Raw genomic sequence first — 144179 nt, 5'->3', positions numbered from 1 at the left:
ATCTGCAACCAGGAACTACATTCCTGGTGAAAAATTTCTCATTTCATATTGGTTTTAACTTCAACTTAAGCAGATAATCAAGCTAGACTGGACTTGTTTTAAATCTGTTGTAGGCTCTTCTTCATCAGTCCTAGTAAACATTGTTTTAAAGCTGTATATCATTGTGTCCAAAATCTGGTCTATGAAGCTATTGAGCAAAAATAAGAAAAGTTTTTTAAAAAAAATAGTAATACAGTAGCAACAATAAAACAATTAGATAGAATAAAACAAGTAATAGCAAGTTTATTTTCACTTTAATTTTTAGATTAAAGTCTGTATATTGAAATGTGTCATCTTTTTCATTTCTCATTACATTTAAGAGATATGGCAGTTAATAAGTAGTATGATGGTGTTTTACTAATGACCACAAGGTGGGACTATTGGTGCCATGCTTCAATATGTCATGCACATCCTCATGGAGAATATGTGTACCAAGTTTCATTTTATTCAAGACAACAGAATTGTAGAAATGTCAGATTACAATGTTACAGTAGCGCCCCCTGTGGGTGCAAAGATATCAAATGGTACACTCTTCTGCAGTGTGGCCATATGTACAACATTGCCAAATTTGGTTGCAATCGAATTTAGTATTGACGAGTTATGGCCCAGTAAGTGCATCAGGCCATGCCTTCAAAATTTTGATAACCAATTACGTAAGTGATGCCCAAAAAGGAACTCATAAGTTTTATTTGGGGTCATCTAAATATTGTATGTACCAAGTTTGGTAAAGATTAGATTAACAGAAGAAGAAGACTGTGCCAACAGAAGCAAAAAATGTGTTTACCAAAAAATCCAAAATGGTGGAAAACACATCTGTGGTGCCACCCAGTGGCAGAATATCAAAGGACTGCATAGCGAAGCTCAGGCCTAGCATCAGAACATGTGCACCAAGTTTGGTTACAATAGCTTAAGCCAATTTTGATTTATGACTGTTTATGTAAAATTGAACTTAAAGACAGACTGACGTATTGAAATTTCCTTCTTATACTTTGATCAGTGACACCAGTAGATGATACTGACAAAGCTTCGGGATGATTGGCCCAATGGTTTCTGACGAGTTCTCGAAAATAGGTTTTTGAGAAAATAGAGAAAAAGTTGCAAAATTTTACATTTTTAGAGCAGATGACCATTGGAGCAAAAATGCAGATGAATTGAGAGATTAAAATGATGAAAGAATTTTGACTCCAAGTCCAAGCTGTTTTCGATATAATTGTGAAAATGTAAACTTGATTGTTACAGCACTACCTTGAGGTCAATGAGTGTGATTTTATGTGCCTGAGTAGTGGGTGAAATTTGCAATCCACCCAATTTAGGTGACCTTTGGTCTTACAGTTTTTGCTGCACAACCAGTTTTAGCCAAGAAAAATGAGAAAGAAAGAATGAAAGAAAGAAAGAGAATAATAATGAGAACAAAAATAATAGGCCTTCTTTTGCTTTACAGCAAAGTTGTGTTTAAACATTCTTTTGCTTGTCAGCATTCACACTAGATAACCTTTCAGTGTACAGCTTATCAGAATCGAGTTTATTGCCAAGTAGTACATACAGGGAAGCACATACTAGGAATTTGCCTTGTTGTGGTGCGCAGCAGTCTTAGATATACACAAAAATACACAAAACTTTAGTAATCCTAAAATATTATAAAAAAGAATGAATTTACAAAAGAAGAAAAAATGTAAAATACATTCTGTGTGAGACGAGCAGCTAACAGGTTTATATTAATAAATATTAGATGGAAGGGAATGGGATGTATGTGCAAGATATTGATTAGGAGTAGGCTACACAGTATATAGTGTTCAGTTATTAATAGTAAAATACTACAAGTTGCAAAAATCACAGATGTGTCATGTAAGAAAAAGTCTTATTTATTTAAACTCCTTGGCAACCTGAATCTGTGAGGACATGGCTGCTGGAGGGCTGAGACGCACAAGGTGCAGTGGATACGGCGGGGCTGAGCGCACTCAGCTCAGCTGCACCACCATGCACTGACCCCGCTAGAACACGCAGTGATTAAAAACAATAGAAAATGTCTAATTTGTTTGTGTAAATAAATGCTTAGACACGACTTGAATGCATTTGGTTTACTCTCTTTTCAAATGAGGGAATACAAAATATGTACCTGGGTCATCAGGTGCGTCTTGCATATCTGTGTCCCCTCCACCTACGTCACTACTCAGGAGGGATTGCCTGATAATTCCTGCAAGTCGCTGATAAGGTGGCTGAGCTCTGGTGTCCCCTTTCCCCTGCCCGTGGCATAAACACTCTACTTTTATGTCGCACCACTTGTTTTTTATTTCGGAGAGGGTCCGACCTTCTGAGCCAGCAGCATTCACTGAGTCTGCCACATACTGCTACTCTTTTAGCATTGTAATGGCCACACTGCGTCCCTCAAACAGTATATTTTTTCTTGCCTTAACCTGCCCAACAAGAACTTTGATTTCACACTGTATGAAATTTGGGTTTTTTTAGCCATTCTGTCAGTGTTTGCCAGGTTTGTCTTCATGCAGTCGGTATGAATGAATATTAACTAGAGGCGTTTCACTGACTATTTATTTATATATTTAAAAGGGTGGGACAAGATGCTCTCTCACATTTGCCAAATTTCAACTGTGATTTATAAAGGGGACGTGCATGCGCACTGTTATAATTCAGAATATTTTTGTATGTAAGCACTTTTGATGTGAATGCTGTGCAGAATTTTATAAATGAGGCCCCTGGAATTGCAGAATGTTAGGTTGTGGTTATTGGGGTTAGAACACAGTGGAAAGCTTTGCCTTTAAGCCTCAGCATTTTCAAATGAGCTCACATGAATGTACTCAGGTTACACAACTGTTCATTATAATGTTGAATCTGAAGCCAGTGGTGTGTTTTCCCATGAAGAACGCCATCACAATGAATTCTGATTGCAATGATTCACCCTCAAAATTAGCCGTGTTTCTCTTCTTGCAAGGGATGTGCTCCCAGCAACAAAAGCATGTTTGCGCACTTTCATCTGGCCATCCCTTGCTAAAGTGGAGTCACCCACACATTACCCTCTCCACTGAAAAAGGATTTGATCACCGCTGCCAAGCGGAGTCAACACACAAGTGTGGAAATGTATTGCAAGGAGTGGGAGAGATCTGTGCAGGGTGAGTCTGCTTGTGATGTCTTTATCAGGCCTATGCAAATAGAGGCATTTCCATATTCCAGCAATGAGTGGAATACATAGAGGCAGTGTTGTGATGCAATGCAAGCATCCTGAACAAAAATGCTTTGTTTCATTGAATTAACAACATACTATAAACACAGTGCACAGATTTATATTTAGAATTTTACCCATCACGTTGTTGATGCAATTACTGTATCACACTGAACGTCAGTCAAAACAAAACATGCAGTTTATACCATGCAGTTTTTATCCTACAGTATTTATGTTACTGTGTTCAGATTCTTTCTGCCTTTAGTAATTTATAAGATTACAATGATCATTGGGATTCTTGTGATTTGGAAGACGAAATGAAAACACTAATGAGCTTTGAAAATTAAAGAATCAGAGTAGAACATGTATGCATTATGCATGCTCAATAATGTTTTGTTCTCTTTCTATCCAGAGTCAAGTTTAGGTTAGTCAGTTCAGGCACAGACTTCGCTCCTCCTCTGCTGTGGCTTCCTCAACACTTAAGCAGTTGAGAATAGCACCTTTCTGAAAAGGCCCTTTATTATGGTTCATGTAAATAATTAAATGGGGCAAAAAATATATATTGTGAAAATTTAACTACGTCTTTACACCTTAGCTGTGGCTTTTCACACAAGTCCCACAATCCTCTCATCGTCAGGAAGAACTATATTGTACATCATCTTGACAAAAGTAGTGTGGCATTGGCACTTTTTTCTTTTTTTACGACTCAGTCCTATCTTAGTTTTATATGTCTATTCTGCTGTCAGGGACACCAAGAGGCATCGAGCCATGCACTAGACAGGACTCACCTTTACAGGAACCTGCTCCATTCATGTTTGCATGACTTCCCTCTGGGAGGCATGTTTGAAGGCATGACAGTGGACTTGAGGAGAGAGACCCCCACTCACTCTAGCATGCACATTCATGACAATCCAATCCTTACTGAGAGAAACTGCTCGCTGTTCCATAGTTAAAACTAGCAATTGCTAGAGGCCACTTTTACATAATGTAGTTTGAGCCCAGTTGTATTAACATTACATTTTACAATGCCAACAGACAATGCCATAGTACTCCGGTCTCATTCATTGCATTCTCAATGATAGTGACTTAAAGCTGAACCAGGTCAACATTTTACTTAAAAAATATGTAAAATCAATATAAGTTTATACTCTCAGACTAATCTAAAAGTGTGGTTGTAAGTAGCTCTTCACTTCCACTTATTGAGACCCCTTAAATTTCCTGTATTTGTCCAAATGTATTTTTGCTGTCAGGTAGGGGCACGGGGCTTAATATCCGGCAGAAAGTAACAGAATCACAAGGTTGTTTGAGTGCCTTGTGTTTATTTGACTTTTTCCATATTGCTTTTTGGATACTGACTTTGAATTTTTTTCACATAGTTTCCTCTTAGTCCTATTTAGACCTGCCAGTCTGAAAGTCTTAGCACAGCTACAACTGAAACTACTGAGGGACTTTTTTTTTTTCCTCCAGAGAGCATATTCATTAGAGAGACTATGGGATTTCTGTCATTAGCGATGTGTCTGCCAGACATGAATCTAGCTACCTATTACGTTTTATCTGTCCAATTATTACATCTATGTACTGTATTTATCTGGCTATCCATCAGAGACATGTCTATTTGTATAAGTTTATATTTTTGCCCCTCTCTCTTCTTTTATTTAATTTGTTTAATTTGTTCTCTATCTGTCCCTGTCAGTCTTTCTTGTGTACATGCACACATGTACATATACTGTAACATCAAACATGTAGTGTGATCATATAATGAGCTAGGGCTCCTTACTGCTTCTGGGGCAGGATGTAAACAGCAGTAAATAAACAGTTAATCTGTTGCCTGCTGGAGATTAATGGCGAACAGTGCAGTTAACCGTATCTAGTTGTCATGTAGTTAAATAGTGCTGTGCCTGTTCAAAACCTGGCTCTTGGGAACAGGCCAATTGCTTGGCCTGTGGCTGCTACTTCAATGCATAGAAAAAAACAGTACATTTGATGTAAGTATGTACACCAACAACATGAAAGAAACTAACATTCTCTTATACACGGATGTTATAATTAATATAGAGTTTTTATCTTTTTCTTCTGTCATTGAGACTTTTTATCTTTTTCTTCTTTCATTGAGAGTCTTTATCTTTTATTTGTGTAGATATATACATATTTGTGTATCTCTATGTCTATGTATGTTTGTGTTTTATTATTTTACCTCTTGCGATTGTCCCTAATGTTGTTATGTTTTGAATTTCCTATCCTTTGGAAAGCATTATTGTTATTATCATTATTACTATAAGTACTCTAATAGTAAATAAATGTTCTCATTCTTTTCTCATTTCAAGTAGCATAAAATAAGGGCTGCATTTAAAAATAAAATAAGTGTATCCTAAAATGAAGTGGATCAATCATTTTGGGCTCTTAGATCATTCCTATGTTCTCTGCCTTCAGTTTGGATTTGAGTTGCTATGTTTGCTCCAAAGACTTGTGCTTTGTCTGTAGTGGCATTCCATAATTGCCACGGTCTCAGAATATATGAGACAAACTGGTTTTGAACTGCCCATGGAAGTATTTTCTCCATTTTACGCGCGTAACTACATTAATTGTGTATTGGGCTGTGAGAACTTCCAAAACACGGGTGACCCACGCTCAACAATGTACGTGAATGCCTCCTGTGGCACTCACTGCTGCTGTTGATCAGCTAAACATGCTGCTACCACTACACTTTCTGTCTAGACACGAGGTAAGAGTGTCCATTCTTGATTAAAAGCTCTGTTTTCTCTGTCTACTTTACTTTTTTAGAGCATTTCTCTCTGACTTGTGTCACACTTCATCTCTGGTCTCTCCCTGACATGCTGGAGTCAGTCAGCAGAGCCCTGAAGCTTCACCCTGTCCCTACACAGAGTGGAGCAGCTCGCTGATCACTAGTTTATTGATATTAAATGTAATGCTCATCCAAATTGCACCAAAGTCGGCATTGCACTCCCTTGGGTCCCCAGCCATACACCTGCCAAGTGTGGAGTTGATCAGATGAACGTTTCAAGAGATATGTGAAGGACATACATACAGACATATGAAGATTCCTTCCGTCAGTAGACAGATTACAATTGTAATCAGCAACAAAGGGCTTTAAAACTGCCGAAACCACCCTACATCAACTCTGAACCAAGAATCAGCTGGTTTAATGTGTGACATTGTACAGTGACAATGTAGGGGTGACTTTAAGCACTGAGGCATAGTAGAATGTAGAGCCACATCAAGTGTGTTAATGTACTGCTATCTGCCCACTAAATGAAAAGCATTTTGCTGCTGTAATGGAAAATATTCAGCGCCTTACTGCAATTTTGGTGCTTTTCATTTTCACACTGGTATCAAAAGTTTAAAAGTTAGTTCGTCAAGCCTTTTACATCCCACCATCTAGTTCTTAAAACAGTAAGATTTCAAAATGACTCACGGGGGCGATACATTGAAGATAGAATAATTTGGTATAATAAAAACATTCCACATACCAGGCATATACAGTATATTATGCACAATAAACTAATGGTTCAGTGAATATGGCTCCATCACTTTGAAAAGGCATGCCATTTTTATTATTATAGGAGGTATTGATTTATAAAGCTCATTAACAACTTATTAGATGAAATCAGTGGGGGAAAATTCTGCATAACCTTTTTGCATTACCTTCAGACTATTTCGGTCTATTTGTATACAGTAGATTTTACTACTTCATTTAGAAGGAGAACGCTCTGGTATTAAGCTTTGTAGATGCTCAGGGATCAATTAGCCAAGTAAAGGTGATGCAGCCTTGATGAAATGGATTTAGTCATTTGCATCAGTCATTATGCTTTTGGCATTGTTATTTGGGGATTATCTTTCTTTTTCTTTTTTCTTTTACACTATACTATTTTGCAACTGAATCAATACAAAGACACCCATGGGATGACTAAGCCTTTTCTTGACATTGTTGTACAGCAGTGTCAACAACAACAAATTGCAATGTTAAGTTAAACTAACTGCGGCTTGTCTCACCACAGTGTTAAATAATTAGATGATTAGGGATTGTAGCTTTCATAACCTCTAAAAATGACCTAAAATTGGAGTCTTAACAGGACTCATGAAGTGGTAGTTTAAAAAAGAAAAGGCTTGCTTAGGGGTTTTAAGTCTAGGCCTTGTGTGGGGCCGTGAGGTCACATGCTGCTCGTCTGATGTGCTTTCTTAATTACCCTTATTGAATTAATTATTTATTTGCTCTGTTGAACCTGCTTAACCTTGCTGCCCTTCAGCAAAAATGATTTAGGAGGCAATAGAGAGTCAGCAGAGACCACTACCTGTGGGAGGACATCCAAGTTCACTTCACCTCTTTGAAAAGTTATCAAGTTGAGTTAATCAATTTTCAGATATGAACTAGAAGATATAAATTATATTATCAACATGATTAAAACACGAAATATTTTTCAAAGGTCACTTGTTACACAGATTAACAATTAAATATTTGCTAAAAGGGAGATTTATAATAAGTAATAGCCAATGTATTTCTGATTCATTTTTACTGGTTTGATTTAAGTATCCAATGCTTTCTCTTTTCTAATATGCAAAATACCAAATCAGTGTTCCCTGACAGTCATGTCATCATGTCCCTGTTGAGGTCCTGGCTTGACATTTCTGTCATGCAGTATGCTGGTACGTGTCAAAACAACTCATCACACAATTCATACATGGAAGAGGAGCTACATGGTTTTGGCAAAATCCCATTAAAATCTGATGGATGGGGAATTCAGTCTTCCAACAGCATTGAAATACATTATCTAGTCATTAGTTCAAGGTCTCTAATAACTAGATAATAAACAGTACAGCGGTTGTAGTCACATGAAGGTTGACTACACCTAATTTATAATTTATAATGTATTCATATTAAGATCACTTTGCAGAGAGTTGAAAAATGAGTATGGCTTAAAGAGAAGTCAAATTCAATGAGATAAATATATTTTCAAAAGCATAAATAAAAAGGTCCACTTAGGTACAGTTTGGGGAATGTTTTGTTAATATTTACTATTAATGTAGTAATCCTAATATTAAAGCATCTGCAAAATTTACAAACAATAAACATCTCTCTCACCATAGATTCTAGCCATGTTAACATTGATTGTGTAAGTTATATATTCAGCTCTGATTGTGTGATTTGAAAGCTGTTTTCTGTTCTTTATGTGTTCTCTTTAGGAATCAACACAAGTACTATAGTTTTGTTTCCACACCCTGTAGGACATTTGTATAACGTTACACTTCTCTCTGACAGTTTTTTACGCAGCTTGTTGCCATTGTGCATCTTTGTACCACTGTTGCTAGTGCTTTCTTGCGTAGCAGGTTTCCATCCAAAATAACTGATATCCCACTGCTTCTTCTCTCCTTGTAGCTGCATGTATATACACATCCTAAAGTCTGCACAAAAAGTGTTAGCTGTGTCACAAGATCTGTCACCTAACCACATAGTGAGCAATATGGCAGACTGGATTGGTTTCAAGGATGCCCAATTGGGTTGTCTTGACTGCATGTGCATTTCAACAATATGTGTCGGTTGGTCACTAAGTTTTAATCACTTGCTGAGGCCACAGTCTGGGGAAAAAATTGTATCATTCACTTTTTTTGCTCTCATGTTTGGATAAAAGTGTCTTTCATCAGTTTTATGGTTTCTTAAATTCAGAAAGTTCTTCCTTAATTGTGTCAGATGGGAATTTTAGCTCAGATAACAATCCAGAGTAATATGTCACTCAAACCTGGGACTGTAGAATGACACTGAGTTGCCAAAAAGAGGGGAAAAAATGTGGAAGTGCATTGAAATAAGTTATAAACCCTGAACATGGAACATCTATCAGCTTCACTCCATTTGGCAAATGTGTCTGTTTACTCCAAATCCTTGAAGGGCTGTGCTTTTGAGTTTGCCAGCTACTGGAACACATCTCATGGTCACATTTGCCTTCCGTTGCCATGGTATTGAAGGCAGAACTCACAGATAGTAATGATCATTTTTGCACACCTTTAGCATCCAACTCACTCTTGGCAAAATGTATCAAGACAGAGAGAGAGAAACAGCATGCACCAATTTGGGTGTCTGTCTGTCTCATGGATTGAAGGAGGCAGTCTCATGATTTTGTGAAAAAGAGAGGAAAATAATCACAATTTGCTAGATCCCCATACCCAAAGGCCTGGCATAGTGAGATTATTTATTTATTGTGTTGGTCCTGCTCCTTCATAGATGCTTTGTGAATGATTTATGAGTTAATTCATACAGTAAATAACAAAAGGTGAAACAGTCGGACTATACATCGTGAGCTTAGCCAAATATTGCACAGCCCCAGCTGCTAACCTCTGCATGGCATATTTGCTCATAAAGGATTTATGAGGCATTTCAACAGACCTTCATTAAGCTTCAGATGCTGAAGTTTTTTGAAAGTTGTCATCTAATTTGGACGCAAAATCCCTTTTTTCTGTGTACGTCATTGAAGGCAAATTAGCATGAGGAAATAGCCTGAAAAAAACTATTTATATTGTATGGTGAGGACTTTGCAGGAGTTTCAGTCTTCCACCTCTCAGAAGGAGGGACTGGCTGTGATTCTGTGGCAAATCATTGGGGTTTGCCTTGAAAGGCAAGAAAAATGTATTCAGATCAAACTGAATTATGAAGTAGCCCTGGAAAATTGGGGTCAGTGATGGATCGCTTTGATTTTTTTTTCCTTTCTACCAGCTGTGTGTCCACATAACTGAGGTCTGATTTAAAATCCAAATTCAGTAAAAGTAATGAAGCACAAACTATAACGGCCAGTGAATGCAAGCTGTTGTGTAGATTAAAGGATTATGTCTTCACACGTTCACGGTGTTGAAGTCAAACAAAGTGGTTCTACAGCTGTAATGCTGGTAAAAATAGTTTAATATCAATACTCACAAGTAACAGTATCCTAAAACAAAATCTTACTGCCACCATAACCATGCACAATGAAAGAGGAAAACATAAATTCCCAGATTTATTGTATCAATTTTCTCCCAATAAAAGGATTATGCACTATTACAAGTATTATTTGAACAAGCATGGAGGTCATTTGAAGCATAAGTTCAATAGCATTACAACATCTTCATTAATGTGTGTTTGGGCTATTATCTGGGTCACTAAACCTCAGTTAGATCATGTAAAAATCTTCCACTCAGAGCATTTTGTATTTTAGGTTTTATTTTGAGGTAGTTCAAATCAATGTATGGCATTTTTTGTTTGTTGTTTTCATAAAATTCAATTTGTTTTAACCACTGAGTAGATAAGAAATTGTATGATTCATAAAAATGTCATCTTTTTTGTAAATACGGTGACAAATTTAAAAACATTTCCATATCAGTTATTATACCAACACCAGGTGGGTAGTCAATGTTAACACTAATGTTTGCTTAAGTGATTTGTATTTGCTAAAAAAGAAAATAACTTTAATATTTTATCTGCCATTTCCAAAGTCACTCAGATAATTATGGATCTGGAGTACTGTAATTGAGCTAAAACCATTGTCGAAGGACAGTTTCAGCAAAGGGTTTTTTTTTTGTTGTTGTTCTTTTCTTCTGGCACTCTGTAAAAGGGACCTCATGTGGTGCTACACAAGAGGTCTTGAACAATCAGGGCTTATGACCTCACCTCAAAGAAAAACAGGCAGTGAGCACATCCACAACAACTCCTTTGGCATCTTAGTGTGTTAAACAACAGCATTACCCAACCACCACTAAGCTGCCTCTTTTTCAAATGGGAAATTCAGGTTTTCAAATCAGGAAATTGTGAATGAATACATACATCCACAATGCATACATACTTCTGAACCCTCCCTGTGTGAAAAAAGGGCCATAATGGTTTCCACTTTTACATCCAATTAACTGGGAGGCATTGTGTCACAATTCATTTGTAATCATTATGTATATTTGCATGAGTAATGACAGAGAAATACAACAGGTAAGGCACTCCCTCATTGTTGCAGATGATAAAGCTGCAGCTCAACATCTCTGATTACAAACCATTAAATGGAAAGGGAGGCAGTTCGCAGTCAATTGCATCCATCATTACAAGAGCATGAATTCCTGCCTAGGAGAACAAGAGACACCTTAGCTCTTATATCAAAACTTATATTACAAGTTTGCATTAACAAACAGTACTCATCATATACAGTATAATCTTTTAAATACAAATAAACAATACATTTTTAGTTTAACAGCTAATTGTTATCATTATCATTAACTGCTAATTGTTAATTGTTATCCGATGCTGCCTGAACATTTGTTTAACTGTTAGACTTCTGAAGCACTCCTTATACATGTTGCATTAGTGTTTAGAAATTCACAGTAGAGCGACTGAATTAGCAATGTTGTTTGAACTCAGGAGAAAGCCTCAAAACATAAAGCTGAGGCAAGTATGGCAAGCTTAGCGTGAGAAAACTGCTGGGTTTTTTTTCTTCTTCTTCTTCAGTGAAACTGTTCATGAAGTTTTAATCTCCCACAGCAATGGACAGATGATGACATGTAATGGTCCATGTTATTTTTATTTTCATACAGTTTCGGGCTTCAGGAAACCGATGATTAAAACTTACAGTATGTCACCTTAATGATATCCCCATTTCTTTGTTTATTTATTTGTTTTACAAATACTGTATGAAACAAGCTCTGAGTACAGAGTTACTGTATATTAATGAGATTATTTAAATGAATTTTACTGCAGTAGCAATTGTAAAGCAACACAAAACAAAAGTGGTCCATCTTAATTAGCTGGCTGACAGATTACTCTTTTTTTATTTACAATAGATTACTGAGAACCCAACACATTTTCAATTTTCTAAACAAATGAGTAATGGTGGTAAAATAATGTAAATAACAGTGTAATCACTGTGTATTATAAAATTAACTGAAGTCAATGTATATTAGAACACATTAAGCTGAACATTTAATCTGCACACCTTTACGACTGTTCTGTCTTGCATATAAAATCCTTTAAAGGCCAGCCACAGCATCCATTCATAAGGTATTTGGTACACTATTAGCCAAAGAAATAAATACATCAGTGACCCATATTCCATGATTCAGTAATACACACTGAGATACAAAGAACCGGAATGTCGGTACTGTAGCACCCCACCTGATAGGAAACAGACTTCCCAAAAAAAACCAACAGAGCTCAGGTTCTGTAACTCACTGATGCAAATCGTGATCTTGTGTAACTCAAAAGGCTAAAATTAAGTGTTGATTTTCTACAGAGGTCAACCATGTTACAAAAATATGTACTCATGGGGCTGTATGTTTCTTTAGATGGAAACATCCATCAAAGACCGTATGTTACTTTTGTTTCACCCCAGTCTCAGAGCTCTTAGGTCGTTTTCCAACTAACATGCGGAATAGAGTTGCCACCTTATGCCTTTCCAACCACTAAATGGATCGCTTTATGTTAATTTCGGTGAGAACATTTACCGTTTGTTGCTCAATTCCAACAGAATCGTGTCCAGATGTTATAGGCCAGATGCACTGGCGTATGCTTAAGCAGCAGACATCCATTCCGCACCCCATTCAAAAGCATATACCAGCAACGCCAGCTCTACCAAGATATGTGCTAATGTGTATGCATCTTTGTTTGCCTAACACAATAGCTATTGTGATTGTAAAACCATGCAATACTGCCAAAGTATGTCTGTGTTATCCCAGATACTATACTATCATCAAATATTTATTCAAATCTCTGCTGAGAAAAGCCAGCTGTTGTGCTGCCCTATTTAACTGCACTTCTGGTTGCTTTTGAATCCTTGAAGCAAGAACTTTTCTGCCCTAGGGGTCTCGGAAACTTTCCCTGCTCGCTGGCATGAGAGATAATTGAATAACCTGTATATGTCAAATATTTTTGATTAATCACACGGGGGCAGCAGGTAAGTATGGTTGGGTGCTTAGCAGAACCATCTCCTGATTGGAATTTCACAGGTTTGATCCAAAATATAGACATCTCTTGTGAAATGCCCTTGAGTAAAAGACTGAATCACGACCAGCTCAAGGTATGCAGCTTCTGAGAGACTGTGTGCTCTGACTTGTCTGGTGAAATGCATACATTTGTGTCTTGGAGGAAAGAAAGACATTTTAATTACCCTGCTTTGGCATTGTGATTGAAGAGAGCTGAAATGCTTCGGAAAAAAAAAAAAACAATCATAGCTTTTCTATTCATGAAGTGCTGTATATGGCACTATAGTAAACAAGAAGGGGGAAAAATCAATGTATTCCTTTTACTGTATTGTATTTTACTGTAAATGCAACACATACATAGGTATTACCACTTACATAGAAATATACTGTATGCATGCAGCCCTTTTTATGGGAAATGTCAAAGTGATAGGTGAAAGAGTGAAAAGATTTTAAATTTGGTGACTGAAGCCATGATTGTTTCAAGGTCATATGCTATATTCAATATATGAATAGTCAATGCATTCTATTCATTCAAAGCAGTATGTATGCATGTGTCATGAATGTGGAAATTACATTATGCAATATGTCTCCCAGCCTCCTTTCCATACACTTCTTGTTAGGGTCAGAGGTCCAACAAAGGCATCTTTGTCAAATGCCTCTCCAGTTTGACAGGATAATAAGACATATGACAATGTCGTTGCTGATGTGTTTCTTGATTACTTTTCTTTAGGCTCACATTTGAATATCAGCCATGTCTTTGTGTTTGAAAATAATATTGAGATTAATGTATGTATAGGTTTGCCATGACTCTTAATTACTGTATGTGTGTGTGTTTTTTAAAGCGCATAAAAGCCTTACACATGCAGTTGAAGCATGAGAAGTATGATTATGAGAATCTGTTTTCCTTCCAGCACTTCAGTTATTGGAAATCTCTCTATTTAGACATCAGAGTCAGAGTGATCTTAGAAAGGTCACGTTAGTGTTTCACGTCCTTTGACATTAACAAGAACTGAAAATGTACAATCTTGTATGTGAGAGGCAAAAAAATGAACATACTGTAACCTAATTTCTACAGTGTGTGGAATCGCATGGGCCTCTGTCTCCAAAGTGATTGATCGCCAAAAAAGAAGAACTATTATTTTCAAGACGCATTCTTTTTTGACCGAAGCTCATGGCTCTTGATTTATATAATGAAAACAATTTTACAATGCACTCATAAAGAGACAAATTGATATTTTGCCCATTAACATTGAAATGAGCCTGATGGATTGATGAGCACGTCGCCATGTACCCCCATGTAAAGTGTCCTCCAACATGCCATCTGGTAGGAAAATGAAATGAGTGCTAGAAGGCATGTGACCATTTATTTTGTGAGGAGAAAAAAAAGGATAGAAAACCATCACAAAGGAATCCTCAGTGCCACATGTGGCCTGTGGAGAGAAAGAATTATAAAACATGGGAAAGCTGTGGGGGTATTTGAAAACCATACATTTTAATCATAAAAGAGGAGCGGGATGTATCTCAGGGGAATAAAGTGTTTTTTAATTTGCACGATTTTATTCAACTGTTGAAAAAAGGGTTGAAAGAGTGAGTGTATGTTATCTCAACGTCAACACCACCTCTATTGAGACATTGCTTTTTTATGGTGAAGAATCAATGTAAGGGGAGTGGAAAGGCAATCTCTTCTCAGGTACACTCTTGTCTTCCTTTATGTCTTTTTTTTCACATTGTCAGAGGCTACAGTAGCTGCAGCCCCCTGGAGCTACATCCGGGGGGTCAGATCTAAGGAGCTGGGAGGGGGGTCTGCTAATCTTAGCCATGCAGGCTCCGATTACACAGAGAGAGAGAAAGAGGGATATTTTCAAACCATGAAGAGACAAAGAAGGCATGAGATAGAGGACATCAATTGCCAGACTGTTTATTTATTCCATCCCAGGTTGTGAAGCAGAAATGTCAATCACCAGAGCGTGCGAATGACAGTGAATTACAAATTTACAAGTTAGAGTGAATCATGTGATGTGTTCCTCAAATGTGACTATGGGGTTGTAATTTGTGATAACATCATTATGGTGTCAGTAATTTAAAAAAAAACTCCAAATGAGTGCTAAGAGCACCAATTCATTATTACCAGAGAAAAGAAGTAGAAAGTGTAATGTAGATACTTTTTGAGAATATTTTATATTGTTGCTTTGTGCTGTGCTGCACTAATTTGACACATGCTGCATTATACTTTACTATTGCTAGTAACTTGAGAGTTTCAACCCTTGCATTACACATTCAAGATAACAAGAAAATATTCTTGGTTTATTTTTTCATCTGTAAAAAGAAATGTGCTTGTAGTGCATTATGAATGTTAAGGCCATGATTCAACCCTGTCTAATAAAATATTTATAGGGTGACTATGTGTACTCTGCAAATTACGGATAATGTATTGCTTCTGTGGTCAAGGCAGTGAGTAAACAGATGTAAACAGTCTCAATATGAGTTTAAGAATTCTATTTACTTACTTCTGTTGAATATTTAACGGAAGTAAGTAAATAGAGATATGAAGGAAACTTAAATTTGTTGTGTGACAATAACAGTTGTTGATATTAGCAGTCACTTGGAGTTGTGTCAGAACTTCACTTTATAATAGTGAGAAACCGATTATTAGTATTACTTTGGATATACCCCTGAAAAGGCCAACTTAACATTCAGTGTGTTTAGTTGGCGCTATTGTTGTAATTGCAACAGCCTGAAATTCCTTGATCACAAACATTGCAAACAAGCTGTTGTGATGTGTAAAGGTGTTAAGATAAAAACATGACAAGTAGCCTGACAATACATAAAGAGACATTTGTGTTTTACAAGAATAATGATCTAGAATTGCTTAAAAGAGTGATGAGGAGGTGTAATTCTTTTTCATTCTAACAACAAGAAGGGATGATACGTGATCAATGAAAGAGGTGGAAATCAGAGAAGGCAATGTGAATCAGAAAGAAATGTGATGGTGAGAACATAAGTGTCGGTTTCTGTTCATTTCTTCCTAAAAAAAAGGAGATGAGTTTGAACAAAGGTAATTGAGCTGAAACTGAACTGACATTACCTTGGTGTCAAATTATTGGCAATCTGATGTGTTGCAAAATTTTCCTCACTCACTGATTTCTCACTAAGTTCTCAGAAAGTTATAATGAATGCACTGTAAAAAAAACTTTACACCATGTAAGTCTCCTGTTCCCTATTGATCTCGACTTTACTCTGGTACTCATTTACATTTTAACATCACTTCACTTTTATGCTCACTTTATATATAAAGATTTCAAAGTTTGAACAAACAAAACAAAACAAAACAAAAATCCCAATTCAGAGTAAAACTGCAGTCATTGCTTGCTTCCGTCACAGCACATTGTGTGTGAGGCAGTTTTAATAGTCTTAATACAGATTCCTTCTCATCCTTACAGGTAAAGCTAAATACAACCATATAGCATCATTACTATTCTACCCAAATTACACCGATGTCCTTGAAGTCTTATAATTTGTGATGCTACATGACTCCCAGAGTTGACAGAATCATATAATATATGCACCTGTAAGACTGAAAACAAGGACTCATGAGAGAGTGTGGTTAAACATGAGTGTCAAACTATAAATGTCCTAGAATGTATGGGGGGCATAAAAACGCACGTATCTCACTGTGAAATCACCAGATTCAGTTTTGCCCTTCATGCTTTTACTTTTCTTTTCCTGTGGTCAAGTATGGGCTTTTATGCTCTCAAACCCATACTATCTAATTTTAACTAGCACTATCCAATTTTATAAAAGGACTATTTGCAGAAAGCCATGGCTTGTTTCCTGTTGTGTTCCAGTTACTCAAGTGTTAGTGCATTATGATTCACCAAAGCACATGGATCAACACCCGCTCGCTGGGTGTAAGTGTGAACCCTAGTTGATGTGAGTGATGGCTAATAGCTGCATGATAATGAGGTGGAGAGGCGATACAGACATGGCATTCTTGTGAGTGAATCTCCCCCATTAAGAGCTGCATCTCTGCCCAAGCAGGAGTGCACTGCTTAATTGGTTCATTTCATCATGGCCAAAAAGCTTTAATTGGGTGACACGCTGAAAGATGGATGGATCTGTTGTCCCGGGGGAAAAAATATAGGTGGTATCTGGTGGATGGTTTAGTGTGATTTGTGTGTGTCTGTCTGTGGGTGTTAAAGAGAGTGGAGGCTTGAGAGATTATGTTAATAGGGCCCATTAGATCAACAAAGAAATTTTTGCATGACTGTGGCTGTAATACATAAGAATGTGTCTGTCTTTGTAAAGGTACTAGAGGCTTAAAATACAAGAACGTGCTTGGCAGAGATGCTGAATGTGAGTGCTGAGCATTCAGGAAAACAGATACAGAGCAGCATCCCACACATATTGTAATGATGATCGGATGTGGAGCCATCTAGCTAATGAAAATTCTCTTGTGCATATTATAACCTCAAAGTGAACCAAGATGTCCATCTGCCACAAAGTTCTGCATATCAGCATCTACAAGGAAAATAATGACATGCAAATTTATTCTGACTATCAAAGCATCACCTTTGTGTTCAAATATGAAGCAGTGCTGTATTTAGAATGCCTATAACCTTATAACTAATCACATATGACAGACACTAAGTGTTGCTATTTAAGTCAATGGAAATACAGGTGTACCTATCTGAGAGAAATTCAGATGGGGCTTTTTTGTTCTGTTTTTATTTGGTTCAGCTCATTTTGGTTCAGAATAATTGAAATTGCAAATTATTGTGGTGATAGGTATTCAAAACTGCTTCTCTAGTCACTTGTTTTGTAGATAAAGAAGGAATAATTTTGTTTTTCCATTTTCATAAGTGAGGCCATTATCACAGCAGATGTTGAGGAGAAGTGCTAAACTTTCCATTCACGTGCCAACTATTACTTTAATGATGATATGTGTTCCCCAATGACACTGGTTGATCTATTTTTATCACACTAAAACTCACAGTCAAATACTGCATTTGTTAAATAATGAACTTTGACAGCTGGCATAAAGACTTTCTACAAGTATCATTTAGGCCTTAACATAAATTTTTTCTTTTTCCCTTTTAATACAGACCTTTGACTACAGTGGAATCTGCTTTTCATATCCATTTTTTTATAGTACAAATTTGCTTTAGGAATGTAAAGAAATTACATTCTCTGTTGCCTTTTACGGCTTTCAAAACAAGGACTCACTGTGCAGGCTGCACCCAAAATCACTGTGTGAGACTATACACTCATGCAACGGCTTACTGTAAGCTCACTTTGTAGAGATTCCCCACAATGTGCTTGCAGAATTCCAAGCAAATCCTCCAAATGAAACAATAAAGTACATTGTAGGTCCATGCACACATGCATTAGTTCACTTGCTTTTGATTCTGTCGTTTTCTTGCAGGACAGTCTCAGAATTCCTCCTCTGTGGTTCAAACCAGCATGTTGTTGTGTTTGTTTGTACCTTATGTGTTTCTTATGTGCCTCTGGCCTACCAGGTTGTGTTTCCTCGATGAAATCTGTGTAATAGATGCTTTTAAATGAAAATAATTGCTGTTAGTTCCTTGTTAGTTAGTGTTTGATAAGGTTTTCCCTTTGGGGTTGCTGTGCCTTTATGCCTGTATGTCAAGCCTCTGGGGACAACAATACATAACACAGAACAGGAGGACTTCACAACCTTGCATACAACTTAAAAGAAAGTGTTATATCAGGTCTGCAGGTATCTCAATCCATCTGTTTATTGTTTTGATGTAGAACATGACCTGTCTGAGGCTCCTATTAGCTCAAGCTCCACTCTTCTCTGCTTGTGGCTACATGATTTTTGTGTAGTTTGTTTCAAAACATTTAGAAAATTAGCTAGTGCAGTAATGTGTCTTTAAGATAACTGTAAGACTGAATCAAAAGGAGAAAAACATGGATGCCTTTCTACACTGAAAACATCACCTATATTATGTCAAGTGTGAAGTCAGCCCTAGAAGTGGCCCATATAAATCCTTTTACATTATATATTCTTACCTTCTAAGTTAATATGGCAAACAATTACATATTCACATATTCTGTACATACAAATCAACATTAATTTGGAGTTATGTATCTGTCCACCTTAAGAATGAAAGTCCAATATTTTTTCGATTCTGGTTCCAATTCCTGGTGGGACCTGCTCTTTAGTTGCTAGATGGTCCACTACATTCACCAGCTGCTTGCTAACTTTGTCTGTCTGTTGTTTGGTGCTGAGCAGGTAGCATACAGTGGGTTTACCATATTGCCTAATCAGCAGCCAGCTGCTGCTAAAGGCGACACTGAGGAGAATGATGAGAGTGAATCAAAACAGTTGTGGACTATGAGACCAAAACAATGAGTTTGAGAGATGCTAAAAATCTCTGTTGAGCTGAAGAGCAATCCAGTGTGGTAATGTAGGTTCATCACTTCAAGTAACCTTTTTCACATACACAAAGTTATTTGATCCATTGTTAGAGTAAAAATATTTATTATAGCAGCTTTAAATACCTGAAAACTCTCATTTGTTGTCTTCTGGAAAAAAACAGAATTTAAAAGGCATTGGTGTACCCAGGTCAAGTAAAATGAATGTATCTTAAAATATGTTGGTTGTATGTCATTTGCATGCATGACATGCAACTGATGAAGTATTAACATGTTGCAGTGTGTAATTACAGTACAATGGACACCTGCTCTGCTCAGCTTGGCAGAAAAAAAAAAACAACCAGGTGCCCTCTGTGTTTCTCTTTCTTTCTGTCTCTCACCTGCCTCACTGTTTCTGTGTGTGTGTGTGTGTGTGTGTGTGTGTGTGTGTGTGTGTGTGTGTGTGTGTCTGTGTCTGTGTCTGTGTCTGTGTCTGTGTCTGTAAATGAATGTTTATACGTGTGTGTGCTTTTCTGTGTGCTCTAGCTATCCCAGTGGTGCCGTGCACTGGTTTTGCCTACAAGCTAGCGACCTATTTTTCTCGGTGTTGAACGAAGTAGACATTTGAACAAAGAGAGGTATTGAGAGATAGAGAAGGAGGGGGTGCAGATCAGTTCCTCTGCTTTTATTCAGGCCTGTGGATTAATTACCCTGTACCTAAACCTGATCCCGTGCTGTGAGCGAGACACTTTGGCATCACCCTGATCAATAATGCATTTTTCTGTCTCTCCATTTAATTTGCACGTATGCCCCACATGCTGGCATCACCGTCTCCCTATAAAAGTGTAGGAGACACCTGATACCTAAAGTGCAACACTGCACCCCCACCCCCATGCCATGCTCCATGATACCCCCTCCCCTCTCTGCTGCTCACTGACAAATTGATTCTCTCTTAATGTGCTGTATGGAAAAAAAATCTCCTCAATCCTCAGGAGCAGCGTAATAAGATACATGGCATGTTGGATTAGCTCATGGGTTTGTACAAATTTGTTCCTGTTTTGGTTTAAACTGTGACACTCTCCATGTCTGGGGACAGTAATTTAGCAATTTAGAGAAAGTTTAGGTTTAAGGAGCAAGACAGTGTGAAGTAGTGGCTACAACTCCCGAGAGAGGTAATATAGTTAGCACGGGACTGAATTAGCAGCCATCGAACAAGAGTAGCTGTTAGTCGCAAGGTCACACTACCAGGGGAGAGAGGTAGGTCATCTGATCTTGTGTGATTTATCTGCTGTGTGCTTGTGTGTGTTTGGTCCTGCATTGAAAGGAGAGCCGTATGTTGGGACCTGGCTTTGTAAAGGTTGTGGTTTTTTGTAGTACTTAAATGAGTAGCAACTCTCTAATGTTGACCAAGAGACCTGAAGTCATCGGACTTAGTAATCTGACAGGCCAGGTCTGTATTTTCAGTATACATATAAGTTTTAGTTGTCCCAATCTATTAGCGCAGCCATCATTTTCAATCTATGAGTGCATGACAGATACATGCACTGAAGGGATAAACGTAGGCTTTAACCAGTTCTGATATTTAGAAGTAGTCTATTTATACGTCTGACCTAGCTTTGTTCTCCACATCTTGTATAGTCTATTTTTGTGAACTGGGAAGTCATTTTATGTTCTTTTTAGGAATATCAGAACATATTGTGTCACCAAATGTGTGTCACCCAACCCTAACCCTTCTTGAGCTAGACATGGAATCTGTAGAGTTTTCTCGTGAACAAATTAGATTTTTGCTGTATTTGATGATGTGTCACTGCCATAAACTGTCAATCAACAGAATAGCGTGAAACCAATGGCGAGATCTTGCCATATGCACAAGTGTGCATGCATGGAAAACGGAGACTCACTCATAAAAACATTGCTCCATAGCACTGCTAATGGTCAAAACGCCTGAGGGTACCTAAGTTTTCCCCCTGAAAAGCTTGTCTTTATTGGTTAACTATGTAAAAGTTTTTCTTGTGTTAAACCCAGCAAAACATTAATACTCCATTTACACCTGCATTGAAGTGTGATCTATATTTGAATAACTTACCTGGATAAGGAAAAATGCATGTTAATGCAAGGTGTAAATGCACTCAAAACGCATTGTGATCTGAACGCAATCTGATCGGTCAGACCACATTTGGAGGTGGTCAGGTTTGCATTGTGATTGGATCTCAACCAGGTGTGAATGCAAGCATGTACAGCATGACCACATTGATTTAAAAACAAAAACAAAACAAACAAACAAAAAAAGGGCCAACAGTTAAAAGGTCACCTAGCTGCACCTCTCCCTTCCAGCTAAAGCAAGCCCCACAAAAGCTACAAGTAGTAGTAGTGAAGTAGTACAAATGAATGATGGTGTGCCATGTTTTTTGACATGTCCATTAGCTCTGCTTATAGCTAATTTACATATTGAGATTAGATCACAGTGCAAGTACAATCAAGAAAAAGAGATTGTATTTTAATACCAGGTGTAAATGCGAAGACCCATGGATCAGATGTCATTATCCTGGAAATGTGTACAGATATCAATCACATGTTAATACCAGATGTAAATGGGGCCTAAATGGCAGTTTTGGTGAGCAAGGTTTTGCTCACATTGTAATCAGATCTTGGTGGTCAGATTCAGCCACAGTTTACAAAACAATAATACAGGCAGAGAGTTGGAAGAGACAACACAGGCAGGAACAAATACCGTCATTCCAAACAGCCCTTATCAGGCCAAATGAGGATATAGTTTTAACTAGTAAAAACACTGATATTATCAAAATAAAAAGTCAGACCTCACAAATAACTGCCTTTTAGCAAGTATGTATCGAATTGGGATATTAGACCAGAGGCCTATTGGATTTTCATTTTTTACAGTACCTGGTTAAAAAATGGCCCGAGTACATTATGTCAAGGAGTCACAGTGGATTAATCTTACTGAATGCAGTGTGGTAATGGATTCAGTCTGACCCCCTCTGTCTATTGACTGGTGTCAAGATAAATGATGACAAGTGGGCAGTGATGGAAAGTAACCATGTGCATTTAGTCAAGTACTGTACTTAAGTACAATTTTGAGGTACTTGTACTTTACCTGAGTATTTCCATTTGATGCTACTTTATACTTTCACTCCACTGCATTTCAGGAGGAAATAATGTTCTTTCTTTTCCACTACATTTATTTGACAGCTTTAGTTACTAGTTACTTTTCAGATGAATACGTTACACAATTGAAAATACAAAACATTGTTGAGGATGAAACCAGTGGTTTCCAACCTTTTTGGCTTTTACGTCTTACAAAAAGCAGTGTGTAGTCGGGGTCACATTTCACATGTCTATGAGTTGTTAACAGCTCCATCAAATAGTGATTTTTCCCTCTAAACTTCTCTCATGGTTTCATTTCAATAAATGTTCAAATGATCCAATATTTCACCAAAAATCAAAGATTAGAGAAAAAGTCCAAAAACTGAAAACAGATTTGTGTACCAGAACTTTTTTTTTTTCTCTCCCATTAATCAAATCACGACCCCTCAGATTTATCTGGTGACCTTTTAGCGGGGCCCAGCCCCTAGGTTGAGAACCACTGGACTAAACCAGCTATATAAAGTAGTTGAAACTAGCTCCATCACCAGCAGCTACAACAGTAAAATGCTGCTTACACACTGATGCTTCTGTGTTAATAATCTAATGATGTCATATATAGGGACTGAACCATTACTTTTACAGTACTAACACTTTAAGTACATTCTGCTGCTAATACTTATGTACCTTAACTGAAGTAGGATTTTTCATACAGGGGTTTTACTTTTAATGGGGTATTTTTACATTGCTGTATTGGCACTTTTACTTAAGTAAAGGATCTGAGTTCTTCCACTACTGTAAGTGGGTGAGCTGTTTCTGACATGCATTGTTAGAATCTTTCTATAGATAATAAATGAGACTCTTCCGCTGTCAGTGCAGTCTTGTAATTGGTGGGCTTGCAGCGTTAACAAACAGCAAAACAATGCATAATCCATGAGCAGGACATGAACTTTGTGGGAATCCATATGTACAAAATGATTGACCCTATTGTAACAGCAAACCAGATTCAGCATGTTCTGTAGTTAGAATGTCTGTAGTATGCCTGCATTGTTCCTTTTCACAGCATGTGATCCTCTTGTCCTTATAAAATGTTTGTACACTGCTTGTTTCTATAATGGCTGCACTGCTACCACATTGACACACCACTGAAATGCACATGTATTGCACTTGTTCTGATTTGTCAGCGCTCACATGTACCTTTGTCGAGTTTAAAACTGACACCATTAGTGCACTTAGTGCTTAGGAGAATGCTGAGCCAATTAACCAGCTGCCTGAACAAATAAACTCCTCTTTCCACTACCTTGCCTCTGTGTACTTTGGTATCTCATCTAAGTTAAGTGCAATGGAATATGATTTAAATCTTTTATTAAGTTTCATTCTTGTATTGTGAAACATAAGCTTTAAATGAATTGCTCATTAAATCAACATTAACCTTATGACACCATTTGCTGCCAAATAATACCACTGTGGCAGAGGAAGGAAATTAAATAGGAGCATGTTTTTTTTTTTAACCCCCCGCCATTTCCATGGTATCTTTTCTGTAAAAAGAGAATGTGGGTATAGAGACTACATTGGAAGAATATCCATGTGTTTGCACTTTGTATTACTGTGTCACACATCAGTCAGTCATTTTAATGTCTGCTAATCAGTCACATTTTTACATTTTCAGAATTTAGCATTGGGCAGATTGTATAACAGAAATGTCATACTGCAGTGATGTCAGGCTTCTTTATGTATGGGTGAAGGATCCATCATGGGTCATTATTTTGTGGTGTCTGGGCTTGTCACCTGTTAGATGGGTGTGCAATCATTACTGTGACTATATGTTGTCATGTTTAATTCAGTCATTATAGTGAACTTTTTTGGCACAGGCCATGGGCATTTCTGTATATAGCTATTTTATTAAGATGCTCAAGGAAATGCCAGCATTTCTGTATTATGTACAATGGTGCAACACTGTGCTGTATGCTGTAATGATAAAATAATCACTGTAAGCAACAGTGTTAGGACATACTGTAGCATACAGCTCAAATTGAATGCAGCGTTATACATTTCACATACTAATGATTAGCTGTTCTGTGTGGAAGAAATGTCTTCATGTTCCTGCTGTTAATTAAGAGCTCGATTTCAGTCAGAAACATCCTTGTAAACATCATTATGGCAAATGCAGAGGACTTTGGTGGAATGATTTAATTTAATGCAGTAAACAAACCCAACTGTCTGACCATCTCATACAGGTCAGACTAAATTCTGAGAAAGATTTAACATTCAATGCAGGAAAACAAATGTAGCCTTTTTCTGCCTCCGCAATGGGGACAGCTTGTTTCGGGTTGTCCGTCCATCCGTCCGTCCATCTGTCCTTCCCATTCTCCTGAATGCGATATCTCAAGAAGCCTTGAGGGAATTTCCTCAAATCTGACACAAAAGTCCACTTGGACTCAAGGAGGAACTGATTAATATTTGATGGTCAAAGGTTTTTTTCACCATAACTGAAGAATTCATATGCTAATTATGACAAAGTTTCACACAGATGTCTAATAGTATAAAATGATGAAGCGATGACATTTTATGTCCAAAAGGTCAAAGGTCAATTTCACTGTGACATCATAATGCAAAAACTGCAAAAACACTTTTCTGACTATTATTCAACACCATAACTCAGGAACAGAAAGAAAGATTGTGACCATATTTCACATTTGGTTGGATACTGAATCGGTGACACTAATCTGGGGTGCCCACATTGAAACTGTGGTGATTGTATAGATCTTCTGTGCTGTTGGGTTTGTAGCTTGTAGCTTCTTTGCATCAACATCCATATCTGAAGCTTTGTCTACTGTCATGGCTACAACATTGTGTTCTATCAGAATCAGCTTTATTGGCCGAGCATGTGAACACATACAGGGGAAATACATTTAATACCTTTTATTAAGATTATTCCTTTAAAGTCTTCAAATACAATATGAGTCTTTTCTCTATAACTCTTAATGGTAAATGCAGTCTGACAACACATTTCTATAAATATGAGACAAGAACATATAGTACCATCTAGTGTACATGTAACTGAGTAGTGTTACAACCAGTTTCTCTGATAGGTCACATTACAGTGTAACTGATTCTCCACTAGTCTCTTGGCAGCAGACAAAGCCGTTTAAGTAGCTTATTCAATACAGGTTAATGAATACAGTAGCTTTTGCTTTGGATGGAAATCTACAAGCATTAGATGACTGTTTACTGCAGACATGAGTGTTTCTTGCTCGCACCTGCCTCTCTGTATTTGTCTCCATTACAGACAGAACTAGCCATAAAATCCAAACAGTAGTATAGTTTGTAAAACATACCACATTCCTGGTAAATCATATTTATGTGTGAGGCTGTATGTTGAGCTCTTGGAGACAAAGCTGGAATATCCATGCTGTTTTGCAACAACAAAAAAAGCAATTTTCAGTCAGATATGGGGACATAAAGCTGGCGACCAGGGTAGCTCTGGGAGACAGTAATGTACCCTTGTAACTCAATCTCTAAGCAGTCCACTGAATGGAGAAATGTAGCTTCTTTGGCTCACACCATTCTCTCATCCCCGTTGTGACGTTTTTCAGTTCCCTTCCGCTTAGGTACTGCACTGATCCCCAGCCAGGCTTTTGAGCATGAGGATAACATTAAAAAGATAGCAGCATAATGTTTTGCTTTCATTTATGGTGCTTTCATAGTGTAGCACTGGAAGAGGTTGCAGACAGTAGCTTTCAATAGATTATCAAACCAAAGTAAGCAAACTGATACAGTAAAGCTTTTGTAGTCTAGAGTTTAATTATATTTCTTTTTTTTTTTTCTTCCTTTCAGCTTTCAGCAAGATAATAGCCCTTAAATAGCTGGAACAATAGACAGAACAAATCAACTTTCTTAAAGGTCATTCCTCATCACCAAGTGGTTAGTCTTGCCATCTGAAAAATAGCATGTCATCTTATGTGCTACAGCTATTTCTTCTTTGAACAGGAACCTGTTTCATCTTCTGACCTTGATTAACATACCTCTTCACACAGATTTTTCCTAATGAAGAAATGCTTCAGCGCTGTAGCAAATAATTTTAAAGATCAAAACATTATGTACGGTAACATAGTAGCTTGTTAATATTGTAGCCACACAAAGTCACTTTGGAAATAAATAAGTTAAAAGAAAAATACCTTCAGCTTTAAGTAAAACCTCACATGCAGGGGTTAAAGTGGGCCAGAATGATGCAGAACAGTGTCCGGCAGCTTCGATTAATAAGTAAATAAATCTGATCGGCAGTTTCATATATAATAATGTCAAGTGAGTTCATTTTTCGTTTGCTGCAGCCTGGCGTTCCTTCCAGCTGATGCCATCGAGATACTCAACAAATCAGACAGCAATGTCACCCCACAGTCCTGCCCCCACACTGATTTTAGCTCCTCCATACTGGTCCTGCTGCTAGTATGAGGGGCATAAAAGCACCCTCAAATTGGGATGAGTGTATCCCAATTAGAAGGTACATTATTAACGTTAATGTGTGATAATGATAAGATTTAAAGCTTGCATAAGTATTGTCATTCATTTTAGAATTTTCTTAATCAGATAGTGGATATGTACATGATGTGTATTTGAAGTTATGCAGCACAGCCCAGAATAGATGCAGCAACACAGCCCAGAGCCACAGCAAGACATAGGTGCTTAAAAGAAGGTCAGCTGATCACAGTGCCTGTCCACAAAGAAAACAAGTCCACTGGAGCTCACAGTACAAATCAATTTTGGAGTTATTTTTAGGTGAGTCATTTTTCCCTACTGCACTGCTACACCGGATCTCAGGGTTCCCCCACCTGCCACATCCCACTTTAACCCCCAATCTCATGCATACAGAATGATGGACGGCAGTTCTTAGTCCGCTGAATTGCAAAGAGTGGTGCAATTCTTCCCTTTCCCCAGGGATAATTGCTGCAGACATATTCTTTAACCTATCCCATGCCTTAACAAGCATAACAGTCGAGAGATTGATCTCTTCAAAGTTCATAAATGGATGGTTTGATTATCTTCCACACGTGAAATAATCTTCATATAGACAGATAGCACACACTGTAGTGATTTCTAAATCACCATGGGCACAACCTGCCACCAGGAACTTGTCAACAACCAGGGGATTATGTGAATTTTGGGTTGTGCTTCTGACACACACACCCACAAAAAAACACACATCGTTGAAAAATTGTAGTGTTTTGGTTATAAACAGTCAATGTCTGTACATTTGTACAGAGTCTGTCTGTGTGAATGTGAATGTTAAATGCTGATTAATAATGAGTATTATCAAAAAGATTAAATCATCTTTCTTTACATTTTTTTACACTCTGCCTTTAGAATTAATTTCCTCTACAGTCCCTTGCCCTCCTCCGACATTGTTTGCAGAGAACACCGCTGTCTGTCTGTTGGTCAAATATTTCAGCCATGTAGGCGCTTTGATGGAGAGATGAGTGACAGAGAGTGCAAGGTGTTTTTAGAGATTGGATGTGGCATGACATTGCCTGGCACAGATAAGAACCGTACTTTGCAGTCGTGTCATTTGTTAAAATAAGCTGTTGGTGGAAAAACAAACATCAGTGTGACATCTGTCATTGCCATGCTTGTCTTTTGACTGACACACTGCAATTAAAGTTCTGTAAAACCTGCAGGCTTGGGTGTTTGAGATATGACATGTTGGAACATGCATATTATTTGACATTTAACCTGCGTTTTAATCTTCTAATTGTTTGAAGAATGGGTTTTTGAAATATTTTATATTTAATTAAATATGCAACCTTGTCTCAATATAATCCCTTGAGAGACAATGAGTGGCACTTTTGTGGGTGGAAATGTTCCAGAGTAGCAGGGAGCAAAAACAATCTATTTCTGCTATGGATTGTTGAGTGGTACACATAAACCAAATGAAGCATTTCTATTGTCACTTCCTTGGGTTCCACTGTTTGGGAATGAGGAGGGGGGTCTCCCTCTATCAGCTGACACGGCTCATTGTTCACCATGGACTAATAAAGAGCTTTACTGCTGGCATTATGCATTCTCTGTGGCTAGTGACAGACTGATGACAAGCCTTAAAGATGGAAGCCATTTCACATTTAAACAATAACAGATGGAGGGCCTCACTCCCTGAATTGCCTCAGCAGACATAAACCTGCATGTAATGTTATTTCAAATAGCAATGTCTTTATATATGTTCGCTTTCATTTATATTGCTACTACAAGTATACAGTATATTTATTTCTAGTACAGAGCATACATATTGAGGCTGAGGTGTGTTTTGTGTGACCTAAGTTTGCACTTACTGTAAAAAAAAAAAAAAAAAAAAAAAAAGCATAGAGAAACTGCACCACTGAGGCAAAAATTGAATTAAATCATTATTGGTTCAAATGTCATAGAGAGTCTACAGTATAAAGAATTTGATATTTATAGTATTTATATGGTGTCTCCATATAGCTACTTTGAACTTGACTTTAAGCTTAAGTGTCTTCTCTGCAACCCCTTTAGAGTCTAGAGGCATTACACAGCAAATTAGAACTGAGGTTTTGATGTGTTGAATCATGCACATAAGGTCAGCAGATAAGCACAACAGCTTCCATCACCTTTCATATTTACTCAGTCACCAAACAAGGAGTTTAAGAAATCAAGGGAGCCATGTGGTAAGAGTGGAGAACCGAAAAACCAAAGAGCCACTGGTTCAATCCTTTGTCAATGTTCTTGAGAAAGACACTGAGCTCTACCTATACACCCACTGCAAATTGTCAGTATAAATTAATGGTTTGTAATGAGAATTCTTAGCTCACTTTGACCCGCTCTACAGAGAGTAGAAATCAACCCTACAGATAAAACCTTGACCTTTATGCTTCTTTCCTCTGCAGATAATTAGCCAATCGCTTCCTCTTAATCATAAACTCTTATAAGCATGAGGAAAAGGAAAATTGAGTTTTGCCGTTGCCATAGAATCAAGGATTTCATGCTTTCTTCACTATCACTTTGAATCCTCACTTTCACATGTGATAGAAAATCATGGAAAATAATTGGATTGTTAGATTTTTAAAACATAGATTTAAATGGGATTGATTGAGCAGCATACTGTATATTTTATACTGCATTCATAGACCTTCAGACCTGCAACACTGTGACTGCTTCAGTTTATGTCCACAGATTGCCACAGTTTTCTGCAATATCAATCAGCATAGTGTTGCTAGCTCCTGCATTATCAGGGGTTGGGGATGCTGTCAGAATTCTCCCAGTGGTAGTGAAGTCGCTTAAAATCCATGAACACATGAGAATCCACTGATTATTTTACTAATCAAGTGCATGGGTTCCTTTACTGTGGGTTGAAATGCATCTGTGACCTGAGACATTGATTAGATTTGGAAGGAAAATGAGCATTGCTGTGCAGTAAAACAATTCATGTATGTGCATTTACTTGCAGATACACAGGAAGAAAGAGACAGACTGGCAGGCAGATACACAGACAGAAAGTCAGTGAGCTTTTTTCCACTATGTACATTTTCAGAACACTTAAGTGATTCTCAATCCCAGCATGCCTCAGCCTGCCACTGCCATGACAGATGCTCCAAAATTGAATATAGATTTCAGTGAGCAAGGCAGGCGTGCCTGATGAATCGCAATTTGCTGCTGTCCATATTTCATAGTCACCACTATGGATAGCTCAAGGGGAGGCAGTGCAAGCACTATGGCTGCACCTGCCAAAATGTCAGTTGGCTAGTGTCAAATGATGATCGGTACTTCATAAAAGCCCATATTTATCCCACACTAATTCATGCCCAACATCATTTTATCACCAAAATATACATCCATGAGTGGGGGAAAAAAGGAATATAAATTGAAAAGACAGGCTTCATTTCATAAAATGAAGTGATCTTAAAAGAAGCCTGCATGATGACAATTGCTCAGCAGTAGAGGATTGTAGGAATGGTGTACAGTAGCTTGAGGGTGGAACAGATGTAGAGAGCTTCCCCAAGGGGGGTGGAGGTGCCTTGACTGTTGTGTACCTGCCAGTCTATTTATAGCTTGGTTTGAAGTACTTATAAAATGACACTGGATGCTATTGTTTTGCAACGCAGTGCTCTTGTGCAGAACTTCTGCCTTTCAAAATGATGACTATTTGATCACTTGCCTGTGGAAGAGCTGTCACCACTTTGACTCAAATTTAAATGAGCATGCCTGTGTTTTTGCATATGTAATCTAGTTTATGACACATTGTGTGTACTTAACCTTGCAGTTGACCATTTTCCAAAACATATATAGCTGTTTTTAGCTGCATTCTTCTACCTCGCATCACCCTCTTTCATTTTTTCAATTTAGTCCTGTACAGTATGAAAATTAACCTGCTTGGATAACATTTTTATCACCTGTCATCATTAAATATTGGTTTTGAAGTGCTACTGAATGCACACAAGCCCATTAAGATGTAACTAATCAGCAATCAGTCATATCACTGTATGTTGTGGCACAGTATGCCACAAGAAATGTAGCACATTATGCAACATAATAAACACAGTGAAATAGAACAAAGCATAAAACACATCATAGCACGTTGGAGATGCAACACTGTGGAAGCTCCAGTATGGCAGCTTAATTATCATAGCATTTTACTCAAGTGTTTTTTGGGGGGGGGGGTTTTTCATCTCATGACTCATTTTTCAGCTATTTGGGGCAGGCAAAACCTAAGACTTGTCTTTGTAATTAGACGACATGCAGTTATTGTGCCAGCAAAAGTCCAGCCCACTCTGTGGGCAAATGGACACCTTACTGGCCACTGAGTGGGTGATACAAAGGCAGAAGGCAGTATTATGCTGATATGAGTGATCCAGTGAAAAGCAGATAAATGTTTTGTGAGATGGCAAATGAAAATGAAAACTCATACTTAAAGAAAATTGTGTATCACAAAAGTCCAATTTGAATTCCTTTTATAAAAAGCATTTTACAAATCATTTTTATAAATTAAGTCATTTAATGAAATGGAATATGAAATTGCAGATCTAATTAACATTTCGCAAATTGTTTTATTAATAGCTTAATTGTGCCATTTAGTGTAAATGTGTTCAATTACCGCATTAATTATTTGATGCATCTATAATTTAATCAACAATAATTTACCATTGAACAAATCTATAATAATTAAACTGTCATAATAGAAGCTCCATACAACACAAGCTTACCTGCATTATATCCAGCCAATTACTCTAAACAACATGTTTAGAGTAATGTGAAGGCAAAAACAAACCCACAACAGAGATATTTCCACCCTATTCCACTTACTGTACATTGTATTTTAACAAGACGACGTAATCGTAATTAATTTCAAGCTTTGAAGGCAATGGGCACTGGAATACATGTTACATCTAATGTCTGAGCGATAGCTTTAAAAACCTCACTCCCTACGAATCCTCACTTAACTCGCAAAGTTTATGATGCTGGAATTTCATCTAGTTCCCCACAGTGAAAGTATCGTGTTTAAAATGCCTACATAAGACACAGATAAGAGAGTCAGATAAAATGTAGGTGTCTCACAAACCATGTTTTGTTTAGCAGCAGGAATTTAAATATATGGAAATAACCACAACTTACAGCACAATATGCTGCTCCTTAACCACTGTTGCGATTGTGTGCTCTGATGCTGTTAGCATCCTCTCTGTTCTAACTGCCATTGTACATGTCAGACTTTGTTTTGTTTCTTTTTTTACCCTTTTAAAAACAAGCCTTTGGAGTGAATTGCACGATGCCACAAGGGGGTGCAGGAGATGGCAGAGCTTTCTAGTATAATTAGAGTAGACATGCTACATGTGTCTGTGTGTGTTGCCGCATCTCATTAAGGAGAGGTATGGGCCACTGAGCTGGCTAAGAGGAACGGATAGGGAGCATGTGGTGGTGTAGTTTCCTTCACCACAAATGCAGCCGCTTGGCTCTTTCTCTCTGGAGTCATGCTGAGGCCCCTGGAGCCAAGGCCAGTCAAAATGGTTCCACTTGATGCAAAGGCCCTCAAGGAGCCCACTGTCAAAATTGACTCACATGGACACAAAATGCAATCTATGTGTGTGTAAATGTACTTCGCAGATCACATTGAGCAGATGCACACATATGGAATATGTACAAATGCACAAATACACAATGTTGTTATTACAGTAAATTGGAAACCTATGCAGGAAAATGAAACAGGCATATTTCTCTAATGAAAAATGAAAATGTCAGTAGCTGTGGGTACATGAACACTCATACATGTATGCGTACAGATCACTCTGTGATGTGCTGATGACAAATATCAGATAGCTATAACCTAGGACTTATTTGCCAGGTTTTGGCTATCATAACAAAATTGATTGTGTTACACATTTCATTATTACTCCATTGTAAAGAATTTTACTTCACTTCTCTAGTGAAAAAAGCAAGCCTATGGTTTTATCTACAAAGCAATGAAGATAATCCTTTCAACATAATAGTACACGCTGTAAAGGTACGTCTTTAAATGTATATAATTGGACAATTATTTTGATATTTCAGTTACATAAATCCATTTGATATTTTTTTTTTTATTTTTTATGGCTGTCAGTTATCTTCTGTAGAAGAAGCAGAAGAGTTATGTTGCCCAGCCAGGGGGTGTCTTTGCTTTATTTTACCTTTTTGAACTCCCACACTCAAAACCTTTCATATTTAAATTATTGAAGTCATTCATAAAAGATTATTTTATTTTTTATGTAAAGTTAACTGTATTAATGCAAATTTAACAGATATTTTAACTTTGTAACACCTTGAATTACTGCTTGTTGACACATTAGTACAATTTATGATGACAAGTGGTAGATAAGAGAGCCTGTAAAAATCCCACAAATCCTTGAAACTACCCATCAAAGACTGATGTAAAGAAGTCTTCCCAGAGGGCAGAACATCCGATAGGACTTGAAAGATGAATCAGGGTTCTTGAGTAGCCTGGCTCATGTTAGGTTAAATAACATATGTAACACCACAATATACACAAGTTTCAGCAAATAGATAATTGGAAAATTGGGTGTAGGCAGGTCCCTTTGTAATGGGGGAGTTGTCATAAAGAAAGGATGTGATGTTAGTGCTTTTGGGTTAGAGTCTTTGACCCTTACGTGTATATTGGAGAGTATTACTCCCAGCAAACTGAGGAATGTAAAACTCCACAGTTCATAATTTATGAATTATATAAACAATCACAATAAGAAAAAAAGGTTTAAAATAACAAGAATTCTCTTTGAGTCCATGATCATTTGAAATGGGATGTCAAACAACAGTGGGAGATCTTCAGTTATGGTATTGTAGTCATGGCAATGTAGTCCGAAGTCAACTCCCTTTTCAAGTTCAAGTCCTGAATTTTGAGTTTAAACTTTTGAGATTTGAATTATTTTGTTTATTATGTTTAACATCAACATAATTGTACATGAAAAGCAATGAACAAAGGGGGAGAGAGAAAGACAGAAACACTTACTGTCACAGTAACCTACATCAGTGATTTTTAAGAATAGTGATTTAAGATAGTAATGCTTGGCTACCTTCCATTAATGAGAGATAGCTAGTGTTAGACATTGGTGATTGGTTATTGATTTTGCAAGACAACATTTAGGCTACCAAATCTTGGATGCAAAGATCCCCTGATCACACTGACTGTGTGGAGGGCCCATTGATTTCATGTTAGCAAAGATACTTAGCTCCTAGTTCAGTTATAGCAATTCTCTTTTCTTTTTACTTAATAATAAGAGAGTAATTGTGCACTTGAAAAGTGGATATGAAAAGTTAAAGGGGACCTATTGTGCTCATTTCCAGCTCTATGTTTTTATTCTGGGACTCCACTAGAGTAGCTTTGTATGATTCATAGTACAAAAAAACTCCTTATTTATTTTATACTAGCCCTTTATGCCGCCCTCTCAGTCCAGTCTTTGTTCTGATTGGCCAGCTCTCTGGAAGCCTGCCGAGGAGCAGCTGTATCGAGTCATGTTAAGTTACTGCCAGTGAAAACCCAACATTTTTCTGCTTTACTGCTTCATATTCTTCATATTGTGAAGAATTTACAAGAAATGAAATGTCTTCCTCACCGAATTGGTGGAGCTTTGTTAGTGGTGCTAAAAACTGAGTTATTTGTTCAGTAGATCAGTCAGAAATAACGCAGGGAGTAATGAGAGAAACAAAAGCAGAAACAGCCACAGTGATGATGAAGTTTGATGCAGAGCTGCAGATGACCAGCACACCTCCAACAGGTGAACAACTTATTTTACTTTGCCCTGCTGTGTAATGTTAAAACACTCACAGCGTGCCAGCTCGACTCGAGTCATGGCTCAGCGTGAATACCCCCAAAACAATGGGAAAAATGCCATAATGTTAGTGGAGCAGAGCAGTGAACTTGCACACTGTGCGCGGAGCAGATAACCATATAAAGAAAACCGTCATGAATTGACATTGTCTCAGGCTGAAATAGAAAAAAAAATGTTGGAAACCAAGCATTCAGAGCAGTCTGAAGCCAGTGTTTTTTGCTCACAGGAATTACGTCTACATACTTTTACCTTATTACTTGACATTTTTGCCACTTTTAACATGAACACCCAACATTGTAACATTATATATATGACCGAAAATAAGGAAAAACTTAATAGGTCCCCTTTAAGTTTCTACCTTTAGCTTTCATTCTATTTACAACACACTCCAATGATGACAACTTTTCGTGGTGGAAGTAAAAACAAGTATCAAATCATTAATACAGCCTTCTCAGGCCAGCCCTGTAGCATCATCCATTTCCACACTGACCATCTACTGTGTATGTCCAGTGTTTCTCAGTCTAAGTCTCATAGTTTAGCCAGAGAATGTCTCAATACACGGCTAACTTACTTAGAAGAAATCACACATCTGAGCTAATAAACAGAAACATTATTCTTTATGGTAAATGTTTCACATTTGAACACTTCTTTGAGCTGAAATCCAGTCGTGTCTCACTGATGTTAAAGGCAAAATTAAGTCACAAATCTTGATTGAACACTTCTGTCATGTCAAGTCTAAAATCATTAGATTTGAAACTTCAAATGCAGGTATTGATTTCCCAGATTAGTTCCTCCTGTCACGCTGAAGCTGTGCTATGTGAAATCAACTGGTGTAATGTAGTATGAAACACAGTATATGGTCCTCAGTAGCACAGTTGCTTATTCATTATGTAGACTGTTATATAGTGTAAGTAAGTATTGAGTGAGAATGTATTTCTTTATTGTTTGCCATGGGAACTGATGTATGTATTGGAGCTTTGGTAATATAAAAATATATTACCTTAACAACAGCATCTGCTGTTATAATAGTATGTTTGACGATGATAAGTGTCCAAGCCCTTAAAGGTGCAGTGTGTAGGATTTAGTGGCATCTAGCTCACAAAAAAATACTCTCTAGAGATAGTGTTTGATTTTTCCATTCTGAGCTACTAGAATCATGGCGATGCAAGATGGCGGCCTCCACAGAAGAGGGCCCGCTCCCTATGTAGATATAAAGGGCTCGTTCTGAGGCAATGAAAACACAATGATTCTCATTTCAGGGGATTATACACTAATAAAAACATACTTATGAATATTATATTCCATTTCTGCCAAGTCCATTCCACTAGATGCTACTAAATTCTACACACTGGACCTTTAAACACTGAATGCACATTACAAAAGAAAATAAAAGTTATATAGGCCAACAATTTGAATCCTCATATATAAACAGCTCTTTAACATGTGAAACCTATAGTACCAGTCAAAAGTTTGGACACACTTTCTCATTCCAGTGACTGGGGAAAGTGCGTCCAAACTTTTGACTGGTACTGTATGTGAAGGAGTGGGTGTGATGGATGTAATTTAATGGCTCAAATTAACTTCCTGGAGGGCCTCAGTCTCACATCTTCAATTCTCTCGCTTTTTTTTTTTTTCTACCTTCACTGGAGCAGACCAACTTCTTAATTGGCATAATAATGTGATTAATTGGCTTCTTGTCTTCGGGCCCACTGAGTTTTACACTGTAAAGAAGTATAAATCAAGCGTGTATTTACAAGCAATCAAATGCTCAAGATCGAAAGGAACATATACAAGATGCCCAGCTGTGCAAAGTAATTGGTTCTGCTTTATTAGCTCTGTATCATTAGTTGAAAGGAAAGACATTTGGATCAGGAGGATGAGTATGTTATGTAGTTTTAATTTTGTCTCAGTTTTGACAACACAGCATAACATAACATCACAGTGAATGGAACTGCTATGATAATATTAAACTGCGGTAACCATATGGACTTTCCTTCTTCTTCTGGTGAAATTTGGGACTTGAAAGTCTTGTGTTGCTCTATCTAGTGTAACAACATCAAGAAAGATGTTTTTCAAATACATGCACATTCCACACATAGGCTTAAAAATATGCATTTCAGTTAAGAAGTCACACTTGTCCTAAACTAGCTGAAAAGTTATGTAAAACATACTTTGAATTTCAAGTACATTCAAAGAGGGTGGCTTTGGACCTTACTAAGAGTGACTAACTGTGTAACATAGTTAAAATCAGATTTCACTCATTTTGATAATGACTCTCACTTTTGCATGTAATCATCAAGGGACAATTCAGTTTATTTTAATGGAGGGATTTATTTATGTATATCTGTATATTATTGACAAAGAAAAGCACACGTTACAGGAGAATATATATATCATGGTTATAAAAATACAGTTGCATTAATATCTTTTGTGTTTTGTTTTGTTTTTGCTTTTTGCTTCCCAAGAATGAATACTGCTTCTATTTTTTCTGACTTGCAGTTGAGCAGTGAAGTCAGAAGAAGAAGAAGAAAAAAAAATACTCCCATTTCACAATCTGTCCCTCACCATTCTCTATACTGCAAAATAAAGCACCGATTACTGGGTTTGGACTGTGGTAGTTAAGAACAAATGCTGATGAAGCTCTGATGTCTATTACAGCATCCAGGTGCTCTTGCATATTAAGACACTTTATGGTCACATAATTAAAGACAGGCACTATTGTCTTGATTGGTGTGCATCTTGACTCCAGGTGGCAAATGGTGTGCTAATGCATCCTTATGAATCAAGGCCAGGCTTGTGGCAGACAGGGGTATCTGTGATAATTTTTCAGAGGCCAAGGTATGACAATTTGTCAATAAAAGGTTATTAAATCACATTATATTCAATGATGTACTGTATTTCACGTTGAATCACGATCGCTTTATTTGGAAGTATGTGCTGTAGTACATCGAGTACAGTGGAAACTGCTTATCGTGATGACAGTTACAATAATCAACTGCTTATATGGATCAAAAAGCTTGGGACAGAATCATTCCTATGCAAATGCTATTTAAATTATTTGCTTATAGTAATCAAGTAGTCTGCTTATAGTGTTCATTTTGGGTCTTTTCATACATGACAACATATGGAAAAAAGATGTAAAACTACGGTAATTCTATTTTTTTTACTTTACTCCCATGATACACGTATCATATGTACTTAGCAGCTGTGGCACCATTATTGCCTCGCATCTGCTTCCGGCTGGTTATGTGAGGCTTGTGCTCCATGCACATTGAAATCATGATGGGAAAAAGAAAGTTTTCTCTCAAGAAAAACAAAGTCTCCTCAAAGCTTATGACAAACTGCCAAAAACGAGCGAGTGCGATGCAGCATCAAGACAACAAGCGTTTAAACAGCTGTACTCTATTTTGAAACATCAATAAAACTTAGTAAATAGCGAGGCTGTCTGTTTCATTGCTTTTTATTTATGTAATAAATATAGATATATCAATTAGATGGTAATCTGCACAAGAAATAAAGAAAAATAAAGTCGGTTATAATAATCATCCCCTTATAGTGATCAATTTGACCTTGATAGAAGTGATCACTATAAGCTGTTTCCACTGTATATGTACAGTCTTGAAAGATTCCAATACATGTTAGTTAAGAGCACCGGGACTCTCAAGCAGCGCAACGGCAGAGTGTCAATGTTCATAAGACTATAATGTAAAAATCCATGCCAAGACTGAGCCCCTTTTGATATATACCATCTGTATCTAATATCGTCATATTAAGATTACTGGGAGAACTGCATCAGCATCAAGGACTTCATTTTTCAATCTGGAGTGTCAAAGACGTTTGGCTCATGTGTAATATCAAGGGCAGACAAAAAGGGGATTATTATGAATTCAGCAAAATCACCCTTTCACGGCCCATCAATATTCTGTGGTCACTGTGAGGAACCACGTTCAGGCTTAACGAGGGGATCCACCGGATAAATGATCAAAAAACAGGACAGGATTGTCCTTGAACTCTTAATGGTGCTACTAATAGTGTGGGGTGTCAAGAGCGATTTTAACAAGACTGTCCTGAGTCAAACTCTTTTTTTTCTCTCTGCCTTTGGACTTGGAGAAGATAACTCCCCCCACTCTCTTTCTCTCCTCTCTCTCTCTCTCTCTCTCTCTGTCTCTCTTATCATTGCATTACCAACTCAGGCACGCCTTTTGCATAATCACCATCCGCTGTATTTCTTCCTGTAGTCGGGATGAGGGGACTCATTATAGTAGAGAGAGAAGCAGGCAGGGGCCAGTGTGCAATGCATAGGTCACATTGTTTGCTAGGGACTTGAATTCTGCTAAAAAAATCTTTAAGCAGAAAATTTTACCATGGACTCAGCACAATACTGACACTGCAAGCCTTGCTTTGGTTAAAATAGAATAGAATAAGTATAGAGGGTATATACTGTATCATGTTATTTACTTTGTGTGGTTTGAAAACTCAGAATATAGCAAGACCTTTGCTTTTGCTCACTGTTTCTACTATTGATTCCTTGTCTCTTCTACGTCCATCTAATTTCTAAGTATTGTGTTTTCAAGATGTTTCAAATTGTGATCTTTATGTATCGATTCTTATTGTAGCTTATAAGCTTACCTGTAATTTTTCTCTTTATTCCTACTCCTTTCCTCTCCTCTCCTTCTAGATAAAAGAGATAAAATAGGGACGACCACAGCAGAAGAAGAGAGAAAAGAATAGGCCATGGCTGAGGGGATGATTGCTTCTCAAAGTGGTAAGCAGCAGACATTTAGAGTCTCTTAGCTGTTTTGTTCCAAAGACTTGTGTGTTCATTTTAGATGATTTCATTCATTTTGCGTCAGCCCTGGTACCTTTATGGTAGAGAGAAATGGACAAAATAACAGAATCATTAAAAAAAAAAGCCTTCTCCGTGGTTTCTGTAAGGTCAGAGTGACATGATTATGTTATTCACTACCTGCAGCCATCTTGAATTTCAGTGTGTGGTTCTTGCCCAACCATTTCAACCCATTTACTCCAACATCATGCTTTTCTTTCTTCATTTGGTCATTGCAGACAGCGAAAAAAGTCTAAATATTACTTTAGTGACCAGAATCCTCCAATCAAGGACCCTTTTTGAGCACATCACAAGCCAGTGGGATTTATTGTATAGGGCTTTATTTTTTATCCAAACGTACATCTTTAGCTTTGTGACACTGGACCTGTTCAAGTCTCCCAGCTACATCGGCTTTACATGCTCAATGTCATCCAGTTGCAGTGTTGTGTCAGTGTCTCTTGTTGCAGCCTCTCTGACCGCTGACACAGAAATCATTGCTGAATAATGCCTTGATCCCTCATCAATGCAGCCAGGACAAGCAGGTCAAAACTGCAGGATGTGTGCCATTTGAAGAAAAGGGTTCACATCGTCACTCTAGATTTTCTGTCGCACCAGGAGCATCCTTTAAATTTACAATGAGTCCATGAACTCTTCACAGCTTCTAAAGAAAGCACCTATGATTCATAAATAATTTAAGGATATGGATTGCAAAGAACAGCAAGTACTGTGCATTTTTCTTCTGTCTTGCTTTAAGGATATAATTGGAAGTCATTCTCAGTGAAGCCACAGATTATTATTTACTTATTCATATACAATTGAGTTTGATGTGTGTCTGTAAGGTAGGCAGTGATATTTACCATGTCTTTTGAATCTACTTTTCTCATTGTTTATCATGACCTGTTGTCTACCATTATATGTACTGGCTCCTTGGTGTAAGATTAACATTTTGAATATTATTATTATTATTATTGTAACGTCAGTTTCACATGAGACAGGATACATACTCATCATTATCAGTGTCTCAGTGCAATATAATGAATCATAGGTTTGACACATCTATAAAAAATGACAGTATATACTCTTTTCATGAAATAGCCTGACCCTGTGAGTCTGGGTGAAAGCTGATCCCTCATTAATTTCAGCTCTTAATGCCTCAAGCAATAAGTAGTGGCTGAAGGGAGGAAGTCATTACAGATACATTTTAAACCTTGATAACATTAGCACATAAAGTCTACAAGGGAGGTTGCAATTCAATATTCTGAAAATGGCCTTAGTAATTACTATGTACAATTAGTAATTGTATGTGATGCTGACTGCATTAAACGACAAATCTAAACCTTCAACTTTTCCTGCAAGCCATACTGCCAGACTTAAGCCAGTGCACACCCAAGATACTCTGGATACTACAGTTATGTTTTGTAATACAGTCATGTAATTTGACAGTATATACTGACAGAGGATACACATGCTGGTAAATGCATGAGGGCCAATAGTTATCATTCACATGTCACATATAATCTAATTAAAATTATCTTGATGACACCCGCACTGTGCAATACAGTGTTAAACAGCGTAGAACAGTGCATCTCTTCCAGGCATGTTTGTTTTTCCATGCATGTTGAGTGAAGATCCATCATTTCTTAAGCCAATTCCAGTATTCACTCAAAAAGATCATCTTGACAAGAGTTTAATTTACAAGTCAAACTCCAGTTCACTTCATCTGCCAGTAGCCAAGCTTTTGTCAGAATTTAGATTGCATGTGTGAGTGTCTAAATTTGTGAGTGTGTGTGTGTGTATGTGTGTGTGCAAGCATCTGTGGGGAGCACACACGTACTTGTGTGTGTATGTTTACGTGTGTTTGTGTGTGTCTGCAAGAGCGTCTGTGTTTGGGGGAAGAGAAAGCGATAGAAAAGCAACAGAGGTGATGTTGTGTGAAGAGATGGGAGGCTGCAGACAGATAGTGTCATTCCCTCAGTATCACCATTAAATCTTAATCTCCTGGCCCCTCATGGGAGGAGCCAGCCGAGCATGGGATTGTGTTTTGCATCTAAATCAAGATGTCGTGTTCCTTCAGAGAAAGCTGTATTGAGACAAACTTTGATATGTCCTCAACTTCCCGTACCTCTAGGTGCACAGGCTGATCATCCAGCTGCTGTCGTTGGTACTAAAGTCTTGTTAAATTCAATTACCTTGTGAACTGTAACTAATCAATTTAAAAGAAAGAGAGAAAACAAAAGTCCCAAGGGAGTGTAAGTTATCAAACAAAGTGTGAAAGTTTCAGCAGGTTGCATCATGGGGGCTGAGTTTTCATGGCAGTTTTATGACCCGGCTCAAGTGGCCACAACGAAAGGGAGATACACCATCATGAATGTTTAACAAAAGATAATTTATTAAATCAAATTAACTAAATATTTAATGTATGGAGTGTAGATGTCAGTAGGATCAGGGCAAAGTGTGTGATGTAGGAATGGAGAGCGTGTGTGTATAGGTGTTGGATGGTGCATAAAAGCAAGAGAAATAACTAAGGCAGCATAACTAAACTGAACCAGCACGGGTATCTGGAGGGGAGAGCAGAGAGCTGCAAATAACAGCAGCAGCCACAAGCAGTCAGAGGAGAGTGAGAGAGACTGCCACAGCTGCAGCCCGGCCTTTAACAACCCAGCAACCTTGTGGGCCCTCAGGTGTTGCCAGTTGCCCTAACTAACACCTGCAGAAACAGAGCAGACAGGTAAATCCCAAGGCCAAACACAGATGACACCAGGGGTCATCACACAGCAAAAAACAGTTTGTAATTGTATACTAAGAAGTTTCTCCTTTTTTCTTTTTTTCTTCTTTTTTTTCTAATACTCAGTCATTGGATACGGAGGCCCTGAGAGGCTAGTAAGAAAAATGTTTCCGGTGATCCATTTTCTAAGACTGATCTATTCATTATTACACCCCCATTCATTATTATGGGGGGTGTAGTTCAGTAGAAAACAGTTCACAACAAGGTCTGTGGATTATTTTGAGTAATCGAGTCATGATTTCTGTAAAAAGACATTGCTTTTGAGTTCTTCAAATGTTTTTTTTTGTTGTTGTTGTTGGGTTTTTTTGTTTGTTTTCTTTTTGGTGCTTTGAGTGCCACAAACCAAGTGCAATTCAGTTTCAGTGACAGCAGACTGCCCCTTTAAGGTGTAATGAAAAGGCCTGAAAGATGGATCAAGTAAAGGACTATCATCTGATCATTGCGGTATTTTGTATAAAAGTTTTCATGAGGTAGGACTAACAACACATTCTTTTTTTCTCTCTGAGCACTTTCACTGCCAACAAAATCAAGTTTAGCTCGCTGCTCCAATATGTTTGGATAGCTTGGGTCATACTTTATAACACCTTACCTACGCACAGCTGATCAGGTTTGAATTTCTCCCCAACAGTGTGTAGGTCTCATTCTGCCCACTGTGAAACAAGACAGCATTATTCAGAGTCAGTTGCTGTTACTTAAGTATTTTATTCATTAAATAAATAAAACAAACCTTATTAATTTTACATGGCCTCGTCCTTCACCGACGTAGCTTACACCTCGCCAAAAATCAAATGTTGGACTTCTCTCTGGAATATTAAACAAACAAAAATGAGCTGACTGGCCTCGAGGGTGATACAGATTGGTCTAAGTGATTGGTTCTCAAAGTGGGGTCTAGGGACCCCCAGGGGTCCATGAGGGGATTCCAGGGGGTCCCCATAAAAATGTAATATAAGAATAACTACTCTGATCAGAGGTTTCACTCTCTCCATGGTTATCTCCCACACTTACAGTACAGACAGTTATTGAATTCTCTCCTAAATCTTATCTAACAACTATCTTCTCAGACAGGGTCCCTGGGACAAAAATCTTATGAAATCGGGGTCCACAGCTTGTTACATATCAATTTGGGGGTCCCTGACATGAAAATTTTGAGAACTAATTGTTTAAGTACCAATGGTTCAATTGTCAACTGAAGGACTGATTAAGAATTAGCATCTCACTATAATTGCAATATTCAATAAACAGCATCCAATTCTATGTCATAAATATGAATAATAACCGTATTAATTTAAATTGCTAAACTCAAAAGGTATCCAAAGTGCTTATTCTGTTGTGTGTAGCTATCATTAAATGTATATCATCCTGGTAAAACCATTTTCCCACCTGTTCTAATGTCATAAACACAGGAGACATCAGACTTATGAAATGGATCACCAGAATTTTTTTTTTTTTTTTTTCTCATTTGAATCTCAGGGCTGCTGTGATTGGCAGTACAGTATTTGCTTGTCAATGAGAGCCTACTATGTGCTCTTTCAAAAATGAAGCAAATATTGGTGTTTAAACTAATATTGTTTTGTTTTTGTACATTTCCTTTTTATGCACTCTAACTGGAGTAATGAAACCCTGTTTGATCAATGTTGCGTTTATGAAAACATAACATTAGCAGTGGGTATTTTTGCATGTTAGCTAACAAGCTTCATGGTAATGATGGTAAAAATCACAGCTTTTGTAAAAAAAAATCTACTTTTGTTATTATTTTGAAATTGTTTTTAAACTGCCTTGAAGACAAGACTTAATCATCCACATTAAACAAAGTACACATCATTGAGTAATTGGAAAAAAAGTCTAGAGTAAAACAAAGTGGATAAAATGGATAATGGATATTGTAGTTCATAAATAGTTGGGTGTACTGCTCAAAAATTCAATTTAAGGAGTCGTCTGCACTCACTGTAAGGAGAATAAACAATCAATTATGACTTGAGAATCCTACTAATTTAGATGTTGACAGTTTTCATGTAACCTCCACCAGTCATGATACTGTAATGTCCTGTTGATGGCGCTTATGGATAAGGCTGTACAGGCTGCACAGCTGCAATGACTGAATGTGTTTGTATGTAACCCGTTCATCCCCTGTGAACATTTCCCCAGGCAACAGATTGTGATTAATTCACTCAACAGACTACATCAATCAAGGCATGTTGCATCCCATTAGCTGCATTTTATTTTGACCTAAACATTCCTCACGTTCCACCTTCTTAAATCACTCCTTTCTCGTGACATTACTGCATGCTTGTCTGGTATTTCCTGACAATTGTTCAGTGTTTTCTCAGCAAAGAGAGAGATCAAATGTAAACACACCACCTGGCCTTTTTCGCAGGTGAGGTGTGCTTCTTCCACATCCTCTCTCAGCACACTCAATTCTGTGTGAAGCTTCACAAAAAAAATGACAGAACTTTTAATTACAGTAAAGGAAAAAATAGGATTAGAGATTCCGGTGTTGACATTGTGGATAGAGGACATGATTTGTTTTTTATTTGTTGTTGTTGTTTTTCCACCAATGAAGTGCTACATTTTCCCCAAGATCAATTGGATACGGTATTATTAGATATGGCTGCACACTTTCAGATATGAAAGGGAAAAATAATCTCTCTGAAAGAGGTAGGCTCTGACAGCATGCTGACACGTAATGGAAAGCCTGGCTGCTGTTTTGAAGGGAGAACACAGTACGAAGACTGGTTTGGAGAGGGACGCCTGCTCACTGCAGATAGATGATGGGGATTGTGGGGGTGAGGGTGGTTGATGTTCAGCTGCAGGAGAGAGAGGTGAGGAGATGGCTCACGAGAGCAGTGCGAGGTGAGTTGATTGGCACAGCTGGTGCTCGTTGGCTAATTATACTCTGCCTTTAAATGCAATAGCGTGCTGGACCTCAGATGACTGTTGCACATCACAAACAGACGACACGCTGGCTGTCAGATATTGTTTGGCAAAAGTCTGCAAATATTATTTGTGGGATTAAGTGACTCAAGCGACCGGACCATAGGCCAGAAGAAACCAGGCGACCAGGGGCGCATGGTGGAAGCATTGTGTATTTATGTTAAAGTGTGTGTAAGCAGTTGTGAATAAAAGGACATTTTCTGTGATCAGTCTGTCGTGTCTGTGTTGTTTGCTGAGGGAACTCACAGTGACAGCGAGACTTGCTACAGGGATAAACCAGTGAGGATGCTCAATTCATTGTACGGCATATAGTTATGATTTATTATGGATATGATGGGTTTTTTATCTAGCTCCTTTCTTGTAGCTTGACAGCAAAGGCTTTCTCTTGATTCTAGGACAACTGTAATTTAATAAAGGAGAGATAAGTCTGTACAGTATGACCTAGGAAGTAGAAAAAATATATATGTGTCTCTGTGTGTCTGTCTGGGAGTAGATAGTCAACTTATTTATTCATTATGAGGTGGACAGTTGGTCTACTAGACTTGGATGCATTTTTTTTTCTAATTAAAGTGGGACACATTCATGGGAATGAAAAACTCATGGCATTCATCTTGTCTGTTATAATTTTAGTTCTGGCCACATGCTTCATTATTCTTGGTAATAGACTCATATCTCCACCAAGTCTATTGAATCATCATCATTGTCCCAACCCTTTCTTCCAAACATGATTTGAGGTCTGGAAATTGCATTGCAAATGATGCTGCACTGTTGTCATGTGGAGCTGCATTATGTTAAGTTCTACCTAGTATTTTGTGATTTTTAAATTTTGAATAATTTGGGAGTAAAAATAATATGAATTCTGAGTGAGACACTTACCAATTGAGGTTTCTGTGACAGGAGATTTCTACATGTGCTGAAAAAAGGTTGAACTTCTCATGACAAATCCAATAAGTGAAATTTTTAGTGCATTTTAACATACTACTTTAAAGTGGCATATGTTATACAGTATATTCAGTGTATTAAAACCCAACTACTGCTAGACAAAGTAACTAGACAACTACAGTACATATGCTTTGAACTTAGGGCCAAATAGCTTGGTGGCATTACAAAATGGGAACACTTACCTCTCTGCCAGAGATGCACACACAACCATGCATGGTTAAATAGGCCATATTATGGGATTTATATAGCACTTTTCAAAGCAAAATGAACAAAAACATGATATATCAAACAGGGAGGACAGTAAACCTAAGAACAATGAAATAGAAATTCTCATCAGGCATTAGTTCTTCAGCAGTGCCTCATATACCCAAATGTTAGCTTATTTTGTGCCACCAGTATTTTTTAGAGTGTATGTCACATCTTTCAGAGATTGTTTTTTGAAAGAAATTCGTCATATCGTATTGTTTAGTATGGCTAACCTTCCATTATCTGCTGACACTGTCCTCAAAATGCTATTATGGGCTGATTAGGGAAATGCCAGCAGTGATCAAAATTTTTGGCCTTGATTAGGGAACATTTACCCCTTTTGTTACTGTCAAGAATGATCAAGAGGAGTCGAGGTTTGCTAAGTGAGTGAACGTGACTGGGAGTGCCATCAACATCATCTCTGTAACACAGCGGCCCCCTCATCTCTGAGAGAACATATTAACATGCTGGCGCGCTGTCATCCCTGGTGCCCTACTTAGACCAGATGGGCCTCTTTCAGGTCTTTCACGGAAACACAGGCGTGAGGGGATCTTAAATGTCAATCTCAATATCACTAAAGCCATAATTAAGAATGAGCTAACAGAAGGACATGTACTTTTGTGTCCTGATTAGATAGACTCTCATACCAAAAATATCAGAGACTGAATTACTAAAACCTTCAATGAGCTCAGACTAAAAAGGCAAGGCAAAAAGTCTGGTTTGTATTTTTAGTGGGACAGTTCCATCGCTGGTGTTATCATGGTGACAGGAGTCATGAAATGACTTTAAATGAACATGATGTGTTTGAATGCAAAGTGTGAATTATGCATAGCAACTCAAAAACAATTATCTTTCCTTGCTGTAACCTTTGCATATGACAGACACATGAAAATGGCACGCTGAACAATAACCTTTAATTATGTATGCACACAACATGTAATGTGTATTCAAAAGTATGTTTGTTTTGTGTTTGGCAGTCTCAATGTGTTTCATGAGCTAGTTTGAGCAGGCTTTCAGCACACTTCGAGAAACACTAATCATCAAGCCTGAGCTGATGTTTTTGAATCTGCACATTCACTGGAATGTGAAGGAAATGGACAAGGCATAAAGTAAAGTTTCAAGTGTTCAAACAATATAATTTTCATTTGCTACATATTTTACCATAATTAATTACTGTTTACTATTACAATTCATTACTTATAGGTTGGGCAATATTGCAGGAATGTTTTATGGCAAATTTGGATTTTAGTATTAAGTTTTCCTTAATGTGATGAGGTTTGTTGGTATGTGAAGTATTTAATCCACTTGACTAGATAATATCAGACTTTCCCCCTCTGGGTATTTTATCCATAAAGTTTCCCATTTGATCTCCCAGAAAACTTTCAACATCAAAATCCATATCTATTGCAATATAAAATTACTTGAAATTACTTTAAATCACTACCATGATAGAGGACTTTATCTATATAGCCCATTCCTACTTTACTTACTAGACCCCTCACTTTTAATTACATGTAATCAATTATAATATTTTCTGAAGTCAAAGTAACTATTTTAACAATCATCTTAGTAATTTCTAAGATTTGCGGATACAGCTTCTTAGATGTCATTAATCAATCAATAAATACAGTGATTAATTCATTTAGAAAAAACTTAATAGATTAATAATCAATAAGTCTTGTGTTACTTATATTGTATACTATTGTATACAATCATTTACTGTAAACCATATTATATCATTGAACTGACCTGCACTTGCGTCACAGCTATTATTTTCATCTATTTTTCATTCCTGGTTATTTATGTATTTGGACATTGTTTGCACACAACTAACTCTCCACTGGACCTTGGTGTTGGCAGAGACTGTGGTTACCAGGCAATTTGTGCTGCATCTGCACAACCTCTATAAATGCAAACCGATATGCATGAAGGAACAAGAGACTTGTAAGGAGATAGTAGAGATTACTAACCTTTGAAGATAGCAGAGGTTAATAAAAGAGGGCAGAAACCAGGTGTTTACTAGATGTTCCTTTTCAAGGCTTTGTCCTCACTCATAGCCCACAATTATTGCAAACTGTAATAACAGAGTGCATTGTGGGAAATCAAAGGGTACGCTCCCTGTGGCTTTCTTTCCTTTGTGTTTGTTTGTTTTTTCCTGTTGTTTTCGATACAGGAAATGCAAGGCTTCTAATTAAGTCTTGGAGGGGGAGAATGAGGCGTCTTAGTCGGCCAACTGTGAGCGGCTATTGCAAACTCAACTTCGATGTTTAATTTATGTGTGCTCTATTATTTATGGATGCCGTGATCTGTGTGTATGTGGGGCTTTGTGCAAACTTGGGGTCTTTGCAGTGTTTGTGAGTTTGGGACAAAGATAGAAACAAGGAATATAAAATGTGAAGCAGAGTGTTGGGTGCATAGCCAGCTGAAATCTAGTAGGGTCAATGTAAATGTAGTCTGTCTGACAGTTATCTGTCTCCCTTTCTATCCTCACTTCCTGAATTATACATTCACCGCATAACATTACATAGTTTCCACAGAAATCCTCTCACATGTACATACCCATACAAACACATACACACACTTAACCTTGAAGAGATAGATAATTTATTGACATGTTAAGTCTCAGGGGGAATATTCTAAATTTAAACATAACCTCTACATACCTAAGTTTAAAGGAAAAAAACAAAACATGTGATATTGCTATGAAGGCAACTAATGAATTATAAATATGGAATTTTATATGGTTATGAAAATCCAACCCCAATCAGCTGCATGTATTCAAAAATTTCCCCCCCATGGTGGCATATATACATACCTATACATAAAACTCTAAACCTTCCTTCTCTCTCTTTCTCTCTCTCTCTCCATCCTCTAAGACCCTATCTCTACAAACTGAATCAGCAACAGCAGACGATGATCAGGGCTGAGAAGGCGGATGGGGTAATAATACTCGCGACACTGCTGCCTACCGTGTTTATGTTCCCTCCACTTCAACCTTTAATGTGCAGCGATGCCGCTCTAACCCGCTGAATATTATGCGCCAGGCAGAGCCAACTGAGGGCTAAACCCACGCCTCAAAAAATGGCTTGGATCAGCAGGTGTGACTGGGAAGGATAGCCCAGGTTTGAAGAAGGGGAAATGCAGGGAAAAATACATTTTTTCATGGCACATTTTCTCACAACGCAGTTGAAAAGGAGTGGGGATACAGATCAATAGTAGCAAGGGATCTGGCTATGCCCAGATAGAGTTACTGAGAGAGGGTAATACAACTTCAAATGACAAGGGTACTGGCTACATACTTGTGGGGTTAGTTTAAAAAGGGTAAATAGAGTACTGGCTTTTGGTGATAGCAAAATCAGGAATGCTTTGTTTTTCATAGCATAATATACTGTATATAATAACTGTTACTCCATTGGTAGAAATATCCCCTGCTGGAAACACATAATCAAATTTCAAAGGTGTTGGCTACGAATTATTATGGTTGCAATTACTGTATTATTATGGTGAAAGAGAGAAGGGAATATTGTTTGAGGGGATAAAACATGTTATGTTTTGATGCTAACAGGCTCAAATGTTCCATAAATTTAAAAAAAACTGAAAAAGTACATATGTATTATTAACCTGCAACCAAAAACCTAGTTCATAGTGATAGTCCCCATCCCATCACAGCCAATCAGCTGTCACTGTTTACTTTACTAGTCTGTATGGCAGAATTTAACTGACGATATGAGATGATATATGAGATTGTAAGTGTATCACAACAATCAACCCATGTTATACAGTTGTTAACCCCAGCACACCTCCATCAGATCAGAGCGTTTGTTTATCTGCAAGAGTGAAGCAATGCAGATTGAAGTGGCCCTGCTTGGTCAGCACATATAATACTGACAACACACTGAGTGATTTACATTTACAGCAGCACCTAAGAAAAAATAAATAAAATTTTGAATAGGAGTTTATTATAATAGGCTGAATTTTATCTTCTATGGGTTCCATGTGCAAAACAGATTCCCACTGTAATTGTTATGTGCAGAAGCCCGGTGTCGGTGTGACCAGCTGAAAATGCTGATAGGTAAATGGCCAATGGTGCAATGAAAAAAAACAAGCCTATGTCATGCAGGAAATTAGACTGAGAGGAGCAATACAGCACCTAACAAGCTTACAGCACTTTGAATAAGGTGATTGAGAGGGAGGCCATTTCCAGTGCAGGTGCACTGGACCATCAACCTTCAGTCTCACATATCCTATGGCCCCTGTCCAAGAATTACACACACACACAGAACAAGGTGAGAGAAGGAACTTAAGGGTCCTTGCTTCACTGGAGCTGCTCAGTATCCAACACAAAAACTGTGTTTGTGCTGGATACTGAACATCCCAGATGAGAATGCTTGTAACAGGGTTTTAAGTGTTCCTGAAAAGAGCCTTTTGTAATGTTAGTTCTTTATGCCTCCATGCTGGCGTCAGCTGTGGCCAGAAACATTATGTTTTCAGGTTGTTCGTACATTCGTGTGTTTGTCCATCTCTAAAAGTTTGATCTGCCAATTCCAATTTTGGCCAATGTCGATTTTCTCTCTGAGAACTATCATTGACAGCATAAACAAACATTTTTGTATTTTTTTTCCTGAATGGAAAATTCAATTGTATGTTCATAATAAAACATTGCTCATATAAAACATGAACACAGTATTTGGTTTTCTAACCACATCATGAACTTGTAAGTTCATTGAAGTCAACTCAATGTAAGATACTGATAAAATATTTGTCAGTGGTGCAGATTATTATATATATATATATAATATATATAGGCTATTTTGGGCTGGACCGACCATCTGGGATGGTCCATGTGTAGACCATGTGTATGTTCAGGCTGCCGTTTGAGCCCTGCCTGTTGGTGGTCATGATGATGGTGTGCAACATGTTGCTGATAAATAAAACGAGTAAATTAATGTTTAAACAAGTTAAAAACTGCAGCACACATGCTGTCACGTTACCACTCGACAGCGAGTCTCTGCTGCAGTTCATATAATTTAGTTTTAGCGTGTGTGTGTGTGGGGGCGGGGTCTGTGACATTACCGTCTGCACCACTGTGTGCGTGATGTGAACCATCATGTGGCTGTGTGCGCCACATATGTGTAAATTTGACTGGCAACATATTGGATATATGAGACTGATCGGGGCTGGTCACCAGTCATTGCCAATCAGCTGACAACCTTCCATTGTCAATTGGTGGCCGATTGATATTCTGTGCTGCTGGGTTGAAGGTGTGTGTGTGTGTGTGTGTGTGTGTGTGAAGCATCCATGTTTTAAGATATATATTTTCTTTGCATTTTGCTTTCCCAAGGTACTTGTATGAATCTGCCCTCTTCACTTTCTCTCCCTGGATTACAACCAGGGCAGGGGGCCTCCTGTTCCTCTGGTAGTCCACCACAAGCTCATTGGTTTTGCTGATTATTGAGCTTCTGGTGATTATCTTTGCACCATGTGATGAAGCTCTCTATCAGTCCTCTGCACTCCTCTGTAAAAATAGTCTCTAAGTCAAGACAGCATGTTCCTCACTGGAAATTATTCACTAGAATCATATGTGTTAATATAGTGATAACTTCCATGTTACCAAAATATACACTTAATACCTTTTTTTTATTAAATGCCTTCAAAGTCTTCACTACAAATATTATTCGAGTCTGGACAGACATGGATGTAAACTGCAACTTGACTGATTGCCAAAGGCATACAACCAGGAGGCAGTATTTCTAGTTTTTATTCTCACCATGCTATCCCCACCATCTTACCACTATTACAATTGATGTCTCAGACAAATTACAAATTATGACTCAGAGCACAGGTTCATCTTCAAGTGATTCCTTTAGTCCTACCACACTATACATGTAAGCCACATATTACAGTAAAACCTAAAGACAAGTTTGCACCATTTTGCTTAATTGATAATTGTCTCAGCCTGTCTCACTCAACCGTAGTGGTTGCTTGTTCGTCCCACATCAGCTTCATTCAAGTTTCCTTCAGTCTCTCCAATTTTGAATTTGAGCAAACTGAAATGCAAACTTAAAACATCCCTTTAAAATCCTTTGGGTGATGTCACATATGCCAGTTGGAACTATTTTGAGCATGAATTTTAGTTACACAAATCAGTTTCACAAACACCAACAATACTGTAGCTGTATGCATGTTCTTAAAACCTACTAACCAACAATAAATCAACAACCAGTAACCTAAGGGCAACTGATTTGATCTCTGTTGGTGCATTTGTGAGGTAGAAGCTACGAGATATTACATCTATGATGCCATGACTGTCCACCACCAAGTGCCCTTGAGCAAGTTACTGAACCCCCACAACTGCTCCTGGGGCACTGCACCGTGGCTCAACCTGAGCTCTGATCCCTCTGATGAAATGCATATCCATTTGTATGTATAACCTGGGAAGGATATGCAAAGAGATTGATCCTTGAACTACAACAAAGACAGAATTGATTAATACATTGTGGCAAAAGAGCATACACACACTTTGATCTCTGCAAGCACTGAGGTACCCAGCTGCCTACAAATACTGTACCATACCTAACTGCCTAAAAAATGCTGTGCCGTACCTAGTCAGGGTAAATAAAGACACTACTGGTACGTTGTAATATTGCATCATTAAAAACAGAGGAGGAATCTTACTGTTTCTCCACCCTATTTTACATCATGAATCCTCTTTTTTTTTAGATGGACTCAGCCATTAACAAGGAAATATATATAATAAAGGTTGCTCATAAGACTACATTGTATGTATTAATTTGGGGGTCAAAATGGTCTTGAGTGATGGGCTCAGTGAGGGAGTGAATTTCATTTTAACGCCTTACTGAAGGTGAACCTGACCTCTCATGTGAGCTGGAAGGACGGTAAAACACCACAAACACTATCACATAAGCATACACAGCAAATTCAGTAGCTCTGAGGGGTCATTACCCCAAGGAGATGAGCTAGGAACACTGCCAGGCCAAGGCCATTATCAGCTGTTGGTACAGGTGATTATGGTTTACTCTTCCATAAAAATCATAGTGCACTCATCCTGAACAATATTTAGTTCCACTACATGGTGCTTGCTGTATTTACAGATATGTTTATGACTTTTTTTTTTTTTCAAAGGATTAGTTCACCCAAATCACAAAACCCACACATTCTCTCTTACCCTAGATACTAGATAGATACTACATGGATGAATGAAATCCATAGCACAATACAATTCAACCAGTAACCTTAATGAAAAAGAAAATACAGAACAAAAGAGGCCTCTTTGGGAATAAACAGGAACAAATGTGGCATTTAGAAACTAGGCAGTACATAAGAGAAGGCAAAGCATGCTGGGATGCAGAGAGGTGTGAAGAAATTGGCCATTTGTCAGTTTGGATAAGGTCACTATGTAACTTGCAAACGGCGCGTTAATTGACTGCAGTTGGGATGTTATAGCTAATAGTGGCTAAAATGAGGAGCCATGGAAATATAATGATGTACCATGCTTATTATCTTATTTCCAAACAAATGAATATCATCACCAGTGCCATCATCATTATAATTAAGACACTAAGGCCTGCAAACGGCAGGAGAGGTGTCAAAGGGCAAGTAAACTCCCCCAGACACTGCTTTGAGGATTGTTCCATGTACATGCTGTTTTTTGTGAGTAGGGCATTAAGAGGTAATCACAGTGTACAGACTTTAAATGAACATGAGAGGCTAATACACTGTCAGAATCTATGGGATGACAAGCACTGTATTTCTGGTTTAAGCCACAGCTAAAAGGTCAAATTTGTGGCTTCTTACTGGCATGTGGCATATAGGCACAGCTATGGGTAGCCTCTTTAATTAAGTTTGCTGTGATTGGGTGAGCATTGAGATAGACCCTAATTGCTTTTATACACATATTTAATTCATATTGAGAAATACATGGCGAATGCTTGACCGCAATAAAAAAATTGTGTTAAAATAGTTATGCATGTCATATTACAATTAAACATATTTCAGAAAGTGACCTAGAGCTTATTTTTATTCACCCATATTGTGTTTGTATGACACATTATATGAGCTCTTGTCACCATTGTTTTCACAAACATGTAGGAGTACCATAATGAGATGTGTCAGAAAGCAGGAGGATTTTTTGATGGGACAGCAAACACCCCTACAGCTGCACAATGAAGATTACTAATTATTACCACATACTGTAGAGGAATTATTACCTGCTGTGCATGACCCTCCTGGCAAGCAATACATGAAAGCTACTTTCACAGCTTGGAACTATCTTAAAGTCTGGAGGAATGAAACGAAATGATGAGTCTTTTTTTTTTGCAGAATTTGTATTGCCAACTATTGTTCTACATTGCTAGTACTGTCACTAAGCCATAGTGTGTCTAATCCCTTAGGAAAATATCCAAATCTGATCCTTTTTGACAACATTTTATTATTTGTCACATAAAAAGTCCATGCAGCAGACTGAAGAAATCATCAATTTACTTTTACTGCAAAAGTACAGTACAACTCTTTTTTTTCACAACAGTGACTGCCAATTAAGTTATCATCAGAAACAAACCTCATGAGGACCATACTTTCTGATTGTTAGGGTGTATCTCAGATGCATTCATGCAAGCATTACTAACTTAATTAGTTACCCACGGTCATTCCCGTATACCAAATGCCAGTAAGATGCAACAACATTAACCTTTTAGGTGTGTTTTAGACCAGGAACGCAGTGCTTGACAACCCATAACTAATTACAGTGTACTTATATAAATCATAAATCCATACACAGTGATTAACCCTTAATTTCCTTACAGCATACAACACTGACTTCACATATTGATTTGTGCAACACTTTTTATCATTCCTTGAGTAGTCATGTAGGCACAATCAGGGTTAGAATCACGTGGCTTTTAACGATCTATCAATCAATCATGTCTACACATCGTATCTACGCATCCATATCTAAAAGTGGAAACACATTCTTTATATCCAGCTTAAACTTCTAAGATACATTTTTGACCTGGTTGACTCATCAAGCATAAATAACTCAAATAAAAAGGAGTTTCAGAGCCAAGAGAAAAACTGAGAACATATAGTTCAGACTTCCTGTTTCTGCCTTCCCCATCAACCCCACTACATTTACCCCCACCAAACACATTAAAATGTACAGTGGGAAGTTGTTCATAAGATACATCTTAAGCATAGAATCCCAAATGATATACCAAATTAATAGATATATATTAAAATATATATATAATATATTATATTTCCAGCTTGCTCCAGGGAGGGCAGGTCCCTTCTTCATCATCTGAGCAGTTTTGGATGTTTATGTTTTTGTTTTCCGTTCTACTCCATCGTGAAAAAGAGAACACAAAAAGATTAATTGTCCCTGCCTTTTTTTTTGTCAGTCCCACTGATGTGATTGTGTTGTCAATCCTGACAAGACTGCAGCTGTCAAACCAATCCTCTGTTTAATACTGCCACATGGTGAAACATTCCTGACTGCAACCTTGTCACCCTCAAGGACTTAATAACTAGCTATAGTCGCTACTGAGAAGGATGAATAGCAGTGGTGCCAGGCAGCCGACTCTCTATGGCACCCTTATCTTTCAAGTTGTCTTTCCCAGTCTTGTTTTAATTAGATTAAAAGTTCTCTGCACCTCTGGGGAGGAGCTGCAGGCCGAGGCCAGTGCCTGTGCTATTGTGTGCAGAACTCTTTTTTTTTTTTTTTTTTTGATCAAAGCCTGTCAAGACATCCCTGTTTCCCTGCCGGGGTGCTTATGATGTTCAAATTGTGCTCAGGTCAAAATCATGCAAATCTGTTGGCATTGGCAATGTTTTAAGGTGACTCAGTGGCTAAAATGTGTTTATGAAGCAGCAGGTTTACCCTTGTTTGACTTAGCTAACAAAGACGTTTTTCATATATATATATTTCTAGATAATATTGTTAACATTGGTAAGCTTTGTCCTTGCTACCGATCAGATGGATATTTCTTCTTTAACAGATTAAATTTCCCTTTTCTCACCCACCTACTTTGTTGAAAGTGATAAATGATCTGATTAAGCATGAAGATTACACATAATTAGCAAGCCTGAGTAAGTTAAAACTCCAAGAAAGCAATCATGACACATCACTGTGAGCAAAGAAGTGCCTGTCATGAAAGATCTTTTTCAGATCACTGGCTTTTGTTAGTGGCTTCTTAACAGATGGCAGATGTCTGCTTAGCATGTAAAGCGTGTTAACACTACGCCATAAAGTCATCTTGCATGTTATAGTATGAACTCAGAATCATCTCAAGCTACTCTGAGACCTCTGACTTGTTAAAAATGTTTAAATGTGAATGCAGTTTCACCCTATTTTTATTTTAAGTTAAATAGCTACATTTCAGGTAGTCAAGTAATGATGCATTATAGCTGAGATAAGCACGTCAAATTGATAAGGTTTCCATGTGTTTGTTTCCTAAAGAGGAATAAATGTTCAAACTCCTTAATCAAAACTAACCAAACCTCAAATCTGCTTTGAATTGGTTGTATTTGTTACACAGACTCATGCTACTTTAGTCTGTTGTTTTGCTATCATTACAAGTCTAAATTGGTTAGTAATGTAACCCATTGTAACCACACCAACAGCCCCAACTGTAAAATCTAGATCTAACGTAGGAACATAATCCTTATATTTGTAGAATTGTATCTTCTTTTTGGTTTGGAGGGAAACAGAATACTAGAAGGCAATTCCTGTGAACACAGGCATGTAATTTATACTCAGAAAGTCACTGAACTGGACTGGATCAAATCCAGGAACATCTTATTTTAAGGCAGCTTTTCTAACCAGAGACACAATGCCACATGATTTCTGCCTGCAACTGGGAGTAGTTGTCAGGTATGTTGGAGGGATACCACATGTGCTACAGTCCAAATTACGATTTCTTATCGGATTCCAACATTGCAGAGGATTTTCACATGAATTGGCATGACAGTGATTCATTATAATGCAGATAAACTCAACTTTCTTTCAAAAAACACTCCTGAGCAGTTCTTCAGCTGTAGAACCCCAAAGGAAATTATGCTGTGTTAGCTGAACATGAACCCGTGATAGCTCTTTTACGTTTGGTCAATGTTTCAGATTTAAGGAGGCTTACTTTGCAAATTTATCCATAATTTAGCATTTTGAGATAGGTCTCTGGAGTTCCTGTGGGTCCTCTTCAGTTAAACATCGGTCGAGATGTGTCAACTTTAATGGCTCTCCATATCCTACCCCTCTAACCAAACCTGATTCCTTCAACACTACTCCAAATGGTTTAAATTATTGCAACATTCAAACATCATTAAAATTCAAAGCTTGTTAAGAAAAACAATAATGCAACGTAAAATCCAAGACTAAATCGGACGCCTTCAATTCACATGTAAGCATTCCATAAGACATTATAGCTGGTGAAGCATGTTTTTTTATGGGGTGTGGACATAATGAAGAGGGATAATGTTGATGATATGGCAGTGTAATTTTGCTGGAATTGCATTTAATTTAATGCAAGAGGGGGTTACAAGCAATTACACTGGGTGGGAAGTAATAATAAAACAAGTCGTGATAGGATTTTAAGATAAACGGAAAGGTATCTAAGGAATTCTAACAGGCCAGCAGTGCTGAATGGAGATTGAGGGGCTCCAACATGCTTTAACGTCCAACTTGATGATTAATATCTTGATAATGCAGCCTACCTGCTCTCCTCCCTCAAATATTGTGCTGACAGCAGGAAGACGTGTGTGCCAGTTAAAGCAGTTTGAACGAAGCCGGTGACAAAGCAATATTTTATTTTATTTATCTTACTTCTCCCGCTATTCATTGCTGCTATTCATTACTCCTGTGACAGCCCAAGCCATGGCATACATTGATATGTGGGAAAACGAGTTGTAAAGTGCAGGGGAATGTTCCAAGCCAGAGATTTCCATTCATTGTAAAGAGAGATCCCATCAGGCTGGAAGTTATAAAAAGGACGGGATAAAACACACAGGTGTTTCATGTCCTGCTGTATTGATTCAAGAATAATTATTGGTACCCAAATAGATTCTTACTGTCTAAGCCACAAGCCTGCAATGCCAAGTACATTATATGATTCAGTAAAGTCTGGACTCAATGTTAATCAATTGGGGTTTTATACAACAAGGGTTGAGTTTCATAGGTAAGCAGTTTCAAAGCAGATGTGGAACTGGTCTTACTTAAATTCCCAAACATCTCCAATAGTGACCATATTTAACACAAAACATCCTGAACGTTGCAAAAAAGGAAAAATCCTCACTGTACCTGAAAACAACACAGGTCTGTACATGCACAATAGCACAGGCACTGGTCTGTATTTGAATTACTTTATACCATGGTTTGGGTGAATACTTTTTTCTGATTAGCCGTCAGGTTTGCATTAAAACCGTGTATTGCGCACGTAGTTCGTCTCAAGTTTAATCACTGTTCTAAATTCATCCGCTACCCAACCTGTAACCATAGCAACATTAAAGAGCACAGCTGTCAAAGCTTACTTGCTATGAAGTTTTGAAGAATGAGATGCGGCAGAGGAAAAAGAAATGAAGAAAAGAAAGAAACCGAGTGAAAAACGGCACAAGGAACTGACATCTGAAGAGCTTAAAATGATAGAGGAAGAGGAGGATGAGATTAATACAAAAAAGGCAACAATATGGGCAGTTAATATACTGAGAGACTTTCTCTACCAAAAATAAAAGAACACTGATTTGGAGACATACTCTGCGGTTACGCTTAATGACGCCTTACGTGAATTTTATGCCTCAGTTCAGGCTGGCAGTGAGTACTTTATGGCAAGTTGTCATGACAACGGTAAGCTCTTGCTTCATAATCTTTTCAATCTTGTGTGCAAAACTTTCACCAAAAATTTGCAAATGCTTTTATTTTATATTGTTGGCAAATGACCATGGTATAAGCGGGATAATCAACTTGTAAGTGTGCGTTAAACAGTTTTAAGGCTTAAAACCATTAACGCACACCTACTCATTTATTATCCTTTACTTATGTTGTTGCTGAAAGTAGGGTTTTTTTTAAAGCAGATACCAAACAGCTTGAGATAAATTAACTTGCTAGGTTTTGAAGGAAACATCCATTTATTTCAGCTGCTGTTTGTTTCTTATGTGATGCAGTTGATTAAATTCTGACCCTCATCACTCTGTCATTAAACAGTGATTTATTTAAAAATAATCAATGTTTGCCAGTCACTCAACCATCTCTCTCTTTCAGTTGCAAAGGGAACCATCACAAACTTGTGTCGCAGATAATTACTCTGTGCCATTTGCATAAATGTAAAGTGTGCTTGTTCCCCCTTGCATGACTGACCTGTTAGTAAAACCCAACCTCCAGTCAGAGATTAAACAATGCTCACAAATGTGGCTTTTTGCTCCTTGTGACAAAGAGGACAAGATAATGAGTTCTGGGGGAGAGGCTTTCTGGCACTGTTGAGTGAAATCCCTTCCTCTGAAAATGAAGGCTTTTGGCAGCACATCTCAGTGTCTAACTGTATTTACAGGAGAGAGAAAAGAAGATGGAAAATGAGGAAAGAAGCCCAACTTGACCTCGTGCTGTGTCATTTCAACCGCTTGTTGTTTATCTTTGTGTATTCGGCAGGACTGAGTGCATTGTTTACAGGATTATCAGGCATCCACATGGACCAGCTATGAATGCAAACTGTGATAATGTTTCTGCCCAGCCAAAATGGAAGTGTAAAACCCTAACAGATTACCAGTGACTGTGGCTGACTAGGAGTGTTGGCTATACCACAGTGAGAAGCCAAGTAACACCAAGCAAGCAAGCAACAGAGCAAATAAAGCTATTAAAAGAGTAATTTTAAACTCAGAATTCATATTAAAATCACAACAGTTAGGATGCTTTAAAAACTCAGTCCAAGTCAAAGTCATTCCAAGTCAATTTGACCATATATCAAAATGAGCATAGGTTGTTTTCTTTTACACAACATAACATAAAAAATATCAACAAAAAGCATTATATACTGTGTATAGTAGGTGAGTAAGAGAGACAATGAGAGAATAGAGGCTGAACAATGAATGATGATACAGTGAGAGAGACGGGAAACATGAGCAGTCTACATCACTGTTATGTTTTTCACATATATCTGTGTTCTTTATGTGTATCTGCAGTTTTAACATGTGAGTGAGCCTTCAGTCAGTGTGGATGAGAGACACTGAGAGAAAAGGAGTAGATGATAAAGATAAAGACAGTGAATGCTGCCTCGCTTTGGACAAAGACATGGTCCTTTTGCTTGTTAAAGCTGCAGAGGATGAGTCAGAGAGCAGTCCCCTAACAGGAGCCCTTGTTGTTCGGAGTCCAGTCTGGTTTCATCTTGTCAGCCTTGCTCAAGGCAAATTTAAAAAAAAAAAAAAAAAAAAAGAAACACTGCACAGGAAGTCCTCTCCATGTCCTCATCTTGACATTTTCCTCTTCATTAAATCACCTGGAGGCTCCACAATAATTCTTGTCCCAAGATAAAGTGAAACTATCAGTGTTAACCGAACTATCACCCACATGACAAATGATCATGCTCTTGTTTAAGATTTATTTTAATTCATACAAAGTCATTTGCATTATTTTAGAAATTAGACTGATAAGTACAACAGTACTGTTGATTGCTTGAATGCACACATATGTAGATACAGCTGCACTCCAGCATACATGGAAGACAAGTGAAAATGTCTATAATGGCCATATGAGTAAGAGGGCTAAACATAAGAAATTTTTGATTTACATTTGCTGTGAAAGCAGTGCAATGATCGGATGACAACAACAACTTCATCATCTGTTTAGCCCAGAGCCTCAGCTGTTAGTGAAGCATGAACAGGGTTAGGGAGACAGAAAGGCACTGCTTCATTAACCCAGAATTACTACAGTGTTAACTGTAGTGTTGAAACACTCACACTCACAAACATATTGCTTTTTGTCCAGCATATTAGAAATTAAATATTTTGACTTTTTCTGAAAAACATTTATGTATCTGTTTGAAGTCATTTTCAAAGAAAGAATGCATCAGGATTTACTGCTGACTTTGTGATATACTTCTCTTTTTTTGGGCATTTTTCCAAGTAGGTTTAATTTCACTAATGGTGGGTACTCTATTCTCTAATACAGTGATGTGCATTATAGAAGCTGATAGTGTTTGACAAGTTTCATGACCCTAGCGTTCGTCCCTTTGCTGTAAGAAAAGAGAATCCACAGAGACAATGATCACTCTTAGTTTTTATGAAGCTAAGCCTGTTCGATAGAGACACATTGTTTTGGCCAAAGGGGAAAGCTGATGTGTGACCAATCTTTATTTCTTTATTTTAATACAGCACACAATGGAATTTGCTGCTTGGCAAACTTCTGCATCATGTTTCATCATATAAAGAGCATTTTTAAAATGTTGACATTGTGTGTTTATGTGTGTTTAGGAAAAGGGAAAAATGCCACAGTGAAATGGAGAGGCCTCCTTGTTGACCTCTCAAAAGCATCCAATAGCATCCTCAACAAATTGCAGTATGCAGGCTGGCTTGATGTCTAACTAAAAGGGCTCTGTGCTTCCCTTTAGGGTAGAAACTTATTATAATTCATCTAGCCCTCTTGATATCAGTAATGGAATACAACACGGCTGTATTTCTGTTCTACCTTCATTTACAATAATGTAATATGATTCTTTTGTACACAATTTTATATTATTGTACATTTTATGTTATTATTATTATTATTATTATTACTATTATTATTATTATTTTGTTTGTTTACATGAGAAGGATCATCCCCTAACCTACCCTAACCCTAACCATGATCGCTTCCTAAACCTAACCAAGTCGTTTTCGTGCCTAAGCGTAATCAAACATTAACCATGGCTTTGTTGCACCATAAAACTTATTTATTTTTCAGCAGTGATTAGGAACGATTTTGGAAAGTGCGGACAAACAATGTTGTCCTGTCAACAAAAGCGTCAGATCAGAAAATGCCTTTACTGTACATGTTGTTCTGGAGTGCACGGACCAATAACATTGTTTAAGTTGAAGGACTTTTACAGAGCACAGTCACTGATGTATTAAAACTACACAAACTGGTGGTTTTTAATTTTGCAAAGGATAAACAGAGATGCTGTAAACCAGTCTTTTTATACCATATTTAAACTGTACCATAGTTGTTTATATGTGCACAGTATAGGAACATGTACGGTAATTTACATGTTTTTGTCAAGAAATCAATTGAACCTTTGACCCTTCGTATTATATATGTACATGTATAGTAAGGAACGCCCACATGTTTAGATGTATACATTTCCATCACATGTGGATCAAGTGTGAGGCTCCGCCAAGGCTTCTCAGTACCAGTGTGTGTCACAGATTGCAGGCAGTTAATATTTTAGTGCAGTGGAGCTGCATTTGGCGACAGTCAAGGAGTTGGGTCAGGTTAACAGGGCTGTTGCGTGCAAGTGCCCAGGAGAGTCTTTAATATTTGATTGCCTTTTTTCTTCTTCAGCTTCCTCTTCTTTTAATGCAGTTTAGAATGAATCCCCATATATATAGTTCAAGAATGCAGAGACTTGTGTTAAACTATGTTGAAGTTTTTTAGATATATTGTGCTGAAATAGATTAATGTCATGTTGAATTATCACAGAGGTTACAGCAACATCTGAGACCTGTCATAATCATTATGATTAATTTAACATCAAGAAAGAACTTGAAATGCTACAAAAAATGCATGAGTTATTGTATATTTTATGATATTATTATATTTATTATTTCAAAGTGTCAAATCCAAAGAGTCTGTTGAAGGTGGATTGGACACACTTCTCTGCTGCAGCCAATATTATTGTCTAAGTTAATAAGACATCCAAATTTTAAAATAAAAATCTTGAGTGAGTTAAAGTGTGACCACACAGTTACAGAAACAAGTGTAATTAATTTGACATACATCCATTACATTACATATCAAAAGGATTAAAGAATTACAGAAAAAACTCTCTTTTTTTAAATCTTGAAAACTACATATTCAAAACAGGGACAGTATTTCCTCGTATTCTCTCCACACTGTAACATTAGCCACTGATCATCTGAAGTGGTAAAAACCCAAAGTGACAGCTTAGATTATTTGGCTGACCTTTAAAGCTGTTCAGACACAGCAGCTCCGAATGTGGAGCAAATAATGTTCTTTCTCAAAAGGATTTTCATAACATTTCCTGAAGAGCCTCGAGTTAAATGACCACAGAGTAAGCTGAGATATTGCTTCTGCAATCTGAACAGAAATCAATTTTATGAGCATTCCTTAAATAACATAAATATTTAACGTAACAAATATGAAAGAGCAAAAACTAAATGGTTTGTGTCACTATGAAAGTTTAGGCTGAGACCTTAAACTTGAAATTAAATAAATTAATCGGTGCATGTCTACTGATTTATTTAACACTCCTTAGATGAAAATGTATGCGCTAATGGTAATAATATGTTCCGTGGCTCATCTGCCAAGGATTGTTATATAGTAGGGCGAGCCATCACAAGAGGCATCGGTGTCCCGAGAATCTTTCTAGGGCTATGATGGCAGTTTGCTTCTCAGATACCTCTGATGCTTTTGTTAAGATGCCATACAGCTGCATGATATGCATAGTATGCAGACTGTTACCCTTCGTTGTTTATCCTTCAGCAAACACAGATTTCCGGTCAGTGAGCTATGACTTGTTCATGGCGTAATCAGCTGATCAATTAATCGAAGGTGACAGGTGTCAGGCTTGTATTCAGCAATTCAAATTAGAATAAGTATATATATATATATATATATAAACACTAAATAATAATTGTAATACAGAGAAAGCATTGGTGATAACGCCACATTAAGACGTACCATCTTTAGAAAATGATGGCCCAGAGTGATGGTAGAGCGGTGAGTACAGGATCTGCCCCTGAAGGGTAGATTCTGGTGGTGGTGGTTGTAGTGGTGTAGAGGGTACAGGTGACTGATGGAACCTCATTCTCAGCTAATTCTCACAGGACACTCTGAAGATAATGGTGGTGATGGATGAGGAGGTGGGCTTGTGCAATTGCCACTCTGTAAAACAGGATGGCAGGTTAAACAAAGATATTAAAATATCAGCATCCAACAGCCAAGTGCAGGAAAAAAGTTAGATTGGTACGACATGGTGGTTCGACATGGTGAAATTTAAAATGTATGAATGAATGGTGTTTTTCTTTTTAGCTTTGACAACATTGGACGGCTGAAGTACATGGTGGAAAATATGGCAGAAAGAGGTAGTAGAAACTTTTGAGTTTCTTAATAAAAAGAGGGGAAAAAAATACAGGAAAACTTTCGACTTCCACAAAAATCAATAAAAGAACTTCTAGGAAGCACAGTAGTGACTACAATTGTTTTGATTTTAAAAGTCTAAGCTTATTAGGTTGTGCTGAATGTGTTAGATTTGAAAAGCTGATGTTTGAAAGCCATTGTGTTTTGATTCCAAAATGGGAAAACACCTTTCCATTGACTGCAGTTTCACCTCTCTATTATGGTTTATGCATTATTAGAATTAAGCTTCCTAACTGTGCATTAGATGTGACCACTACTGCTGGATAAATCAAATATGTAATGATTCAAACACGTAAAGAGGGTAATTCACCTACTTTGAGACTTCCTTTCATTTACTATAGCTCTGGTGCAGGCCATCCATGAATAATTGCAAGGGTTTTGATTTTACTATTACTTATCCATTGTGCAATTAAAAAACAAACAAAAATATAAGACTAAATACTATATATTTCCACTGTTATTTTTTGCACAAGAAGACAGAAAGACAAAATGACATCCTTTTAGACTTAGTGGTATGGAACATGTTTATCAGCAGTCCTGTCTGATCAGAGTCCCATCCGTTCTCTCCAGAAAGACATTTGTTGTGGGTCTTCTTTGTTATCCTATCAAAGCAATGTTGCACAGCAAATTGTCTCCTAGGATTCAGTCAGGGTGGTGGGAGATGAAGAAGAAGAAGGAAGTGACAGGAGTGTTGCCCTAAATTGCTATCGATTCAGTTGTTTGAACTTCTTTCTCCAGGAGGTTAAGAGTTTAGAAGGAGCAGGGGCTGAGGTTCAAAGGAAGGAACTGTCATCCAGTCTTAATTCAAAGTGATGTCTGTCACACTCTGTCATCCTTCTCCAATTGTCCAGTTAGTGGGAATTTGAAAAGTGAAACGTCTTGGGGATTCTCGCTAAACTGTCTGGCAACTGTCTACCCATCATATCAAACACTCTTTCAGGGGCTGCCGAGGGAATTTTTAAAATATTTTTTTCCTTTGCCATTTTTACTATTATTTGGAGGATGTTTGCTGCCAATAAGAGCTCAGTTACAGGCAGCAACACAGGTCAGCACAGTCTCAGTAATGTGAGTAATCTGGCTCGGGATAAAAGTTTAAAGCTATTGATTCCTAAACAATGTACTGTATAATGTTTTTCCACACATATTGATACAAATACAAATTGAAGCTCACTACCTGTTATAAGTAGTAGTTATTGACTGAAATAAGTGAGCCTCTGCTACTCCCTGCAGAAAGCAGACAATTCCAAATAGCCTATGATGAATCATGTCCTCTGATCGATACAGATGCCTGATAGTTTTCTAACATAAGAAGATTAGTATAAGTGAAGACAGTGGCACTTCGTTGAGTTATATATCTCACGACATGTACTGTGTTGAACTGCAGTTTGGATGGTTTTGATAAGTTAAAGTCTACGTTTTAAGCAAAAGATAAAAACATTTGGAAATGGAAGTTCAAAATATTTATTTTTTGCCCCAAAACACATCCAATCTTTTAACCAAAGCATGATATCTCTGTAATACTATCACTTCCTTCCTATTAAAGAGCACAAAAAATGTTTTCAGTCCAGTACATCACCATGGGAATAACAGGTTTTCAACAAGGGTTTGAAATTGCACTCACAGTTTAGAGCTTTAAAAGCCAACCAGTGTTCAGAAAGGATTATTTTTTTATTTTGTATGACTGGGCATTATGTTACAAAAAAATACACCCTTCTAAAAGACATCAGAATGGTACGCTGCCTAAATGGGATATTACCCTGCAAAATGGCTTCTTTGAGCACATTTGAAAGTGTACACATGGTGGTACACAACATCTTTCATCCCTTGTTTAATAACAGCAGGAGAAAAATGCCGACAACAGCTGGTGTCATATTCTACAAGGCAAACTTTATACTCATTTCACTCTTTCATGTCCCCCCTCCTCCTTTGTCCTTTCCTTTCCTTTTCTCTCCCTACCTGTATCTATCTCTTCCTGTCTTTTACTTTTGCTGCATCAATAACATTTGAAGAATCACAGATATTTCATAGCCATCGCTGTGGAAGGATTACATCAACTTGAATGGATTCCATCAACTCAAGGTTATTTGCATTTCTAAAACTAGGCACACGCAATGCATTATGCAACACTGGATATGCATTCTGCAAAAATCCAGTAGTTGAGTACCTATCTGAGAATCTAACATTTCATGGATTCATTTCTCTGAGTGTTTGCTCCCAAACAGGCTGTTCCTGTATAGATTTAAACTCAAAGCTGCACATTACAGCAGGAAATATTTTCAAACAACTTTTTAATCTCTGTATGTCACACTGGAATTTTTAAAATTCATAGCCAGGATAAATTGCTGTGATTTCTTGCAAAGCCATGACTGATTTTTTGAGTGAGGAAACCAGACTTGGTTTGGCAGCAACTGAAACATACAATATGGGGCACTGTGGGCTGTGTTTGCTGCAGCTGTGTGTTCAATGTCCACCCTTGTGGCTCCAGCTCAGCTTTCTCACCCCATTTATGTGGAAGACAGTGTGCCGTGTTGTGTTGTGTTGTGAAATCAGGCATCTCATTGGAGAATACTGATCAGGTTATGCTCTCTTGCCGGTGCAAGTAAATCAGCCAAGTAATGCTAACCTCCCTCGTTACAGAAGTGAAAGTGCTCAGGGGATAGGCTTTTTAGCAGTAACCCAAAGCATCTGTACAGTTAAAAATAGTACTGTGGTAGATTATAACTGTACATAGTGCTATAGATTAGTGTTCAGCGTCATTTTTTTTTACAAGAAAACATTGGATTTTGCAGTTTAAAAGGACTAAAAAAGTAGAGCTAAATGGTTATGTGGAGTATTTTCATTTATATTCCACAAGCTGCTATCTCACAGAAATACATGTTGCACCTCAAAAATGTCCCTTAGTTAATCACAGTCTTAGTATAAATAAGAACACCAGATTAATTGCCACATAATGAAAACTGACAGTGGTATTAAGACACTATTCAAATACTTGTAGCACAGCAGATAAATCACTCCAGCTTTGACTCTGTCAGAGCCCACATAAAAATGATTCAATTGCAACAAGCATTAATGACAAAAACCTGAGATTGTCAGCTTCCATATATATGAATCTTCTTCAGTCTTCCTCTCTTCAGATCAAAGGATTTGATCATTAAAAAGTTCCTGGGTATTGATGCTTGTTTTATCACCAATCCTGGAGCCAATTATGGACCAGGAGACTGCTTCTCCACCTCATGCTAGAGGTGACTCTCTATATAACTCATAAGGCAACTTTTGAACTGTTTTTACTGGCTGTTCACTCGTCCCCAACAGCACCTATTGGTAAAAGCACCACTCACATTCGTACACTTCCTGCCTGACCCTTTGTTTTTCACTCTTTTTCTCATCTACTGTAAAATGCTCCCTTTTTCTGTTTCACTCAACAGGCTCTCTCTCTCTCATTCCTTCTCCCATTCAGCCAATCTTCTACTCTTAGAAGACTGAAAAGAATTTTGATGTTTTTTTTATTTATGTATTGCCATTTACTTGATGGAACAGTGTATGCTATGTACAGAAAATGACTTGTTTATTTCATTAATTGGTGGCCAAGTACACTGAGCTTATTGCAGTCTCTACTGTATCAAGAACAAATATATAATGTGTTTGTGGGAATCACCAGGAAGTGAATCTTGCACAAACAGAGTGTTCTGTATGCAGGAAGCATTTTTGTCTTGGGAACAATAATATATATAAGACCCAAAAAAGTAGATATTCATAAAATTTCCATCATCTCATAATGAAACTGGTGAAATGAAAAGTCAAATCTGCTGTTACTTCTATAAAATCTTGTAATGATGTTAAAATTCATTGGACATACTATGTGTTCAGTTGAACCACCTATTGGTGGTGTGCTGGTCATCTGCAGCTCTTCATCAAACATCATCATCACTGTGGCTGTTCCTGCTTGTACTATTCCTTACTGCATTATTTCTAACTGATCCATCGAACAAAGAGCTTCAAATATGTCCATATGTTGTTGATTCAACCAGTGTTTAGCGCTGCTAACGAAGCTCTGCTAATTCAGTGAGGAACATGTTTCATTTCCTGGAAATTCTTCACAATAAAAGTGTCCCATTTAGTCATTTAAGAGCTTTTAATTTGCAGTAGTAAAGCAGGAAATGTTGGGTTTGCATCAGTGGCAACTTAACACAACTCTGATATGGCTGCCCTTCGACAGGCTTCTTGAAAGCTGGCCAGTCAGAACAGAGCTAAACTACATAAAGGGCCAGTATAAGATGAATAAGAAGTTTTTTTTAACTGTGAATCATGCAATGTTACTCTAGTGGAGTCCCAGAATAAAAATATAGAGCTGGAAATCAGCATAATAGGTCAGCTTTAATGGTAATATGTACATATACATTCTAACAAATCCTACTAATGAAATATTTCAGAAAAATGATGAAGACAGCACCTTATGGATATGAGCAGTGTGACAACCTCTCTGATTTATAATTCAGATTTTGAGGGATTAAAGAAAGGAGAGGAAAAAAAGTTTGATAACTTTATTCTGAATTATTCATACAGATGAAATTATTCCTTTCATAATATTGTCACTCTCAAGAGAAGCATCATTCAAATTTTATAGCAGAGCAAGGGATAACCATTTGGCTTAAGTCAGTGTCTAAGTATTTAGAAGATCTGCTTCTATTTTTTGCCCCAATGTTTGTCCCACCTTGTTGGCCATGAGGGGCAGTTTTTAAAATATATATCAGTACTCAATTTCATGGTCTTCTGATGCTGTTTTTTGTTATTTATTTATTAATTTATTGGCATTTTGATGTTGTTTTTGCTGTAACAAAAACCCCAATACAAACCTAGTTTGATGAATGTTTTATAAATATACCAGTAATAACTGTATTAATAACCTACAGTATTATTATTATTATTATTATTATTATTATTAAACTTCAGTCAGCTAACTCACATGGAGTAGATTATTATTTAAAAGTAGAATATGTACAGCTTTAGTGTTTGACATCCAGGCTCTGACCTTGTCGCTTCCAACAAAGAAACAGTGATCTCACACAGCAGGGAATGGGGAGTGATGATACTAACTTCCCTCCCTAGGGGAAGATAGACTCAGAGCCTACAGGTGGATGCTGGGGTGGAGGTGGAGCTTTTGAAATGCTATATTAATGGCAACAGCTGCAAATGGCGGCAAGCAAGCATGTGAGCAGTGCGGCAGCAGGTATGCAGCGAAGTGTGAGCGGAGCACTGACGGCTTACATACACTGCCATGATTTTAAGGGTGGGTATATGGTACCGCAGCTTGAGTTGGGCTGCCTGAACTAGCTTGAAGGCGACGCTTCATAAATGGGAGAAGGTGTGCAAAAATGGAAGGATGTTATGAATTCATTATTTTTATTATTTATATTGTAGACTGTGTTATGCCTGACTTAAATGGAGAAGAACATTCATATAAAATGCTGAAAGCATGACATAAATATAGCATACTATACGATAACAAGTACTTTAAAAGCCTTACTACCTTCCTGCAGTGTCAGAACTGTATTAAATTACTGCTAATGCAAACAGAACATTTCCAACTGCTGCCGCCTGACATTAAAACTGTTAAACTGGGGAAACGCTGGGCAGCTTTTATTGTGAAACAGTGACAGGAAATGCAAGGTATTTGTTACCATAGTTAAGACCAATTCAGATAAATGACACAACAAGACTGGATGCAATTTGCAAAAGAAGATGTGGCTAGTGACTGGTTTTGTTTAACGTTAGCTGACTTAACTCACAACATTAGCTTAACATAAATGAAAAAGAACAAGTAACTTACTGGACACACCCAGGATGCTTGCAATCAAGCAAAGGGCATTATTTTTATTTTATTGGAGTACGTTTTTTAGCTACAATCGTAAAGTGAATGCTGTTCTTCAAAAAGTTGGGCGAGCTGATCCTCCCTCTCCTCTGACCAGAAATACGCTATGTTTTTGCACTGACCTTTGCTGTTTCCTGATTGGCTGAAGAGAAATAGCTTTGTCCTTACGTACTAAAACTGCACTCGGCGATTTGACAAGGTAGGTCTTTTGAGACACCAGGCAACGGCTTCAGATGCTCTGCAACAAACCAGTTCACACCGCTGCAATTTTCTCTGCAACATTCTAAAACAGTTTTGTCTTGTTGTGAATCACTGATCTGAATTAGAGTTTAGAGCTAAGTGTGATCCATCATTATCAATGCATCAACTATAAGAGTAATTTCCGGCATTTTTTTCTTCATCGGATCAATTTTACTTTTTGGAAGGGAGTAATTAATCCAGAAGAAGCATCCAAAGTAAGCAACAATATGAGTTTGTTTGGCTGCACTGTAAACGTAAATACTGGTTGCTCTTCTGTTGTATTTCTAACAATGTAGCTTAACAAGTATTTGCTGTGGTATTAAACCGCACTTGCTGTTACTACAGTAAATACAGATGTCACCAAATCAACCAGGACTGAAATCTTAAGGATTACAACTTAAACTCTTTATTTTATTGAAACATGTCCACAAATAGAGCAGAAGGTAGCCAAAAGCAGTTTGGGGGCGTTGTTTATGCTCATGCAGAATTCATGAACATGCACCTTGTAAACAGGTGGCATTCATCAGGCTTAAAGAAGCAGTTTACAAAGGTTTGTGCAGTTACGAGAGTTTGGTGAATCCAACTTTGAACACTCAGAAGTTAGAAAATGATCAAACTTCACAGAAAAAAGTAAGAGGGGTTTAGGATGAGTATACAACAATGTCCTTGTGTAAGGCCCACTGTATTATTGGGCTGATAAAGTACAATAGAGGATGGAAAAGCATTTAGCTGGGTATCATTAACAAATGAGATATGTATTCACAAATAAAGGCGGCAGTTACATTTGGAGGGAATAAGAATTAGTATAATTTTATGTTAATGCCCTTCCCATCCCCTATACTGAGGCAAGATTTGCAGTCTTGCTCTTCATTGAGCCTTATTTGATCTTTTGAGTTCTGGCTCCAACAGATGGCTCTTACTGGTCTGGTTTAGTCTAAAGGGAGACAGCCTTTCTCCCCTCTATCTTTCTTTAAGGACAAAAGGGACTCTTTTTTTCGCTTTCCTGGGGATATAGCACACTCCCCTGCCAATCAAGAATCAGTGATTGAATTAGTGCCAGGTCCGCTAGCTGGGCTTCCGCTGAACGACAGACAGATCCAGAGTAGAGATTAGGCGAGTGTGAAGTTCACCCTCCTTCAGACCTCCTCACATGCATCTTTTTCTCCCAAGCTCTCAAAGGCACCTCAGAGGAAGAGAGCTGTTGCCTGACAGGCACTGAATTGTCCAGCTCGTGCAGAATGCAAACTAGGCGGATGCCCATCCCTTCCTTCCAACTCACTAGGAAAGAAAAAAAATGCAGAGATGGTACATTTAGGATGCAGTAGTGGTTCTCATGCAATTTCTAAAGAGTTCTTGGAGTTAAAACGAGTTTGCAAGATAAGACTGCACACAAGATGTAATTTATAGCACAAACGTGGAATTTCATAGCAAAATCTGACAGATAACTTGTACCTTTTCTTAGTATTATGTCTACAACTTGAAGGATTTGCAAATCAAAACACAGTGGATATACAATATCAATTTATATTAATTGATTGAATTGTTAATCCATATTTTCTGCATCCTTTGGTCAAACAGTCTTGTGTTTACTACTGTCCAGATGGGGACATTCTGAAAATACAGAGGACCCTTCATCCACTCAGCTTGAAGGAGATTTTGCAGATGTTTAAATCTAGCAAGTCCAATGTCATGTGGTGAAGTGTGGTGTTGATATCATGCTGAGAGAGCACAAGAGGAATGCTTTAGAGAGCAAACCAACAAAACCCCCTCTGGCTTGACAAACAATTTAGGTAGCATCGCTTCAACAATACACAATGGTTTTCCTGTTCATTGCCATTCCTCAAAACAAAAACAGAGGCTGTCTTAAATGTCCAACGGTTCAGCAATGATTTAAGAAGAGAAAGCAAGCACAGTAAAGTTGACACTGAACTAAAAGGCTTTGTGTAAACTGTTCAGGAAAGTGAAGTGCTTTATTTGCCCCCAGTCTGTTCATAAAGTAGAAAAATACTATGTTTATGTCAATTCATAATTACATAAACAGTTTTACAGATCACAAACGTACTTCACAACCAATGTTTCCATTTTCAACTTCTTACATATAAAAATCATGTGTATCATGATATAATATATCTACCAATCTTAGGCTATACAGGATTGTTAATGACTTTGGCAGCTATAATTTAAACTTTGTCACTCATCTTTGTCTTGCAACGCTACTTTTATATATCCATTCATTAAAAACTTAAATTAAATTGCAGGAGGTACACATTTATCTACAGTAATATGTAAGAGTAAAGTTGCTACACTTTGTAGAAATGCCCTTTTTAAGTATGAGAATGTTCATAATATATATTTTATAATCACTGTAGCCTTAAGATACTTTTGAGAAATGAGTTGCAGGTCTTTCTCATCTTATTCAATTGAAAATTTATTTGGTAATACTTAAATATGAGGTGCAGTTAAATACATGAGTAAATAACACCAACTACTGAACACCACACTTGGTCTCATGGAGACATTTGCGTTTCATTCTGTCTAGTACAAATTGTCCAGGATGAAATTTTCCCCCATATACCACCACAAGTCTGGCAAAATAAATGTGCCAGATTTTTTGTAAGTTTCAAAAATACAGAAGGATGATTAAGCCATCCAACTCGATGCTTAACACTCTACATTACTTATGATAACACAACCTACTGTACTGGCAGTGTTACCATTTGCCATACAAAAAATTGCAAATGATAATCACATTTTATGCCATCAGCTGTGGGTAATGTGATACTGGCCAGAATCCCATTATCATCATAGTTATTATCGACCACTGCTGTGCAAGCATTACAAACAGTCTTAGTGACTGCCCAAGAGTCGTTCTCTGAGCCAGATGGAAGGAAAGGATGAAAAAAGAGACAGACAGAAAAATAGGTTTACTGGGCTCTTACTGAGCCTTTTTTAGTTTTGTTTTGTTTGTTTTTTTTTAAATCATCTGATATCTCAGGTCACAACATAACTCCAAGACAGTGAATAGTACTTATGTTTGCAAAAGAAAGAAAGAAAGACATTTTTATTAGACTTCTAAAAGTAGAATGGAGACAGAATGAAACACCTGCCTACCAGTTGGTATGTGATCATGTGGAGACACTGAGCTTCCCATTTTATTAATGGGACGAGGAAACATAAACAATACTAACAAACAACACAAGGTTTCCAAAACAGACCTTGCCAGATAAAACTGACTATACTGAAGAGAGGATCTTATATCATATTTTTCATCTTGCGCATATAAATATTTATTTCAGAACGGTACACAGTGTAACAAAGTCTGAGGGTTAAGTCCTTTGTTTTTGGCAGAAAATCAGTAGAATATCCTAATACTGCGATGTGCTGGCATTGATCGTGACATTCAGCAATTGTCAGAGCTTGTACCGGTTCTGGATTTGCTGTTTGAGTCTGAATGCTAATACCCTTTTCATGTGATGCTTTGATGGAATTAATCTATTTAAAGCCGTTTTATGATAGGGCTATAGTAATAATTGAAATACGTTCATTAACGCTAAACCTCTACTGACCTTCAGTCATTTCAATACAGAGTGATGCTTTACATGTTTCATGTGAGATCAGGAAAAATAAAACCTACACTGGTGCCTGCAATGATTGTAGGGAACTTGCTCAGAGGGGGCAAATAATCTGCTGAACTAATCCGTTTCTATACCTGATATGAGGGAGTTGTACTCGACAAGAGATTCACAGAGCTCAGCTTCTGTGTAATATAAGCAGATACTAAGACAACTGTAAAGAGTCTGCCAGACTTGAGAATATATATAAATCAACATCTTAATATTTGAATCTGTCTAAAGACATTGAGATGTAGGACTTAAATAAAACAAAACAATGTAAACACAACAACATGCACACATTTTACAATCCAGTTTAATTTTGCTAATTGGTGCTCTATAGTAGCTTGTAGACCATTTGGTCTTTCTTGCCATTTTTATCTTACAGGTTTCAAACCTGTACCTTCAACAGCTTTTTTTATCTCTTCACTTGTCTGTGTTTTGCTGTGTTCAATGTGACAAATCACAAGTAAATTATTTCAATTTTATCAAGTGGTGATCATATAGACTTACTGTATTTTCAGTGCTAAAAATCAATTTTCTGATGCAGTTTCTTGGACTGCTTTCACTGCTGAAAGAAACAGTTATATTCCAGCCTAGATGTGTATTTTAGTATGTGTGCACTATTCCAGTCCAATCCTCCAACAATCAATTTCTTGGAGTGGTGGATGCACTTGAGTGATGGGAGCGCAAAAGTAGTGACACTCAGCCATCACGGAATGAGAGCATCAAATGATTGCCCCGGAGAAATTGCTGTATCTTCAAATGTCTTTGAGAATATCTCCAATCCCTGTCTGCTTTTCCTCTACTTGCTACTCGCCAACGCTTGAAAAGTTTCCTTTTGACTTATGTTATCAGTTTGTGCTTCAGTGCAGTGCACAGTCTTGTGAAATGGCTGTTTGGTCCTGCAGGATGCCCATAGTGGAAATTCCATTACCTGTCTTGAAGATCCTAACCCTAGATTTACAGTTACAAGACAACTTTGAAGACCTAACAACACTAACTCAACTCAAGTATTTTCTTAAGTTGTAAGGAAAATGGGCATGTGGTTTGCTCAACTTTCCAACTAAATGCTCCAGCTGTCTAAAGTACTTTACAAAGACTACAATAAACATAATCCCTCTTGAGAACCCAAACTAGGTTGTTCCTTAACTGTTAATGACAGAATGGAGGAGGCAAAATGTCTGGCAGACAATGAACTCACTCTCTCTTTAGGAGTTTTTCCATGTCCCTCAGTTCTGACATCCAGTAAACCGGCTTGGGTGTCCTCCATCAAAGGACAACACACAAAGGATTAATTCCCCAGAAATAATGGTTTCTAAACTGCCTTCTGTCATGTGAGCAATGGTAATTAGCAATAACAGAGACCAGCTAAAGAAGGAACTGAAGTCCTTGAGATCACTTTGGAGGATGGCAAAGCTGAAGGACTCAAATTGGAACCTTATTAGTATTTCATTAACACGCCTTTTACCTTGTTCTCCAGTGTTGCCTGGGTAATTAACGCTCTGTCGTGTTCCCTCTCAGACCACAGGAGGCTTTTTATGGAAGGCGATTCCTCAGTTGAGCTGGTACTGTATAGCTGGAAATCACTGTAGCCCACCCTTATTCTCTAATCACACAGTCATTCCACGCTAAATCATTCTGCTTTGACTCTCAACAATATAACATGTACTGTATATTTCAGCTTTAGGCAAAGATGTTTTACAAGTGGGAGGAGAGGGCAAATCACTAGCATTTTATTATTGTTTTCTTTATAGTGCAATAATGAATTGTGCATTGCCTCTCTGAGTAGCATGCTGTGTTTTATTGCATTTTTTTAATGGAGAAGACCTGTAAAGTCAACCACATCAGGAGGAAGCGATCGGTTATTGAATTGAAGTAGAAGCATTTATTCATTTAGAGAGAAAATGCTTTTTTGAGGATGATCATAGTCTGATGTCTTAGAGGTTTGATGCAGACTCAAATAAATTATTTAATTTAAATGCAAAAAATGTGCAAATATCCCAGGGCATTGTGAGGTGAATGGGGTAGATAAAAGCGATGGTAAGAGGAAGCATCAGGGAACTGTTGATTTTTCACTAAATCGTTTTTATTATTTGTTTGTTATGTGGATGTTTATTCAAGTAGCCCCGCTTCTATTCATCCATATTAAGATGCAGGGCCAGCATGCAATTTATGATTGCTGCCACATCATACATATACAAAATAACTCTGCTGATTAATTGTTGTTATTGTTATATTATTGTCTGTGACTGGTTTGATTGAATTTGCTTCTTGAGTCACATGCAAGGTGCTTATCACCCATAAACCCTCAAAATAATTAGTCAGGCTTATCTTTATGACCTTTGAAGGTAATGTTCTGTGGTGTGCCGCCTGGCTCTGACTTCTAGGAAGAGTAGCTAAGAAAATTCAGTACTGCCAATAATGAAAAGTAATCAGGTCTCATCCTGGAAGAATGAATATCAGCACAGCAGTTCATGAAAGGTCCCAGTTCCTCACAAGAAGCAAGCAAAGCAAGCAAGCAAAACTTTATCTATATAGCACATTTCATTCCAGGTGGAAGCACAATGTGCCTCACAGAGAATAAGCTACCATGGAAGTTGAAGCCACAAAAACTATGTGGATAGTGTACAAATAAAATATTAGACATAAGTAAACACAATTAAAATAAAGACATAAATAATATGTGAGTTAAAAACCATTCAGAAAGTAGGAATAAAATAAAATAATTAAGACCAGCAACCAACCAGTAAAAATAAGGCACATGATTTTAAAAACATTTTAAAAAGTAGGAATAGAATAAAATAATAATTAAGACCAGCAAACCCAACTACTAGAATGTGCAGCTAAAAAGGAATATTTTCAGTTTAGTTTAAAAAGAATATAGCGTTGGAGCACACCTAACATGATTGGGTAGGATGTTCCAGAGACTTGGAGCATAAAAGCTAAAAGCAGTTTCACCAGTTTTTGTGGCAAACCGAATAACCTAGAGGTTTTAGGGGTTAGGGGTTTTAGCTAGTTCACAGCCCATAAGCATATCAGAGAGATATTGGGGTGCCAGACCATGCAAGGCCTTAAAAACAAGTATTAAAATTTTAAAAATCAATTCTAAAATTTACCAGAAGCCAGTTTAGTCAGTGCCAGTCATTGTGAGATATTCAAGTGAAGTTTACTCAGCAAAAGTGAGTTGCCTGCATAAAAACAAACCAGAGACGAGTGCTGCTACACCTCCATGTCTCCTAACCTAAAAACATTTAAAAAGTTAATATTCAGCAATGATGTGTATTAGTGTAAAACTACCACTAGAGTCCAGCCAAGTTTCAGCTAAAAGTAATATGTTCAGCTTATGATCTGTAATTAAGTCACTAACCAGCGCAGCCTTTCCTGTTAAAGATTTCACATTTAATAAAGGCAAGGGCGCTTGCCTTACTGGGATACTGAATGGGAGCTGGTAGAGTTGGCACTGGGTGATGAGCGTTTTCTCGCCTGCAGCACAGCCCTCCAGTTGTGCACAGTGGGTCGGCTGGCTTGAGTTAGGCTATCAGCAAGCTCAGCTAGTGGTGCAAAGGAGTTTGAGAGACGCTGGATATTGACGTTGCTGCTTGGATCAAAGAGATGGAGAGAAATCCTACTCTTACCTTTCACAACATCAGCCCAGGAGTTGTTTAAATGTTCATCCCAGCAAGCTGGCTCCACAGAGCACGTCATGCCATGGAGGCTCCAGAGCGGGTAGAGTGATTTTGAGCTGTGTTTGCTGCTGTTCTCAATAGATAGCGTCTCGGATTTGATGCTAGAGATTTCAGCCAGAGATACCATGGGCCAAACAGTAGGCTTAGCCAGCTGTATTCTCCTTCAGTAGTTTGTGATTGTTTGTGTTGTGTTCAGCAGCAACAGGTTGTCCTCCCGCCCAGTGGATTAAATGGAAATAGGTCCACAGAGGAGCTCAATTTGCACAGAGCTCAAATGTTTTGGTCTTCAGTTTCAAATAATATTAAAACTGGTTGAAATAGGTAAAGTAAAAGCTCAGAGTCAACACAAACCAGGGAAGACAGAGGCAGCCATCTTGTCACATAAAGCACAATGCAGAACCTCACCAATCCCCACCCCACATACACACAAAGCGCCTTCACCCAATGTCTTCATTCCTTCTTTTCACACTCCATCGAAAAACTGCCCTCTGAATGATGTATTGGCCAGAACAGGTATGCGGATGTCATTTTTCACCCTATTCATTCAGTTTCCCTTCTCCATGTTGGTTGCTGACAGCCTGGTCAGGCTGACTGGGCCGGGGATCCTATCACGCTGTGAAATGTGATCCCCAGCATCTATATCTATCTTAATGGTTGAGAGTAAATCCACATGATATATATGCTCCCTGCTGGCTAGAGCTTTTTGGGGAGAGCACCACTGATCCTTCACAGTTACACAGTTGGGAGACTTTAAATGACTCATTTAAGGGCTTTGACTCCAACAATTAGTGTCTGGTTGCAGTGTTTGTCTGGAAAATGCGGTTTAGATTCTATCCCTTAAAAGGATATGGCTGACAATTTTCTATATTTTTGTTATTGTCAACAATTCTCATGTGCAGAGCCAAACCAGCAATGAACTCATCCTACTTACAGGTATTATGTGTCAGTCTCTCCTGAGACTGAGAATGTTATCAATGTTATTAGTCTTTGGAGCCATTTCTAAACAAACTACAGTAGTCATTGCCTTCGGGGGAAAGGAGAATTTCACCCAGTTAAACAGTGTGGCTCACTAACTTGTTTTTAATAGTTTTAAGACAACAACAGAGGTCTATGGCACAGAGGGATACGATATATCAGGCTTTGGATACACACACAATATTTGTTAGTAGGAGTTCATTGGTTTTGCTCTGCACAGGACATTTGTTGACAATAAGAAAAATATAGAAAATCATCAGCCTTATCCTTAAGATGTTTTTTATGAGTCCATCTTTAAATGGGTAGAGTCCATCAGCAGGCCATCAACAAAATCCAATTACCAGTCAATTTCCATAAAAATGAAAATATGTCTAACACCAGCTTAATCTGTGAACTACGCTGCGAGTGGTATCATTGACACAACCTCAACACTCATTTACCTTTTTTGTACTGTTTCATTAGTAGGTGGTAACTCATCATCATCAATTGATACTGGGAACCTGTCTCTGTGGTCATTTAATGTCCCTTATATGGTACATACATAATGTATTTTTCCTGTGGCTCTACTGCATAAATTAACAAGTAAGAATAGTGTAGACTTTGTTGACTAAAAGTCACACTAATATATATTTGTTGGGTGTTTCAAATACTTTTCCTGAGGCCTTAATATTATTCTCTCTCTCATTTTTTTTCTCTTCTGCTGCCCTTGATGTAGGTAAGTGTTTTTGTTTTCCTATTATTTATGTCGCTGTATGTACCTATGTATTCATCCACTCCATTTCATCCAAATTGCTCCTGGCAAAGAAGAAGCAGGTCTGCACACCACAAAGTGTGTGCAGACATTGGAAAGAATTTGACAGAAAAACTCCTTCACTACTTTGAGATATTTTTCTATTGAAAACTTTTGTCATTGTCAGAGAAATAGCCTTTGGTTAAGGTCCTTTTTCAGCCATATGATTCCTATCACATATTATATATATTTTCAGCCATGACAGGTTACATTAGTGCCATGATTACCCTTTTTTATTTCTTTTGCATTATGGGGAATGGTCTCTCCTCACCATTACACTCCAGTATGTGTTTCTATCTTATGCTGTGTCTTAAAGATGTATCAACATAGTGATAGGCATTAAGCTATATAGTATATAGTATAGTAATGTGTGATCATGGCCATGGATTGTGGGTTAAATGTCAATGGCGTCTTAGTTAAACCTTAATGAAAGAACTTCATCCTTCGTGCTTGTTCTCTGGTTCACTGCTATTTGACAGGGTAGAAAGAACAACTTGGTCTTCTGTTGCCATGGAGACTGTTGTATTTGTTCCAAGTGCAGCCACAGTCAGTGTTTAGATCCCTAACAACTGTGATGCGCCTCTATGTGTTTCCTTTTTTTCAGTATTAGTAGGTTAATTAATAACTAGACAATGGCCAGGGACGCCTGTCACGACGAAAATCCAATACACACACTCTCATGCACACACTCAGTTCAATGTTACAAAAATCTGTCTGATGATGTGGAAAGATAGAGGGAATGGATGGGAGAAGGACAAGCGTAGTGTGGAGCCCAGAGTTTGAGAAAAAGATTGACTCACTGATAACTTAGACATGTGCTATAGTGTAGTTTCAGTGGGATTCAGACGAGTGCAGCTCAGAGAGGTCATTAGGATTCCACACGGTTTTGATCTAGGAGGCTGCAGCGTGTTTCAGTGTGTTCTCGAGAGAAAGGTGGATGTTGGAGTTGTTCTCATGTTGTTATATAAGCCAGGGTTGAGACCGGGCTTTTCAGGGATAGAGGACAATACCGCTGTGCCTTTTCTTTCCCCGGTTAATATTTTTGTATCTTGCTGTTTCCTTTCATTTGCAGTACATCATTCAAGGTAACACAGGACTATTTTCTACATTTATGGATAGCTCGTAATTACATTTTTTGTTTTTTTCAGAAATGGACTGCATTCAATGTACTTGCTATACAGAAGAAAATCTGCAAAAAATGCTCACATTCTACTTGCAATGCATTTATTTTCAAAATGTGGTATTAAGCTTCAGTCAAAAATGAGAGAAAGAAATCAAATTTACAATCTTGGCATCAGCTTACACCCACAGCGAGCATAATACTAGCAGAAAGCATCTGTTAGCCAGTAATGAATTCAGACCCTTGCCCCATAGCTCTCTATCTAGGCCAAGAAACTGCTAGAAGGACTTATTTGCTATACCTGAATTTCTGTGGGTTTATCTGAAGCAATGTCTCCCGAAAGCAGGCCTGATCTGGGAGGCTGACCCATACTGCCCCAGGCTAGATCAAACTCAGGGCCGGAGCCACGGCTCTCCCACAGTCCCAGGTATTCTACCCTTTGATAGTCGAAGGCCGAAATCCTTTAAATGTCGGGCAGACTTTGAGAGACACTACAGCTCAGGAAAAGAAGCAAGCACTTGCTGGGAGCTTACATTCTCTGGGGAAAAGCAATGTCCCACTTTCAGAGAGGGGAGAGAGTACCTTCACATCACTTTTGGCACCACTTGGAGGCTGTGGCAGCAGGTATGAGGACATTCATAGTCCCAAATGGTTTCGTGGATGTAAAGAAGTGGCCTCCATCTTACTTCCTCCTGTCTCATGCATCACACTTATGAAATGATGGAGTCTAGAGGTTGGTTCCAAAGGGAGTTCAGTCCACAAAGTAAGGTGCTGGCTGACACCCTGCACTGAGTTACTCTTACAGCAGAAGTGCACAACAAGAGTGCACAGAAAGGCATAAAGACTAACTGTAATGAATAAGTTTTGGTTTTCTTTATTTACATACTTTTTGAATTTAGCAGTTGTACATTTTATTCTTTTTATAATGTATATCAGTCTATATTTGATAGTAGCTCAGTAGCACAATGCGGGTATATTATTCATATAAAGATCCAATTTCATGACAACAGTTGGACACGTGCAGTTGAAACAGTCGCTCCACAAGTGTTTTTTTAAATACTGATTGTCCTCAATATTTGACAATATGATTGAAGACATGTAGCCCTGATTTATGTTTTAAAACTCTTAGCAGTTCCCTACTGACAAGCAGAATTTGTTAGCATTTTTATATGATTTAGGTCCACATTTTAATATGTGGATAATGGCACAAACAGCTAGGGGCTCAGTCCTCACTAGTATTACACACTCAAATAAGCTTTAGATTGTGTCTTTGTTTTCAAGTGTACCCCCATTCTTATGTTACTTGTTGGGACACATCGGACAGTACAGAGAGCTTGTGCAGAAGCCTTTGAAGGACAATTTCTGGGGGAACTCAGGGGGGACACGTCTCAGAAGTGGATAATTGTTTCATTGCCATTGGGCAACTTGGAAAAAGAGATTTTTCCTGGGTGTCGAAGTGAAAGCATTTGGAGGGTGAAAGCGATAAGGTGAAACAGGATATAATGCATTGCAAACAGTCAGAGAAAAAAATGGAAATAGAGAGAGAGTGACGCAAAGATACTGTGGAGCTGGGTGCAGAAATGAGAACTATGAAAGATGAAACCAAGAAAGGTGGGGAGGCAGGCACTATGGGAACAGTGACAGGCATATTGTGGAAGGGGAGATGAATGAAAATGAAATGATTAATGTGCACACTAACACTTAGGGGCATAAAGACAGAGTGAAAGAAAAGCTTCCCTTAATGCTTAGAGCCTTCAGGAAGCTTACTGTATCTACAGTACGTCAGGGATATTTCCTCTGGCATTAACTGTTGTAGACAACAGCAGAGATAAATTGACAATGTCAACATGCTCAATTACACTGACAGCTGATTTTTTTTTAACTGATTTGATGGTGTGCAAAAAGATGTGGACTGCCTTATCTTGTGAAGGCAATAGATTTGAAATAAAGTCTTGCAATTAATTATTAACGACAATCCAGATCTTCACAAATTGGTATCACTGTAGCAGCATTATCGATTAAATAGTGTTCTTTTGCAGGATGCCTCTTTGTCACATGTCTAGTTGAAATATACTGGCTATTTTTTTTAGATACAGAGTTGTCTAGCTAAACGTTATCTAGATTTAGATTTAGCTAAGAGTGACTTAAAACAGAGGAGACACAGGAAAGGAAGTTATCTCTATCTTGCCAACATGGGTATATGTAGTTCATGAGACAGGGACCTTAACCACAACATCATCACTGGGCATATTTTTCCCTTTGAATCTGCATTTCCACACCTTGGGGAAACCGGAAGCAGGACTGAACTGAGAGCCCAGCAGTTCCTCGTCTCTGCTCTCTCTCATCTTTTCTGCTTCTCTCTTCGTCTCAGAGAAAGTCTGAAGTAGGTTAGCACTCAGAGCTTGCACAAGGGAGGAAATTGAAATGCTGATATAAGGAGTAGCTTGGGAGAAGATGGAGGAGCTATAACCGGGACAAAATTGCCCCGCCATGATGAGAAGGAGAGACATATCTGCTCGGACACAGGGGAGTTCCTCCACTGGCCAATCACTGAGGCGTGTTGCCATCTTTTCTTCTCCTTTCGAATCTTGGTTTAACGTCAGCACCAGCCTTGTGAATACATCCTTTTTTTCTTCTTCTATGCTTGTTGTATCCACATCCCCTCCAAAATTACATTGCCACGCTGGGGTATACTGGTTTGTGATTGTAGGGATTTAATACACTTCAGAATGAAATGGGCATCCTCCTGCCTGTCCCCGCTCTGTTCTTATGAGAGATTACTCCAGAGACTTTGATCGAGCAACAAGAATCCAAGCTGCATCTTCGTTGGCTCAGGCCCTGTAAGCACACAACACATACAAGTGCACACACTCCGCTCACCCATGCAAGCAATAAACACACACACACAGCCGTCTTACTGTAGTATGCTCAAGCAAAACCATATTCTTCCCGTCTCCTCAGCAGTTCTTTTATTATAGTGCTCCCTTGTGGCATATCTTCTGTATTTGTTTTGTCACACTACATCACTTTCATCCTACTCTCCCTCAAACGCTGTATCTATAGCACAATATGAATTGTGTCTTTTTTTTTTCTGGTGACATTGATAATTCCAATTTTATGCTGAGGTGTATTACAGCCACTGTTCAAATTGGATAACAAAACACAATGTACACTTCCTAGGGAATCCACATTTCAAAACCCATTTGATCAGTATTTGAAAGACACATGCTGAGATTTGTTGACAATGATGTTTACGCTCTGGCTGCGTGGCAAATAGCTTGTTGTTTTATGAGAAAGTGAAAGAGACATGGGAGGGTGAAACAGACAGTCCCAATTCAATAACCTGTAACTTGTGGCAGGTCTGACTCTTATCAGTGTGGTTTTCAAAGCTTGTCACTGTATTGAATAGCATATAGAGTAATGTAATACAAATACTCTACTGTAAAATATTCTCTCCAGCTGTCCTGCAAACACCTTATTTGCTTTTGCAGAGACTATCCTCCCAAGAAAAACAACACAATAGGTCATAATGTCAGTTGGCCAAAAACAACCTATAGTAACATTTGAGTGACAGATGCCTGGCGGCGCAGTAATTATGACCCGGAGCAGTGGTGCAGTTCAGATGACGTGTATACTGTATATGTCGACAAATTGCCTCATTTGGAGGAGTAGGGGTGGATAGATGCTATAACCCAACAGTGGACTTTGCCACAGGAGACCACTGTTTGTTTCCCACTACTAACCGCGAGTAAACCTCACCAAGTGGGTTTTGTGTCTAAAGCTAACCAGACCTTAACCGTAGTACTTTCACATCATAAAGCATCATTATCTTTTAACAATGATTTGTGATGGTTTTGGAAAGCACAGATAAATTATGTTGTCCTGCCAATTACTGGCGAGAGGGGCATCAGATTAGAAAAAGCTCATATGTGTCATTCTAGAGTGCAGGTGGTCAAACAATGTATTTGGTCATTTAATTTGGAGGACTTGTTGCTTACTCATCCTCCAGGGAAAACCATTGTATATGTCAACACATATAATCTTACAGGAGAGCCATTTTAATGTACTTGAAGTTCATTCAAAATAGTCTTTTTTGATCACTACTAATCTAATCTCAGTAATTAAGTATTTTACTGACTGCTGTAATGTAACAATAGTACCTTTGTAATTCATCTGATTGCAGTTATCAGTAAGACCCAAGCATATCTGATGATGGGTATAAAGGGACTTCAATGTGAGAAGGTCAAAGTAGGGTGTGATTAATGCCCAAATTCCTTGACATTAAATCTAGGTTAAATGTAAATTGTTCTAACAAATTAAGCAATTTGCTGAAAAGTTTAGAATATTATCCCTTAACCCTGTGTTTACACTGAGAAGGAATCAACCATGTAATGCATCACTTGACCATTCATCTTTGCATATTTTCACACTAAAATGTTGCACAGGCCCGCTTAGCTAATCAGAAGTAGACCCTCAACTCTGTAGGTATTGGTCCTATAAAAGGGTCTATAAAAGGGTAGCGTTGACAGTTGCCACTTTTCTTGAACACTCAAATGACAACTATTAGAGCTTTGTGTAGCTTTGTCCCAAGACTCTGTCATACTCTGCCCCGGGTCTGATCACCACTGGGTCTTGTCAAGGTTTTTTCAAAACATTCTCCCATGGAGCCTCTTGTGGAAGAGGACAGTGAAGACAGTGGTAGTGGTTTGAACAACCACTGAAGGAAGATTACACTGTTGGGTATAACAATTCAACCTTGTCAACTGTCTCTACCACAGAATTGTCTACTTCGTCTGTGATTCTGTCTCCTCACCTGTGTTGGTCAAATTGGCCCTTCACCAAAAGCAGGGAAGGATTGTTTTCAGAAAAGCAACAAAAGTCCAAGCTACCCTAATTCTATGAATACAGGCAGAGAAGCATCCTTGAAAACTGGAGTGGTGGATGTGAAATGGGCTCACTACTGCCTTTGACACCACCTTGATGTTAAATCAAACAGTGCTAGATCAATTTTCATAGACCCACAGTTACAATACATAACCACTGTTTCTTTATTGTTTGAAAATACAAGTCACAGAAGACATGTGGGCAGACAGAAAATGATGCACAAGGAAGAAAGAGTAAATTAGAATTTGAGGGTGTTTATTTGATCATGATGATTACTGCTGCTCTCCTGAGATGCCAGCATAGCTCAGAAACAATGTAGAGAAGTTACAGAGCGCCATGATTTTTGTTTCCTACTTTCTAAAACAATATACATACATATTTTTTACTGCTCTAAACACACTGGCAATCCACCTGGAGAATGTGTTCAACATCCTAGAAAGCCAGCAATCTGATCAATGGTTAAGAAATGGCCTGTTAGAAAAGAGAGAGACATTTTTTAATGGACTCTACGCAGCCTGCCTGTAAGAAGATTAAGCCCCTACCAACTGGGAGAACGCTCGGTATACTTCCCTGCAGGATCAACACATAAAAGAACTCATCTTCCCTGGGGCTGTTTCACTGTTGAACAATATGTAAAGGCCACTGACCAGTCCTCACACTGTAGAACTTAAGCAGTGTTGTCTGTTTACCACAGCAGTCCTAACATACTCATATCAGTGCATGCTGGCTGTTGTATACAGCTGAACAGTACTCAACCTTGTTTTCCATCATGATGTGTATTTTTTTTAGTTACATGGCCTGCTGTTAAACACTGATGTACAAAATGTGCCTGGGAGCATAAAGAGGATTTGTACTTCCACTGGGTGACGTACATGTAGAAATGCATGTTTACAGTTAGTCAAGCCACACAAGCAGAATCACACGTAAGAACTGAACAAAGGAAAAGCACATGCAAGAACTGTATTGTATGACATACTGTATATGCGTCAGTCCATCTAGTGTATTTGCAATAGAGCTCTGTGTGCACAAACATGAACTACAGAAAAAATCCTATGGAATTCATTGTTATTCAGCAACTGTTACACCTTATCTACATCAACCACATAGTGAAAGCAGCACAGCAGCAGCAGCTGTAGTCGTCTGTCAGTGCCCTCACCGGATCTGTTCAACCACAGGGCTGCTGTACATTCAGGAGCATTTGACAACACTTACAGCCCAATATAGAATGTATGTACTGTTGCACAATACAGTAGTGTAAACGTGAAGCCTACAAACATGATTTGGATTGCAGTTGCATGCATAAATGTCAGTGAAGCATGAGTCATTATGCAGCAGGTATAGACGGCTGCATTGATTAAAACTGAAGCACATTAGTGCTGTCAGATGGACAGGAGACAGGACTGAAAAATGAGGCAGAACAGTGTCATATGTAGACAGGGTGTTAGGGTAACTGATCATATCTTCAAAAGGTATTAAGCATAAATGATTATTGTCAACCTGACCACAGTTTTTTAGTAATACTGAAGTGAGAGTGAAGAGTGTATATCTGATATCAAGGCCGTAGCTGGTGGGACTGTGTCACCTCTAGGGAATTGTTGCAGGATGTTGTGACTCACCATGGGGTATGGTACTGCTGACGCAACAAAAAGAATGTCAAGATTTTGCTTAAATTGTGTTCACCTTTCCCCAGAGTCCAGTGTTGAATTCAGGATGTAGCTTGGCTCAGTGGATTTAAAATCCTCTCTGGCAGCAGTTGGACATGTCACTTAATGCATTCTGGCATGATCAGATGATAAAATTCACATTGAAAAGACAGGTGTAACCGCAGCTGCAGTGATGTTACATAAAAGGCAGCTGGTTAAGACCCAATACAAGGCAGCGTTGGCTGCAGGGATGCATGGGAAACCTGTCATCTGTGATATACTGCTATACTTCCATTGCTCTTTTCATACATACTGTAACAAAGCACACAGATATGCACAAGCAATCAAAATCTACTGCAGTCATATACATTCTATGCACATACCTTACGCTGTGTATATACACGCTTACAAGCAAGTGCCATAGAGGGCAAGCATAAATGTATGCACCATCAGCACCATCATTACTTCTTCAGTTATTCACACAAGCCACAGTCATGCATGCAAATACACTCCTCAACACACAAATACACACACGCGCACACAATTATTGCCCATGCTCACACAGTGTGAGACCTTTTATTACATGTAAGACAGACTGAGTGATGCCAGGCACCCAGTATTCACCCTCCTCTCTGTGGCAATCTATTCTTACCTAATTATTTGGGGGGGTGGGCTTGAGACCTGCCTTAATTTGCCACTATGCAGCGTGCAATTAATCAAGGCCCTTGCTAACTGACAGCCTTAATGGACGCACTCAGCTCCTCTGTGATTGTCTGCTGGCTGCCTGTTCCTTCAGTGCGTAGCCTCAGAACTCAGACAAGCATATCCTTCAAGAGCGGCTACACATACAAGGACACTTCCACCGAATTGAATGGTGAGGTGGAGTGCTGAATGAGTACATTCATCTTTGCTTACCCACACCCACCTCTCAGTTGCGCTGTGGTAATAACTGTGTTAGAAATATCAACCTTTGATTCTTTATGATACGGAAATGCTCATACTCAACTGAAGTGTTTGTGGCAACAATTCAGATTTAGTTAAAACAATTCCTATTTTTCTGTTTGCTTTGCTTTTCGTCTGAGCAGCGGAATGAATGTTCCATGATTATATAAAAGGAAGGAAAGCAGGTGATACAGAGACAACAGCAAGCACAGGTGCTTTTAAGGTTTCCAAATAGTCTTCTGGCACTTAAGGTTTCTGCTGCACTCAGATGGAGAGAGAGAGAGGATGTTGCCTGAGGTGTAATGCAATGACAGAAATGTGGGTGCATTTACACCTGGGAAAAACTTTTCTAAGAAAGACTGCATCCCCCAGAGGTCTGACCACTATGAGGATGTGATAGACTGTTCTATAAAGCATTAGTTCTAAACTTAAGGGGAACAATTTAAATGCATTGCACCTCCAGACAGACCTTTTTTGTTGTTTCTCAAGGGTCAGATGTTGGGAAATACAGGGCTCATCGGGGCAGTTAAGAGTCACAACCACATTGACTATACACTCACTTTTAGGTACTATAGATGCACGCAATTGGCATAGTTTCAATATACTTTATATATAACATCACACATGGTCTCTTGACTAAAGCACCTCTCAACTGCCCTGTAGTTTCTTTCTCCATTTCCCCCCTAGCTCTGTTGAATCAGCTAGTAAAAATAGTTTGCCATGTTTCCATATTTCTTTGGCCCTGATGCTTTGTGAAGCATTGAGATCTTTTTACCATTCAGCCTACCCGAGACTAACTTGTAGCTCAGTCTCAATCAACCGCTTTTTTAGGTCATGTATGTGAGAAAAGCAGAAAAGGACCTGTGGCTGTGTCTGACTTGAGAATGGCCCCATTCCACACTTAGCCACAGCTGAGGTCTTCTTCTTCTGATTCCATTATTCATCTTTAGCAGAAACATACAAATTTGAGCATCCCAATGGTTATATTATTCAACCTCAGACCTACCTAAAAAAAAGAGAAAATGTTAGAAAAAACAGTATACAAATGTGCATTCAATAGTGGGGTTGGGGCAGTTTCCAGTCCTGCTGGTCCAGTCTGGTATACAAGCTTAAACTGGTTTGATTTTATGCAAAACAAATGGACCAGCATTTGTCATTATGAGATGTCTAAGCATCTCGCATAGAGGCTCCAGCACTGACAGGACTGACTGCTGCTGTCCACCCAGCTGGACGCCAAAGACAAGCTGGAGGAGGTAGGCAAACCCAGGCTAGTGGCCCAGATCTCACCGATAAACCCGGATAAACCCAGCCAGGCTGCTTACAGCTTCCAGCAGTCTGAGAGCAGCTTGTGTTTTGGAGACAACCTGCAAATACAAAGGGATGCAATGGATCCTTTTACCAGCCTGCATGGCAGCTAGCAGTTAGTTAGCATGGCTAGTATCGTTACCATAGCAAAGCTGTGCCATGCTGTGTGTAGCCACGCTGTTTCTGGCTGTTAAAGCAGAAACACTGTGGCTACACACAGCACCCTAGCACAAGAAGAAAAGTTAAGTAGAATGGTTGTTGTGAGAAATGAAAAGTCGATGTGTCACTGAGTTGTGGGCTCTCATTATGTTCCTCTCGGGAGCAGCTGAGTCATGTGGGACACCTAGTGGTAAAAACTGGTATTACCATTCCGGTCCAGTATTTGGCTTAATATCAAACCGGTTTGAAAGTTTTTACATCCGTCCATCCCTATTCAATAGGAATGAAGTTCAATCCATCCCCATAAGATTCATTGACTCATTTTGAAGCACAGTTTCAGTCAAAATTGCTTCAAGATATCCTTTATGTGCCTCTGTGCACAATACGGTGGACCAAGATAGAATCCCAGCCATAGTTATCATTGTCTATTTCCATCATTTTTTCTGCTTTATGGCCCCATCGGCGATCACGAATAGCAAATTACTGAGAGTACATGAAGATGAGCTGTTATAATAAAAGCACAAACAGTGCCAAAGATGAAAGATGGGTGGAGACAAAACTGCCAATGTGATGATGCACCACAGAGCTGGGTGAAAAGAGGATGAAATTCCTGAAAGCAGCACCACTGATGTTGTTGCTTTTGACAGGAGTGCTGAGGAGTGCATTTCAACTTGCTATGAAAGTTATTTACATGTGAAACCACAGAATGGCAGGGTGCCTAACTAGGTCCTCTCAGCATTGTGCCAATCTCCTTTTCTCCCCATCAATCTCTCCATCAGTAATGAGTGAGTTTTACAGAGATGAGACTTTGGACCAGTTTGCAGCACTTGGCACAAATTAATAGCATGACCTACACTCACTTAAGATGGCATTATCAGTGTCTATGGATAGTATGGCGAACATCACACCAGCATTAAATAAGTTAACAAACTTTACGAACAGTAGTGGGGAAGGATGCAGTTTATTAACATATCCATTAGACCTCGGTTACACAAATGGATTTGTGCCACTGAACATCTATTCTTTATAAAGAAAATTTCAACATTTAATTTCCCCCCACATGTTCTGCCAAAAGCAGTTATTTGCTCTTGTGTTCAACCGACATCCATGGATAGTAATTATGTGCAATCATGTGAATTGTTCTTCAGGCTATTTAGATATCCAGCTACTATGTCATACTGTTATTGTTTTTCCTGTTTATGAATAGGCGGCCTCCTGGCAATGAATACCCAATGAGAGATTAGCCTTAGAGTTGCCGTGTACTGCAGTGCTTGACCCAAAGAAGAAATATGATTGCATGTCTATGGAATTTCCACTATGGCTGAAGGCTATTGATGTTTACTGTGACAACTCACGCACATGCTGCTGAGTCGTTTTTTTAAAAATACAATACGTACTCTTTTTTCTTGAATTTTCTTCCTTAAGTGTGGTTATTTATTTTTTGTATGTGTCTTAGGTATATTATTACGGCTATATATTGACTTTTGTTATCTTTATATGATGTCGTCATGCCAGAATTGAATGAAGCTTTAATATAGCCCTTAAATTGCATAAATGACCACCCGTGCTAGTTGTATCTGCTTATGTTACTGTAAGCAATTTTGGATGAGAATATGCTCCAGATGGCATATGCTAATCAAACTGCGACAACATTGCTTGAGATATCAGTGACCAGAAAATCGAAGAAAGCACCACCCCCGACAATGTGTGCCTTGACCTTTGTGGTCTCTCACCCAGACTGAGAGTGTACAGTGATGGAAAAGCCCCAGGGTTATGGTGATATGAATGGCCAAGTACTGACCTTTGACTCGTCAGTGCTTTACCCCCAACTGTGAATAAATGATTCTAAAGGGCCCCATCCCAGAGGATTAATGTGCTCAGCAAGGATTCAAGCTGCTGACATGGAGCAGACAGAGTGAAAAATCTGCCTTTGACTCTATACGGTACAATGATAGAGTAACAGTAAACGTGGGGACAGCTCTGTCAGGAGTCCTGTTGCTTTTGTCATTCAGGAATAAGCTCTGTGTTAAGGGCAATAGAAGTATCACAGTTCGTGCCAAGGTGAGACTAAACATAATGTGCAGAACTGTGAAATAATGAAACATATTAATCAAATTGGATAAGTGCTACCTTAGTCGGAGGCAGTAGTTGAATAAAATTGATCGAGTGAATTGGCAGGTCACGAAAGGACATAATTAAGAATTTAGGCATGCTGTAAAATCTCCATTTGTCACATTGACTATAAAATAATTTCAGTTTTATTGAGTTCTATTGGCAACCAAAGACATTACAGTGAACAGTGTGTCTGGACAGTTTTTTTGTTGTAAAAAAAAACAGAAATTTGTAAGATAGAACTCTCAAACCTTGTGAAATACTTGTCAACCCAATTATAGTCACATTGTGATACAGGGCAGTAAAAATGTGATTCATCACTCTTAATTTTTCAATTGTAGTAATCATATGAACAATTTTATAACAGTGGGATTAAACATCAGATTGTCTCTTTTATTGATACTGCCAGATTGCACTTTCTTTTTTTTTTTTCATAGACCTAGCAGGTACCTCTCCCAGCAATAACTGGATAAGTAGGGCGACAGGTCAGGAAAGGGACAAGTCCCCCTTGGACCAATGAATAGTTAGAGACATCTAAAGGAAACTCACATACTTTACATGTGTAGTAAAGATAAAACATTGATAAAATAAGAATAGTATTGATGTTTGCATGGTATCCTACAGTTGATTCATTTTAGGTTCAACAGAAGGTGACCCACATGGCAAAATAATTCAAACTAATTTTGAGTCAGTGATGTATCTCAGACCACAGTTGTTTCGAGGCACATCAAACTTTAGAATTGCTTCTTCACAACTGAAAAGCGAATAGCTGGAAGGAAACCAAGCGGATATTAAACATGAAATAATTTTAGTGTGAAATTGCTATTTTCTGTTTTCTCCTACATTTTGCCATCTATCATCTGCCCAATGTATGCCTGTTATTGTCAGATTTGATTCCAAACAAAATGGATGCAGTTGATATGCTTTCATATTCTGATAAATTTTCCAGCAGGAAGATAAATAGTCCAGATATGTTTGTGCTTGTACAAGCATTTTGCAGGGCTAGCACATTTGTCAAACGCCGCTGACACTGTTGTGGAGGAGTCCTCATGGATCACTTGGTATCCAGGAAGAACACAGGCCAAAACGGACAGAGTCATTTTTAGATGGAGATGCCACTCTCACATACCTTTAAATTGAGCATTACACCACTCCGCTACGTCGAACCACACAGAGCTGTGAAATATATACTGTAATATCAGTCCCAAAGTGTGTGCATGTGTGTATGTGTGTGTTAGCTGATTTCCCCCCACAAGTGGAGCCACAGAGCCAGGGGTGAATTATGGCGTGTCAGGAGTTTTTTTTTTCTTATAGTTTTATGTGAGTTGAACATGAATCTCTCCCTCTCTCCTCTTCCTCGCCCCTTCTTCATGCTGGTAAAGTAACGGCATGTTCAGACCGAAAGCAGAAGCTTTGCGAAGCACCACAAAGTGTCAATATTTGTGCGAGCAGGAGCCTGGCTGTTCACACCAGAAGCGTATTTCTCTGCACTGATCAGCAAGTCTCTGCATTTTTCTAATCACATGTAGAGCTGATCTTCATCATGGGTATGTAATAACCTCATCAATTTATATATATATATATATATATATACATGAGGCTGGACAGCCAACGCCATCATCAGTATTTTCGGATGAGTGCAGAGCAGATGGATAAACTTCTGTCCTTCACCGGGACAGGGTGTTTTATTTTGAAAATTGGTCTATTGTCGTTCCTGTGTATGACTTCCTGACCCTGTGATCTGCTCTGTGCAGCTTTGGCTTCTGTTGAAAATAGGCTAGGCATTTATAGCAGAGCTATATCATTAATATTAGATTATCAGTGTGTTTCCTTGGCAGATTCAGTCGCGGCACGCAGAGAGAATAGACCAGACGCCGAAACTATCGCTATCTATCTGATTGCGCACCGGCCACAGAGCCCCACACCATGGCACAACTGGTCTAAACAGTCCAATCAGTTAACATGGGTGTCGAAAGGAAACTGGCTGCACTTCGTGGCACTTCCATGGCCGGTCTGCACCCGCCATAAGACCCTTAGAAGCTGAGAGCATTGTTTAACTGTAGGGCCTAATTAAACACAGAAGTGAAAAATCAGAGAGGGAGCTGGGAGGAGGGAGGTTAGGGATTCCAGTAGAATAAAGGGTGATGTGTGGGGGAAAAGCCTTGGCCCATAGCACACAGCATAATCCTACTGTTGTTTTCTATGCATTTCACCAGCCGTGGCATCACAATCACCAGCTTGTGATTCTGTTTTCCTTCAGCTTGAAGTGCTAGTTTGTATTCCTGTCCACCTCTTGATCAGAAACCCCCAGTGGACAGTCCTCTGCAGCCATCACTCCAGGAGTAAGGGCTGGTTGGAGTTAATTAAATCTGAGCTAAGTGAAGCGGCAGGGTTGGGTGGGAGGTAATGGTCACCCATCTCAGCTAGGACTGTGGAGTGTCCTGTCCAATGAGAAAGCAGAAGTGATGCACTGCCTCAGAACGGCACAGGCAAATAGTTAAGGAGGACGGGGGCAACATGCCGTTAAATTGAATGGGAAAGATCTTTAAGGCAGGGCGCGGCTTTCGGGCAGTGGGCAGAGATGATAATTTCAACGTCTACTAATCACATAAATGCCACTGAGTGCACCTGAAAATTATGTTTTTATAATATTTTGTTATCTGCTGGTAATATTTTGTTGTTTTGTTCTGCTTCCACAATTAATCACAAAACACTTAATCAGACAGACTTGCTGATTTAATGAGAAAACACAGTACCCACTAACAGGAACAACCAAATTAATCTTTGATAGGTGTATTGTATCATTTCTAGCAGTATCTATGTTATTCCCTGATTTTCTTCTCCACATTATGTCAAATAGATGTAATCCTGAATGGAAATTATATCACTGCAAGACTTAAGTTACTGTCTTTTTGTTTACTAAATGGTATATTTCCTCTTTTGGGACAAAACCTTCTGCTGACTCTCTTGTGTATAAATACAACTTATAAAACTCAGCAATTACAAGCATTTTTCATTTTAGATACTGCATTATTGCTACAGGGACCTAAGATGAAAATAATACAGGTCCCAGTTATTTGGCTATTCATCCTAGTTACAGCAGAAGCCAACACCTCTGACAGTTGCTTCTGTGAGTACCCTCTGCAGCTCAGCTTTAACCTGTAGTAACTTCTTGATTATATCAATTTTACAGCTGCTTCATGCATAGGTGAACAAGTAATTGATGTCTCAATAATATGCATGTTTGGGGAGCTTTACTACAGATCACAATATAAATATGCATATAAGCCATAGTTCATTGTCAGTTATTATCAAGTCTCAAACAGTGTGTGTAATCTCATCCCACTTGCATTATCCAGGGTGCTGTTACACTTAACTGTGATAAAGCAGTACTCCAGTAAGTAAGAACTGTTTCATATTTCATTTTACATTCGCATCTTAATTTTATAAATTTAGCTGATACCTTTATCTACTTACAATGGGTGTTATTGATCTAACAGTTTGCAGACTAGCTTAGGAGTCTGCGCCTGTACATATATGTGATTTACTCAAAGTGAAAGACATAAACTCTCTCTAATATCAAGTCATGCAGAAGCTCAAAAGGTGTGGGCCTTCCATTCTTTAGATCAATGTGAACTATTACCCAGTCTTTTCTGGCTAACTGGGCATTGATTCATTTACTGAGTCTTGATACAGTTCACCTAAATGTTGAAAAATGTTGAATTCTCTCAATACTATAAAGTAATGAGAAAGCTTTTCAGGATGAGCTTTCACAACAACACTCCCTAACATTCCAAGGTTTTTGAGTTTCCCCTCATGTCGCAGTGACATATTGAGAAGGGTCGCGCGTGGATGAGTAAATCTTTCAGTGCCGACCTAATCTCATCTCTAGGAGTGAATATGGCACAATGTTCCCTGCCACAGCTGATGGAATCACATTCAGCAGGGCCACTAAGACAGGCAAATTGAGGCTCATTTTATCTGGGTTTATATTACAATATGTTATGATCCCAAAGCTGTCATGGGAGAGGTGAACTGGCACCCTTGGTTTAAATTGCTGGAGAGTCTTAAAAAGTGCAAGGTCTGGGTACACAATAAAAAAGGTGAGGTGTGTGCATTGACAGTATGCACCCATGCAGAATATCATTTTTCTCACAATTTTTTTTTTTTTTTTTTAGCCTGTTAGAACATTTTTGGCTATTTCACATGAGCTATTTGAGTTTTTGTCTGCACTTCTATCACTGGCTTGAAGTGAGTGGTGCTCAGTTGGAAAACGGCGACGCATGTACACCAATCAGGATTTGGCAATATTTGAATCAAAATCTGAATGAATCAAATCTAATCAAGCACACCGTAAGATGAGTTTTTGAGTGTTAAACTCAATAAAAAATAAAATGATACCCAAGGAGTTTTCTTTTTCCAAACTGTAACTTTGATTGTTGCATATTCAGTGATGCATATTTAAGATTTTAGAAAAATATTCAAGATCTGAAAAAGTTTTCAAGGGCTTCAAGTGTTTGATTAGAGCATTTTAAACCCTGGTTTGATATGAAATTGAGGCAAGGTGAACGGCTTAAAGTCAGGAGTCAAGATGGACTGATTTTCCATGTATGGCAATTTCGCTGCTCTCACTAAAATTCACCACTGGAAGGAGAATGTGTTGAGACTAGACAGCCAGAAAAGTTTCTTGTCGTTTCAAGGAAGTAATGAGGTTAGACGATGGACTGCAGCATTCTGGATGAGCTGTGAGGGAGAGGCAGTGGATTTAAAGTGGACAATGATAAGAGAGTCACAGTAGTCTAGCCTGACAATGACTAGAACACGTACTAGGAGCTGATGAGCTGGATGTTATAGAGGACAAATCTGCAGAGTAGAAAATTACCTACCATCTTATAGGACAGTTGGTTCTTAAAGATCACAGAAAGGTTTTTGCAGATAGGAGAGGTGTTAGTATGGTTTCATCTTACAGGGGACAGGATGTCACAAAGAGAGAGAAAGTAATTTTGAACTCGAGCCAGTGGGAGAATATCTACCTGGAAATGTTAGTTAGACATGCAGAGATATATTCATGAACCTGTCTGTGCAAGACATGATAACTAAGCTGTAGTATTGCAAAGTGAGAACAGGAGGGAGCCAAAGACTGGACCCTGAAGCATGTTTTCTGCACCCTCACTCTGCACCCTCATGTCCCAGTGTTTGTGTGTCTATCTGTTTGTGCGTATGTAAGCTAATACTGTATATCAAGGTAACGTTGCCATCTGATATTAGTCTGTCAATGTTGCCCATGATGGAGATGAAGACATTATTTTCCTTGGTAAATTCTGCAGTGAACTCTGCCTCATCCTGCTTTTGGGAGCTGCTAAACCTAGTACAAATTTCATTAGCATGAGTTTTAATGGAGGGGTTTATTATCCCATGATGATCTACTCTTTGCAGGTTTTTCCCACAAACAAAGAATAATGTTTCTGAAGTAAACATTAAATCTTTGGACATTTCTGGGGGTTTTTTTAGATGACAAATGTGATGAAAAATATATATTCTGAATACGTGGACAGAACATCAACTACTAGCAGTATTATTAAAGACATCTTGGATTTGGCCGTGGCATAGGAAAGCGTTATGATTCAGATTTCAGTGGAACAAACATCACTTCATTTTTCCCCCTTAACCATAATTTTAGACAGACCATTACAGGACAATCCCTTTGTTTTGTCACACAGGCTTTCGACAGACTTTTCTCAGGATGCTGAGAGGGTTGTAATTTCTTTTGCTACAATTTTTCCATCACTGAAAAATAACGTTTCATTACATGGCTTTTCAACCACGACTGGCTACACTGAATATGACAAATCTCTTTTGAGATTCGTTTCAGCTTCTACAACGATGCTTACATAGCTGATGAAACTCCATCAATTACAAGAAGTTTTTCCTCGATGCTTCACTTACTGTATAAAGTAATGAGAATGGTTAACTGATGGTTTACTGACTACAACCACCATAAGCCACTCAGGACTTCTTGCCCTGTGCCAAAATGCACAACAAAACAATTGGAACGGCCTCCCAGATGATTTGAGAAAAAGAAACTTACCTTTTTTGCTTCAGAGTGTTTAAATTTCCATTCTTTATTTTATCCTGATCAGTGCTCATACTTGCTAAAATCATTTTAATATTTTATCTTAGTTTTACATTCAAACTTCCCCCTATTGTCTATATGGTTTATTTTCTGCTTCATGTTTTTGTCAGTCAAATTTGATTTTCTTGTAAACTACTTAATATATGGTAACTGCACTATATGTATAAAATGTGCTATGGGCATTTGTTCTGTCAAGCTTGCACAGGTGTGACTGTGTTGAGTATTTTGTTTGAGGTTTTTTTGTATCATTAATACAGGAGTAATACACCTAAGCAAAAAAGTAAAGAAACATTTCACAAACACCTGTGCTGCCCCATCACTAGTCATTTTCATACATGAAATCTGGAGGGCAGATTTACTAGTTCTGTTTACACAAAAGGAATCTAAGCAGCAACCTCAACTTTGCATAGCTTTGCTGTTATTATCTCTCTTTTTTAGATGTGAGATACTGTAGGCTGGTAATATCTGGGGCAGCGCTTCATAGATAAAAACCAGGCATGGCTGCTTTTGCCCTCAAAATAAGAGATGACTAATCTAATATCAGATATGATTCACAATGAGAACAATCACATATAAAATATGTGATGGTCTGATAAACTGTCTGCTGAGGCTTTCAGATAAAAAATACATTTGTATTATTTATAATATCTCTTTTATATACAGTAATATAACTATTAGTCTTATATCGTTATACATACATTCAGTTTGGATCTTACAGGAATTTGTTTTATTTATTTATTTATTTTTTATGCTACAATTTTTCACTAAATGGCAATTAGAGATTATCTATTATTATCTATTATCTAAAAGCAGAAGTTTTACAAGGTTAAATGCATAATGATTTTATTTTGGAAAAATGTACCTTGACAGGAAATTGTCTTAAAGACAAAGCACTTTAGGAGTCCTTTACATCCATCATATTTTGTCAGGAACCATGTAAGGGTTGGGTATCAAGAACTGGTTCCAAGTTGGAACTGGTTAGAGTTCCCAAGAACCGTGGATTTGATAAGACCTGTACATTTCGATTCTGCTTATCAGTTCCTAACTTTTGCATATTTCAGTCGCGCTCCCGAGTGAACTGCAGTGAGCATTTCTTAGTCCATAAAAGTTGCACTTATCTGCCAGGACCTGCTACACCGACCTCATTGCACATCATTTGTTACACAGTACGTCAACAAAGCATCTGCGAAGAGACACTTATGTTAACATCCTGGACTGCAGCAAACACTCAAAAGTTTGGCTTACCTTCACTAAAAAAGATAACGACACAGCAAAGTGCAACACCTGCAGAAAGGATATTTTGTACAAGGGAGGAAGCACCTCCAATATGACAAAGGATGTACTTCAACACAGCGTGAATCTGAAGGAATGCACCGTGTTCGACGTGGTGCGGTCTCCCAGGCACAATGCCGCAACATCCCAGATACAGCTAATGTTAACAGTAGCAATGTCTCATGCTCAGATACAAAACAGAGATGAGCTGACATTTGCCTTTTATATTGAAGGTAAATTAATGTTGTCTACAAATTATTCTAATATATATTTTTCTTAGATACGAGTTCAGAGAGCACCCCTCCATCTCTGGTTCATCTCCAGAGACCCCCCTCTTGCAGAAAAACTCCTTTCATTGTAGCCATGAAGGGGAAGATGAGCAAGGAGAAAGTGGATGAATGTCACCGGGCAGTGACAAGATTTATGGTGAAAGGGTTACATCCCTTTGCTACGGCTGAGTCTCCTCCGTTTAGGTATGCAAAATGCATTATTGACATCTGGTTATTCACAGCAATATCCATGGACTTTGGCCTTTTTTGGTATTTTCCTGTGTCATAGCACATCATAGTCTAAAGTAAACTATTAGGCCTACTCTGTAGTAGGTGTAGCATAATAATGTGAGTGTAAAATTTCTCTGCGGGGAGATGACCAAGGCCTTAAATCCCAAATACAACCCTCCCTCCAGGGACAGTCTGTCCAATCACTTGATGCCAGCGTTTTTTTTTTTTTTAACCTTTATTTATTCAGGAAAGTTTCTCTGAGAGCAATGTTCTCTTTTTCAGGAACACCCTGATCACATTCACACAGTTATACATTCATACCTGGAAACTGCCCAGTACAATCACAGTTTGATCTGCTGGCCACTGAACAGCTCCACTGGAGTAGTTGGGGTTAAAGGTCTTGCTCAAGGGGGTAATGAGGGAAGGGCAAGCACTGCTTCCTCACTTTCCCCACCCAGATTTATCCTGCCTGTTCGGGGGATGGAACAGGCGACCCTCCGGTTATAAGCTTGCTTCTCTAACCTTTAGACCACTACAGCCTGGTACAACATAGAAAGAGAAAACATACAATTGGATCTGGAAAAGGTCAGCAAAGTAGCAGGTACCAGTGATGGCTGGACAAGCATTTGCCAGGACCATTACATTATAGTTATGGTACGTTATATCACTGAGGGAAGGATGAATCAGAAAGTCCTTAAAACAAAAACCGTCTACAAAGCACAACAGGGGCAGTGGTAGCAGAGGAAATTGAGGACATTTTGGATGAGTTTGGGATAAAGGGCAAAGTTACAGCTGTCACAGTGGATTATGCATCCAACATGGGAGTGGCAGTAAAAAAGCTGCACATCATTAAAAGAGGCTGCTTCGCACACATGCTTAATCTTGGGACTTAAAGTCACAATTACCCCCAGTGGCAAAATGGACAGCAAAGATCCGGGATGTGATCGTGTGGATGAAGAGGTCATCCATGGCCAAGACTGTGCTCCGAGCAAAGCAACACTTTCTGAATAAGAATCTTTGCTCATCATTAAGTGAAACGGCAGATATTATTGTCTACATATTAGTATCAGTAAGATAAAGTTAACAATATTGTTATTGTTTTTATGTGTTGTTGACCTGCCCCAGCACTCTGTCCTTCTTAACGTCAGAACTCACTGGAACTCTCTTAACCTCATGCTTGAGAGGTTCCTATAGGTAGTATCCTGTGATTCAAAGCCTTTTTGGATCAACAGCTGAGAAAGCCAATGGAGAGGGACAGGTATGATAGCTTTTGAGCACAGTGATGTGTTGTGGTCCATGGTGGCACAATGGGATAAAATTAGTGATGAATAATTCCATTACCTAGCTAAGTGGAATGGTAAGTGGTTACTCTTTAAATGAAGAATAATTTATACGATAATTTGATTTCTGAACATGGAGTTTATCAGAAGGCCGTTCTCGCTTAAAACCAAAAATGGAGCGATATTGAAAACCCGACAAACTTGTGTTTGGAACGAGGAATACTTTTCCCGACAATTATATGAACATGAAGAAGAATGCATTTGGAGTCATGTCCATCTTTGGATCAACGTACTTGTGCGAGCAGGTTTTCTCAAGCATGAACTACATAAAATCCAAATATCGCTCCCGTCTCACAGATGAGAGCCTGCAGTCTTGTGTGATGAGATCAAAGTTACATCTTACAGCCCTGATGTCAAGAAGATCTACAGTGATGTTCAGAAACAGAAATCGCACTGAACCAGTGTTTTGCAACAAAGTATCTGTTTTAACAAGTTGTGATTTTGTCAATGAATTGAACGACCCTCAGCTGATATTGTATCGTGGGCCCAAAGGTTGATTGCTGTACGTGACTGAGTAGAAAAGAAGAAGATTACCTCACACTGAGCTGGACTTTAGTCAAAATTTAATTGAAATTGGCCTTTTTTGAAACTTTTATTAATTATCAAAGTAGGCTACTTTTTACTTTATTCATTTGCACAAACACAGGGGGCATTCAAAGCAGGCATAACTCTTTATAGCTACTCTATTTCAAAGTAGACCTACGCATGCCGGTTACTTTTTCTCCACTTCACAATGGTTCAGTTTTGTGTTTTGTTGGTCATCGCATACCCCAACAAAAATAACAAAAAATATAAATTCTTTATTGTAGTTATATAATTTCATAAATGCAATAAAACATGGTATTATTATAGTGGAAATGCAAAGTTTAAGTACCAAATTATCATAAATAGCCCTCAGCAGAGTAGCCACATGGTAAAACATATTAATGAATGCTAATATACACCTATCAGTAATGTTGATTAATTTAGACTTAATAGGCTGTGTTACCTTCATTGTAAGGCTCAAATATGTTTTAGCCTCCAGACAGTTTGGAGTTTTTTTGTTTGGCCAAAAATGGCTCTTTTGATAGTAAAGGTTGTCAACCCCTGAGTGTCAACGTCAGAGCCTTCTTTGGAGAAGCAACCGCATTGGATCCTCGGTTTAAGCATAAACTGGAGAATGATTACACAGTCTGGGACCGGATGAAGGACAAAGTACTGGCAGCAGCACATCCTACAGAAACAGAGCAGGTATTCATTTTGAATATGAATTAAATTTAGACTTTTAATTATCAAATACTCATCTCCTGCATCATTTCCTGTGTTACTCCTTTGTGTAGTCTAATTGCTTATTACACTTACAGCTGACAGAGCATGGTGATGGTGAGAGGAACATGGAGAAGAGTCCAGCCAGACAAAAAGGAGAGAGGGGAGGAGAGAGAGAATGAGACTGCACCAGTGAGTACAACATGATAAAAATTGCTGAAATTATACTTGATATGATTGTCTTAATAATCTTAATGTGTTCTTTGTTTTGATTTTCATACATAAACTTTATAAATGGCTAAATTTGAAGTATATTTTTTCTTCTCTTTTTCTTTTAGCTTAAAATCTGCAAGAAGGCTGATGATTCCCTTGGAGGAGCTTTTTGCAGAAGACCTGAAGAGGAACCTAATTCAGAGCGCCTTGTCCATCCAGGAAAAGACTTACAAAGAACTGGAGATGTATAGGGACATGCCTCCTATAATGTCCTTTGGAGACCCTGCTCTCTGGTGATAGGAGAGACACATATCCTTTGCTGTCAGACCTAGCCCTCTCATAGCTGTGTATACAGGCCTCCTCTACCCCCACTGAGAGGGTTTTCTCTACTGCTGGAGAAACGATCAGCCCAGAGAGATCACGTATCCTTCCAGAGAAGGTCAACATGCTGATTTTTCTTGCTGAGTTTGCACTGCAGACATCTACTCTCTTTGACATTGTTGCTGCTTCCATGACAACTTTCTGTTAAATATTTTGTTATATTCTAATATTTTTTGTCATATTTTTCCATTATTTATTTTAATAATTTTGGTTTGTAATTGATTTTGTTGATCATTCCTTATAAGAAGGAGCAAAATTATTTTAATAAATGAAGGGAAAAAGAAACCTTCCTGTCACAGTTGAGTTTACTGATTATAGCCTAAATGTGCCAAGAATAAAGGTAGGCTAATTTTTGTTCTTGAAATGTTTGGAGGGTTTTTTTCTCTCCAAAAAGTACTGGAACCAGAGCCGAGATTCGATAAGAACCAGATTCTATCAGCAGTATCAGAATCAGAATTGATAAAATTGAAGCGATATCCAACCCTAAACCATGTCTACTTTGATGGATGGGATTGGACGGTTTATTGGTGTTGTTTATTGTTTATCAAGATCCCTTAAGTAAGGCAAGGGCACCGGGATGCGTTGCTGTAGTTTTAAAAATAAGTCTATATGTATTAAAGGCTTTACATTTTTTTCATCCACTTGAGTGCCTGGCATTGGTGTTTCATTTCATATCTACTCTTGGATGTAGATATATGTTTTCCTCTTCAATATGAGAATATTGTCTTGGTTGTCATATAATGCACATATGAATTACATGGAACACTTAATATATTATGACAGCTCATACATGAAGAAGATATCCTTCATACAAATACACATTTTACACAGATCAGATTTTACACCAGAACATCAGCTGTAACATAAATAGCACTAACATCTCAGCGGTAGCTCTGCCTACTCTTTTTCACAGCTGGATATCTTGGAGGAAAAAGATCCAGGAAGTATAATGGCTCCTGAAATGCTCCAGCACCAGCCTACAAATTTTTTCCATTGTAATTTAAATTACAGAAGTACCATTGCTGCCTTGTGCATTAATTTTTAGTCAGTGAGTCAGTCAGTCAGCTTGTATTCTACTAGAATCTGTGTACCCACATCGCTACCCTACCCTTCACCTCCCTCCACCAAGTGTTTGAAGGACTTGAGAATTGAGCTCCTCGTGCTCTCACCATCCAAGCCTCATCATTTATCATTCAGGAACCTCAGATCAGAAAACGGGCTTTTAATTATTTATTTTCTGGCTATGTCCTCGGTAATTTGGGGGCAAGACCTTGTGGTGATTTACAAGAAGGCCTCGAAGGATGATAAATGTTCTGCTCTGGTGATATGATTGGAACATTTGCTGTCTTCCTCCACCTGCCTGTTCTTTTTTAGTATGCCACCAGTTACCCGTTTTGAAAAAGATTTTTGTACTAGTAGAGTACAGAGAAAAAAACAACTGTTATTTACCACATTTGAATTATTCCCCCTTCTGCCATGTCATATCTTGCACCAAAATTCTGTTTGAAGTGGATCCATATCAAATTACGGGAGCAAGATGCCATCAAAAGGTCTTTTAATCATCACACATTATGCATTGCTTTATTTCATCAGTGTTATCTCTTTCCTGAATAATCAAGCTTGCAGACAAGCGCAGTACAAGCTTGCATCTGCAAAAATACATTTTCAGGAAATGGCATTTGCCTATTTTGAATTTTTCAAACACTTTTGACCAGGTTTAAATTGCCCCACAGTCATAAAATGGCCCAGCGCTCCCTGAACACCAACTGTAAATAATTTTCAGCAATAACAGTGACTAAAGCTCATCACATGAGAAGAAAAAACACTGTTTTGACAGATTATGTCCATAATGTCTGTAACATTAGAATGAAATCGAAAACAGTTACATTACAACAGATTGCTAATGATCACATTCTGTGTTAAATGACAAAACATACATCAGTGAAATTACTCTAATTGCACTATGTTAACTCAGTTCTCTGTGAGAAACAATACCATACAAGGTGAAGCACATGATTAAAGACAAAACATCATTCTCTACAACACATTGTGATTTCTTCCCATCATTTGGCAAAACAGTCTCCACGGAGAGCAGCAGTGTTAAAATGTCAGAGGAGTTCAGATAAAAGGCCGAGGGCTCGAGTTCACACACTTTTCTGTCTTTTCTCTCTCTTCTTCTCCTTTTCATTTTGTGTGGAGGCACCATCATGAGTGCACTGTGGTTTGATTAAGAGCTCCCCAGGGTTTGGCAGAGGGAAGAGAATGTGTTTACTACAACACTTTTATGCCATATACAATGTTCAGTTTGTGGTCTTGATTGAGCCCAGTAGGCCTACTGAGATTGCAGCCTCTGCTCTCTCCAAACCTCTGGGGGTTAATTAACCAGACTAGGTAACTAGCTAGCAGCCTCCGATCGCATTAGCAGACAAACAGACCTATTGAATCTTCTTTGTCTGTGTTCTGCTCTTATTAGATAGTGTTGACAAAGTTGAAAGGATTTTGTCTTGAAAATGCAAGAAAACTAAATAACAAAAACATTAATTTTGCCATGTATGAAGAATGTTCAGACAGTTGTTTGTGCCATAGTTTCCTGCAGCTGTTATACTCTGGAGAGATTTCTCAGATAGAGGTAAATACACCGGATGAAGATGAGGATTCTGCTGTCTAAGGGACTGTTTTTTGGCTTGGCTTGCTTTTTCCATTGCATCCAAAAGTGGCTACTCTCTAAATGACTTCGGTAAGACACCTTTAATGCAGCTCTCAATTAAAAATGAATTTTTAGACATATGTCTTTCAAATCTGTCAGAATCATTAAGGGTAATTTATATAAGGACTGTATTTTCATTTCATGTTTATATAGTGGAGTTGTTCATATCAGCACAATACCTTGAACGGATTAATTTATGAATTGATAATCTCCAACTGGAAAGTGGAAAGGGAAAGGCAGGGGGAGTTATATCTGCATTAATTTCTGTATAATCCTCTTTAATTTACTAAACTTAATTTATCATTTTTTATTTGTGCATATGAAGTGTGTACACATGTCTGCATTCAGCAAATAGAAATGTTTTGTAGCCTAATTTAGCAGTTTTGAGCTTGTACAATTACTAGCTTCTATGTTTTATATAACTTATAAAATATGTAATTTAGCTTTGATCATCTGCAATATTTAAAGTGGGATTTTGGAGTGTTTGCTGCCTGAAAGACTTTATGTGTGCCAAACAGAGCTTTTGTCTGCCTACAGACAAAAATAATTTTTGACTCTAACACAGATGGGAGTAAATCCATGTCATCCCAAAAAATCAGCACCAGTGCCACCAAACTTTACAGAAACATAATTATGCCAGATGCCCTTTGTAGAAAATCAGAGCATTCTGTACATCGTTGTTGCCTTACTAAGCTGCATCCATCTTACAACACAACTTCTGTGTATACTACTCAGCCTATTATCCTATTACTCATCTGCTCCACATGAGCATGAGTAATAGAAACCTGCAGCAGAGGACAATGGTTGAGTGAATGATGAATGCATCTTTTCTACATGAATCCCCAAGTATAGCATGAATACATACCTTAGAACCTGCAATCTTCGTCATCCTATTATGTGTCTCAATGACACCGATTTCTGTTTCACTCTCAAGCACACTATGATAAAGGAAAGAAATAAGTTTAAGTCTAATTTTAAAAAGAGAAACAAAGCACCTTGCAAGGGCATGTCATGCATGGTTCTTCCAAAGGAGCTGTACGTTAGGCTTAATCTTACTGCTGCTAAAATGGTTTGGAAATCTGAGCCATTATTGTCTTCAGCAGTGAGGTGTACATGTAATGAGTATATGATGCTAGTCTGAGAGGTTTTACAAAAGTGCTGAGGTTTAATGAAAAGAGGAGCATGATTAATCTTGTTTGTAAGGCGAGCCTTTATTAGGGGCAGAGTAAGAAAAAGGCCTTGGCAATAGCTCTTCCACCCCAAGGCTCTGTAATTGCTTTCGGCTGCACCTTGAGAATTTGATGAGTCAAGTCAAGATTTTTGTTTGAGTGACTGAGCAAAAACGCAGCTCTTACAGTGAAAGTGAATTATCACAGCATCAATACAAAGGTGAAGGCCGTGGGGTGTAAGTAAGCTTTAATGCATTAGACATCAGGACTTCTGAATTTTATTCACATAATTGCTTTCATATGCATTAATGAAAGAAAAAATGCCTGACCCTGCAGTTAATTCATGGTTTTTGAGATTTTTAAAGGTGATACACGCCATGCTCACATTTGCCATCAGTTGTGATGATGGCTCTTTCGAATTATTGCATTGCACACCTGACACCACAGCACACAATACAGTACTACTGTTTTTTTCCAGGTTAATCTTTTATTTATGTCGCATGCAGTTTTAACTAAAAGAGTGCACTCAGTAGAGTGCAGATCTCTGCCGGGTGTGTCTGGGGGCATGTATAGTCTCAGTTTCCTTTAAGATGCATAGAATAGTGTAATGGTATTGTAACCAAGTGTCCTCCTGGGTTCGCCTAGCTGTAAAATCTTAATAAGGTAACAATAAAAGGGACAATAAGTCCAAACTTCTCAATTTAAACACTGTTATTTATTTAGAACATTTTGTTGTAACACTGCACAATTTAAAACCCCTCCCAAACCTCCCTCTCCCCTCCCAAACAAAGAGTTGAATCTCACTCAGTTGTCCCTCTCAGTTCCTTTAGAGTCAAGATAGCGGTGAAGCTAACAAAAACAGGGATTTATTCATCTCATATCATCCCTAACTTGGGTGGAACATAAAATATCGTGTATAGAATTAATCTGCAGATGCCCCGGTTCAAGATGAGACCAAACCTTTCTATGGATGTCAGTTTATGAGCCACGACAAAGGCCAAAATGTGGCCTGCAACAGACTTATTTTTAGCCTAACCAATTGACAGAAATGACATTTGTTGCAGTTGTTGATCACTTGCGGCCACTATCGGCCAGTTAAGAGGAGTCACGAGTCAGCAGTCAATGGCGGTATAAAAGACATTATGAAATAGGTTTTTCAACAATTGTGAATCACTGCACCATGAGAGGTCCTTGAGCATACAGTCATAAATGTGCACAAAAAAATATTAGGCTGATGGGTCCAGTAGTATTCAAGATTAGCTGCAGACAGATACAGACACAGACACACACGACCGAACACATAATCTCTTCCAGGCTTACGCCTGGTGGATCATCCTGGAGGATCATCACATAAAGGGGTAACCTGATACTGTGACTGCTGATATGTGTTGTCTTAGAAAAGCCCACAGGTAAGATTTTGTTTATAAAGCTACAGTATGTCGACTAACAAGGCAGAATATTTTAAATACTCAAACTTTATTTGCTACAACTAGATACATGGAGTTCAAATACTGAACAGCAATGCCTTTCTCCCAGGTGCCAGTTGGTGCAGGGTAAACCAAAAAATAATAGTACAGTGCATACCAGGATACTAGAATTGACACTATTTTATTGATAGATTTCATGAAAACCAGAGGAGCGAACTACGCGTTTCTCATTCACTCTGTGCTTAATTGCCATCAGGTGTGCCTTTAAATAATCATGTGCTGATTAGTGGAAAATCCAGCAGGTTCACATTTGGACAGCATCTCATTATCCGATCCAAATGCACTTCAAAAGTCAATAATAATAGGCAATAGCAACTATAATTCTACCGGAAAAAATTAGACTGAAATATTACATTTCCATGAGACTAATTTCCATGAGATAATGAGATACAATAAATGTCAGAATACAAAATACATAGTCAGACTATCCCATCTCTAATACTACAGAGGATAAGTTGATCCAGAAAACATACATTTCCATAAGATACCATAAATATCATAGATTACAAAATACATTCATTTCCTAATAATAAGATACATCTCAAAAATGTAGAAAAAAAGGTAGAAAAAATATATATTAGAAGAGGTTACTATACAAAATATATACTACATTTCACCATAATACATTTCAAAAGTCAGAGGAGGTGAAAACTATTACAGAGTAGATATTAAATATACCTGTCTTAATAAGGGAGGGGAGGGAAAAGGGCTGTGCCAGGAGGAGTTTTAGTGGTTCAACTTCACCTACACATGAAGTCACCTGTAGGCACGAAGAAACAATGTAGGTTAGACATACAAGCACAATTTACAAAAATGGACTCAAGTCTAATGGCTCATTAAGTCAATGTGGCTCCAAGGAGTTGAGAGTATATAGAATATACTTCCCTTTTCAATAACTGATTTATGATATTGCCACCCATAGGGTTAGGAGTGACTCTCTTAGTAGTGCCTATGAATTTAAGGGAAGCAGCAGAATTATGGTTTCTTTCCTTGTAGTGCCTCGCAACAGCGTAATCCATGTTTTAATTTCTTATAGATGCTTTATGTTCAACTATTCTCAATTTAATTTTAATTTATTTAATAATAATAATAATAATAATAATAATAATAATAATAATAATAATAATGACAATAATAATAATAAGCTTTATTTATAGCATTGCAATAATCTAACCTTGAGAGTACAAAGGCATGAGTCAGTTTTTTAGCATCCTCTAGGGAGAGGTAGGGTCTGACTCTTGCGATGTTTCTCAAGTGATAGAAGGCTATTTTAGTAACTTTGCTGATATGATTGTCAAAACTGAGGTCTTGATCAAGAATGAAACCCAGGTTTTTCACTTTTGATTTTACCTGTAGGGCCAGATTTCTGAGTCTGTTTATCATTTCATCTCTTTGAGTGTCTGTGCCAATGATAAGGACTTCGGTTTTGTCTTGTCTTGATTTGAGAAAGTTGCCGTTCATGCACTACACAATACTGGAGAGCCAGGGCATCCTTGTTGTCAGGTGCTACAGATAAATAGAGCTGGGTGTCAGCATAAGAGTGAAAATGTATCCTGTGGTTAATTTCTCCAAGCGGGATCATCTAAAGGGAAAACAACAATGGACCAAGGATCGAGCCCTGAGGAACACCATAGAGAATGCTTCGCTTCTCGGAAACATAGTCACCAAGACTCACAAAGTAATTTCTTTGTTTGGCCTACATATATAAAGCCATATGGACACTTCAGCATATAGGTGACATGTGTAGACATACAATTAATTAACTCTTTTTTATCTGTGTGAGGATCACAAAACTTCTTTAGTATCATAAGTGTTAGAGCAATGTGTACATCTACCACATTTATAATTTCCATTAACCTCGTTAAAGAGCCAGTTAGTTTTCATGTTATGTTCTCTATACATAGAGTCCCTTATATTCTTACCCCTTTTATAACAAAACCTTAGCATAGAGGCAGAGATATGCTGCAGAGAAGAAGAAGACGTGAAGAAGAAGAAGGGTCACAATTTAGTAAACCTCAATGACTTTTGATAATGTTCTTAACCCTCCCAGAGATATTATTGTATTCAGACACACTCTTAGATTTTGAGATGAACAAGATAATAGTTTTCTATTTAGGGCACTAGACTTGTTGATAGTTGTATCAATAACATGGTCCTTGTAACGTCTTTGGACAAATCTTGCCTCCGTTTCTCTGGCTTCAACATCAAAATCACTCTCTTTATTACATATACATTTTAGCCTTACAAACTGCCCATAGGGAATGTTGGCTGGCATTTCCTGAGGATGGTGACTTCAGGCATGAAAGATAACGTTTCTGTCAGTATCTTTTCAAAATAAAGAGGTATCAAGTTCTCTGCTTTCATTCACAGATATCAGTAAATCCAAGAATTATTTTAGACAAATCTCTTTTAGAACAAAATGCTCTTCAAAAAAGGATTATTGTTGAATATACACCTTTTCTTCCACAGACCCATAAACAAATTAGCATAATTAGGAGCAAAGGGAGAACCCATGCTTGTCCCCTGAGTCTGTAAATAGTAGTTCTTGTTAAACATGAAATAATTAGAACTCAATATAAATTCAGGTTTGAAGAAATCTATTGAAAAACCATCAGGCCCTGGAGCTTTTCCTGATGGTAATCATGCCATAACATCCAATACCTCTTATTTAGTTATCTCACTCTCAAGATCCCCCTTCATTGTTTCTAATATTTTAGGGATGCCTAGACTGTCTAAGAATTCATAGATATCCTATGTCTTCTCACCCTGCAAGGAATAGAGAGACTTATAAGGTCTGAAAAGGCTTGATTTATGAGTATTGGGTTGCAGACCAACTCTCCCCCATCACACTGTTTAATGGCAGGAATACATTTAGTTGCGTCCTCCCTTCTTATCTGCCATTCTAACAATTTCCCTGTCCTTTCACCCTGTTCATAATAACACTGTTTCAACCTGACCATCGCATTCTCCACCTCCTGCATAATAATAATGTTTTATTCCACCTTTTTTGCAGTCAGCTGATCAAAAATTTCCTGTGAGTGTGATCAAGAGTGTTGCTTTTCTTTTTCCAGGAAGAGTAACTAATGGTGCCGCTTACATAATCTTTAGAGCCTCCCAAACAATTGCTGGAGAAGCAGGATTTTTGTTTGTTGTCAGATACCAGTCCAACAGCTCATTAATTAATTTGATGAAGTCAATGTCATTGATTAGATGGCTGGGAAACCTCCAGCATTTGTAGTTCATGTGAGAGTCCTTTATAGCTGTTTGGAGCAAAAGGGGAGCATGGACTGAGTGTGTCTTGGCTAAATATTCACAGGATGAGACAAGACGGGTTTTTGCTGCATGAATAAAGAAGGCAACAATCCTAATAGCTGTTGTGCATATGAGAGTAGAAGCTACAGTATATTCATATTGAGATTTATGTCCCTCTTGCCATACATTGCGTGAATTGAGGTCTAAAAGTTCTTCTGTGAGGGCCCTAGCAGCCCATGTTGAAGGTTTAGGGGTGGAGGAGGATCTGTCCATAATGGGGTCAAGTACCAGGTTATAATCACCACAAATTATTAGCTCTGAGTGGGTGCATGTTACTTTAAGAAAGAGGTTCACATAGAAGTTAGGGTCATCTTGGTTTTATCTATAGGTGTTGAGCATAGTGACCAGTTGGTCTCAAATATATACCCCCTGACTAAACTATATCTGCCCCCTCCAGTGTAGGAAATTTAAAAAATATTTGTGAGGCAACTTTTGTCCCCACTGTCTAACTTTACAGACTCAACTATCCAGCACTACATCATTGCTTACTTCACTCAGTGCATTGAGCTCAGTAACATTAGTCTACAGCACTGATCACCCCACCAGTCGGCAAGACGCACATGTAGGCTGTAACATTAACATTATCTAGCCAACTTGCTAACACTAAGATTAGCTAACGCACAATCATAAGCAAGTCGATGGTGCTTGCTCGTTTGGTGACGATGAGCTGAATACTTTTTAACCTGTTCACTTCCTTTAACAAAATTGTGATTAGCTTTTACCTGTCCAAGGCTATGTTTGGGTGGATGAGCCCTGCATGCTTTACAGAAGAGGAGAATCGTCTTATTCACCTCTTCAACACCAAGCCAGTCTATTTTCCTTTTTTCAATTGTAGAAGTGGCAACTGTCTTTGCCATCTTATTTGCTGGGGTGGCGTTGGTGACAGGCTGAGCATTTTAGTTGCTTTCTTTGGTAACAGTTGGAGCTTTTTTAATGAGGTACTGGTCCATTGCAGCAGCCAACTTCACTGCAGGTTCAGGTTTGCATGGCCTCTGCCAGGTATCGTAACAGCAGCATTGTGTGAACAACAGTGCTGTTTGTGTGAGTGTGTGTTAGAGACAGAAATGGAAATTAAATTAAAATTAAATGATGGCTTAATGTAGGATTGGGATATTGGTCTAAACTGGTTAATATGATTTTAAAAAATTGAAATCTTGGGGGAAATTTTTGCCCCTTGATCACGGTTTTTAGGGGCATTCTGAGATTTCTAGGGGCATTTTTGCCCCCCAGCTGGTTAAGTCCATTAGTGTTCCAGCTCAGAAACTTATATGTTGTGCAACATGTGGTTGGTATAGCTACAATTAGTAGATCACAGCAACAAAAGCTATAGTGTAGTAGCTGAAAATATGAGTTTGTCGTACCTTGATGGGTTGACATATTAACTTGAATGAAAGGAGGAGGAAAATTATATTTAAAAAAGGAGAGAATATTGGTGAGTTAAGTAAAATAACTGCCCTTTCTGCTACCCACCCTCTCCCTCTCAAAGCCAATCTGCCATGAAAATGGAAACTGGCCTATGTGTCTTCCCATCGTCATGCATAGTAACAACATACACCACCCTAGCAAATGAAACCAAGCTACCTAAACTGGGTCAGAGTATTTAAGTTATGAATAGGAACAACTCGATTATGAAACACTTCCGAAACTTCCCTAGATAATCTGGGGGAAGGAGAAATCTGTTTTTATGAACTCCAATCTGAGATCTTAAAATGATCGTTCAGGGTCCCTTGAATAAGGTTTGAGATATGTTGAGATTTTAATCACATGGAACCAGTTATCACTAACAATTTTACAGATAACATGTAGAACAGATGAAACTAATTTAAATATTAAATGCTTTATAGACTGATGAGATTTCAGTGAGGGGAGAAAAGAGGAGAGAGAAAAAAAAGAAAAGTATGTATATATGATGAATGGAACCTTGTGAGACATCTATAAGGGTCTGCTTGTAGAGATACAAAACAGACACTGTGTGAGGGGAGGTGTTAAATAAGTAATTGATAAGATAGGTAAGTCAAAAAATACAGAAAAATAAAAATAAATGAATAAATAAATAAATATCTGATGCCTACATCATGGTGTGCCCTGAGCCAACCTGTGTGGAGTCTTACAGAATGTGATCTAGTGAGGGATCAACATAAAGTTCGCTGTATACATAGATTTTCATTCTTAAGAAATAAGAGAGTTATGAAGTCCCCCACCGTTCTGGCTGCTGTGCCATCAAAAATGTAGCCAGGAGAACAGTCTGTGACTTACTGCAGTCAATTAAGCAGTCTTTATGGTTGGGCAAGACACTTCCAAGCCTTAGTTTTAACTTACATGGTGCCTGCTAGGTATCGGTGCTCATTGTTCAATTTCTTGATCAAGTAGAGGCAGTGGAAGTCGCAGGTTCAGGTCAAAAATGAAAGATGATGTTTTCCTAAGTAGTGCTCTGCTGACACTGGGGATGTGAAGGTGCGTCTGCCCTCCAGGAGGTCCAGGACCAAGTTGGTAGGATGGAATAGCCTAAAGGAAATGTTCTTGTCATGCAGCTTCTTCTTCAGTGGCGTGAAGGTGCTCCTTTTCTTGTAGAGAACCGTGGGCATATCTCTGAAGATCATAATATTGGAGTAACCATACTGGAGGGGTATTTTCTTCTATGCCATGTCAAGGATTTTCGTCACATCTGTGAAGCAGACAGATCACTAGAGCCAGAGGGAGGCTGCCTTCTTCAAGACGGCTCTGGAGTGTATGGTGAGCCCGCTCAATCTCAGTTGAGTCCACAGTCTTAAGGCCCAGTATTTTCAGGAGCCACTCTTGTAGGAGGGCAATTGGTTTCCCCTCCACACCTTCTGGTAGGCCAACCAGCCTTAGGTTCTGCCTCCTCACTCTGTTCTCCAAATCATCGAGCTTTTCTTTTAGACCACAATTTCTTCTTCTGTCTTTTTTTATAATCACCAAGGTCTTGGTTGAAGCTTTCTGTGTGGCTAACCTGCTTGTCTTCAATATCTTTAACACTTTAACATGTTGCCCCAGTGCACGGTTGTCACAGATAAAAGTTTCCACCAAGTCAAGTAAAGTATTCAGCTTGTGATCCAGCAAGGCTTGAATTTTGTTACACCCTTTTTCCATTTCTTCATGAAAGCATGTTGGTGGCCCTTCGGTGTTAGCGTCAGGCAGGCTAATGCTAGTGTTAGTGCTATGCATGGGTGATGCAATTGGCTTTCTGCTTTTATCTTCCTTCATCACTGCTTCAGCTTTTTTTCTGAGACATTTCCAGTTTAATAGTGTTGGTTTATATTAATAGGCAACGAGAGTTGCTACTGTGTTTAAGTTGCATGGAGTGGGGGTAAAGAAAGAATTTTGTATAGGAGTTGTTTTCACTGCGTCCGTCTTCCACGCCGCCATCTTGACCACTCCCTGACTTGCCACTGTTCTCTTCTCCTTCTTCTTCTTCCGCTGGTCACTCATCCACTTATATACCGATTCACTCCTGTAATTCTCCACATCATGTTCAAATTTCTTAATTTTATAAGCTTTCAGTTCAGAAATCAGTTCGTATGTTCCACTTCTTTGTCAATGGAATTCCTAACCTTAGGGGTGTCAATATCATAAATTAATCAATTATTGAAAAGGGAAGCATATCAGATATACTCTCTGGAGCCACATTGGTTGAATGAGGCATTAGACTTGAGTCCATTTTTGTAAATTTTGCTTGTATCTCTAACCTACATTGTTTCTCTGTGGGTGACTTTGTATGTAGGTAAAGTTGAGCCACTAAAACCACTCCAGGCACAGCCCTTTTCCTTCCTCTCCCTTATTAAGACAGGTATATTTAATATCTACTCTGGAATAGTATTCACCTCCTCAGACTCTGGAAATGTATTATGGTGAAATGTAGTATGTATTTTGTATAGTACCCTCTTTCTTCTAATATAAATTTTTTCTACTCTTTTCTGCTAATTTTTGATATACAGTATATCTTATTATTAGGAAATTCATGCATTTTGTATTTATGGTATCTTATGAAAATGTATGTTTTCTGGATTTACTTATACTCTGTAGTATTAGAAATGGGATAGTCTGACTATGTATTTTGCACTCTGACATTTATCTCATTATCACATGGCAATGGGCCTTAGGGAAATGTTATATTTCGATCCAATTTTGTACAGTAGAATTATAGTTGCTGTCACCTATTATTATTGACTTTTTGAACTGCATTTGGATTGCATAATGAGATGCTGTACGAATCTGAACCTGTTGGATTCTAAGCTAATCAGCACCTGATTATTTAAAGGCACACCCGATGGCAATCAAGCACAGCGCGATGAAGCAACATGCGAAACGCATTGTATACGTCTCTTATTTTAATGAAATCTATTAATAAAATAGTGTCAGTGGTACTATCCTGGTGTGCGCTAGATACATGGAGTTGTTGATGATGTCACATTTCGTGACACCTAAAGCATTTCTTAATTAACACAATGATTTTTTTTTTGTTGAGGAAACTGAAGAACCTCTGAATGTCCACCTCTCCAGCTGGGTTACAACAGGAGACATTGCTTAGCAGTTCTTTGTACTTCTCATGGGTCATTACTGTTGGAGAACCAGTTGATCTTTGTCTTTCCTGCAATCTCCAAAGAGCCCATGTGGGCTCAATCAACAATAACCCCTAACCTCAAAGGCATGGATGTACATTCAACTTCGTCTGAGTGCCCTCAGTTAAACTGAGGACCCTTCCTCCACATTAAAGTGTCAATCTGACTCTTCACAGAACCATCTCCTCACCCCAAACTCTCTATAAACGGTGTGGGACAATCCCAGGTGGAAGTTATGACACTAGAGTTGCTACATGCTTGTCAACCTAGGTTTCAGAGGATACCGGATTTAAGGACCCTTTCCTTGGACAAATACAAAGAAACTGTTAATCACAGTGAAACCTCATCAATTTGTTTGATGAGTTTGGACAACTCTATCTACATTTTATGCACTCTTTTCACCTCTAATCTCATACACACACACACACACACACACACACACACACACATTCCAAAGCACATCCTCCCCTGTGGCTTTCACCCTGATGTGACTCCAGATAGAAGATAGTCCAGACCTGTCATAAATTTAGCTGAATTTCTGTATTCCTATAACTGTTCCTTGAGGCTCCTGCAACGTTCATGAGCCGGAAATCCGCTGGGAAACTCCACTGGAGACTCCACTGGGAAACCCCGCTGTAGAACAGCTGATCTTTCAAGCTGGCAATAATAAAGGTGATGTTTCTACATTACCATAACTCTAACACGCCCCCTGCGCAAAGTGGACCACATTAAAACATGTAACACATACCACCAAATAGTAAAACCACTTTATGTTTCGTCTTAGTTACATCCACAGATGATTGTGCTATTTCGCATTTCTGACTCTATGATCACACAAGCTCTGTGATTGTGGCTTGTTGTGCTGTTTTGACTCACTTCTTTTTAATTACAACTAATTTTCATGATGGTCCCTCCCTTCCTCCTCCTTGGTTGCACTTCACACACCCCTAAAAAGTAAACCCCAAGCTTGAAGCATGTTACTAACTAGTAAAAACTGACTTCTACATGGGAAGACACAGGCAGCTCTTTTCTCTTATTAAAACAGAGTGTGCTCTATCTGTCGAAAGAAGATAGGTTTGAAGTGTCTCCACCAGACCCTTCCTGGATATCCTGGATCATATAATGGGGCCCATGGGCTATGTCATATGTGATATATATCAAATTAATTGTCACACAGAAAAAATGGTGGCCAGTGGCCAAGACATAACCACACATCATCTTCATATTGCTTGGAAAGAAAGTTGTTCAACTCTATCTGAAGTTAAAGGTTAAACCTCCTGCCGTTTGACCAGTTGGACGTCTGTCGGAAAAAAAACAGAGATCTATTTTCCGTCCTCTTTTGAGCCACTTTGTTTTTGCAGATAGGGTGCCAGAAATTCACCCCCATTCTAAACTACTGAACCACATATCCTTAAAAATTTCCCCTGATGGCACTTTAATGTTCATGGCTTAAACAGTTTAATCCCCTAAATATTGGAGCACAATCAGCCATCATGACAATACTGCACATTTGGTAGAGTGTGGTCATGATCAATAGAAGACATTATGTTTTTTGAGGTTCATGTCATCATAAAAACATCTGTGATAGGGTTGAAATTAAAGGTAGATACACGGTCGCTATGAACAAGGTCAAAAGATGTCGAAGAAAGGAATTTCCCTTGGGAGGATGTGTTTTGCAAACAAAAATTAAAATGTGACAGAGGCAGTTAAGTTGTGTTTTAAAATGTAAACATAAAAGAATACCTGACATACTGCATATAAACAATTGTCTCTTTGAAAATCATAATTATAATTTCATAGCCACAAATTCTCAATCTTCATCAATCCATTCAATAAGAAATGAAGATATGTTGGCTTACCTTTTTAGAGGGATGCTGGCTGCGTGTAGCACATGGACATTCAGTAATTAATTGTTGGAAGTCCTACCTATTCAGACCATCTGGACTATAATTAGGCATCAGTAGTGCCCTCTAGCTTAGTCATCATGCTTTCCTTTTTTCCCCCCGCCAGATTGGAAGCAATAACCTTTTCCCCTGAACTTTTCCACCATCATGACACAGTGTCCTTAGAAGCAACCCTAAGGGGCACCTTGGAACAAGTGGAGCATTGTAGTGCTGTTTTTGGTAGTACCTTTTGTGGCCACTCACACTGAAAGCTTAATGAGAACTGTTGGAAAAGGGTCAGTTATAAAACCAAATAACATTCAAGACCATTTATGCATCCCTAGAAGTGTATAATATGGGTGTATTGTTTAAGTAAGGGCCACATACAGGAATATATAGATGGCTCCAGTTCCCAATAAGATAATCCACCAGTTTTAAACTACCGTAATATGTCAGTGTGCAAACTGTGCAAAATTTGGCAGCCCAGCTATTTTTACACATTGCCCCATTTCTGACTTTTTGAACTGGCGGCCAGTTATTTTGAGAGTTATTTCTAAGTGATATCAATCACATTAATGATGGTGCCTGATTGTATTAGTGACCTTTTAACTCCTTAATGACCTCTTAGGTCTGCTAATTTAGGATTTTTGGCTGTTCAAGAGTCCAGGTTAAAAACAAACGGTGACCAAGCCTTTGTTGTACTGATGACTCATATGGAACAAACCTCCCTTTAGTATTAGTTCTCCTGGCATACTTTGTGTTTCTGGGAGGACCACAAGGACCAGCCCTAGAAACGGAATTGTCCATGACTGACTGACTAACTGACTGAGTGATGAAGTTACACCATCAGTCGGATGGACGAGTGTTGGAGTTTCCCCATTGGCTGTTGCTCTTTCAAAATGTTCAGTGCAAACAGTTTTCTATTACATCATCTGGGGGCATTTACAGCGCTTCCACAGTCATGTCTGCAGGCATATCTGCATGTCTGAAAGCAACAACCCGCAGAACGTCTACTGGCATTTTTTCAGGCAAGAAAGTAACCATTTAGATTTACAATATGTGGTCAGTTTATACAAATAATGCCTGTTTGTGTCATGTGACATTTACGTGAGAAGAGAAGATCTCTGTGACGTCTCACTGTCAACTTCCGCACGTTACGTGTGCACGTTCAAAAATAAACAAAGAACGGCACAAACAAAGATCTGTGCCGTAAGCCCAGGTCAGCCTACTTCCCCCAGCTTGTCTTTGGCATCCATTTGGATATGAGACACATTGTCATGAGTCTCATAGTGAAAAATGCCAGTTCAGTCGGTTAGCATGAAATCAAATCAGTTTAAGGCTCTACACTGGACCAGATTAATCTGGTTAATGTGTGTTTTTTAGCCCTGTATCTTAGCATTATTGATGACTGATAAATGACTGATAAATACATTTGTGATATTCTGCAATATGCTGTGGGATACATATAGACACAGAGAGAGAGAGAACTTTTCTTTCTCATAGCAATACTAGACTCGGTGCTTGGCCTTTAAATTACAATACAAAAAGATACCAGATTCAATTCATTGTTTTGTCAGTGACATATTACTGAGCTGTTTGGAGGTGTGCTGGATTTGTTGATAGGTCAATGTGTGAAGTTTGTAGCAATGAAAACTTGGTTTGAGAGTAAGATATTTTGAGAATATCTAAGTGTAAGTCTGTTTATGTGTTTTTATTAATGCAAAATCTGTTTGAATCGCTGAAAATGTGAGATGAATAAACAAGTACAAATAAAATATAATGTGTGCTCAGAGAACACTGATATTGTCAGCAGACACCAGCATATTGGCTGACAGTATATACAGCAGTAAGAGTTGGTCAGAAAGAGGCTTGAAGGTGTGACTGCCCTTATAAACAGCTGCCATGGCAGATAAGCTCAGAACTCTGTCCATGTCCTTTCTCCGCATCCAGTTCTATCTGTCAGTTTATAATCCATTTGCTCTAAATGCTTTTAGAACATTTCTCAGCTACAAACAATAAACATGAATTAGAGCTCTGGTGAGGTATTTATTGAATGGCAGTGGTTTTTTGGAAATGCAGTATGGACAGCAGTTTGCATATGCTAAGAAAGTGTCTCACTAATACTGCAGTGTTGTGAGAGGCGGATAATAAGATTTCCGAGGGGCAGTCCACAGAGCAACTGATTAATCCATAGATTAATTTAATCTGTTTTCATAATAAAACATTATTAGCCATTCCCTCCTTTAAGCATTACCTTTCAGCCCTCTTAAAAGATTATACACTTTCCAATCACTTACCTTGAAGCAGTCAAGAACGTCATTAAGTTAAGTAGACACTGTCAGTGCTCAGGATGCTGAAAATGATGGGAGAAATTGGTGAGGTGCTATGAGAAATAGCCATGTTAATGATTTCTTTGCAAAAGGGTCTGTCTGCAGTAGAGTTGGTTTTGGGCTTATCTTCAGCAAACAGACCCTTGATGAAACCCGTCCCAGGTATCCAGGTAGCAACAAACCTTTAGGAAGTGAGAAAATGGTTGTGAAGAGTCCAAATCCCTAAAGCATTTACTGTCAAATGATATAGGGTTGTTGATGTGTCTGTCTCTAAATCTATGGCCTTAGAAAGATTTGTCAACAAATGATCTCTATTCTTCTGCTGTTCAATAAAGTAAAATTGTTTATAGTGACATTTTAAACTGTCCTCATACATAAACTCAGCAAATATTCGAGGAGTTGTTTGTTAGACCTTTCCAATAACGTGCTCCTTGGCAAATGACGTAGGTCACATACCCTTTCATTTTGATTGATTTCTAAAATACTCAAAGGCTAAAGTTACTACTTAACTTGAAAAATATAAATGTTTTCTCAGCTGTCAAACTGGTAAGTCTGAGACTTGCGTAAAGTCACTAAAGTAGGTTTGAATTGTGTCAGAGCTGTTTCTCCTTTCTTGTTTACTCTTTTATCCCATCTGTGGTGACATTAAACATACACAGTTTCACAAAATGTACACAATCTAATTGTGTTTTAGAGAGCTGGTCCATGCCAGTATGTCACTGAGAGCAAAATGCAAAAATACCAATGCTTACCCCTGAAAATTAATAAAACTGTGTTTACAATTATGCTGACATTTGATACGCTTTTAGAATTGATTTATAGAGCTCTTGTAAATACTTAGAGTGAAATCCTATCAGGTTCTGCTTCATTTACAAACATCACAGCAGCACTGAGCTGGTCACCAAAGAGCTCCCTTTGTATAATTTTTGAGAATGTTTAAAGCCAGCTACCACCACTACCCTCACAGCTGTTCAGATGATATTTATATTCATACTTTGAATAGTTTTTATTTTTAATGGAACTCAGCTTGAATAACCACTAAAACAGATTTCCAATTTTATAATGGCGTCAAACTTGCTTGGCCTACATCATTAATTTATGGTCTACTAGCTTCATTTATTGAACAAATTTTGCATGATTTGAATCCCATAGAAAACTAAAAAATGAGCATGCTTTTTTTCTTTTTTACAGGCCAAACAAAACCATAGTATGCCAAATACCAAAGATGTCTCATATTGTAAACAAGCTATAGACTTTGCATCAACAGCAAACAGTAGTCTTGACTAATACTGTAGTTTTGTAGTCTGAAACTGAATATTGGTCTAACTGACCTCTAATTAAATGATAATGACTATTAATCTCACCTCAAATTATTCAAATTATGATGCAGGATTTAAGCCAAAGCAGCAAAGAACAGGTTTCTCTGTTGGGTAATTGCTGTTTGATTGACATTTGTGTTTCTTGTGGAGTGACTTGATCTTGTCGATGTACTGACAACATGAAAGAGAAGGAGATATTCATCATTTCAGGTAGCTACCTAGAATACATTGCCTTGGTAGACCTACTGTAAAAATATTAGCTTCCCACACCAACCCATTCCTAGTGCTTAAACTAATCACCCAGGGCTATTGTTAGCTAAACTACTGCTGTGTAGAGAGCTACTGAGTCCCTGGGTGGATCCAAATGCTTTCTCGGTGCTCCTCCTTTACCAACTAAGTAACTTCAAGGAGACATTAAACAGAATAAAGTAGAGGAAAGGAGGGAGTGAGAGATTTTGGAGGCCATTTTGCACTGTTTATTTGATATACTGTACACATAATAGCAAAAATAGTACTAACTGCAACATTTATCGTGAGTAACTATTTTCAAGCTCTAAAGGGACTTTCAGTTAAGAAATTAAACCAAAGTTATTTACATATTTGTTCTTTAGAAGTTTTTGTCATATATCTGTCTAAAAAGCACCAGCTATGCTAAAAAATTGGAGATTATTTTTACTCTCACTGGCTTTATGAAATATCAGTGACATCTGAAAACAGTCTCATTTTTTATTGCAAAATAACAAACAATGGTCACAGATATAATCTTTTATTGAAGTAAAATGGCTAGAAATGTTACCATTTTGGCAGCTATAGTCACAAAATACACTGTGCAAGATCCTGGAGGGACTGATTGTGGTTCAGTGATTAGTGCTGAGGGTGTTCCCCTGCCTCATTCACCCAACGCCCCAGGGAATCAGTGGAGCAGGTAATGTGTTTCAGTTTACCATGACAATGACAGCCACCTGAAGAGGGCCATTTGTGTCAAGCTTGAGCACAGAGACTTTGAAACAGAAGTAATTTAACACAGTTTTAACAGTATTTCATTTTTACAAACTTTCCAATTTGAATATTTCCAAAGTTTCTTGAATTGTGTCTTGTAATCTTATTCCAGTGTTTGTACTGGAGGCGATCTGCAACAGAGAATGCAATTTAATTAAATTCCAACATGTTTATTTTGATTAAATTCTAGCAACATTGTTTTGTACTGTTCTCACAAGTCAACATTGTTTAAGCAGTGACATTACCTGAGCACCCACAGGCAGAGCAAGCACAATCCTGTTCACGCACATTTGACTGAATGCAGCCTGTGGCTATTTCCTGTGACAAGCAGCTGTGACAGATCACTATTCAAACTCAAAGATCCCTATTTTAACTTGTTTTTCTTTTCATTTTACTCTTACCACTTGCATTTCCCACATTGTTCAAATGAGAACTGTGTGAAGGATACCGGGAGACCACCAAGAACTCTCCTCATGAATTATTAAATAGTATGTGATGGGAAAGAGTCATGGCAGGATAATTAATCATACGACTGAATTTAGATGAAGGGTATGTGCTGTTGCTCAAGTTTGACTTGTTTCTTGAAGGCAATACATGAGACTTACACCAGAGGAAAGGAGAAATCATCTGTGTCTCTCATTAGCTACTGTAGAGAGGATTCAAATGATTTATATGTACAATGTGTGTCATTCGTGTTCATAGATGTCCTGCAATCAGAGCATAGCAGCATCTTATGAATGATATAAATGAGCTTTGCCAGTTGTTTTGTGGTTATATCAAATTAGACTGTATACATTTACTCACTTTAAGAAGGATTATTTACTTGGTTTCAACCAAGAACCAAAGCACAAAAGTCTCTAACCAGTAAAACTGCCTGGTTTTGATAGAAGATATTCAGTTCATAATGATATAAATAAATGAGTAGCATCAGAGAAGCAAGAACCTCAGAATGATTCTATTTTTCTTGAAAAATTACTTGAACAATTAATCAAAATAGTTGCTGATAAATTTTCTGTTGATCAATTGTTTTACTTATTGTTTCAGCTCTAAAGTAAACCCCATTTGTTTGGTTTTAAGGAAATAAATAAGGAAACTTTTATTTGGTAGATCACATCAGCAAACATTAATAATAAATTACTGCTATTTATGCATTATTTATGTCTCAGACTAAGTCACAATTATAGCCAGACAAATGCTGGATTTTTGAGGCCAATACAATACAGATATCCGGGAGTTTATTTCCCTTGAACTTAATGTTTAAAGAGTGCTTTCTGGTGGCTCCAGTCACAATTTGACAATGGCCTAGACAATGCATAAATATAGGTGACAACACTAGGAACAGGGACATGCAGGTCAGTAGCAAGCCATGTATTTTTGTCTCTCTGAAAGTAATATATGTATATATATATAATATATAGAGTATCTTGAGACCAAAATGTAAAATGCTAGCTATACCCTGGCTACTGCAGCATGTAACTTTGCAGCCCGTTCTCACTCCCGACTCGTCACATATCGAAGCTTGGTCAGGACCCATGGCGTCACTTTTTAACGCACTGGGTACCCCTTTAGCGTAATTTTTTTAACGTGCAGGGTAGTCCAATAGACTACTGTTGAGCTCCCACAACATCTGAAATAGACGCTATGAGACCGATGACATCTATATAGAGTGACAAATTTCAGCCTGGTCGCCAGAATAAAACGTTGGCATTGTATGTTTCTGCAAACTACAGATATGTTGAATGTGTACATTTCAACACCTGTAGTACGGAGCATATTATCATTTCAACAATACATATCATATCAACATTTCTGAATTGACGTACTTCACATGACATCTATATTAGCTGACTTTCTTATTAGGAGTTGGAGGGGTCGGTGGATGGCTTGTAATGTTGTTGGCAGAAAGTTGGTAATCAGCACAGAGTCAGCACAGTGCACAGTTCAACACCACCTTAACCTTTTTATTTTGTTTTTTATTTTAACCCAAACCATGATCTTTCCCTAACACTAACCAAGTGGTTTTTGTGCCTAAACCTAACCAGACGTTAACCACCACGTTGTCACACCATAAAATATAATTATCTTTTAACAGTGATACTGCACGTTGAAAAACAACGCTAAAGAGGGACCCCGTGTGTTACAAAGTGACACCACAGGGTCCTGACCAAGCTTCGATATGTGACGAGTTGGGAGTGAGAACGTGTTGAACTTTGAAGATACTGGCACACACTACACTGTAAATACTATCATAATTTCTGAAAAAGAATGGCCAGTTGGCAATGCATGAAACCATTTACAGTTTAAGGGCACTTTTCTCCTTTTTAGGCTTCTTGCAGCTGCTCAGGAGATGCCATAAATGGATAAGGGCGGGGGTTGGGGGATATACTAAACATGGTGAGGGCTTCAGGAAATCTATCCCACAGTGTTTGAAGTGAACGTGAACAGCATGAAGCACCATAAATGCAATATTGACTGAGACATTCCAGACAAGAATCAGCAGGATGGTCATTTTGGACATTATCTTTTGCCACCTGCTGTATCTTTCATTTTATTTTGTTGCTGTGGTTCCACAACAACTGAATCACATGACCTGATCAATATCCAATAAGGCTTTGTGATCTTTGCATGGACCATAATCCCATGGGGGAAGCATATTGAATGGCTGATAACAGCAAGCTATAAAAACAGTCAAATCACTCAAATGCCTGCTTTGATTTGTCCTCTGAGAGTTCATTAACCCCTTGTAAACCCAATGTCTTCGGCTGTGACTGCAGTCAGATTAGCCCTGCTGTGTGAATTCCCCTGGGTAGCAATCATTCAGTGATGTTTTGAGGCAATGCTGCCTGCATTTATGTATATGCAGATACTGATTTCCTGAATCAATCTGACTCTGATTAGCAAGGTCCTGATTCGATTCAATCCAATTTTCGATTCAATTCGATTCAATATGGATTTGGTGATGACTAGTTGTTTATTTTTAAGATCTTCTCATTTATTACCATTCTCACTAGTATAGTCAACCTCACCGGTGGTAGCTGAAATATCTGTACTGTATATTGAAACATGGATTATCTGTGTTGTTTTCTATCATATGCCATTTACTGTTACTGAAAAATTGTACATCTAAAGGCAGCAAATTTGATATCAGCCACTAACATTTACAAAAGGCTCTATGCCTCCTGTGGAAAAGTCATCTTTGAAAATCTACAATTAATACTCTATTTAATAAACCATTATGATCTATTTTGGTAATATTTGTAAATGGCTCTACATTGTGTAGGGCGGTACACTAGTTTAGTACAAGACTGTTTTCAAGATTTCAATCCAAGTCAAAGTCAGTGGGCTTTACAATGTGTGCAAGACAGAACAGCCTTTATCCTTCGACCCTTAGCCCCAATTCAGATAAGAAAAAAAAAGAGAAACCTCAGGAATAGTAACAGAGCAGGGATTCCTCTGCCATGCAAAAGATGTTGTATAGACAGAGCAGACAGAAATTACAGTATAAAAATTACAATGAAATCCATTGGTAAAAACACTGTATAATCCTCTGAACCTTTACTGATAATGTGTTTTTGTTTGTTTGTTTAAGATTTTGATTTGGATGGAGTGTGTGAACATACACAGGATCCATTGGAGTTAATCAATACACTATTGCCTTTTCCCAGACTGTGTTTGAAATATCAGCTAAATAATCATATATCTATCTTTAAAGCCTCAATATGTTTTGGGACCAAACACCAAACCAGCAGATGACCGAGACTATATGAAAGAAAAATATACAATCTGGTAAGGGCTGATATTAAGGACTGCATAAGGCTACATTGTCTTCCCTGAGATGCTACAAGGTGCAGAATTGAAAGGAGTTTAATGGCATTGAGCTGCAAGGTCAGAGGCCAGATCTCTTGATTGGGTAAGGAGAGAGAAAACCAAAGAGGAGAGAGAGAGGGGAAGACATAGAGAGAGAGAGACGCAGAGGAACGGACATCTCACACGCACAGAAAATAATAGCATAAGAGAATGAGATTTAAGAAAAGAAGTTGTGCATCCATTTTGATTTAGAGGAAGAGATGGACAGATGTCTTGCAGATATATGTCCAAGATTTCCTGCCAAGTGTACTGAAACACTGGGACCTCATGGAGATGCATGGGTATGTTAGAGCTGCATATCTTTTTATGTAACATTATGAATAATTTCTGTTTCCTACAAGAAAAGGTTTAAAATTTGAACCCTGCATTTATTTGTCCGTTATTTTGGGCATAATATACTTCTTGCCCAGTGGCTTATGGGTGTGCTGAAGACAGTGTGTGCAGAATGATGCTTAATGACTATACTGGTTGCTTTGATACATTCTTAAAGCTTGTGTAAAATGTTATAATATCATGCTCTAAATTAATATGGAGTTATTTTTGTAATCAGCATGACTATGAGATGTGTGCAATGCCTTAGTGTAATACAGAAAAGCATCTTCTCAGTACAGTACTTGGTTTAAGCTGATGCACTTTTGGCAATGGGAAGCATGATGCTTCCGTTATGCTGCAGTGATACTGTTCTTTCTTTTCTCAATTTTTGCTATAGGCATTTATAGAGTCAGCAGTACATGTCTTCCTTTATTATGGATGATTGTTGATATGTTTTTGTTGTTGATGGTGTTGCTGTTTTTTTTACCATGAAGCATTTTCTGTGTTCTGACTCAGACTGTACATGCTATATGGTATATTTAGTTTTTTATGAAAAGCGCTTAGATGTAAATATAGGCCAGAATGGGGTGTGTGGGTGGGGGGGTGAGGGGTTTTGCCAACCACCTTTACTGTCCCTGTGGTTGAGTCATAACACTGATGAAACACCCCCTGACTCAGACCTGATGTAGGCTGTCCAGACATGGAGGGGTGGTGGAGGGGAGGGCGAGAGGCACATCCACGAGGGCTCTCAGGAGCCCACACAATGTGTTAACGGCTGCTGCAGATGCATTTTAATCAGTTCACACAATTTATCTCACAAGGCTTTTCTGATCAAAGCCAGAGAAGGAAGAAATTCACTCTAGGTTCTGCTTACCCTTTTTAAAAATGCTCTTTAGACGTGAGGCTGAATAAAAATAAAGTCTAGGTCAGTGAAAATAGAGGAGATTGGTGAAAAAAAATTTGAGGCAGTCTTGCTGGTTATGCAAGTTTATGATGAAGTCAGAAGGGAAAGAGAAGATTAAGGAAAGGAAATTCTTTTTTTCATTTTCTGTCTGACTCTTATCCTCTCCCCACCTGTTACTGGCAGCAGTCTGGTATGGTTTAGGAAGCAGTCCTTACACCTGCAGCACCTAGGTTCAAGTCCCACTATTGGCTGGTGTATGAGCTGCTGGTGATGCCAGTGAGCAATACATGCCATCCCTAGATACATGGCATTCCTAGCAGCTTCAGGGGTGTTGTTGTGGGCTAATCTCTCTATGCGGGCAGCAAGTGGAAAAAAAGAAAATCCCTCAGCATCACTGACTGAGTAGCATAGCCTGAAATGTCTAACTGTTCTGTTAATTGCACATTGTAACATCATATATCAATACCATTGTTAAGTCCCAGTCATTGGTGGTTTGATATTATAATTAATCAATGTAAGTCATCCATATAAATACCCATATAATGCTTGCATGGCAGGGATTCTGGTCTCTGATGCAGTTATTGATTTTTCACTCAATGCAGTCATAGTAGCTTAGTGAGCTACATGTTATATTTAGTGTTTGTGTAATAGAATATATGTTACATAGCACATAGGCATGAATTATCCATGTAAGTGGTGGTCAGGGTGCAGATGGCAAAAGATTTCTTTTCATTATCTAAAAATACAGCTAGTTACCATGATTAATGAGTGTAGGGTTTTGCTCTCCTTACTGAAGTAGAATATTAATACGTTCTGGGTATAAAGAACACCAGAGATGTTTATCAACTGCATGTCATGTTACGGATGATAGAATTACCTGTGTGGAAGGATCCAAGGTATTTATGGATGAATGTGTATGATTTATATCAGTGATTGCAAATTATAACATTGAGCATACTTTCAGTTTAGCAGCTGACAGTGGAACGTTTTCCAGTCCACATTACCAATGATATATGTAATAATATGTGGCAGTTACAAAATTAAATAATGTAAAATACCTCACATCAGTACACAAGAGCTAGGAAGGGTCCCAAGTAAGACATACATAATTAGTTTTTTTGAATCTGTGTCATGTCAGGTATTTGCCCTTCCCACATAGGATTAAAAAACCTGGCTGCTATTAAAAATATCAAAACTATAACAACAAACCTCCCAGCAAAACTACACTAATACAAACATCTACATAATTTCAAACTCATAGTAGTAATAAAGTGTGCACTTCTTTGGCCACATCCACTGATTTATATATCCCCAATAAATATCATTTTAGTCAACCTGCTTTCTTCCATATTAAAGCAATTCAACAACTTAACTTCTGAACTGAATCTTCCAGCAAACCTCACAACAAGATTCCCATCATATCTCCCACTACAGTATTTGTTTGTACACACAAACACTAAGAGTCTTGCTAACATTAGCTACTTAGCACTGAACACAAAGTACAGCTGAGGCTGATAAAAATGTCCTTAGTTTTGCAGGTATTTGGTTCTTAACCAAAGTATTGGACAAGCTATAATTTTAACCTGATGGTAGTGCTAGATGAAAAGTCAAGAGATCGCCAATGAGATGACAATTCATCCTGATGGGCCAAATTTTATGTCAGTCCTTCCAATAATTGTTAAAGACACTCACTGACTTAAAACCACAACTGTCAACCTAGAGGAAAAGTCAGGGGATCACTCAAGTCAGCATGGCAGCATGGATATCTGCATCAATTTGTATGGCAATCCATCTAACAGTGGTTGAGATATTTCGGTCCGGACCAAAGTGATAGACCAAGTGACAGACCAGCATTGCCATCCCTAAGGCTAAAAAATATTTACAACCATTGTTTTGTACCAATTCACACAGAGAAAAATGTATCATTTTAGAGGCCCAGTCTAATAATTAAGGACAGACACAGGCTTTAAAGGATTTGAATAAGCTTGAAAAGTTAAATCTCTCAGGTTCTTACCAATGATTCCTGCTGATTTAGCAAGGACTTTTATGCAATTTACAATGTATATCTTCATCCATATTGAGGTCAAGGTATTAAGATGAATCCACCTAGTTCAACTTATGTGATCCAACATTAAACTGGTATTTATCTCAATAGATACTGTATAGATATCCAATGACTTTATCCTCTACATATTCCATTATCTCTGCAGAAGAAAGAAATTAATGTACCACATCTTTTTAGAAAAACACATCTCTGTGTTATGTACTTCAGGCAATTCACACTTTTTTGACTACTTGCCCCTGTTAATGTGACACTTAATATCTGTCCTGAATGTTCTATAGTGAAGGAACACTCTGGAGAGCATCCTAACCTGCTGAAGTGGTACTATAAAGCACAATAACATCACCTCAATATCAACATAACGGTGCATTAATGTTTATATTGTATGAGTCTAATGGGTGTGGAGAGTGCGTGTCATTTTAACTCAGAAAAATACACTGCAATGAAACTCTTAATATGTAACACATTGTTCTCTAATGAACTGATTAATTGGTCGATTTATCTTTTTCATTTGTCACTTTGTAAATGTAATGAAATGACAATGCTCTGTTCCCCAGACCTTATTGAGCCCTTTCATATTGCCAGTGCTGTATTTTTATCCACACACATTTAATTACCTAATTTTGTTACCTTCTTTTACAAGCGCCTGCTTGTCTCCAAAGTTCATAATTTTAATAGCTATTAAACATTGGATTAACTCCCTTCACTGTGGAATGAATCAAGATCTGACTGTTTGATGGGGCCGTTTTGCCTCTTTCCCAAACCAAGGGTTATCAGACACAGAAAAGAGCAACTGACTCAATCTACCAAGTTTATCTCTAATTAACACGGATTAATTGAGCTTTGACTTCGCTTTGCAAGCCAAGCAGAAGGGCAATCTGTGCATGGAAGCCTATTATTGCCCCAAGGCGGCTGATCCTCACCGTTAAGGGCTCTTGGTCCCAAAACCCTCGATCATGTGACTATGATCATGTTGCTTTTGCAGTGTGTGCGTTAATGAATTATACAGTCCGCCTTGTGGAATCCAATTTATGAAAACGGTTGTGAAAATGGAACAATTACTAACAAGGGTTTGTAGTTTTTCCACTGCCATATGTGTGCATGAAGAATCCTCAAGGTTGCTGCTGCTGCTGTTGTTTTTCTTATTCTACTCCTTCTAGAAATACTGCTTGTATCACTTGTTAATTATTAGTGTTTGGAAAAATAGATGAGGTCTGAGTTGTTTGATTGTATCCAGGTCACATCCTGAGGAGGCATTCTGTTGCATGAGCAGTCAGATAGACAGTGGTTTATTAAAAAGAGTACAGTGTCATTTTGCATGTTGGCAGGCTCACTTTAACCAACCTAAAGCCTCGCTGCCCTTTACAAAGATCCCTTCAATAATGGATAAGACAAAGAGCATCGCAGTCTCTCCCTCTCATTATGATCCCATTTGATTACTCGCTGATGCTCTTTTGAAAAGGTGGGTTAATTGCACACTCTGACTGTGAACTAACCTGCAAGTTAATAACATCTTTCCTTCAGGGTATCATCATTATGAGATATAAGCCTCATTAAAATAAAATGATGATTTAATAACTTTCCCTTACAATGAACCTTATGAGGATGTACTGTTATTTTGTAGTTATCTAGGACATTGAGGCATCAAACACTTAGCTTATGCATGTCCACTGCTTTATTCAGACAAGTATTAACCGTTTTTTGATCACTGCAAGTTAATTGCCCAGTGTGAATAACAACTGTAATAATAACTGTCGTCAAAGTGGCAATATTGTTTAATATCTGGATTTGAGGTTGTTTTTTTTAAGTTCCTTTTTGGCGCATTCTGAAATATTCGCCTTTCTTATTCGTTCCTCATTATGACCAATTACATCGCGATGAGTTGGACCCATTGATGTGAGGGCAGCCATGTCAGATGCTAATGTACAAGAGAGCTTGCTGTATAACTGCTGCAACCAGTATGTAGCACATTCTCTCCCTGCATGATTACACATAATGTTGCTTTCATTATTGCTTTATTCCTCACACAGCCCCGCTGCCTCTGCGGCTTTGCTCTCGCTCTGAGAGTTTATTTTCCTCCTCTTCCTGCCATGTGGAAGTGGCTCTTCCTCCGGAGCCGTCTTCTGAGTCAAAATATCAAAATTTGACGCTTTGATTATGCTTTTTAAGGGGTGTTGATAATTGCTGGGTAAAGAAAGCAACTGTCTCCCACCATCCACTATAAACGCAGGGAAGCTTTTCTGTGTGAAGAGGAATCACATTATGTTGGATGATCAGTGCCTGGGGGCCACATCAAACACAGTCTGAAAAACCTTTCCAGAGGAGATAGAGCCAGGCCAATTTCACAAGTGGCTTTTTATTGGTTGATTGCACAGAGGCCAAGTTGTTATCTAAATCCTCAAACTACTTGGGCAAAATAAGAAGTGCCTTGTGAGCTTTCAGGGTGTGCAAACTTACCCCTCAGATGAAAGCCAAAGAAAAATGTTTACAACCAATAGTTTGCCAGGATTATGGCTTAAGAGTCTAAGTATAAACAGAATGTTGTGGTTAGAAAGTCGACCAGTGACATACAGTGTCATTGCTATTACAGAAAAACCATATTATGCCAACTTTGATTTTCATGTTTTCACTTGAACTGACGGCTTACATAATCCTTTGACGGATGAACAGGTTTTATGCCTTGTATAGTCCACATTGAAATACATTCAAAACACATGGTTTTTAAAAAGTATTTAAGGGGTACAAATAAGTAAGATGTAGTTTAACTGTGATTTTTAAGATATAATCTGTGTGTGTATGTTGCAGTCTAACAACCCGACCTCCTGGACTGTACAGTGAGGTCTACCATTGAGTAATTAAGTTCATCATTTTGCATAATTATATTCATTCCATATTGGAGCTGTGGGGCTAATTAGTTGGTAAATAATTTGAAATCAAACATGAATAGTGGGTGTCCACTCTGCCCGGCAGGAGGATGATGAATAATCTGACCCATGATTGCTTGATTCAATTGGCTCCAATTAGAACAAAATCAACTACCATGTTTCTGTGGAGTTTCTGGCTACTGAAACCTCTGAGTTTTGAGGAGCCTGCTCAGGACTGTGGCTGATCTGTATGTGCTGTATCTAAAGTTATCATAAATATATTCATTTGTATTGTTATTCTGTGTGCATGAATGCACATTCACTGTTAAAATGTAGCCAAGCAAAAGAGCACAGCAGGATATAAACTTAAATTTGAGATCTTTGATTGTTGATTTATTCCCATGAAAGAGAATTAATCAAAAAATATGTGTCAGGCTTTCCTCTTGAAATGACCTCATAACTTTGCTTGTTGCACACCCACAGTTTTGTTATTGACTTTGCACATCTACTTGTTGGTTTCCTGCTATCATCATCACCTTGTGTGTTTTAGAGTTCACTTGGTCTTCTAAATGCTCACAAATTTGCTTACATTAATGCAGGTTGACAGTGTGCAGCCTCGAAAAAAACCATCCAACTATAAATTATTGCATCTAAGCAATAGAGTGACACAGAAAAATACACATCAATTAGTAGTGCTACACAAAGAGAAGGAAGAAATGTGAGAGAAATGAAAGAGTCATTGTGAGATTGTGCAAAAGAAAAATACAGAGACAGAATTTCAGCGATATCAGTCGACTGCCTGAGGAGCGGTGGCAATCTCCTGTATACAGTAGCTACACTCTCACCTCTAGATCTCTGTCTGATAAAACCCACACCTGGACAGCAACATTCATTAGTCTGACGAGATGTGAATAATCCTTTATTTAGCATGGTAAAGTGTAATAGGGAAGTTCAGGAAAGGCAATATAAGCCTTTTCTGTTGCATGGAAAGCATTTTAGAGGATTGTGGAGGACATGTTAGTGGAATCATGGCGCATTCAGGGCTGTGTTTTGTGACTCTGGTACAGACAGACTTCATCCCTACCCATCCTCTTACTAGTAAGCCCTGAGCTGTGTTGAAAAGTAAAGACCAGCATCATGGGATGGGAAGGACTACATGCTTTCGGCGATTCATATGGAAATTTGTTTGTGATGGGAATAGAAAACTGTGTGTGTACTAAAATGAGCTAAAATAAATATGTTTTTATATATGCGTCATAGTGGAGGAGTAAACCATGATTTCTTAGTATGGAAATGTATTGCGTAAGTTTGAGATTCACGTTGAGCCACTTGTGTACATATGCTTGGAACGATGGCGTTGCGCAGGTGACCTCAACACCCCTGCAAAATGGCTGTTCACTGATTTATGCTGAGTCAGACACCATTAGCTGTTATCATCCCCCTCTCAGGATCCAACCCTGCACTAATGTGGGTCAGGGGCCACATTATAGAAACACCTTTACTGTGCAGTCTTATCTCACAGTGCATTGCAGGATTTCTGCCATCACTGGACCGTAACTGAATGTCATTAGAATTTTCCAGAATATTGAGATAAATTAGAAACGTTGATAAAATTGTAAAATTATAGCCTGTGATCAATTTCTGATATTCATTTTATTCCTAGAGGTATTAATTAAGAACTTCTCATGTTTTATTGTGTTAACTTATTATTCACTGAGTAAGTGCAGAGAGAAATGGTGATGGAGTGACTGATTTCTTTATTGTATTTTATGGCTACAATGTACAGTCTGAGCTCTCTTGGTGGCGATATTGGTGGTCTTTGCTTCTTCAGTGTGATTGCTGAACATGAATGCAAAATGGTGATTTCTAGAGAGAGGCCAATGTCAAAGGGCTATTAAAGAAATGGCTGCCACTAATGTTTGAGATAGATGCTTTTTCGTAGTACCCTACCTTTATGTCACATCACATTGTCGACATTTTCCCAGTTTAAGTAACTGGGTTTAAAACTGTCAAACACTGTTTTTAGTAGAGTAGCCAGTATTTTTGTTACCTTTTTTGTGATATGTGTTTCTGATTTTCATGGTTAAAGCATCTTTAGTTTCTTTAACATATTTCTGAGTCCAACAGCAGGATTTAATCCAATTGACCATTGGTTTCATTGGATTGCTCAAAACCAGGCATGGTTTACAAGCAAGTCTGCAGAGAATTGCAATAATATGGAGCTGTAGAGACCCACACCACCCTCACTGGAATTCTTATATCAGAAGGCAGAGGATGAGGGAGAAATGAATAAAGTAAACCTCAACCCCGACCACATTCTTTTAAGAATATAAACAACGTTTTTACCAGCTGATTTCCAAACATACACTTCTGACCCATGATAATGGATCTGTTGGCTGCTATGAGCTGCAACTACAGATGTAAATGATGGGAGTTAGCTGGTCACCCAGACAAATGTGATCGGAAAAATGTATTTCTATGCTCCCAAGTGCAGGATGAGTCAGCAAAAGTATTTTTTAGGAAAAGAAATGAGAGGGTTTCAGTGATATACAAATATATAAAAATTATTTTTTGACAATTACTGTATGTAGCATATACCAAGAGATAACAGAACAATTAATGCAAAGACAGAGAATAAGAACTTAGGAAATACATTTTTTATTTCACTGTGAATGTTCTTTGAGGGTGACAGACCAAGGTGAAACTCCAATTTGTTGCTGCCCTGGCAAGTGGATCTTTTTATCTGTGACGTTTGATATTCTATAGGTAACAAAATAATCAAATCTATATTTTATGTTGAGGTAAACTCCTTTTGAAAGACACAAACAGCACATAATCAATCTTTGCATAACAATGAACAGCATAGGACATTTCAGTTAACTCATCAGGAAAATTCAGAAAAATAAGCCATGCATACAGCAATGGAACACACTACTCACATACACACAAAAATCCACCCTGCATGAGCAGATAGTTGGGATTTTATTTGTGGATATTGCCCCTGGGGCATCTTCCTAATTCTATGTAGCATTTGCTCCTGCACAGGACACACACTTCAGCGGGTGCTGCTGATGATTCACTGGCATTATGGTTCTCTCATTCAGCAGTGCTCAGGTGAGGGGGTCACATCACAGGCTCACTCTTACTCTGATTACACACTGTTACAAAGACATCCAATCATTATACTGATTAGACACCCTCTTAGTAAACCATTGAATCATATGGTGCGGCAATTCATGTGGACAGCGTGTGTATGCATAACGTGGTTATTATGTGGGAAGAATCTGCAGAAACACAAAGACATGAAAATCACTTGTGCAGAGGCGTGTGTGTGTGTGTGTGTGTGTCTGTATGTGTGTGTGTGTGTGTCACAGTCACATTAGCCATGTGTATCTACAAATGTTTGATTGAACACTGCATTAAACAAAGTAATTTACTGACTTAATTTAATGAGTAATGTGCCGAATACTAAGATCAGGTATTGTTTAAATGGTTTTGATCTTCAATTTTGTCGGCTCATTATCTTACTTTCTGTATTCATACCAGAAAGGATGTATTTTTTATACTAATTGGTTTAATTAGTTTTAATTTTGGGTTCACACAAACAGCTGTACAGTGTATGAACTTTGCCTAAAGAAAATACCAAAATTATGAATAAAATCAGGCAATCAAGCAGTATCTTATTGCTAAGAAACAGACCAAACATACTGTGTCAACTAAAATAATATTGACCAAGCCCTAATCAGTATAAAGCAGAACGATCTTGGAAAAACACAGCAAATAATGATTTGATGAATGAATTCCTATAATGAGCCTATTTTTTTCCATATTGCTGCACAACATGCAAGACAACTAACCAGGTATATTGGATGCAGTAGTGCAAACATTAGCATGTTAGCATGAAAGTTGAACATAATATAGAAGGTCACTACTTTCAATTCAGGGAGTCAGGACAAGAGACATTACAAGTACATGTGTTAGAAAGCTGTTGAACACTCAAATAGGCTTATGGACTTTTGGCAGTGTTTTACAAGTCAGTAGCAATGGAGAGCCAGCCATATGGTGCCCACTAACTATAAAGATAACACTTTATAGCAAACTGGAGGCTAGGGAGGGTAAAGACACATAAAAGAGGAAAAACAGATGAAATTCAGTAAATGTCACACACAGAACACCATGAAAATATACCAATATTTACACATAAAAATAAAAAAAACATGTCAGCTAATGATTCTCATTCATACTGGAGGAAATCAGTGCAATATACAATGACTCATTTAAGCCATTGCCTCTGGCTATCTTTGGCTTATTAAGATCAATTCAATGTGGTGGCTCTTTGTTGGAAATAAGTTTTAGAATTTTACTTGTATATGCACGATAGTATTTATAGTTTTATTGTATAAGTGCATGTGAAGTCTTAATTGTGTCACACTGAGTTGACACAAGGTTGGTTCTTGGCACTTTGAGAATTCAGATTTACTATATTTTGACCTTTGGAATTTATTTCTTAGCTTTACATAACATTTCACTTTACACGTGTATGGCACCATATTATCTTTGCACCATAATCTGTGAGCATATTAAGAGCCCGGGGAGAAATTCAGATGATTTCTCTCACCGTTTAAATTTAGCACAGCCCATGACACACCAAATGAGGCAAGGATGGTTTGCAGTCTTTGCAACCTGTCAGCCAGTCTGTTTGTGGCAAGCATTGCATTCAGTTCATGTATCGGCTCATCTTCATGTGTTTATGTGATATATACTATATGAGTAGACCTATGGATGGAAAACCAGCACATACATACATAAATATGAAGATCGACCTGTTTGTGTTTTAATGTGAATTTCTGCAGAGATTGCATGACAAGATAACCAGTATACATGAGCCATAATAGCAGAAATCCCCGATGTATGAAAACATGGAATAGAGTGGGGTTTTTTTTTAAGTCCCCTTTGCTATATATATGATGGTTCTGGTTCACAACCATTTAATAAGAATATTCATTTATTATCTTAGATTTTTCTCAGATTTTAGGTGTTAACATCTCTTTTGCCATTAGGTTCATTTAACTGCAGATACTACAATTCCTAGAATAGTTGATTAAATACATCCTCCATTTTAAATTGGACTAGAAAATATTCAACATGGGACCTTTGTTTATTTTTTTTGTGTCCTTTGTGGTAATGCTTGTAAATATAATCATGTTCTTCCTACATTAAATGCTGCCCTCTTAGTTGTTGTGTGGGTTTGGTCACACTCTTCCATGAACTGCACAAACCACCATCTGTTCTGAGTGATTTCATTCATTCTGCCACTTCAGCCAATTTGGAGTTGTCTTTTCCAGGATATAGGGTGGGGGGTGTTTTTTTATCATTTCCAAGTAACAGAGCGAGATGAAGAATATGTGTGAAAAGACACAACATGTCAAGAAGAGATGCAACATGTTTGCTCAGACCACACTAAGGCACCCTGATATGTGTTGTTGGCTTAGATTTATGTTTAATGCTATCAGAACTCTTTTAATGGACAAAACAAGTTTTATAAAATTGTCACAACACAGAAAGTGATGTGATACAATGGGCTGCAAAAGTTGCACTTATTGCACATATTAATTTAACAGCTTGATTCTGATGATTATTACTGCTGAGCGGAAATCAGTCTCAAGCTGAAGTGACCATGAAGGCAGCCAACCCTATAAGAGCATCAGCACAGTGTGTGTGTGTGTGTGTGTGTGTGTGAGTGAGTGTGTGCCTGTGAGATAAAGACAGAGAGAATATGCAAAGCATAAGAGCTTATTAGGGCACTCCATATACAATATACTGCTTCATCCCCCCTGTTCTACGAGTGTGTCTTGTTTTGAAAATGGTCAAATACATGTGTCAACAAACTCCATCTCCTCTATTGTCTGCTAGACATGTCTCTGTACTCGTCCATCATGATTGACACATCCATATTGTTAGATTTTACATATAGACATATAGACAAATATATACCTACAGTATATGTCTGTCATTGTCAGCTGATTTCAGCATTTAGACGTATTGTGATTGTTGCTAGTTCCTGCTGAGGTCCTGCAGTTGTTTGACAGAAAACATGTAAATGAAAAGACCTATATGGTATATGAAACACAAAAGAAGCAATCACAGAGACAGTAGAAGCAGAAAGAGAGTTATCACCTGCCAAGACAGGCAGCTGATTTTTGTGAACATGGTCTAACGTCAACAACATGTTTATTTTATGATAGGAAACAGACATCAGTTGGTAAATTTTATTGATGTTACAACTTGTACAACTTGTCATTTATTTGCACTGGGAGAAAGTCTCCAAACTTTGTTCAAAAATCTGTCCATTCTTGGTTTTACTGTACAAGGGTAAACATTATATTCTTTGAAAAACACTATCTACAACCAATTCTTAATTGTTTATATGTTCTTGTGATTTCGGCATTAAGGTATACCTCCAGTTATTTATTCAAAAATAAACATTCATCCTAAAACTACTGTCTCATAACATTGTATTTCACCAACCATTTCATGCCTCCCTGCTGCAAATTTTACTCCATGGTCTTTGACATCTCTTGTTTGTCCAAGCATGTTATTTCCTTATTTGATCATTTGGTGTGTATTTTCAGTCACAGTGCAGTGAAGTGTACCAAAGTAGCTCCTGTGTCATCATTAAAGAATTCAACAGCAGTCTTGCCATGTTATTTATAAAATAACAAATTCGACATGAACACAGCTACCACGAAGTCCAACCTGAGTCACTCACTAACTTCTTTCTTTGTCTCTCTTTTTCTCTCTTTCTTTTGCAGAACCGTGACAGAATGGTTGACTGTATGAGCAAAGTCATGCTGCACACAGTCGTCTCATGCTGGCAACCATTCCTGGGACTGGCCCTCCTGGCTGTCTTTGTGAGTTCTGCTCTGGGATGTCCGTCACGCTGCGAGTGTTCAGCGCAGAGCAAGGCAGTTGTCTGCCATCGCAAGCGCATGCCCAGCATTCCAGACGGCATCCCGACTGAGACCAGGATCCTCGACCTGAGTAAGAACAAGCTGACAATGATCAACCCTGATGACTTTGTTGCCTTTCCTGGGCTTGAGGAACTTGACCTCAGTGGAAATATTATCAGTTATGTTGAGCCTGGAGCATTCAACGCCCTGTTTAACATGCACTCGCTCAGTCTCAAGAGCAATCGTATCAAGCTCATTCCTCTGGGTGTTTTCACAGGCTTAGCAAATCTTACTCGGCTGGATATAAGTGACAACAAGATCGTCATCCTCCTGGATTACATGTTCCAGGACTTGCACAATCTAAAATTTTTGGAAGTGGGAGACAATGATCTGGTTTACATTTCTCATCGTGCATTCAGTGGACTGTTAAGCCTTGAGATACTCACCCTAGAAAGGTGCAACCTTACTGTTGTACCCGCTGAGGCTCTTTCCCACCTGCACAACCTGGTTAGTCTCCATCTAAGATACCTTAGCATCAGCACTTTACATCCTTACTCATTTAAAAAGTTATTCCGGCTGCGGCATTTAGAAATTGATAATTGGCCCTCGCTAGACCACGTCCCGGCCAACACCCTGCATGGCCTCAACCTGACCACCCTGTTTATAACCAACACCAACTTGTCCTCCTTCCCTTACCAAGCCCTGAAGCATCAGCCCTTCCTGACACACCTGAACCTGTCCTACAACCGCATCAGGCATATTGAAGGGGGGATGCTGATGGAACTGATTCGGCTTCGAGAGCTCCATCTGGTTGGAGCTCAACTGACTGCCATTGAACCGTATGCTTTCCAGGGCCTGCGGGGGCTCAAAGTCCTCAATGTCTCTCATAACCGACTGGACACATTGGAGAAGGGTGTTTTTCAATCTCCTGAGGCTCTGGAGGTCCTTCTGATCGACAACAATCCCTTAGTGTGCGACTGTCGTCTGATGTGGATCTTACAGAAAAGGCACTCCATCTTCTTTGGGGAGTCGCAGCCGGAGTGCAGTACACCTGAAGGTATCCGCGGCCGGCCTTTTAAGGAGTTTAAAGAAACTCTTCTGTCCTATTACGTGACATGCACCAAGCCAAAAATTCGTGAAAATAAAACACAAACGATCACTGTGGATGAAGGCCAGCAAGCAATGTTGCGCTGCAGTGCTGAGGGGACACCAAGGCCCACTGTGTCCTGGTTGTCCCCACGCCGACGAGTTCTGACAAGTAGGAGCCATGGCCGAGTTACCGTCCACAACAACGGTACACTGGAGATCAAGTCAGCAGAAGTACAAGACAGTGGTGTGTATCTTTGCCTTGCATCCAACACTGCTGGAAATGACACCTTGATGACTTCATTGGCGGTGAAAAGTCTTGGATCGCTGTACGCTAACAGGACCCAGTACTACACAGATCCCAGCAATACCACTGCCAATGGGACGACCGGTGTGACCCTCGGTTTGGACCTAAAGACTATTTTAGTGTCAACCGCTATGGGTTGTTTCACATTCCTGGGAGTGGTCTTGTTTTGTTTCCTGCTCCTTTTCGTTTGGAGCAGAGGGAAAGGAAAACATAAAAACAACATAGATGTTGAATATGTGCCTCGGTCAAAGTCTAACGGCACCAATGTTGACTCGGCAGAGGGACAAGCTGGTCCTCGTCGTTTTAACATGAAAATGATGTGACTTATTTTATAGATCCAAGAATCTGGATTATGGAAATGCCCAAAGTACAATGTATTTTTTTGCAAATAGGACTACTGAACTTCCCACTACTGCAGGAAGAGTGGTAGTGAAAAAGGGGCTTCATAACAAGATGAACAGTACCTTAAATCACTGGATCTTGACTAAATGCTTGTATACCATGTTTCAAATACGGAAAAGCATAGTAGGACATCCTCTTACATAATTGCCAACGGGCAACTTCTTCAACTTGGATGACGAGTGAAAACTGTTGCCACCAAGGGAACCTGAAGGGATTAGGTGTCATTGATCAGCTTTTTGAAATTTATATGCCCAAAAAGAACCCTTCAATTTGGGGTTGGATTCACAGACTCAGCTGAACCATGTACAGTACAAATTTGTATCTAAGCTATTAACCTTCTTTGTTTAGTCTTGCGCCATGCTTATTCACTGAACAAATCAATGAAACAGACCATAATTTCCTATGTTCAATACTTTGCATATGTGTACCTAAAGCTTCATAATGTACATGTACTGTATGTACATACTCATTCAAAAGAACTATTCATAGCAATATTCATGGGATGCATTAGCCAAAATTGATATAACCCCATATGTTCAGCAAGAACATTCTTCAGACTTTTGACGTTTCCATGGATTCAGGAAGGGCTTCTATGGGTGATTACCTGTCCCTGTTCCCCTAATTGACTCCTAGATATGAATAAATATATATTATTTATCAATGAAAATAGAATAAAAAAGAATTTTATTTATGAAAAATGTTGAGAATTTTGCAAAAATCAGTCCTCAAACACTGTTCAGGATCTAACATAACACTTGGATCGTCATAAAGATGACCCAGTATTGGTCAAAGTATCAACATGAACCACCTTTTTGTCCTATTTTTGTCTCTTTTTATTCCTTTAACTGTACCTTTGCTGGATGGCAAAATACATGTGTCAATTTTACTACAGTGACATTGGCATCATTTTCCCCTGTAGGAAATTTGGACTTTGTTGTGGTAGTTCCTCATTTTGTTGTTGAATCATTTAGATTGTGAAAACTTCAAAAGTAAAAGTAAAAAAAAAATGTATGTGAAATAAAGGAAGATGTATTTGTACCAATGAGTCTGACTAAATGGCTAAAACATAATGAAATCTTTTTCTCTTCAGCCTCACTGACAGACATCACGGTCTTCTTTGAGTACTGAGTAAACATTTTCTATCATAGCAACAGTGAAGCAAGTAATTTGCACACTATTCATGAAACTGAATCTTTAAGTATACAGACACATTCACATGCAAAATGACATAACCACAGTTTGGGAAGAACTTCATAAATACTTACAACTACTTACAAATAGTAATATATTAACATGATACAGTGATCCTCAACTATAATACTCCACTAAAAGTTCATTCACTTTAATAGCAACAATGTATCAGAAATCAGTTTCTAAATATCAATAAATGTTGATATTATACGTTTTTAAAGTCCCAGTGAAACAGAAATTAGACTGTGTTTAGTTTCAGTAATATGCTGTATCTCTGAGTGAATATATGGGTGGGGATGCGGCGCGGCAGAGAATTGTCACCCTCCACACACACCTCCCACACCTGCATAGCTAGATCAGAAGGACGAGGATATTGGTGAAAGGAATAAATGAAGACCTCAACCACATTCTTTGGAAATGTAAACAAGGTTTTTGCCTGCTGAAATCCAAACACAAACCTCTTACTGAAATATTGCTGTCGGTCAAGTATGGTTTTACATGATGGGTGGGGTTAGCTAGTCACCATAAATCACATTTGATTGGAGAAATTTATGTAACCACCCTGAGATCAAGATGAGTCATCACAAGTATTTTTACAATTTACATGAAAAGAAAGGGGAGGGACTTTGATATAAAAAATACTCAAAAATTATTATTTTTACACATATTTGGCATGTAACAAATGAATAATTAACACAGAGAAACAGGATTAGAACTTGGAAAATGTATTTTTCATTTCACTGTGTCTTCAATAATTTGGGTAATCCCATTACAGTCTTTTACTAGATAGAGTCATGGAATAATAAATTACCAAGCATTTACTGCTGTACTGTAGGTAAACATGTAGATATCACTGCTGAATAATACACATCCCTGCTATTACGTTTCACTTAATTTACCATAAATGTATCAGACCTAGTATTCATAGGTAAAAGCCTCTGTAAAATGGCATATTTCCAAGAAGAAATTCTTACAAGAATAATAATAATAATAATCAGTAATA

At 38.2% G+C, this 144179-nt stretch overlaps 1 protein-coding gene and 1 long non-coding RNA gene across 2 annotated transcripts; one reads left to right on the top strand and one right to left on the bottom strand.

Annotated features, from left to right (window-relative positions):
- Nucleotides 1-39626: 39626 nt before the first annotated feature.
- Nucleotides 39627-143023, top strand: lingo2 (leucine rich repeat and Ig domain containing 2). The gene is made up of 2 exons (XM_044362798.1): nt 39627-39709; nt 140053-143023. The coding sequence occupies exon 2, from the start codon at nt 140065-140067 to the stop codon at nt 141904-141906; it is 1842 nt and encodes a 613-aa protein (XP_044218733.1). The 5' UTR covers nt 39627-39709; nt 140053-140064; the 3' UTR covers nt 141907-143023.
- LOC122989793 lies at nt 42205-43440 on the bottom strand. Its single transcript, XR_006405161.1, has 3 exons — nt 43282-43440; nt 43144-43204; nt 42205-42476 (listed from the first exon to the last, which is right to left on the bottom strand). It is a non-coding gene; the product is annotated as an uncharacterized LOC122989793 (long non-coding RNA).
- Nucleotides 143024-144179: the final 1156 nt, after the last annotated feature.

Source organism: Thunnus albacares, chromosome 10, assembly GCF_914725855.1.
Source record: "Thunnus albacares chromosome 10, fThuAlb1.1, whole genome shotgun sequence".
In the NCBI taxonomy this organism is placed as follows: Eukaryota; Metazoa; Chordata; class Actinopteri; order Scombriformes; family Scombridae; genus Thunnus; species Thunnus albacares.
This window is presented reverse-complemented; position numbering and strand designations above follow the sequence as displayed.

Bases quoted from the DNA above. Each gene is read 5' to 3' on its own strand.
- lingo2 (XM_044362798.1), top strand. From the start codon at position 140,065: ATGGTTGACTGTATGAGCAAAGTCATGCTGCACACAGTCGTCTCATGC.